The sequence below is a fragment of the Platichthys flesus genome, chromosome 16 (assembly GCF_949316205.1).
Source record: "Platichthys flesus chromosome 16, fPlaFle2.1, whole genome shotgun sequence".
In the NCBI taxonomy this organism is placed as follows: domain Eukaryota; kingdom Metazoa; phylum Chordata; class Actinopteri; order Pleuronectiformes; family Pleuronectidae; genus Platichthys; species Platichthys flesus.
Window position 1 is genome coordinate 5,172,328 of NC_084960.1, and position 138,114 is coordinate 5,310,441.

Consider the following 138,114-nt stretch of genomic DNA (forward strand, 5'->3'; position numbering starts at 1 on the left):
AATCACAAGCATCAAATAACTTATTAATCGATAAAAGAACTTAAAAATATGAGAGAAAATGAAATTAGGAAACATTTATCTGCTAACATGTAGAATATGTTTGTGACCCATACTGCAGCCAGCCACCAGGTGGCGATCAAGACACTTTGGCTTCACTTTTGGGGAGCTGTCAGGTCGTCCATCTTAAAAAACATCTTTACATCTCCACTCCAGTGAAAAATGAATAACGACCATCTGTGGCACAACACATTGTTTGTTGAGGAGTATCTAACTGATTCACTTATTTGCATGAGATCTCATTATGATGCACACAGAAATAAGACACTTCAGTGGGTTTTTTACTTGGCTCTGCTTGGTAATGGTGGTTAAAGGCAAATAAGGTAATTTATGTACATTTATACTCGATTGAGGTGGAGAAGTCGATGTATTCATGTATTCAACTGGAGAGAAGAAACAGAGGCAGATAAAATCATCACGTCCTCGTGGAGCGATGATGAAGATGAGACCTTCAAAATATTACACACGAAACATAAAACACCACATTATTTTTGGGAGATTTGAGTCATCTTTATAAATTATCTTCCTCTGCAGTTGTTCAACAGAAACTGAAGAATTAGTGCGACCTGTGTATTTCGATGCGTTCACATCTCCGCTTCAAAGGCTCTCTCTCTCTCTCTCTCTCTCTCTCTCTTTGAAACATTTATGAGAGAGAGAGAGATAGAACTGTTGGAGTTACAGGGCAATTTCTGTTTATGTTCTCTGATGCCTGCATAGTAGATTTTAAAATTCACACAGATGGGATCCTCTCCCTCGCTCTGCACCTCTCGCCGCGATATGCGATGGAGCAACACCCCTGTGTGGTGTTGCTCAAGGACACTTCAGCAGGGTGCATCTAACCAGAGCACATCAGCAAAGAACAAAAAAGGGGGCGAGAAAATGAATCAGGCTCATGCTCAGACCGGCAGAGGGGTCCTTGGATCCAGGTTTCTGTGGACAGTGAGCACACAGCAGGCCTCTCAGTGCACCGGCCCCCGTGTGGAGCTTCAGATGGAGCTGTCCACGTACAGCACGCCAGGAGCGACGGGTGGAGGCTCGAGGGCCGGCTGTGTCGTGATGCATACATCCGTGAGAGCTCACTGTTAATGCGCTGCAGTACGGAACAATGAGCATGAGTCTTTTCTCAGTGTCCCCTCTGCTTCACTGTCTTGACTGTAAACCTGCTGCTGCTGCTGCTGCTGGATTCTCCCTCAGTAACCCTGAGGGACTCGATGCAGGGCGCCTGTCACAGCCAAGTCTCTCAGATCATTTATTATTGATTCTGCAGACATGAGGTGGGTGGAGCAAGGAGGCCAGAGAGAGAGAGAGCGAGCGAGGGACAGGGAAAGTGAGAGAAAGTCGGTCTCCAGCAGAAAATGACATGTAAATCATGATGTGGAAGAAAATCCTCAAAAAAAGGAGGCAGGGGAAAGAAGCTAAATTGGGACTTCAAAGTTATTTATATACAGAATCATCATGTCCCTTGAAAAGGAAGATGGCGTTGCGGTTGGCTGTGCAATGTTGCGTGGGGCAGTTGGCCTTAAAGCTTTGCCTTGTAGCCACAGGCTCCCTGCCTCTTGCACGCTGTTGCGCCTAAGGCAGACACGTCTCCATGTTGTCCCTCCTCAGCAGTGTCCCCAGCCGTGGGTCGGCCGGCCCGGACGTCAGGTGCAGAGGCTCCCTGGGGAAACAAGTGGCTGCACGCTGCCAAAACCCACTGGGCCAGGGAGTAGAACATGGAGGGGGGGGGGCTACGGATGGATTTCTTTTTACTCTCTATTCTGTGGTGGAGCGGTTGTCCTCCAACCAGAAGGTCGGCAGTTCGATCCCACTCTTCCCCATCTGAATGCTGAAGTGTCCTTGGGCCAGATGCTGAACCCCTCATAGAAGGAGAAAAGTGCTTCTAATAGATGCACTGTATGAATGGAAAAGCTGTACTGTAAAGTGCTTTGAGTGACCATCAAGCTCGGAAAGGCACTATAAATACAAACCATTTACCATTCTGTCATTGCCCAACCTTAAATTAACCCTTGATTTGTCGTATTAAACCATTTGTTCTAATATGTGTCCTATTAAAAATAAAAACACGATTGCGTGATTGTACTTGTTGGATTTTCCTACAAAAGCCTGAGCTGATTGCTTGTTATTAGGCCCTGAAGATCTTTTGCATTCGAGCAGAAACCAATTTCCCAACTCATGTCGTTCAATGGTGAAGCTTCATTATCCACCAAAACTCCCCATAGGCCAAAATAAGATAGAAGTCTAGATTGTTTTTTTACTAATTCCTCCATTTTCTCTGCCTCTTCGGTCTAACGTGTTTTGATTGAACGTCCTTAATTCAGAACAACAGCAGCACAGTTCATTATGTTCAGTTTAAAATTTAAAACCCTTTCACACACACAAAACACTGAGTGATGCACGGACCTTTGTAGACAAATTAAAAGAAATTAGCTGAAAACAATCAGTTTGCAGTACATGCACAATAAGGGAACATTTCATAAACACAATAAATCAAATGGTGATCGCTCCTAAACCTGCATGCGCTCAGCATTTGAAGCATCCGCACTGATAATCCTCCAAACTTTGAGCATTAGATGTATCATTGCAGTGGATAAATGGGGATTAACTCACAGTCCAGCGGAGCCACGACCCGTGCGGCAGCCTGAGAGAAGTGCTGGCAGCACAGAGGCCCGGGGCGAGGACATAAATCTCCACTCTGACCCGGGCCCAGCGAGAACCGACAGTGTCGATGGTGCTTTGCCGCGGCCGCCATCACTCACGTCTTTCAGAGAGATACACTTGTTACAGTCGTGAAAATACAGTAAACGCATGCAAACAAGCACCGTCCTCATCGACCACTGTCCAGCACTGACACACACAACAAACCTCCAGACTGTGTTCGGGCAGTAAAGAGGTGAGAGGCTCAGATAAAGAGATTTCGCCTTCAGCAGAGGAAAGTGAAAAGTCCTCCAAACCTTTCACCTGCATCGTCCTTCACAGTGAAGGTTGAACCATCGAGTAAATGAACACTAAGGAAAACGTGTTTGGACACATGCTATCAAACCATGGGTTGGTGGAGTCAATCTCATGTGTAGACTATGTACGTATGTATATTTAACCCATACACAACCCTGCAGAGGCCCTTGAGGATCCTGAGTTTAGCACTGTAACCGGACGCCTCCCATTGCTGAGAAATCAAAGTAAGGGAAAAATAATGGAAACAGAAAATTAGTTCATCTCCGACCCTGTTCACACTTAACATGTCATTCATAAAGATTGAGTGACTGTACTATCTTCTAACTGAGAGTTTAACAGTGTTAACTTCACCTTAACCTCTCAATACACGCAGCCCCCCCCCCCCCCCCCCCCAGGTGTGTTGCTCAGTCATCTCTTGAAAAATTCTTCTTCTTCTTCTTCCTTTTCTCTCAATAAAGCGTAATTATGTTGAAGTTACGATTAAAGGTGTTGGATGTGATAAAATGTTTACTACACCTATTGAGACTGCTAAGGATGCCTCTGATATCCCAAAATCCCCCCACACATCGCCGCATGTCATCTGTGATCAATACTCTTATTCCACTAAAGGTGTAAAGGATGTCTGCTGCTTTCTTCAAGCGTTTCTATTCTTTATTTCCTTCTGCATGTTCAAGTAGGGCCTCTATCCAACGTGCACTGCTGAGGCAGCATGCAGCAGCAGAAGCTTCTATAAAAAGTCTCCTTACTGCCTCTAAACAGCCTCTTACCTCCACCTCAGCATAACCAGCCCTGATGCTAACTGCAAACATTCATGGTTTGCAGTGTTGGGTCAGATTGGACGGTTAATGGTGGACTGGCATGGCCTTTAATGGAGGTCACCTCTGCAGCACCTCCATGACAGCTCTCCTGAAGCCGCACCACACCTGTGTACAGTGTGTTATATGTGTGTGTGGAAGGTGGAACAAATGAACTATGCAGATGGAGCTGCAGAACATGATGGTTTTTCAAGGACTCCCTTTATTTTTGATGGTTCAGCGCCTCTTAGTGGTTGACGTTGAGGATTGCAGGATGCCGCACACTCAGATAGATACAAACGCAACAAGCTTTTCTAAAGTTAAGTTTCTGCACCAGTGTAATTAGCCCTCGTGTTATTAGCTTTGCCTAACATTTGTTTGCTGAACTGCTTTGACCTTTCTGTGCTTTCTTTTCCAACTTCCCATATCAAAATAGGAAGTGTGAAAGTGAATGTGCAGCGTCTGTGTAGCAAACACACCCACGCATGGGAGATTAAGAGACTCTTTCTGATCAGGGCTCTTCATCTCTCGTTCTTTGTGATCACACATGAGTTGAGTTCTTGTAAGAAGCTTCAAAACCTGCCCACTGTCATAAGTCTGAATCTCATCAACTCAGAAGGACTGAGACCATAATAATTCAATCTGACTCTCCCCTATGTTGTGTATTCTCCATAAAACACTTGATGATTTCCTTTTTCTGTGTGTGTGTACATCATTTATAAATCATCAACACACTCTCTGCAGTTAAAGTCTGGCAGCTGCTAAGATCTTAGTTTGTAGCCTATAAATGATTCAGGGGCTCCATCACAGTTTCATCTCTCAGTTTTTACAAGAGGGTATACGGAGAGCCGGAGAGAGGATTAAACACACGTGGTGGAAGGTGGTGTTGTCAAAACGGTGTGTGTTTGGATTTTACACTTAATATCGGATAAGAGATTGTATCATTATTCAGCAGGAATCCCTGCAGCCCAGTAAAAAGAAAACTGCAGATGATATTAACAATTTAAGAGGGGAGCTCGTGGGTAGAGAGCAGCCTTTAGGTCGGTGTGCATAATTCTCTGTGATGGTTGTTTTGGATCTGTAGCTGGAAAAGCAACCGTCTAATCTCTGATATAACCACATGTAGAGGCGTGTCTGTAGATGTGTGTGTTTCATCATTAGGTGTTAAACCATGTAAGAAGCTTCCAGACCGGATCCATGCCGAGAGAAAAGTGAGGGGGGGCCAGGAGGTTTCTGAAAACCCTTTTGAAATTCTCCTCCCTCGTACACTAATAAAAACAATGAAAAAGCTTGATTCCTGAGGAAGTGGCAGCCATTTCCTGATCAGTCAAGCAGCACAAGGAGTGTGTATGATAAGACGAGTACCACCACCACCCCCCCCCCCCCCCGCCCCATCATCCCCCACTGCACTGCAACACACTGGAAGAGTTTGTCTTCCTCACACTCCACCTCTCGCTTCCTCCGGCCCTCCCCTGTTCTTCTCGCTGCCCTTTGCTGCCCCTGTCTCGTCGTCCCTCTGCAGCCGTCTTTGAATCTCGCAGCAGTGAACCACCATCGCCCAGGATGGACTCCAGACCCCCCAACCTGCTGCTGCTCCTCACCGGCCTCCTGCACCTGTGTAAGGACACCCTGTTGAGCTGCTTTCAGTTTTTTTCCTTCAGTTATCTCCTGATCCTCACGTTTGTTGGTTTTCTCCTGTTTTCCAAATACAGCTCCGTTGGCCAGAGGACAGGGATGTAAGTATAACTGCGTCTTGTACATCTTTATATCAGTTTCTTGTTTGGAAAAAATGTGGCCCACTGTTTCTGCAGTGTTGAGACAGTTTGAGGTCACCATGTTCCTCGCTGTATTAGACGAGAAGCTATTTATACCTCTCCACGTTTGTCTTTTTGTGGTTGTTTTTGATAAATAAAATGTACGTTGTATTACGCACTCCTGACCTCCTCGATATTTCAAGTCTTTCATGTGATTCACTGAAGTTATTTTCAGTGGTCCTCTCGGGAGCTGGGTATTTATTTCTATTGGCTCAACTCGCTTCTTTAATAGTTTTCAAACTCTTTGCTTACGAGAATAATCTGGAATTTCTTACTAGGTGGTTATGGAGAATGATGACGTGTTATATGAATAAAATAACATTTTGAGAAATACACCTGTATAGTAAAGTGCTCGATGAGAAAATTGTCACCACTCTCATGTCTGTAAAGCCAATGAGGCCACAGCCAGCTGCTGGTTAGCTTAGCTTAGCTTAAGAGCTGAAAATAGGAGAATGCAGCAGATGTACTTCAGTCGAGGTCCAAAGTTAACAAAAACACATCTGAAGTTCTCTGATTAATATAACGTCTGTTGTGACTTTGAGGTTTGACGTAATTTTAGGAATAGTCAGGTGCGTTGAATTATATTTATTGCACAGTTTTATGCAGATGAAACAGTTGCATTAAGACTAGAGAATAAGGGCGGCATGGTGGTATATATGTGTTTTTTGTAAGACTATTTTATAAAAGTTCAATATTTCTAATGTCAAGAATGCACTTTCTCAGTCTGCGTATCATTTCTTTGTGAAGTGGCTGGTCATTCTCTGCCTCAGTGACTCCACATCACCGAGCCTGGCGCCAAACCAGCAGCGGCACTTTGAGGATGTTGACTAAGTGATTGTTCGCTGGCTGTTGAGGCAGGTTACACCGTGTTGTTGTTGCTGAGCGAGAGCAGAGGAGCGATAAATCAACACAGCGCTCCCTGGGGGAGGAAAAGGGTCAGAAGCTGTTTGTTGAAGCTCTTTCCTTCCTTTGGCAGCTCCTTCTTACTGTGCAGCACATAGAGGGCAAGGGAGCTTTGCCTTTATTGTGCAAAGAATAACACACCCAGAGTTCTGTATTGTGTTACTGCTTCGGTCTTTTGTGTTGATTTTCCATGAGGGAGACATTCAAATATTTCTCTGTAACATGTTTGTGTGTCTGTGTGGAACCTGCAGCCTACATTATAGATGCCGTGGGCCTCACAGTCCTGCCCAGCAGCACAGTCGAGAGCGGGACACCAGTGACCATCCACTGCCGGGTCACAGTCAGCAGTGAAAACCTCCCGAACCTGACGCACACTTTCCAGCTCAGGCAGGACGACGTCCCCATCCTCTCCACTATCACCACAGAAGACACAGTCGTGTACAAACTCAACCCGGCCAGGGCCGCCGACTCTGGAAGTTATGAATGTCAGGTCACGGTTAAAGACAAGAGCAAAAAAAGTTTCAACGAAAAGCTCGACGTCAGAGGTAAAGCTGGAGTCGAGAACTTGGCCAAATATATTACATGATTTTGATTTTTGTAATAGTTTTATTTGCCATAATTGCTTTTGTCTGGTGTGGTAACTGTAGTGTGATCTAAAAAAGTAAAAACATTCCAGAAACTCTTCCATTCGTCATCATAAAAGTTTATTATTCCAATAATTAATATTACTGCAAGCCATTTTTCACAAAGCATGATAGAAGATACCTACTGCTGCAAATAACCATTTCTAAACGATCAATTCTAGAGTTTAAAAAAAATTATTGATCAAATGCTTTGTTATTGTTTTATTATTTACAATAACACAATGTTATTGTCACTGATGCTTTAAATAGAATATTGAGTTTATTTATTTTCTTGCATTAGAGATGTCGGGTTACAGCCAAATGACGTTTACATTTTGGATGTTAGAATTTCTTTTTGCATAAAAAACATGATTTTAAATTTCCTCTGCCACAGTAAACCCTGTTTTTGACTCAAAACAAACTTATTTACTTAGAATCATTGTTTCAAAATAATAATATATTTTATTTGTAATAAATGTGGCAAAGTACACAAAAAAAAGTCACATTTATGACACTAAAAAAACACACAATACAGGGTTTTCGCACATCCAGCTTTAATACAGTCATCATACAAGGCAGCTTATGAACGTGTACTGTTATATCTGAAGAGCCAGTATCAGCATGAGGAGTAATGGCTTTGCTTTCCACTGTCCTACTGGGTTTTCCTCTCCTCTCCAGGCCTGCAGACCCCCGTCCTGAATCTGAGTAAGAGGACCTTGTACAAGGGCGATGACTTCATGGCCACCTGCAGTGCTCCGGATGAGAAGGGGTCCCTCTTATTCCGCTTTTTCCAGAGATTTGGAAACGAGCAGCCTGAGAGGATGAAGCAGGTCGCAGCCACAGGTAACACCTCAGAGACCACGCTTGTCCTGAGAAACGTCGGAGACTACTTCCTATACTGCGCCTATGAGATCAATTTGGCTTCTGGGACCCGACACTCCAACCACAGCAATGAGATTCAAGTGATAGTCACAGGTGATAAAAAGTTGTTACATCACCCAGAAGAAAGCTCAGATTGCCAGAGGAACGATGTGTGACTGACTTCTCTGAGCTTTGTTTTGCAGAACTTCAAATATCCCCGATCATGAACGTGCTGCCGTCTGATACCGTCTATGAGGGCGACATAATAGAGGTCGTCTGCAAAGTGGTGAATTCCCTGCAAGACGTTAACGTGTTCCTGACGAGGGACCGGCGGATCCTCAAGGAAGCCAGGGTCAGCCTCAGTCACCGCTTCATAGCTCAAGAGGGCGACTCAGGGGAGCTCGTGTGCAAGGCAGAGTGGGGCAATGTGCAGAAAGAGACCTATCAAAAAATCACAGTCAAAGGCAAGTACTGGAAACCTGTGATGAAATGTCTAGTATGTCCTCTTATACGGTATATTACGGTATAAAAATGGTGTCATGGTTAACTCTTGTTGTCTGACTCCAACAGAGCTGTTTTCAAAGCCACACCTGACTGTGGAGCCTCTGTTCATGTTTGAGGGTGACCGCCTCAAACTGACCTGCTCTGTCACTGTTTACGTTCCTGAGCGGATCAACAACAAAGCCATGGTGTTCAGCATCTACAGAGATAAGGTCGAGGTCGCCCGTTCACACACGTACACCGCTGTGGCAAACGCGAGTACAAACGGCAACTACACCTGTAGAGCCCTGAGTTCTTCTCTTGCCCACAGTTTTGTCAAAGAGAGCCCAAAGCTTGTTGTTAAAGCAAAAGGTGAGTCGTGAAATTACAATTCTATGGACATTTGTAGAAGAAGTGCTAGCATAGAGTAAACTAAGATGAAGAAACAGATCATTTCTAACCTATAGACCTAATGAAAGAATGACAAAGGGAGGGAATTCTTTTCAAGCATCATAAATAACAACATCATTTTAGCTTTGCTCCGACTGTGCCTACAGCCTCACAGTGATGTTAGCACGGAGGAAGACATTATGGGTTTCATTTTAATGATCTAAGCTCCTGATCTGAGGTGCGTTGTGAAAGTGCTCTGAGTGCTTATCTAAATAATCGAATACTGCCTGTTTGATGGTGGATAAAATACCTCTGCACCGGGTACATGGTTCATAAGTGTCATAATTAATCATAATCTGTTAATTGTGTTTAGGATGTAACATGCAGTAAATCAGTCCGACTGCCACCTCCCATAAAACCTGGGTATGCCTGCACTTTGAAAGATTTCTATTGTAATAAATGGTTTTCAGGGGGGAGAGCACGTCCCTGCAGAGCTTCATTATGCACATGAGCAGACCCTCTATATACTATACATCAGAGGTGTAAAGTTACTAATAATATTTACTCAAGTTACTGTAATTGAGTAGTTTTTTTGTGTACTTTGTAATTTTTTGAGTAGTTTTTTAAATGCGTAATTTTACTTTTACTGAAGTCGATTTTGACTGAAGTATTGTACTTCGCTACATTGGAAATTACCTCCGTTACAGAGTAAAACTGAGTTTTTTCCTGCTAAACTGAATTCCTCAGAATATCAAAAAACTGTCCCTGAAACTCAGTACTGGCCTACAAGCCTGAGAGCGCCTCTTCAGCTGTGCTGGATCGCTGTTCACTGTAAAGCGAGCCCGGATGAGCTCTACTCACCTTGAAAATCAGCTGCTGCTCAAACTCAACAAGAAGTTTGTAGACTAGTGCTCTAAAGATGGACCACAGTTTAACCAAAAGTTGAAATATACAGTGGGACAGCGACATTTTGGGATTGGATTTATGACCCCTTGTCCTTTTTGCACTGTATAGGAGTGGCCCAAATCAAGTTTTTGGAAGTTACTAAGTAACTTTTACTTAAAGTATATTTAAAAGAACTACTTTCTACTTTTACTTGAGTAGATTTTTAGATGGGTACTTTAACTTGTACTTAAGTAAAATAGGTACTTTTACTTTAGTACAATATTTCAGTACTTTTTACACCTCTGCTATGCATATATAATATGTATAGTATATGCTGACTACATGTCCTTTATTCCTCAGTCAAAGTTGCCCATTGGTGCTCAGGAGGGTTCATGTACTATAGTAAAAACACACTTTTGTTCATCTACATCTTGTTTGCTCTTTTGTATTGACTAACTGGCTAATTATCTCTTTCCCCAGTTCTTGTTTCAAAGCCCGTGCTAAGCGTGGTGGGGGGTACGCTTGTATTGGGAACACGTTTCCAGCTGCTCTGTCACAGTGACATTGGCACTCTGCCCATCAAGTACACCCTACATGGCCTAGGAAAGGTAATTGGAGACCAGTTGGTGAGCAGGCCGGGACAACAAGCCCTCTTTAACCCACCAGCCATCTTTAAGAGGATGGACTTAAACAACTTTATATGCCACGCAAGTAACAGTAATACCCATCCTCCCGAGGTGGGATCAGTGCAGCAGCTGTTTGATTCAACCAACGTCATAGGTTTGTTGGATGCAGGAATACTGACAATCATTTGAACCAATGTAAAAACACTGTCGATGCAAGTCTAATCAGTATTTTACTCTCCGCAGAGCCTGTGTCAAAACCAATGTTTCGAATAGACCCCGGCATGGGGGACGTCTCGGAGGGGCAGGACTTGACCCTCACCTGCTCTGTCCAGAAAGGGACTCCTCCCATAACGTTCACCTGGTATCACGCCGAGACAGCGGGGGTTCTTGCTTCAGAGATCTCAAACAAACTGGAGGAATCGTTCTTCATACACAACGTCATGCGAGAGCACAAAGGAGAATACTACTGTGAGAGCAACAACCCAGCCAACGAAACCAAACGGAGTTACCCTGTCAGTGTTAAAGGTGGGTTTCATCCTCAGGTAACAGCAGTGATGATGTTAGTGAACATCTGTCCTTGTGTGATGACTTCTTGAAAACAACAGGTAAGATTCATTGTGTTATTGTAAAGAGGAATAATGGGTTTTTTAATCTTGTTGTGTCACGGTGCTCTGGTTTCCTGCAAAACAGCTCGCCCTCCATGTTTATGAAACAAAACGGCTCCAAGCTAATCTTTAGCTGAATCTGAAGTGGGTAGTCTTCCATGGAGTCCACCATGTTTCTCCAACATGTTTCCTCTACATGTTCTGAAGGGGAGTATTCAGATACTGCAATATGCAACTCCACCTCTAGATGCCACCAAATCCCAAACACGGAACCTTTAAAAACTAACCAAAGTATCTCAAACGGAGGCGCTGACCTGTGAGATGCCATTTTACCAGTCCGCATGGCAGCTGCTTATTTACCTGTGTATCTGGTAGTGTATTTAATGGCCACTTTCATTTGACTTAGCAATACCGATTAAGCATTTTGGTCAAAGATGCTTGTACTAGTGCGACATCTAGTGGCAGCAAATATAGTAGATATAACCTTCTATCAAAGACAGCAATTAAATGTTAAAAATTATATTTGTGAAAGGTGCAAGCTGAAGATATTGAGGTTTTGTGAGTAGATTTTTAAAAGCTGTTTTTCACATTTAAACTATGATATAATTTAAATATTTGTGTCTCTACAGTGAAGTTGGCCCACTGGAAGAAAGGTCTGATTGCCGGCCTCTGCATTGTGCTCGTCCTGGCCTTGGTCCTCATAGTCGCCCTTAAAACACGTCTCCTTGTATGTGGGAGGAAGAGAACAGGCGATCTATCAGTGTGAGTTCTTGTTCTTATCACAAATCTCTTTGTTCTAAAGGTGAAGTAATGAGGTACAAGAAGGGTGGTGACGCCCAAGGAGCTTCCTGTTTGAATAAGCTGATTGTGGTTTTGTGTCCACCTCGTTGTAGGAAGTCAGCCGGCACCAAACTAGAGCGGCTGAGTCTCACCCAGGCGGAGGTCAACCAGGCAGCAAATGGTAAAAACCTTGTCTGCCGATAATGCAACAGCAAGCTGTGCTGAAGTAAAGTCAAATAAAAAAAATTACCTTTTTTTTAATGCTACTTGTTCTGCATTATTCTGACTCAACAGCTGGTGTTGTTCTTGTTCTCTCTGTGTAGTTACACCGGGAATTATGGGGAAAAGTGTTTGGAGTGAACATGTATCAGGCTCTGGTGGGTATTAGAGACCGGACAGACAAATTGTTTTGAATTTAGAAAACATGTTTTGAATTTAAATATGAGCAGTTCATCTTATTGTCCAAGATTTTCTCCATATTTCAGCATAGAAGACACAGGCTTTAACGATTGGTCACAAATACGTTATTTATTTTTCATCAAACATCTTGATATTTCACTAAACAGCTGAGCACTGTTGTGTTTATTCAACTCAGATAGTACAGAAGTCAATTATGCATTTGTTTGGGACTATTTTCACCAATGAAATGTGCATTAATAGTTATTACTATTGTGGGTGGGGGTCAAAATGAACTGTCAACAATAAGAGGGATATAGATTTTCACATGCAAAATGTCTTTTTTTCGTCCTATTTTTCGAAATACCATGAAATGAAATGAACTTTATGAGTGGCCCCTTTTTTTGTGCTGCAGAGTCCGATGATCAGATCAGTGAGCCTGCTCCCTCACCTCAGTACACAGAGGTGAGTATCGGCGAGGCAGATCCTAACAGAGGTGAGTTTACCTCAGAGCATCATTATAATCTATCGCTAATTCAACGTGACCCTGAGAATATGACCCGAAGTATTTCTGTGTTTGATCCACGTTAGCTCCGGTGAAGAAGGGCACGGACACGGTGTACAGCGAAGTGAGGAACTCCATGCAAGGTACGACTGAAACCCCCCCCCCCCCCCACACACACACACACACAAACCCACTCACGCTTGTTACGCTCTGAGAGAAATCAGGTCACAGGCTCACATTTGAAAAAAAAAAGAGCGGCACCAGGAAGCAGGAGCAACTCCGATTGTAAACATCTGCATTGTTGGGGAAAGAATGTCCCATGAACACAGAAGGCCCATTCGCCAGGTGTCCACTTCCTGCTTCCATCAAAGAGAACTTCCTGTTCCCTATACAATCAGAGCGAAACAGCGGCTACATCCGTTCAGACCGAGGCGCTCCATTGTCTGATGCTCCAGAGGGAAACTCTGGTCCATTGTTCGGTCATTGATTCCTAACCGCTCCTGGCTCTGCACACGTCATCAGGTGTCACACAGTGAGGCAGCAGAACTGAAGGAGACATAGGAAGAGGCTTTACTAGCATATAAATAATAGTGTGAGTGTGTGCGACGTGATAATCTCCCTGGTTTCATTAGTGCTGATGAGTTTGCGCGCCCTCACACTCCTCTCGTTTCCTGAGTTTTTCCTCTGGCTTTGTTTCTGCAGGTGTCCCGGATCCGACTGATGGTGTAAGTAGCAGCACACTTGTCATATTCAGTGCATCCACATAATGCAAACAGGAAACATACAATAGGGAATCATCTGTGTCTTTGCTCAGAGTGACCTCTCATGGACAGACACGGTACAATAAACTGAACCTCTGGTGTCAGTTCTTAATGATTGCACACAGATAACTGAAAGTGTAGAAACTTTATGTTTCCAGCATCATGAATTCATGATAGTTTACGAAATAATTACAAAGGAAATGTCCCGGAAAGATAAAATAAAATAAAACTTTATTGATCCACATATCAGGGACATTTAGTCGTTACAGCAGCAGGCAGGTCAGAAGGATGTAGACAAGAGAATACACCTATTTTAATAAGGCATTGGAATAAAAAAATGTATGCAGACAGGATAAACACATTTCACTGTAGTGGTTTGTACAAGGACATATTGAGATGTGCAGATAACACAAATGTGCAAAGAGTAGAGTCAAAACCAATTCAGATAAAAAAAATTTTAACAAGAAGTCAACATCAAAATCTTTATATGAAAGATGATTAGCAGGAGGAGAGGGGGTTTGAAAAACAAAAAAAAAGTAACTTTAATGGTGTCATTCTGGTGTCTTACAGTCTTTTAGTCAACTCACAGCAGCTTTATGCATATGTGCTATTTACAGACATTCAACAAACATTATATATATTATATGTGATAATGATATCAAGAAAACGTCCATAAATCTTTGGATATTCACAGCAGCTTTAAGTTAGACCTTTGTCTTTGGTTCAGTTGGATCCAAATCATATTCTCTTTTCCACTAAACTTTTCAGCAAATGTGCAAGAAATTCTAAAACTGTTGCTGTTCTTGTTAATCCATCACTACTTTGTTCATTAAGGTGACCGAGCTGAGGTGATGTTATCAATCAGGGACAGTTAATTACAAGGAGCCACTCTGTCACACTGATGGATACAGGAAACAGTGTCTTGTAGTAATCTTGTGTTCAACTCTCTTCACATGAGCCTCATATTTCACTTATTTGTCCCCTATCGGCAGGGGTCAGTAGAATATGCAGATCTGAATCATGATACAGATCGCCATGTTAACCACGATGTCCAGCGTGACCACGTGGACGGACCTGTCCGACATGGTCCCGTGGACGGACCTGTCCAGCATGGTCCTGTGGATGGACCTGTCCAGGATGACCAGGTGGACGGACCTGTACACCATCACCAGATGGACAGACCTGTCAGTGTCGTCGCCAGCACTGCTGACCAAGGAGAATGAGACTGAAAACTGGACAAAAAGGATATTTATTCCCTTATTTATCCAGCTGGAGTCTTTTGGTCTGAAATAATACTAAGAAACAACGTGTAACTACACAATGTTCTTTTGTAAAGCTTTGCAAAGAAACTCTCCACCCTGGAAATTCACCTGCTTTGTCCCTGAGGGCAAATAAAATGTTTTTGTAAAGTGTTTCTCTTTCCTTCTCAAGAAAAACACCTTCAAATCTACATCCTTCTTCCACAGACTTTAACCAGGCTGCTGCATATAACGCTGTGTTTGGAATGAATGATGAGAATGATTTTTATACAGCCTGTAATTGTCAGTAGAGAATAAGCATTCATCCCTCTTTCTGAAGTGAAGATATTTCAATGAAATGTTCCCGGTTTATTCTCCCTGTGCAAACGTAATATTCAGTAAAGATTAAAGGTTGCATTTAAAGCAATCTTTCAAGCAGAATTATTCTGGGAAACTACTTATAATGCAAATCTGACACAAATCTTCACTTATCTAAAGAATTTCTGTTCCACCATTTATTTTATTAATCGAGCCACAGTTTCATTGAGACCTTGTGAAAACCTCCTTCCTCTAAACAACCCTGAAGCCAGTTATTGTAACATCGGCAAACTTTCTAAACATTTTTAATCTTTAACATTTGAGCATTTTACCATCTCAAAATCATTTTTCGATTAATATGAGGTCAGGTGTTGTGTGTCCCCCCCCCCCATCTGTGACAACAACATGACCCAGAGACGGATCCTTGGAATTCAGACAATATTTATTTCATTATTTAGACATTTAGTGCTTTAGACCTTGTTGTACAGTGACTATAAAATATCGTCTGTAACAACAAAACTCACATTAGATTTCTACTGTCACATAAACCCCATTTTTTTGTATTCACATCACGTTATTATGAATTATTGTTAGCGTTAGAGTCCGTCTCCACAAAATTCCATGACCTCTTTGTCATTTCTGCATGAAGTTAAAAGTACGTGACTCATAATTTTCTCATTTCTGGAAACCAGTCAACCCAGCCCTGCAGGTGAACTGGGACAGGGACTTAATCCAAGTGCATACATCCAGTTCAGTCGGTTTGCAGCAACTGCCGTCGACATCGAGGATTATGAGGATCTGCTTTTTAACAGGAGGCTCTCGGGGAGCAGATCGAATCCATGTGGGAATCTGTAACATCTGACACCAGCAGCCTGACCACTGGCAACGCTTTCATCTCCATTCTTAGCACCGGCTCACGTATGGACAGGCCTGCAGATGAAGAGCTCATCTTCATCATCCCTCTGCCTGTATCTGTGTCTTCTTTTCCAGCTCACAGATCTGTCCTCCTCCGCCAACCCCTACATTATATCAGCTTTCTCAATCTAAATTCTAAGTCTCCGTGAATGCGTTCAAAATACGTGACCCCACCAGTGTTGCAACATCCCCCCCCCCCCCCCCCCGGAGGTCTTGTATGCCAACATGTGTGCCTCTTGGCCTTTGTGGCGTCCTCGCAGGCGTCTGTGAATAGATCTCACTTCTGCTCCGACGTGCCAAACTGAAAACTTACACCCGCTGCACAGAGCTGTAATTCTCGTTGTTAATCAATCACACATTAATCACAGCATCATCTCCGTTACATTGATATCACAGATGTAAAAGCAGGGTTGTTAGAAATAGGCTGCTGGGGAAGGATTAGACAGAGGTCCGATGATGAAGAGTATAACCTCAACCTGCAGGGATCATATCTTCTTTTAGGGACCAAAGACACAAAACCACAGAGTCATTAAATAGAGTGTGAGCGAGAAACGTGCAGGTCAGAGGAGAGTGTGTTCCCGTGGGTCCTTTTGGCCACCGCACACTTTGCCCTTGGATGGTGCTGCTGGTCTTCACTGGTCTGACAGGGAGAAGATGGTGGATTTACTACCGTTCCCAACACTTGTGACGTGTGAGGTCATCTAACTTAATGGTGTCTTAGGATTCATCTTACAAAGAATGCACACACACCCACCCCAGCATGCAATACAGTCACATGATCATGGCAGCAGTGTGGTAAGTAGAGGGGCTCGTTATACGTGCATATGGTCGAAGTGATAGATGAGACTTATGGGCCTAGTGCTCCGTCCGCTTTTCATTACTTCACGTACGCTGTTCATGTCTCCGCCAGGTAACCTGATCCCCCCCCCCCCGTCTGTATCTGGAGCAGGACTCCAGCACTGCCATTGGCCGCTGCTCTAAAATTAGCATATTGACCTCTGTGAAATGCATTCTGGGAATATCCTGTCTTTGACTTGGCCTTATGCGGCCAGTGCTGCGGTCTTCAGATGCAGCAGTGAGGTCATCATGTCGACCTCATCTTTCTTCTTCCTGCGGAGGAACCTTCAAGTAGTCGAGATGTTTCCAGTCACCATGTATTTATCTTAAATGTACTTTCACTTTCTCGTTATAATAATTAATTCAATATACATAATTATTTTAGACAGGAATCAAGGTTGTCCAGCCCTGTGACGCAATGGTGGTTTAGTTTTTCCTGGAGGACGGCTCAGACGTGTCGGAGATCGTTATAATCTTGCAAAAATGTCAAGCAGCCATGTGTGTGTGTTTTTGCAGCTTCTCCTTTCTTGGTGAGGGCCCATAAGGAGAGAGCATTACCTCACTATCTCACAGCCACTAGTTAACCTTATCTAATGGTTGCAGGAGACCAGACCATCCTGAGCTCAACGCCTCCTATTTGTGCGCTGACATCTTATCATTTAATAATCTTTATTAGCAGGTGTCATGGGCTAAGGTTGTGTATATACTCTGTCCACTTGTTTCTCAACTGTTTCCATATTTGAAAACATGAAAACCAACTGTCATGAGGGGGTTGGTGCCAATCCCAGATGACACTGGGCGAGAAGCAGGAAAAGACTGACAGCCATTCAAACTCACATTTACACCTACAGGCAGAAAATGTTGCTGAGTGACCTGCCCTGGATCACATGTTTTGGACTCTGGGAAACCGGAGTCCCTGGTGGAAACCTACGAGGAGAGCAGGCTGCCGGCTGTCCACAGGAGGTCCCCTGCTCGGTCGAGTCCGGAGAGACGACCGCACAGACCGCCGCACCACCGTGCCGCCCAGACGACTCTTAAATTTGCTTTAAAATATGAATCAGACGACACCATATGCAAATCATGACCTGAATTCAATGTCAAGCCTTTAAAACTAAAATTAATTTGGTATCCACAGAGCTATTTATCAGGACGGTGGTATTTCACCAGCCATTTTTCATCCCGGTGCAGAGCTCATTAAAGAGTCGTGCTGCTGGGACATTGCATATGAGTAACTGCAGCAGAAAACATCTCAGGTCGGAAACCTGGTGAATAAAGTCACTTTCAGACGTGAACTCTGATGATGTTGGCGCAGGTTCATGTTCAGGTCGGGTGAGGACGTAGGAGGAGATCACGTGTGTTTGTTAACAGCACATCGACATTGATTGTGTATGACACAGTTATATAGAGATATTAGTGTGTTTTGTAGTTCGGGTTTTTCTTTGCATTTTGCGTGTGTTGCGTGTTAGAAATGACTTCAACACGCTCCCTCGCTCATCGTGGATCCTCAGGACAATCTCTTCTTTTCTCACATGGGCTCATTGGGACGTTCTTCTGAGTTTTTCCTGGGGGCCGGGCAGGAGGAACTCCAGATAAAGTGATTTGCATTCTCAGCCCCAGCAGAGAATGTCAGTGCCTGTCTGGAAGCAGCTTAATACATGAGTGTGACTAAAGAGGAGTTTTACATGACCCTCATTTAATGCTCCATTTGACACATGAGCTGTGCAGAGGAAATATTGAAGTAAAGATCAAGAGGCAGATTTCATTTTGGAAGTTGGCATCACTGACATACAGAACATACACACGCGTGCCATATATCTTTTATTATTGTCATTGTCAAGCAGCCACATGTCAGTGTGCTGCATAAAGGCTGCAGGCTAAAGACAGCCCAGGCACTCTGTGAACGAGAGATCCCTCACTGTCCTTCATATGCTGAGTAAAGGGTAGACTTAATAAGTCGACCTGTTTCATGTCCTCCGTCTTTAATTGCTTAAACTCTCGCAGATCCGGGAAATGAATTCATCAGAACGTTGCGTAACCTGGTCCCAGCAGGGCAGGTTCACTGGGCACACATCCTCCCAGACTGAACCACATGCCCCTCATTGTGCAATCAAGCATCAACAAATGATGTACAACTTCTAACCTGTGACCTGCTTTTCCATGGAGGGAGGTTTCAGTCAAGGTAACCCTATCCCTGCAAAAACAGCCAGCCAGCCTCGGTCCTGCTCCGTGCTAAGTCTGGGCCCTCTCCTCTTGGTGTGTCCCAGACAGCTGCGGCTCCTGTTTACTGCCTTTAACTCTTAGCGCCGCAGAATTCTTCACACGTGGTCAATGTCAGCCACAGCGTCCCTCAATGGGGGAGACCTTCTTTCCCCTTTGTCTTCAATGGAGCCACATACTGATATCTATTCATAACAGTCTATAAAAGCCTGGATCATTCCCGTCGGACTATTTATTCCCGGCCTTACTGGAAGTCCTTTTAAAATTCTGGATTTTAAGGGACGCTGGGAAATATTACAGTGTTTACGAGGAGTGGGGGGGCTGGGTTCAAATGCTCTGCCAGTGTTTACGTGAACAATTATATTTCGCTTTGGACAATTAAAACATTTAGACTTCCATCGGGAGAGAGCAGAGCTCATGCACCACCACCAGTCTGCACCTGTCACTGTGTAGGCCGTCCAAATAGTGATATATTCAAAACTATATATACTGGTTTTATTTGAGATCATCAAACAAAGTAGACACGATTATTTACTGCAGCTGTCTGAAGCAACAACACCTCCCTGTGACCACAAATGATTTGCATTCCCTTTGGATAGAGCTGCACTGATGTTGACCCGGACTTCTCAAACTTAAGAAAGCTCCTCTCGACCCATCAGAAGATATCATATTACTGTTTTCACTGTCATAAAACAACAGGTTCCCGGTTTGAATCCGGGTTTGTCTGAGGTCCTTCTGTGTAGAGAGTTTGCATGATCATCCATTTTCTGCAGATTAGGGTTAATTGGAGTTTCTAAATTGACTCTAGGTGTGAATGCTTGTTTGTATCAGTGTGCTGGCCCTGTGATATACTGGTAACCCTGAGGCTGTACAGATAATGGATGTTGGAGGATTCGTTTTCCTCGATAGGGGAAACATGAACAGCAACAACAATCAAGAGCATCTTTATGAAACATGATGTCTTCTTAAGTGCTGCTATGGCTGCCGGTAGCAGGCTTTTTGCTGAAGCGGGCCCTGTTGCACATTATTGACCTGTACCTGTAGCCATTAGGTTAAAGTGGCAGCTGAGTGGCTGAGTGATTGTGTGTTGTTGAGGTTGCAATCTGAGTGTAATGGCCTCAGAGTTGAGGTTAGATGAGAGACGGCCTGTTGCTTTGGCCGCAGTGTGGAGAAGTCAAGTCTCCCTTGTGTTTATTTGACTGTCAGTACTGAAGAGCTGGTTTTTAATTCAGACACAAGTGGCTGCAAAAAGTTTCCATCTATAATGAAGGAATCAATAAATAAACACAAAACACTGACTGACCGTGTGCTGTTGATAATATGAAGTGATCATTGCAATTATCAGGTATAAATCCTTTTGAATAGATAAAGAGTTTTAGCTAAATTCAGATTGTGGACCATACAGAATTTTAAAGCAAAGTAAAGTTTAAATTAAATATATAATTTGGAATGATGTGAAAGCAAATACAGACACGTATTCATTCAGTGGGTGGTAATGCATATAGATGAATTCCTGTGGAAACTATGCGCTCATGACTGGGAGTGTTCAGCAACTTAAGAGTCCAGAGGCACGGGAACCACGAGGGTCATGACATGTGTGTGTGTGTGTGTGTGTGTGTGTGTGTGTGTGTGTGTGTGCGTGTGTGTGTGTGGCACAGATGTCAGTCAGGCTCATTTTCAACAGCAAATGGTTCCATTGACTTTTGGCTGACTTCTCTAATCTTCTTTCTTTGCCCTTTGTGAGGACTCACAGCGTTTGTGTATGAATTCTCCTCCTGCTACTCGTGTGTGAGGATCCACTCCGAGCATGAGGCTCAAAATGAAATTGAATGAAGTTTGGTGTGGCTGTATCGATGATCCTCTGTCTCAAAGCAACTCGTAGGACATGAGGGTCGTCTAAGTGACTTCACCAGAAGGACGAGGCCTCTCTCCGCTGCGTTCAAGGCTGTGTGTGATAAGACATCTCGGATTCACAATCTGTGGTTTGTGAGACTTTATGACAGGAGTCTCCTCCACACTGGAGCATTGTGGAAGCACACAGTGTAACTCTAGCAGACTGGAGGCTTGTGCAGACACCATGTACACAGGGTTGCTTTTAATTTAATGCACTTGAGACCTTGAGAAACTTTCCATACATGTACAGTGGATTAACGTCTATTAATGACCACACTTGTTTCCCAGTCTCAGTCTGGACAATTCAACTACTCATTCATTCACTCTCTACTTTTTGGTATAAAATTCATTTTTTAATCATATTTGTAATATATTGCCCCCTCTTCTACAGAGGATGAAAAGTTGTATCTTATCTGTTGTGTTCATTGGAAAATTAAATTACTGGTTTAATGCTATGATATTTTGTTGGTTCCCAGTTCTGCATTGAGGGCTAAGAAGTTGATTTAGCAGCTGAGGCAATCCAAACGTTTTTTACATCTACTTTTAGAAACAGGCCACAGCTCTCACAAACTTTTACTTGTGCGGCTCTTATCTCGAGCTGTGTGGATCGAGCCAGTGGCCTCAGTGAGAAGACATGTTCAAATGTACCTGCTGTCCCCCACAGGAATGCATGTGTCCAGGTCAGCAGTGTGGTTTTTCTGAGAAGTGGCTGTGCAATATGGTGCAATTTGGACGCCCCCCCCCCCCCCCCCCCCCCCCCTCATCCACGTGCCAGATTTCAGTTTAAAATTCCTGCTAAGTGTCAAAACAAAGCTGTGAAACAAGGATTATTCCAACAGATACATCTGACATCTGCTACACTGACCTTTTTAAGCAAAAGGATGGCGGCCGGCATTCATAGCGTGCTGTACCCAGACAGGATGGTTCTCTTATTTTTAGAAGATGGAGTCAGCGAGCTACCTCCTACCTGCACCACGCGAGTCAGTTGAGTGGTGAGGAATGCGTAGCTGGCTTTTTGGTCACATGATAAGCCTCTGTGACAGGTCGCTATTAAAATTGTCATTCTTGTGTCTTGGGTTTCAGGTCTGGCCTGGACGTACCCAACCAGACACTTAACTGGAGGTAAACACATGGATCACTCTGAGCCCATATGAGCAGATCTGCTAGATCCTATTGATAATTAGTTAGTGGTGTCAGTATTTGGGTTTGGTTGTCTGTGCTGAGTTAAATGTAATAGTTGAAGTTTGTCATGTTAACTTAAGACATACAAAGACAAAATTACACAATTTCCTCAGAATGAATGTATCAAGTAACTTACACAACATCAAGATATTTGATCCAACCCTAACCCCTCACAGATATCAGTAGCTAAACTTCTTCTATCTATCTATCTATCTATCTATCTATCTATCTCTCTCTCTATCTATCTATCTATCTATCTATCTATCTATCTATCTATATATCTATCTATCTATCTCTCTCTCTCTCTCTATCTATCTATCTATCTATCTATTCATCCATCTATCTATCCATCTATCTATCCATGCAATCCACATTCCATGATGTTTTTATTTTCAATAATAACAGTAAATGTGTGTATTTTGTTAATTCGGGTTACGACAGGATTTTTTGATTTCTGCCACCTTGGTGATATAACATCAGAATTTTCCCTCTCCTATCTGTGATTATTGACGTCTTTGGTGATGCTCCATACACCTGCATTCAGACTGATTTCTTGATCATAGAATGCACCCTAATGCAGGTTTTTTTTGGGGGGGGGGGGGTCAGCCTGAGACTATGTATAGCGGGAAGCGTGTGAGACCCCTCTCTGGCATGTGTCCAAGAGTGGGCCTAACAACGAGCCGCGACAAATAAACATTTTCCACGCGCGGAGGTCCTGGTTTCTTGTGCCGGGGGAAGTGGCTGTGAAGAGGAGCGCGTGGAGATTGAAGGAGGGTCACCGTGGCTCAGGGACGCCCCTGCACCCCCACCATATAAGACACTTTGAAACCCGAGAGATGCTTTTAAAAGTCTCTTCCTCAAGCTGTGAACATTCAAATACTCTCACTTCAATTTGTGTAGACACCAGCTCTAAGCCCCCCCCCCCCCCCCCATTTAGAGACCAGTAGTGCAGGGAGGTGATGAATATATATATTCACAATGGCATTCAGAGCTGGGATCAACTCATAACTAAATTCCACCATCATTTGCTGCTTGGAAAATGTACACAGTGTTGGACTATATGTCACAAATCTGTTAACGTGCTGTCAAGCAGCTTGAATCAAAGTATTATCTCGGAGGTAAATAAATTTGAATTTTCAATTTTGAAACGAAGCAGGCTGCAGGTTTTATTTCATTTCTTCAGGGCACCAATGTTGCTTTAAAAGTGAAGACGGGTGAGACACTGTGTTGTCTTAAACATTCAATCAATAATAAAGCTGAATATGCAGTTATGCATTAGAATGGATGCAAATTGCAGCAGGGGAGCTGAAAGGTCACACTCCTCGAGTGGTTCGACTTGTGTCGAGAAACAAAAAACCAATGCATGGCAGCTCTGCTATTTCCTCCGCTCCATTGGCAGCATCTCAGCCCAAGTCGTCTTCCAAAGGTTTTGTGAGTCTGTTATAATCAGCTCCAGCCATCTTGGACTCAGCTCTAGCCATATTGGACATGTTTCTGGGGGACAGCTGGGGAGACGTCCACAATGTCACAGCCCCACTGGCAACTACGCTCTGTCACACGATGATGATAGTGTTGCTCATTTTAAAATGTTAAATTCATTAATCATCGGTAACAAGAAGAACTCAGGACGTTATTTGTCTGTGTGTGTTGCAGCACGAGGTCATACCTCAGTGTTGTAAATAGCCGCGCTTCTTGAAACCATGTGACTTTTTTGAGGCGTCTGAAGGGAGAGGTTGCATTTACACGCTGTTCGTGAGTGCAATGCCACAGGTAACCTCAGTGGGGGGGGGGGGTCACATAGGGAAGGTCAATGGGGAACACAAGAAGGGACATGGACGAAAGGAGCACTTGGAGAAAAAAAAACGAGAAATCTCCGATGTATTATGAAACTGAAAGTGTTCTGGAAATCAATATTACATTGCGCCATCAGATATGATGTAAGCAGACGAATAAAGAACACGTACAAGCATGACATCATGTGCTGTCCCTTTTGAATGTTGTTTATTTATCTCTCTCGTCGATAGCATCAAAACAACTGGATTCACAGAAAACTGACTTTTGCAAAAGTCCAAAATAGGTTTTGGCTCAAAGCCTCCAACAAACATCAATTAGAGTGGTACGATTTCTCAAGCAAGACGCAAGGACAACAATTTTTTGTCAACAGATTTTATGATCTGGGGGAGGGTGCAGTGTCAGTGGACAGGGGCCTGCACAGTGGGAGGAGCTGCACAAGGGCCACTCATTTCTAGGCGGTAGTCACTGGATATTCGGCCCCAAAATAGCCCCACAGAAGGTATATAGGGGTCCTGTCCAACTGGCCCGGTCAGACGACGGGCCTGTGCAGCAGCAAACATACCGTGCAAACAAACCATTTCAAAGTCAATGGGAGAAATTCCCAGCAGACGAGAAAAAGAGGACGACAGGAGCTAAAAGAAAGGAACTGGGACACAGTGGAGAGAAGCCAAGGATTTGTTTCTATTATGCAAAGTGATTGACACTTTGCTCCTTCAATCTGGATAAATAAGGAGAGGACAAAAAGGATACTGCTCTTTTATTGGATTGGTGCATTTCTCTTGGATTTCTCACTTCCCTCCTCCTGGACTGGCAGCAGAGGAGGAGGCAGAGCCGCCACCGCCGCAGGGATGAAGTTCAACTACCACGTCCCGGCGTCGACCTACACACGCGCCTCACAGTACACACCAACCTACCACACGCCGACAACCTACACTCCGTCACAATACACACCGACGCAGTACAAATCCTCATACACGTCCACGACAAAGTACACCCCGACGCAGTACAGCACGACACAGTACACTCCGTCATACCACACGTCCACATACAAAAGTGCACCAACTTACATCCCTTCATATACCAAGGAGCCCCGGTACCGCTCCACACGTCGCCCGCAGGCCCAGGAGCCTCCTGCACCGGTCGCACCGGTCACACCTGCAAAGAGAACAGTGCACTTCCCCAATGACATCATCTTCCAGGATATTGTCCGACGGGGAGATCTGGAGCAGATCGGTCGGTTCATGAGGGCGAGGAAGGTTCGTGTGGATACAATCTTCCACTCAGGTCAGTTCAACTCCCACAGCTTCTGCTTTACTGCAGCAAATCTTCCCTGGAGACATTCAAAACCCCTTTAAACTAATCAGAGGCCACATTAGAAACAATGTCGACATCAGTTGCTGCTGCTGCAGAGGACTCATTTAGCTTTGTGTGCAGGTATGGCAGCGCTGCATGAAGCCGTGCTGACAGGAAACATGGAGGTGGTGAAGCTGCTGGTGAAATACGGGGCTGATGTTCATCAAAGGGACGAGGACGGATGGACGCCACTTCACATGGCGTGCAGCGACGGCTACCCAGAAATTGCTAGGTAATAATGTCACTAAAGAAATGTACATTCTTCATCTTCTGATTTGTGAAAAGCTGAATCAAGTTTGATTTTAACATAGTAAGGAACAATTAAGTTTGGGATTTGAAACCAAAATACCATTTGACCACAACAGCCTGATCAGGACCAACAATATCTGTAGTTTCTTAATAATAGTAGTTTGAATTTGAATATTGGCAGTATGTATTAAAAGCGGCAGAACATAATGAAAAGGTATTTATGAAACAGTGAGAATTGAACCATCACAATACACAAAAAGGGTTTTCAGCATAAAGCAAACCAGGGTAGAGAATTTTTCAGACCCAAATATCAGGATGTTATGTTTTATTTATAGCCAAAGGAAGAAGAGATGGTCATAAACTGATCCACAATATTTAAAGCTGCTTTAACAGCTACGAGTTATGACTCTTATTCTGAAGTCTCTGAGTTAAGACAGTGATAAAACACAGGCCCTGAAAAGATCAGTTAAATAAATGATAAATAATCTCATGCTCAGGTGTTTTAAGAGAATCCCTCAATCCTTCAACGATCCTGTGCTTTGCTCTCCACAGTTACCTGCTGTCGATAGGAGCCAGCACGGAGGCAGAGAATGAAAACGGAGAGAAGCCCGCAGACCTCATCGACCCAGACTGCAAAGAACTGGCCCGGCTGTTTGAGACTGGCTGTGTGTGACCCGCCATCACACGGACCCAAGAGGGGACAGAGACAGAACGATGAGCTCAGGCCCACAGAGGAAAACGCTCAGGCCACCATCACTGATCCTGTAAAGCGACACGTTGGGTCTGTTTGTTGGCTTCAGACGTGTAGGACACCTAACTTTGAGATTTTTTTTATCGTGGCCATGAGGCAATATTCAATTGAGCTGTCTTTCGGTTTCTGGTCATATTTAATTTAAATTTATTTTGTGAATTTGTGTATTTCTCATATAGTGTCTGTGGTATGTCTGTACTCTTTACTCACATGTCATGTACCACAAGGACAAACACGTGTCACTGAAATGTCGTCTTGACACGTGACGTATGATCCTCTCGGAAGAAAATTAGATTCATTTCACTCCTTGTGTATTTTCCAGCACTGTATCTGTGATAGTGTTTATCAGTTAAGCAGGTTGCACTGTGCAGCCTCCATGTTGTATTAAATCTGCAGCACCGAATTGGGGACGTTAGATGTTGGTGTCTTACACAGAGTTGTGTATCCTCACTGCTGGGCAGAGACAGGATCCACATTAATAGTTAATACTTCACAGATAGGTCAGGAATTGAAGAAGAAAAAAAGAGATTATGCTGCACAAGCACTTCTTCTGCTGCGGTGTTTCTTCCCTAATGAATTGCTGGTGGTTTCCATATAGTAGAAATGCAATTATCAGCAATGAAAGTCTTATAATTGTCTCTACAATAATTATTTTTGTACATTTTCATAAAATAAAGAAACCTTTTATAAACATATGATTGACTTGCAGGGTGTGTCTGTTTAAGCGCCATCACTCCAAACCGTAGCTTTTCCCTGATCCTCCTTTCTGATGTGTAATGCAATGCTGCAGTGGAACAAAAATATTTTGGTCCCTCAGCTGTGGTCCGGTTTATTTGCAGCTGTTTTTTTTTTTATTAGGGTTAAACATGGAAACACAAATGTGACAAAATAATCATGACATCTGACATGAAACACAATGCACCGATGGAAATAATCCTTCTGTCGTGCAGGTTTTTCATTAAAATAGAAAGTAAGAAAATTACATGAACCACTAAACTGTAGATAGGTGGACTTACTGTATTCATTTTTCCTCCTCCACACTATTTAAATCAAGAAAACTGTATTTTATATTATTGTGGTTATTTGTGTACACATATTTAAATCATATCGTATCTTATTTTACCTAATAATATAATCTCTTAAATATTATATTCTATTATATTATATTATATTAAATGTATTCTATTCTATTCTATTCTATTCTATTCTATTCTATTCTATTCTATTATACTGTATTATATTATATTATATTATATTATATTATATTATATTATATTATATTATATTATATTATATTATATTATATTATATTATATTATTGTAATCGTGAGGGGGTTCTTTCACTTCCGTGTCCTCTCCCGGAAATGATTCGTTGGCATTGGCAACGTTTTAGCAGGTCCAACGGCGAACACAGTCTCTGAATAAAGAAAGCGAAAGGAGAGGTAATAAAAGAGGTTGGTTGCATATTTTAACTCTATGTTCTCTATCGGGTGGGTTGATTTGATCGGTGCCGGGTTAGATGTCCTCCTGGGGGGGGTGTTTTACACCCGGCAACTGCTGCTGGGGATATTAGCTGTGTTAAGCTAACGTTACGACAAGACAATGCAAATCACCAGCTAGCAGAGGCTAAAGCTAGCCCCACAACTATCGTGTCAGCAGATCCCCCACCTCCCCCCGCCCCCCCAGGGAGGCAGCTGCAGGGGAACACAGACCCCCCCCCCCACCCCCCACCCCTAAAACCATCACACACGATGTTAGAAACCAGGTGTTGTGTTGCATTGTGAGAGCTGGAGCTGTAGTCAACAACACTGGGCTAAAGTGTGTAGCCTGTGCCCAACACTGCTGAAGCTACTTCAGTTCAAAAAACGTAAACAACAGCCCGGCTCGTCCACTTCCTCTGTGATCTCTGGCTGGTTAGGTACAAGTGAACTCTATTCACGTTCAGTTCACTCCACGAGCTGTAACTGGGGTTGTTTTCACTTCTCAGAACCCATCAGAGGATGTGGAGATGAGTAGGAAGCTAACACTGTAAACCCAGGGAGCTAACTAGCAGTAATTTACTGATGCTGCTGCTAACTCAGCTCCATGTAAGTGTAGATGTTAGGATGCTATGTTCAGATCCGATCATTGTGAAAAGCTCCATTACAAGGAAAACATCTGTGTAACAGTTAAAGTAAAATTAAGTACAACTTCCTCAGTAAATAGTCTAATATTAGTAAAGCATAAATTGTAAACATTCACATAACTCTGATAGGTAATAGTAACAAGGGAGTAATAAGGAAATAAGTATTGTTATTATTGAGTAATTTGCCTATTTCTTCTATATTTAACTGGTTTACTGTTTGTATAGTCATAACTTAGTAAAGCCAAAATGGATGCCTTCATTTGTTTTTTTGTTTTTTGACAAAGAATCAAAATATCAAGTTAACAGTGATGAAAAGTAACTTGTTAGAGAGGCTGGAATCAGATAACTTCAGGTGTTTCATTATTTTGTGTTGAAAATGTTAATCAACGTTCAAAACAGTTGCTGATGTATTTCTTTTGATCAGTTCACCGACCACACAAGTAATCAAGTAGTCAGCTCTATATCGTTGTGTAACAATTTAATTAGATTATTACTAATGCATTTTAGCTATTTTATGTAGTTATTGTTGTCATTATGGATTAATCTTCAATTACTTATTGACTGTAGTTTCTGCTCTCTTTTGTAACATTATTCCCTCTAAAGTAACTTGTACCTAAAGCAAAGCAAGAAGTATTCTCTCTGAAATGTTGCATGAAAAATATTTTCAAGTGAATTGCATACATCACTAAATTGTACTTTAGTAGTAGATACAGTTTTTCAAGTAAATGTACTTGGTTCCATGACATGAATGTTAGAAACTGACTACTTGGATCATGTGGGGGTGCTAAAGTCTCTGTTGTTTGTTTTTTTACAATAATCCAGTTGAGGACTTCTAGACCTTTGTATCCTTCACATCCACTCACCATAGAGGAGCGAGGAGCGAGTACAGACTGCAAACAGAATGACCAGGTGTGGAAAAAAGTCTCTGCACTTCAGTGTGCATGCAAGTGTTCAAATTGTTCTACCAATGGTCCTTGTAGCTTTGTCAAATGTAATTATAGGTATGAACCGTGTTGGGCCGTTGAAATTTAGTTTGCAGTAAACAGTGACAAATTATATGAATACTGTTTGTGCTGCTAATGTTGCTGTTTTCATGTTTATCAAGCTCATCTGCTCCCAGGATGGTGAATAGTTACAAGCGGACTTCAAGCCCTCGATCGCCCACTAACACTGGGGAGCTCTTCACCCCTGCACACGAGGAAAATGTGCGCTTTATACATGATAGTAAGTTTACTCCTGATTATTGACGTGATGAATTTTTCATTTAAATCCAAAACATTTGTCTTGTGTCACCTCATCTCTTACAGCTTAAATCTAGAGACTTATTTTTAAATATAATTGTTGATGCACTGAACCAGAAGCTCCTTTTTAATAACATTAATCTGTGCATGTGTTACTTTATTTGTATCGTAGTCTATTCCAAACATAACATTGTAGAATCATATCTTAAAGTTGGAGAGTGAGTTTTCTCTCCTTATTGCAGGAGGCCACACTAAACCGTACATTCTCTTTACTTAAAAACACATTGATTCTCTCCTTGAGGTCATGAGGTCTACAAAATTGCCAGACATTGCATCACATCTTGACGTGAAATCACGTGGTGGCGATATCTTCTGCTAAAGAGTCACTATCTAGTCCCTGTGGAAGTTTAGAAACCTGTAAATCAGTGGAACAATGCAAAGCCATTAGCAGGACTAAGTATCACGTCACCTGCGTGCATGCATGACACAAACAAAATGGGCCCACACATAGAAAACACTCCATATGACTACTTGAGGTTCAAAGCTTCAAAGGGAACCTGTTAAGTGATGAGAATGATACATGGAATCTATCTACTACAGTATGTGAATCCGACAACAGAACCAAAGAATTGGCTTTACAGTTGGCAAGTGTCAGGACTTTGTCTCAGATTTAGTGAAACTGGCTTAAACTACTCATCTCACATTAGTTAAGTTGAGCTTGTATATTTCCTTCATCAAGTTGAATGTTGATTGACGTTTTTTATAAATGTAACAAAAGCATTGTTGTCTTTGCCCCTCTTCAGCTTGGCAGTGTGTGCTCAGAGACATCAGATCAACACAAAATAGTGAACGTAATGACCGTGGACCACAGGAGTATGTGGAGAAGAACCCAAATCCTAACCTAAATTGTAAGTTCCAGTTTAAAGACTTAGTGAAGTAAATTGTGTTTCCGATGACACACTGAAGGATGAAATAAATCGAGCAAATCTCTTTTTGGTCTCTCTCTTGCAGCTTTCACGCCAGTGGACCTGAGTGACCTCAAGAAACGCAACACACAGGACTCCAAGAAGTCCTAGTCTTTCTCAAGATGGTCCAGTCGCTTTTTTTTTCTCCACCCATTATCCTCGCGAACTCTTCCTCCATCAGCCCTCTGTCAGCCAGAAAGTCAGCCCTGTTGGCCGGTCTTAGCACAGAACGCCGAGCTTGTCTCTCAACTCTGGACCATAGCAACCCCTGTCTCTTTCTTTATCATTTCCAACTGACTCAGAAGAAAAGAACTGGGATTCCAGGGAGCACAAACTCTCCCCTCTCTTGGTTCAAGTCACAACATCTTCATGTGTACATTGTTTATGTGGATGGGACTGATGCAAACTTTCATCACAATTTGCTGACATCTGATGCTGAGGTACAAACTGTTGCCGCTCTCCACAGGACAAAACAGACTGCAGTCTTAAACACAAACCCTGTTTTCTTTACTACTGCTACTTATATGACTTTGGAGGAAAATGCGAAAGGGCTGACGTCTGTTTTTTAAAGTTTGTTTTGGAAGATAGTTATTGTAGAAGTAATGAAATGGTCACATTGGATACACACTTCATGGGCGAGTTCTGGAAGCCAAATGCAATGTAGAAGGCCAACGTTTTAAGATGAATTTTTCTTGCCTATCAAATGGACTTTACTAAGTAGAGACCTTCCCAAGTGTGCTGCCCTTGGTGACCCCTCCCCATTTCCCCATACCCTAAACGAAACAAAATGTTGAATAAAAGTCTTTTACAATATACTCCTGCTCTTCTGATCCTGCATATATATTGAGTGTGTTTCCCTATGCGTGAAGATGATGAATATTCATAAGTCATCATTGTTTATTTTGTATTTTTGAACAAATTAATTGATTCATTATTTGGCGTGTTACTTATAAGAATCATGTACGAAATTGGCTTGTTTGTCTGATCATAGATAATTAGTCAGTTGTCACAAAAAAAACGAATATTAATGGCAAATAATTATATTTGAGCAGCTGGAAGCAGTAACAGAAATGACTCCTATGATCTATTGATTATGGTAAATAGCTGCTGATCAATTATCTTGATTAATTGTCTCAGCTTGAATCTGTAAAGCAAAACTCCCTTTGACTTACAAGAGTCACAGTTGATAAAGTGTGAGCGTGACATTTATATCATTATCATCCTTATCATCATCATGAGTGACGGGGACAATAACAGAACAGTTGTTGTTCCTCTGTTGTGCGTCGTGACGACACGCCTACGTCACGAGCCAGTACATATATATACAGGCGGACGCTGGGTCATTGTGTTTTTCTCATCAGAGCATACAACGTGCAGCTGTGTAGGGCAGAGAGCGAGGGACCAACACACGGTGTATTTTTTTAATTCCACTGTTTCCAGTTTAGCGTTACCGGTGTTAGCATAATGGCCGATAAGATGGATATGTCTCTAGACGACATTATCAAGCAGAACAGGCAGCAAAGAGGCGGAGGCCGAGGCGGCGGCGGAAGAGGCCGAGGCCGCGGAGGCTCCGGCGGCGGCCGAGGAGCAGGCGGCGCCGGTCGCGTTGGAATGAGAGGAGGCGGCGGTGGCGGCGACGGAGGATTTGGAGGCCGAGGCGGTGGATCCGGCCCCATGAGGAACCGACAGAACCCGAGCCGTGCTAGAGGCAGAACAACGCCTTACAACAGGGTATGAGAAAGTTAAGAGGAGTGGGCGGAAAAAGGATAAAAACCCGTCGGCTAACCTGAGAGAAGCCTGGGTCACATCCTTCTATTCTACGATAAGCTTGCCAGCTAACCCTATAGCTAGTCAAGCTAATAGTGATTGCCGGCCGCAGAGTTTAGCTTGCGGTTCGGCATTAATGGGAGTTGTATACATGGCTTATCCCATCTCCCTCAACCCCATGTATGTCGCATCTTTTTTTCCACAAGAAGAGGCCTGGCTGGAGGAGGTGTTAGCCGGGTTGGCTAAGTTGGATCGGGAAGGCCTCGGCGGCGCCATTTTGAATCCAGCACCTTAATTTAAAGCTAGTCGTCCACGAGCAGTCAGAGCCCTTTCCACCCCCGCTGGTCAGATTGATGAGGGTGAGAGGAATCTGCTCCATCGAGAAAAATCGCCCTCATGATTTTTGTCACCACTTCTGGGAGCTAATAGTTTTTGTCCATGCCCCCGGTGCAGACGGCCTTTTGTTCGGGAGAGGCCGGCGGGGTTCACACCGAGGCCCGGTTTGGTGGCTTATCGACCAGCGTGGCTGTTATGGATGGATCGGTGGACTTCAACCCCCCGGTAGTGTCCATAAATGGCGAATCTTCACCCCCTTTATTGTATCAACGTCTAGACGAGTCCCAACAAAGCCCCAATCAAAATGGCGTGGCCTCAAAATGGACGCCTAGATAATCCACTCTCCCGGAGAGGGGATGGCCGGCCATTTTATAGGTGTTTTCACGATCATTCCCCGTTTCCTTGTGGACAATTCCCCTTCCCGCTCCGTGAGAGCCATTTTCGTGGCCTGCTAAAGAACTCTTTCGGGTGAACCGGGAAACATGGTGCAACGCTGGAGGCCACGCTGCTTCAGATGGCGACCCCCAGTGTACCCGAGGATCGTGTCTGGAGAATCTTTGGTGGAGGCACACATGGCAACAGTACTGTGGGCAATATTGGTACAAGCTGTTCAGGGGTTTCATGAAGATCCGGGGCGGGGGGTAATTCTGGTGGGTTTTGACTCAGTTGTCATTGATGTAAACATCTCAGCAGAAGCTTTTTAAATCAACTTACAATATGTTTGTATGTAGATGTGATTAGCAGCACCCCCTTGCCTTACTGGCTCAGTTTGTCCCAGCATGTCCCCCTTATTCACTGTACTTATTCACTTGCTTGTAGTGGTGGGGTGGGCAGGGAACTTTGGGAACCCTCTTGGGGGAGCCGAGCACCGTGACCCTGTTGGAAGCGGAGGCCCTGCTTGCCCCAGCACCCAGCCGTGTGGAGTCTGTGATTGACAGAGGCAAGGGGGATCCTGAAGTCAGCAGGTTCGTTCTCTTTCATCTGTTGCAGCTAAAATCGCTTCCAGATAAGTGGCAGCACGACATGTTCGACAACGGCTTCAGTGGCTTCAATGGTGCTGCTGGAGGTGGCGGAGGAGGAGGCGTGGAAACTGGAGGGAAGCTCCTCGTCTCCAATCTCGACTTCGGTGTCTCGGATGCAGACATTCAGGTATGCGAGTTGATCTTTATCCTTTTGTTTTTAGTAGGAAGAAACAAATGTTTTTGTTTTACTCAGGTCGGTCTTTCCCTTTTCAGGAACTCTTTGCTGAATTTGGAACTCTGAAGAAGGCGGCGGTTCATTATGACCGATCAGGGAGAAGTCTGGGAACTGCAGATGTCCACTTTGAAAGAAGAGCAGACGCACTCAAGGCCATGAAGCAGTACAACGGCATCCCACTCGATGGTATGCATTGACAAAAAACTGCTGTAAACTTGTTAAACCTCATTGTTTTTTTTTATGGCTGGTTTAGGTTGCATTTGTGTTCCTGAGTTGATGGTGCACTGCTGTCCTGCTCAGCTTGTAAATGTATTGCACCGTTTTTCATTTCAGGGCGACCCATGAACATCCAACTCGTCACATCACAGATCGACACACAGAGACGACCTGTACAGGGGTGAGTGCATTCTTATAATCATTAGATATTTGACTGGAACTTATTGTGAGGGCTGCATGTTGATGACCCTTCTTGTTGTCAGTCTGAACAGAGGTGGCGGCGGAGGCATGAACAGAAATCGAGGGGGTAGCTTCGGCGGCATGCAGAGAGGTCGAGGAGGCCGTGGTGCCGGCGGTCCAGGGGGTCCCAGAGGACGTGGTCGAGGAGGACGTGGCGGAAACCCTAAGGCGGCGGCGATGTCTGCAGAGGAACTCGACGCACAATTAGACGCCTACAATGCCAGGGTATGTTCAGTTTTCAATGCCGTACCTGTCTCCGGTTAACTCATCCTGCTCTGGCATTTGTCTAATTCCCATCTTGTTTTGCAGATGGACACGACATAAACTGAAGTCTTCCCCCCCCATGTCCCTTCCTGTCTGCACAGAAGGGCCCTCGTCAGAAATGTGCAGAATATTTTACACTTGTCTTCTGGTGTGATTGAAATTGTTGTTGCAACTCCTCCTTTTAAATGGTCCGAAGTGTTTTTTACCAGTTGTTTTTTTCTCTTCATGAACATGCTTTTGGTTGTAGGTAAATGTGAATTGGGGTTCCCAGTTCTTTCCTCTTCTCTGTAGTTACTGAGACTTGTAATAAAACCTGCAGTGCTTATTGACCAAATCCTGTTTCTGGTTTTATGTCAATGGGTCTAACTGTCAACTAAGAATCAACTTATTTACTTGACTGACTGGTTTTTCTTCTATTGTCTCTTTATACTTGACACCGTGAGCCAGCACGCTCCTATTTTATGTGTATGCATTGCCATAAACTTATTCACGATGGTAAAAGGAGGCTTGTAATTAAGAGTTATGATATATGGAACTAACTGTAATTGGGTTGCACTTTTACAAACTATCAAATGCTTTTGCTGAGCCTTATGGTCCAAAGCATTTAGTCTAATGTACTTGACATCTTTTGGTTTGTCCAGCTTTAATAAAACTGCCATAAACATGGAGCAAAAAATCTGAATATCCCACTGCAACTGGTTAACGCCTAATGATGATGCACTACAACGCCTCTAGGGGTCGCCCTGCACTACACGGGCCTTTTTTAATACAGTCTGGTAGAGACCATATATGGTCTGTAGTAAAGTCAGAATGAGGTTTGTGTAGAGAACAAACCTCTGTACCTGACTGCCACGCCCATAACATGAGTCCAGTCCTGCACCCTGACTTCTGATCAGCTGCTCTGCTTGATACTTCAATCGTCAGTGTAGGAGATCAAACGGAGAGCTGAACAAAGTAAATGTGTGAAGCCTCTAGAAAGCAGCTCTTTGTTGGTATGTCGGTGTCAGGGCTGATTTACATGTCCACGCGTGTCACAGGCGCATTCTCCCGGAAATGTGCTCACAGAAGCTAAGGTTTCAGTTGTGAACAGTCAGCTTCCGGTGAGGATTTCAACATCAAGACGAGTTTAGTTCACGTAGTAAAATATATTTTACAGGTTCTCTGTGCAACATATAAAGGTAGATAGATGTAAGCGGTAAATATATTTTATGTATATAAATATTTAGAAATTCCATCAGTGTTAGTAAAAGTATAAAGTAACATTATAATGGAAATATTTGAAAGAACAAATTTTAGAGTGGTATTTGTACCCTAGATACACTACAGTGAACTTCAACAATAAGTATTACAAGTGTTGACATATCTTAAATAAGGAGTGGAGGGTGGTGGAAGCAGTACTCAGATATTCAATTCAGTGTTTTTTATTTATTTTGACCATGTCAATAAAAAAAGTGGGAGAAAAAACAGGGACATGTGTTATTTACTGACAGTGATGAGGTGGGGGAAATCAAAAGCTTAATGATTTAAACTAAGTATTAAAAAAGGAGTGAGAAGAAGTCTATTTAATCTCCCCCATCTCCATAAATTATTAATGAATAATTATCCTATACTTAACCAGCTTCCTATAATTCGTAAATATGTGTGTACCTCTACTCTATATTGTATATAATCTAATAATAAATACAATATAAATGATAAAAGGTTACATATATATACACAAACTACACCTATTTACCCTGAGTAAAATATACAAGAGGGGATGATAAACTAAGGAGCAATAAATATTAAGTGACCAAATAAAGAAACAGTCAAATCCTGTGTTCACCTTGTGAACATCATTCTGCTCTGTGTTATAAACCGGGTTGTGTTTAGACATTGTTTTAACTCCACAGTGGAGTAAAAATAGCGATAGAAATTCTCTTACATAAATATGAAGCCATGGATTCAAAATATTTACTGAATAAAAAATGTAAACATCAGGACGTTTGAGAGGAGCCAGGTAGAGACCAGCTTTTATTGTGAAGGCGGTGGCCGGATGTGGTGCTGAGTTCGCGGCAGATGTCTCAGATTTTCCTGCTCGGGCTTCATTTCCTCCCGCCACCGTCAGCAGGAGAGTCTCATCCCAGCGCAAGTACAACGGTAAGTTCCCCAAACACGTTAAGTTACTAATCTTAACCAGCTAACTAGCCCCCCCGGTGCTGCTCTGTCAAAGTTAGCACGCTTTGTCACCACTTTGCCATGAACGTGACTTTAGGAAACATCAAAGAGCATCTTGTCTGCACTTTGAGGTTGTTTTTTCTTTCTTCCATTCGATCACCTTCTTGTTATTGTTTTACAATCTCAAACTGCTTAGGTTGTCTTTCTGTCGAGTCATTTTTTAAAGTTGTCCCGCGGCTTCGAGAAGGGAAGGAGCGATCATTAGTAGTTCATTTCCGGGTGTGGAGCCTGATCGGGACCGACATGGCAGCCCCGTTAGGTAACCATCATGTCTGCCTCTGCCTCCACTGGTTTTAAATTAAACACTAAACAATGAGCGGATGCGCTGACTTTGAAAACCCCAAGTGGAGCTTCGGGTCACTTTTCACTGTGTGTTCGAGACTCGCCTGTCATGTGCTGCAAGAGGAACATGCTCGGCCACTTCCTGGATCGCATCTCCCTTCGTTTGAATTGCCACTGATGCCTTTTTATAAACAGAAACCTGCCTCAATTTTCACTGTCGAGTGCACATAGATCACATCTCCTGAGATCAGAAGTGAGTCTCCTCAGCTGTGTGCTTGGCTCAAGGGCTACAAGGCACCGAACCGTGACTCCCTTTTGTTCTACCCTGTGTCAGCGATAAAGGGCCTGAAGGAATCTTAATGGATTTCTATCGCTGACTTCTCGTTTTCAACCTGAGGTCGCAGCCCTGGACCGGATGTCTCACTTTGCACTTTAGAGTTTCTCTGGTTTGGTTTTAAAGGGAGAGTTCAGCCTAACATTTAAATTCACTCATCGTCTACTCACCACTATCTCGATGGAGGTGATGAGTGAAGTGATTGAGTCAACAAAACACTTTTAGAGTTTCAGGTGTAAACAGCCCCGCAGGCAAATCCAATAGAACCTATGTAGCTGGTGTCCACTTCTTCAAATGTAAAAGAACAATGGGGAAAAAAACACAACATGTCTCCATCCTGCTGCTGTGGTGTCATCTAAGTGTCCGGAAGCCCCGACATTCACTTACAAATACTGTAATTTACACCGTGTTCTTAGCCTGAATGTCCTTTGATGTCAGATGTGTTCCCACGTGGATCACAAAGAACAGTTAGGCTAAAAAATAAGTGACGGATATGATGTTTCGATAACTTTGAGTCGCTCGGAAGACACCACAGGAGCAGTATGGAGGCATTTTACTTGTTCTTTCTGTTGTTTCTGATATATTTGAAGAAGTGGTCACCAGCTGCTTAAACTGTATTTGATTTGGTTGAAACCGTGTTTTCCTCTGAAACCCCCAAAAGTGTTTTGTAGTCTCAAATCACTTCACCCACCCCTGAAATTTTATTTTTTGGGTGACCTGTCCCTTTTAGCAGGTCAAATGAATGACTCTGGGTTCAGCATGAAGGTATTTCCCTGACGTCGGCACAATAAGCTTCACACATGTTCAAGCAGCTCGCCGTGAAAAGTGTCCAAGGTTCACAGCCACACGCCTGAACCCACCTCTACTGCACCAGTTAGCTATTACTTAAATATTGAAGGATCTACAGGAGTGAAGGAAATTGGGTTAATTTTGACTGTGGTGCTGAAGCAAAAACTTGATTCTGAATTTGTTTTATGAATCTTATGAATCGGTTTCAGTCCAGTTAAGTCTGTGGAGAGAAGTTATTCCTTTGAGTTGAGTTTTGAAGTCAACCCTGACGAGTTGTGACGGTGGCCTCGTCTGTTTGAACTCGCAGGGATTGGGAATGTGATCCAACACTTCCACACACAGACCAGCGAGACCTTCTACTGATTAGGGTTTAAGTGTCACGTTGTGTGGTTCTTCACAGCCACAACATGGCGTCCTCCACTTCCACTGCAGCCTTTCAAAGTCCCAGGCTATGAATATTATGTTTCCCTTTTCTGCCCTGAATGTAGCTTTTTAAACTGTACTTTGGTCGAAACCCTCTTGTAACATGTTCCAACCACCTGTTGAATCACGTCCGATTCTTGAATTAAAACATATATACAGCCTTACATATATATATATATATATATGTATGTATATGTAAGGCTAGATGTCTCGGCCATCTGCGTAGAACGTCCGCACATGGCGGCCATCTTGCCACAGGCGGCTCGCCCACCCATAGAATTGTGTTGTAGTGTTGGTTCTTTTTGAATAACCATGACTTGGTAAATTTTCACCCGATTTTTAAACGGTTTGGTTTGTTATAAACATCAGAGATGTAGTTATGACACTGCATTCTTATGAATTATGTTATTTTCAAAAAAATAGAATAATGTTCTTTATAGGTACAAGATTCCCCTTTACAAATATACATCAATAATTTTTTTATTTTATTTTATTTAAAAAGTACATGTTCCACTACCAACACAATGTTATGGGTGGGCGAGCCGGCCACCATGTGCGGCCGGTCGACTCCGTTGGCTGGCAACACGGACGAGACATCTAGCCTTTATATCTATGGCCGTAACCCTGTGGTGTGTAGAGTCGGCCACCTCCACCCAGGCTGTTGCCCAGGCAGACGGGATCTGGGCACGTCACCCAAACCCCCAGAGTGCAGCTCTAAGCTCTGACCTTTCCGCTGGCACCTTGGCCGTCCATTCACTCCCGGCTTCCTGCTGCCGTACGCAGGGATTTCTCACCAGCTATTTTTAAAGCTTCCTATTTGTTCTGGTCCTTCCTGGGATAGAGGCATGTTTTGTTTCTCGGTTTCTTCTTGCCGCCTCCTTTTCGTTGCTCCTTTTTCTTAGTCATCAGCTTAGTCTTCTGCCCTGATGAATCTTTTTCTTTTTATTGCAGTCTAAAAAGCTCTTTGGGCTTTATAAGTTAGCACGAGCTGTGTGCTTGCATTTTCATTCTCTACTTTTAATGTCATTTACTCTATTTTGTCGCTCATCCTCTTCTTTGTCTGTTGAGTTTCCTCTGCATTGCATCAGCTCTGCCAGCGACTCTTGGTGCAACACGTGCAGGAAGTGTTGCACCACATCCTCAACTTGGTGGAAACCAGCTTTTATCCACTGACTTAACATCGAGCCGGAGCCAGAGTCCGTTTATGTCATTAGAAAACGATTAGCGATGGGGTTACCCTCACAGGCGGCGTGTGAAGAAGATGAGATGAAGTGCCTCAGCTCCACGGCTCTTGATTTAGTCCTCCACAGGATGTGAATCATGAAGCTCAGGCCTGAAGGAGGAAGTCTGCAGTAATGTCTGCACAGCCTGACATGCAAGGCGGTCTCTCCTGAGGTGAAACCTATGTGCTTCTGCTTGATCACTGTAGCATCAGGTCTCAGGGCTTAGCTGTATCCAGACACACAACACACAGGTGTGTTTCTATTGTATTTAGTGTTGTTGTGGTTCAATTTCTTAAGCCTTCTTAAAGCTCCACTGTTTGCTCCGTTATCCTCTTAGAAAACTCAGCAAAGCCTAAATCAACATTAACATGAAAGCGAGGGGAAGATTAAATGGCCGCATTTCTTCAGTCCATGAAGGGTTTAAGGGACAAAACTCTGATATGAAAACATGATTCTTTGCACCTGAGCTTTCATGAGCTCTTATTAAAGATTAATGAGAGCGATGGAGAGAAGTGAGCCCAGCGATCAAAGTAGTCAGAGATCTGTGAGGTTCAGTAGAAGCCAGCAGTGACATTCAGCCGCTCTTCACTTTTAGTGAAGCCGCATTCACGTCCGGTTGTTGTCTTTGAAGTGTTTGAATTCTTTTGTTCCTCGTAAAACATCCATTCAAGGTCTTAATTATTAGCTTTAATACATTTGATTCCTCAATGAAGGTGAAATAAAATCCTTTTGCCACTTTGTTACATTTGTTTTTGATTTGAAAAAACTATTTCAATATTTATCACGATCTTTGAGTTAACGTCAGTGCCTTAATAAGATATTTAGGAAACAGGACATTCTTTAGAAAACAAATAAAAGTAGTAATCCTCGTTTTATTGTAGTTTTCAAGTTAAATTGGAAGGAAAAATGAACAAACAATAGAAATTATTAACTGACTCTTTTTTATTCTCTAGTCTTGTGAAATTGTATCTATAGTAGAAAATGATAATGCTTTGTAAAGACCAGATGTGATATCAGGGTTTCTTATCAAACACTAATGAGAGGTGCTCCCTTATTGATTTGCAGAATTTTATTTCACTTAATTTCAAAAGTTCTACCAATTAAAAGTGTGCATCAGTTAAACCTGTGAGAAGAAGAAAATACTTTATCACTGAATGAGTATCTAACATCCTGTCTCAGTGTTGTGTTGATGCTTCTCTCAGTTCTACACGGATGGAAAGAACACTCACCCCCCCCCCCCCCCCCCCCACACACACACACACACTCTGTTTCATAAAGCCTGTATCATCCCACAGGAACTCCTCAGTCCTCTCTGAGCTCGCTGGCCAATTATCCTCAGTCCCTTCTTAGTGACACTAACGACTCCTGTCAGGACAATCCTCTTAATGTTTCACCGGTGACACCTGCAAACTCTCTCCTCGTGTCCCTGAACGCCTCGTTAGCTCTAATCCCACCTTCCATAATCCCACCGCTCGCTGGTGTTGCTAAGGAACGGGGTCTAATCTGAGAACCTCAGCTGCTGGCACGACTGGTTGTTTGTAAAAACCGAGTGGCTGGGTCCCGTCCAGCGAGCGGATTGAGAGCAGGATCTCATGACCTGTGTGTTGTCTCCTAGCAGACGCCGGTGCGGGACAATGACGGAGCCTTTTCCCTTCCTGTTCGGTGTGTAGCCAGTTGTTGTGTGAGCAGAGTTATCCAGAAAGAATGTGTGTCACTGTGAGGCCGGTGATGTCAGTGTTGTTAAAACTAAACCATTTAAATTGGGAATGTGCTTCTTTTAATTTGCTGGATTAAGTCTTTCTTACTTTTGGAAGGATCATCTCTGAATCATGTGGCGAGTTGCAGACGTTGCAAAATGCATTTTTTAACAGTATCCTCTGAATTTGGTGGGGAAATACAATTTTATCATCATATTTTACCATAATACAACATAATGGAATATGTGTTTCTTTTGTTCAAGTTGCTTTAACTTTCCAAAACCCAAGACTGTGTCCTACTCTTCAGTTTATTGATAAGTTGTCTCAGCTCTCAAATCTAAAGCTATCTGATAAAATGAAATATGACATTAATGAATTCATTTTTGATAATTTAGATTTCTTTCTCTGACATTGACATGACATACATAAACGCCCTCAGGTCCTTCTTTTACTCTGAATGCAGTGGAGTCATTTTTCCGGCCTGCGCCACAGTAGAGAAACACATTGGTCTTCTTTGCCCCTGCAGCTTCCTCCTCTGTGCGGGTGGGACGCTGCAGCTCGTACCAGAGGAAGTGAGAAACACAAACCTGTTCCCTGATATTTCAAGAATCATGTGACCAACATGGTTGTGTTATCTGCTCCTGATCTCCCGTCTCTCTCTGCAACATGGAGCCTCTCTCTCGTCCCCTCGGACCACAAACACTCGACTGGCCGAAGCCAAACTATTGGCAGAAAAGGAATTCAGTGCTTTTATGGGAGCACAGAGGCCCCATTCTGGAAAAAGGTCGCTGGGTGTTTAGTTCCTGCTTGGCTCAGACCCAGCTGTGTATGGTTGACACAATGGAGCAGGGGGGGGGGGGGGGGGGGGGGGGGGTGCGGGGTGCGACACAGACACAGACACAGCAACAAACCAGTTCTCTGCTCATTCTGTTTGCAGTAGTGTGATTTCATTTTCTGTTGTGTGTGTGTGGATCCTTCACACTGTAAATTGTGTGTTGACAATGTGAGTGTTGCCGTGTCGAGCAGGTGAGACCGGCTTCAGGAAGACTCATAAGTTTTAACTGTCGTCTTGACTTGATGACAACCTTCGACTCACAATGATTTGCAACTGTTAATAAAATCAAGTATTTATGGAATCTGTAGAGCAGGTTTTAATTTTAATGGAGAAGCCGTTTGTGTTACAATCTCCATCTTTTACCTTCATGGTTATTTTTCAGTGCAGAAATCTGATTACATCATCAACATCCAGGCATTGCTCTTTGTTACGGACGAGTCGGTTTCAGCTCTTAAGCACAAATAAGATTACATGAGTTACAGTACACAGTCACTCAGTTTGACAGAAAGTGGTTGTGCTCGGTTGAGTTCATTCAAAAACAGGAAGTAGAGTTCTTTCGACAAACAAATGAGGAGGCTTATGACGAGAGGTTTGAGGGCGGAGCTAGTCTCTGGAGGTCGAGTCGTGTTTTTCCACTGTCACAAATGAAAATATTTTTTTTTGTCTCCAACAGAACATTCCATCTAAACTATCAACACTGAATATATATATACACACACCTTGTATTTAGGGAAACTGAGCTGCTGGGACATCTGCTCAAACACCATTAGACTAATGTGTGTATTTTCAGTCCCTGAGGTTTGCAGGGATGTTATGAGAGTATCATCATCATCATCATCATCATCCAACTGCCTTCTGGCTTCCCCAGGTGTAGATCAGCTTCGTACAGATTCTGCCTTGCATGTGTGCACCAGACATCAACTGATCACTCCATTTATCACTGCAGTTTATGAGCAACAATCGAGTTTAGTGGCGAACTCAAAGTTCCTCTATGTTCTCAGCAAATGAGGATGATCTGCCTGATGGTTGTTTCCTGCTCAGGATCATCGTCCTCATGTCTAATGAGCAGTGACTGGGGAGGAGGTGCAGCTGGTTGTAGATGGCTGCATTAGCACTGCTGTTCCTCGGCTGTCACTTAGAAAAGAGACGAGTTGAGACTTGAGCTCAGCTAATGGAGACCAGTTTCTGCTGGGGCCTCATGGTCGTGTTTCCTGGCCCTCGTCTCTGCTCGTGTGTACGTCTGTGCACTCGAGTGTGTGGAGACGTGTGAGTGGACACTGAGGAGCTAAAGGAACAAAAACAAAATAACACTGACTTGCCTGAAGCCGAAAATGATAAAGGTTACACATGATAAACCACGCCCAGAATATTGTGTTTCAAATATTTGTACAGGATATTGTGACGATATACTTTAAAGATATCAGCATAAATGAACTGCAAAGTAAACTGAAGAATACCTATTTCAGTGCTACTACATTCTCATGAGCTAACTTTCAATGAATTTCCTTTTAATGTTACAATATATTTTTCAAAATTTTCCCTTTCTAACATCTTTAATCCTCCCTTATTAGTTCTGTTCTGAAACATCTGTTGTTTCCTTTAATATAAATCACTTTGAGATTCATCATATACCGTGAAAACTAATGTGATTATCATTTTGCATTACATGATCTGCTGCTCTACGTTGCCAGGGCCCCAAGTCAAAGTCCACTGAGGTTCTCCTCTGGATAACTAATCCTTAATAAACATCCAGCAGCTGCATGTCTAATAACCCAGCGCTGCCTTGCTCCACATGTCCACATGCTCCACCATTTATTCTCTTATCCTCTAACCACCCCTCTAATGTCCCTTTCCCTCTGTGGTTAGAGCACCATGGCAGAGCTGGAGCCTACAGAGGAGCAGCTGGCAGCGATCGCAGCCGCCAACGACGAGGCCGAGGCCGCGGCCAACTACAAACCCCCCGCCCAGAAGACCCTGCAGGAGATCCAGGAGCTGGACAAAGATGACGAGAGCCTGCGCAAGTACAAGGAGGCGCTGCTGGGGAAAAGCGGTGTGGTTAAAGGTGAGTGGTCGCTGTCCAATACCTCTCATAATAACTCCTAATCTCCTAGAGCACCTGTGAAGCCTGTAGGTAACCACAGGTATTTAGATTTAAGTCAACAGTACAGTCGTGTGTGTGTGTGTGTGTGTGTGTGTGTGTGTGTGTGTGTGTGTGTGTGTGTGTGTGTGTGTGTGTGTGTGTGTGTGTGTGTGTGTGTGTGTGTGTGTGTGTGTGTGTGTGTGTGTGTGTGTGTGTGTGTGTGTGTGTGTGTGTGTGTGTGTGTGTGTGTGTGTGTGTGTGTGTGTGTGTGTGTGTGTGTGTGTGTGTGTGTGTTTCCATAATTTGCTTTAAACTGACGATTCTTTTATTTCTCTGACCCTTTGTCTCCATCTTAGATCCCAATGCCCCAAACATCCAGGTGACACGAATGACTCTGGTCTGTAGCACTGCACCAAACCCCCTGGTCCTCGATCTACAGGGTGAGTGTGTGGTGGGGGGGGGGGGGGGGGGGCGGATTTTCAAGTGAAAACAAATCATCTGCTGCTGATACCTGTAGGATTCTAATGAAGTTAATCCCCATGTTTAAAATTAGTCGTTCCTTACAACAGACGCACTGGAGGAATTGTCTGGTGTAAACATTAGTTATGGACAATAATTACAAGAATAAAGACCAAATGTCCTGCTGGGTCATTTGTGTTGAATTGATAATGACGTCATCTCCATGTCCTGTGTCAGTGGGAACGACTGCTGAGCTGGTTCCTCGTGGCTCTGCTGCCCTCCCATGGTGGTCTCATTGAACTACAACAGAACAGGAGTGCTGGGCTCACTCTCTGCCTTGTTGCCACCTGGTGGTAACTATTATTGACTTCTCTCTCTCTCTCTCTCTCCTTCTCTCTCTCTGCCTTGTGGCTCTTGTCCCTGCCAGGCGACTTGGACAACTTCAGGAAGAACCCGTTTGTGCTGAAGGAGGGAGTCGAATACAGAATAAAGATCAACTTCAAGGTGAGGGAGTGTGCGTCTGTTTGTTGTCTCAGACTGGGGAGGAGGTGTCTGAAGTGTGCAGATGTCCCTGAGGCTCTGTCACGAGTCACAGCTCAGCAGAATGACGCACGTCTCTTTTTTGCAGGTCAACAAGGAGATCGTGTCCGGCCTGAAGTACAATCAGCAGTCTTTCAGGAAAGGAATCAAAGGTAAAGCTGTGAATGTCTTTTCATTAAGTCTCTGCAGTTTCTAAAAAAGGACTTAAAGGAGACACCACTCTCGATAATAAGGAAAATTCAGCCTCAACCGACTCGGACATTTCACTCAGAGAGCAGTGCATGTTTGAAAAGCAGCCTTTGGGATGAGCTAATTTGCTGCTAGCTCCAGCCACAGATGTGCTCCACATATGAGAGTGGTGCAGATCATCTCAACTATTATAAAGAAAGTCAATTACCATATTCCTCTAAAGCATAGGGCCCCCTTAGGATCTATTTTCGTTTAAATGATAGACAGTGAGAAGCCGTTAGCTTAATTTACTAGAGGTAATGTTCCTGCTGCTTCAGTATAGTGGATGTTGACACACATATAGAGGATATATTTCCTCTCAGTAATTAGAATTTGATTTGGCATAGTCTCTCTTGTAAGATCTTGAATTGAGGATGTGCATGTCGAGCCTTCAAGTAACTCCTTACACCGACCCCCCCCCCCCCCCCCCCCCTCTCTCACACACAGTGGACAAGTCCGACTACATGGTCGGCAGCTACGGGCCCCGACCGGATGAGGAGTACGAGTTCCTCACCTCCATGGAGGAGGCGCCCAAGGGGATGCTGGCCCGCGGCACCTACGACATCAAGTCCAAGTTCACCGACGACGACAAACACGACCATCTGTCCTGGGACTGGAGCCTCTCTATCAAGAAAGAGTGGAAAGACTGATTCCCCCGACGCCATCCTCCATCAACGTCTTCCTCTGCTTTGCCCCTCTTCTTTTTCATTCCGTTTTCTTCCGTCTGGATTATTTGTTGATTCAAGCTTTTGCTCTCTCCGTCCATTGAAACCCGCCCACCCCCCCTCCAGTTAAATTTCTCTTTTCTAAATTCCAATCTCTCCATCATCCCTCCCCAGTGTAACGCTTCATGGGTTTTTTGCAAACACCCTTTGTTAAGTATTAAATCTTTCAAAATGGAGAAAGCAAACAACGTGTACAATCCAGATTTTGCAGTTATGGTTTCTTTATAAAAGGAAAAATAAGTAAAAAAAAAAAAAAAACATTTGCTACCTACTCTTGAAAAAATACGAGTTCCTGCTTTCCTGTCTTTCCCCCCCCCTTTTGCTTTCTTCTCTGTTTGTCAGTTAAGTTTGTACTCTTACCGTGATCTGCCTTGGGAAGCATATTACCGGGAGCAGTAGTGCTGTGTGTACGTGACCTCTGTGCAGTCGTTGAGAAATCGTTGCTGGACTCTTGGACGCAGTCCTCCTAAAGCCTTTGAGCAGATTATTTGTACCAGGGTCTTGGAAGGTTACTTAGAATTTAGGCCTCTTTCAAACGGTTTTGCATTTTGCAAAGTCTCTGCTGGGAGAAGGGGGGGGGGGGGGGGTCCCCTTGAGGTGTGTCTGTACCCCTCATGATCAGGGTATGTGGGCAGTTATGTAAGCAGCCATGTGGCCTTAACAAGAATCCCTAGGAAGAAATAGAAAAACCTGGTTGAGCCATTTGCCTTCAGAATATATTTGCCCGAGCATCACGTGAGCCTGTTATTAACAATAATGTACTGATACTAGGAAATGGGCAGGGAGACATTTTAACGCCTTTGTTTCCAGTTTGATGATTTGTAAAAGCCGTCACATTTAGATAGATCTCAGCTCTATTTATAAACTCTGATCATACACAAACCTTGATATCAGTTAAATTAGCTCTTCTAGGTCGTATTAAAGGCTTCGAACCGCCCCAGTCTCCTCCTCTGTAGTATCTGAGGCCACGTTGTCGGTGTACTCCCCTCCTGGATCCATCGCAGTCAAACTGCAGAACACCTCCTCCAGTTCAACCATCACCAAACGCTCGCTGTGCCTCCAGTCTCCTCCGACCTCATGCTGCTCCTGCTGACCTGGCGGCACTCGACACGTGCTCCACATCAGCGAGGAGAGACGTCGTCCGGGATTCGACCTCTGAACCGAGATCGGGAGACATCAGTCCACAGCCGGACACCGGGCGGTGGCAGACACGTGTCCTCTCTCCTCAGTTTTACACTCCATGAGTATGTGAGTGATGTCTGCTTCTGGAGCCTCATTCAGCTCATGGGTCAGGGACTGATGCTCTTCTCTGTGGGTTGGGTCGGACTGTGTGTGCGCTGCTTGTATTACCAACAGTCGACTGATCTCCTGTGTTCAAATTAAAGTGTTCAGACTGGGACTACGTGTGTGTTTGTTTTACTCAATTTAAGTTTGAATTGTTGCCTCCCTGAGCACTTGATGAAAAAATAGGTAACTTGGATGTTGCATTTCTTTTTTACTTAACAGAAATTAAAGAAGACGATGCGACACTGGTAGAGATCAAAGATTGGATGTAAATAACCTCATATTTAAATACAGTCATCGTGTAGAACTGATTAGTTTGTCATTTTATTTAGTGATCAAACAAATCCCTGAATTTAACTGATCATTGGTCCTGTGCAGCTTCTAATGCATTCTGTAAAAACCCTGCAGATTCATCTCCGCCCATAATAAACCACATGAGAACCAGACCAATCAACATCCAATCAACTCAACGTGTACACGCACACACTTTAAACATCACATCTTTACTTGTACCTGCTTTTAAAGACCAATCTAGCACTTAGTGTTCATAAGACAGAAGCATGCTTCAACTGTTGTAAGTAATTTCAAAGCCAAAGGCAGTTTTCTTTTTCCTCCAGTTTTTTTTATATATTATTTGGCATCATTAAATTCCATAAATAATAAAATGGCAACAGTTAAATCCTTTCTGCATCAGTGCACCTCCGTTACAAACACATCACATACTAGATTGTCCTCAAACAGATGTTATGTTAAATATTAAGCTACGAGCGCTCAGAGAGAAAAGGCCTTCCATCCTCATCGACACAATCCTCCCATCCGCGTGGGGAAGTGTAACATTTGGCAGCTTCAGGTTAATCAGAGAACAACTGGAGGTTTCGCCCTCAACTGTCATATTCATCATCAGCCTCTAGAATCACAGGCAGGCGAAGGTTAAACAAGAAGCCCTCAGAACAGCGAGGTGAAGTAGACCGCGGCCGACTCGCCTCCAGCTCACTTGTTCCTCTTCCTGCTCTTGCCGGGGTTCATGTCGCTCTTGGTCTTCTGCAGGCGGGAGAAGATCTCTTTGAACAGCGCCTTGTACTCTGGCGTGTTCTGGCTCAGCCGTTTGTCCACCTGCTCCACCTGCCGGCTGATCCCCTCCAGGGCCTCCGGGGTGGAGGGGGTCTGCGGGGGCGTCGGAGGCCCGGCGACGGCCCCTGACGTGGAGGGCCCGGCACAGATCATGCTGTACCCCTTCATGGAGGGGTCCCTGGAGACGGGCCGCGAGGTCTGTGACCCGGCGTGGCACAGGCTCTCCTCGTGGCGCCGGCACTTGCCCAGCAGCTCCTCGTACTTCTCCAGCAGGGCGTGGTACTGCTCGTCCACCTCCCTCAGGATGGACATGCCCCGTTTGCGCACGCCGTTGGCATGCATGGCGTAGCTGCCCTGACGTCTGCCCGAAGCGTCTCGGGCTGAGATCGCGTTCAGGGCTGTGTCGCTGCAGCTCTTCCTCACCGGGCCCCCCTGCTGCCCGTTGCCCCCCGCCTCTCCAGCGCCTCCTTCCCCTCCCTCCTCCAGCCCCGTGCACACCTCCGGGGTGTCTGTCTCGGGCCCGTTGCTGAGCAGCGTCTCCAGGCCGTCTTCCATGCCCCCCATCAGACACATCCTGGACTTCCTCAGCTGCTGCATCTCCTGCAGCTCGGCCTCCAGCTCCCGGACCCTCAGCTGGCAGCCCTCGGCTCCTAGGAGACGCTGCTCCAGGCGCTCGAACTCCTGCAGCACGGTGGAGCACTCCCGCTCGGCGCCCTCCCTCTTGGACCGCTCCGTGGACATGGCTGAGCGCAGGGACGAGACGATGTCCCTCAGGCGCTCGTTCTCCTCATCCGCCGGCTGACCCTCAGCCAGGTCCACGCTGCCCGGGTTGGCCAACAGGAAACCATCCTCATACCTGAGAGGATGAAAAGAGTCGCATCACAAAGCTGCAGCTGGATTTCATACTCAACAACCCAGTGCATCACTGAAAACCATGCTGCAACCATAATAACACAACATGACATTTTCAAGGCATTTTACAAGGGGGCTGCAGATAAAGGCCAAGAAAATGTCCAGAGCAACAGTCTCAGACATTTGCGTCCTCACATACAGCCCCTCTGCTAAATCCCAGGAACATATCCTGTCTTCATTGCACGTCTAAAGCTACATGCTGATCTCGTGAGTGTGGATGTGCGTGCTGGTTCCTGTCCACTGGAAGGTAAACTCCAGTACTCAGTCACCTGGGGGCGGTGCAGAGCTCTTTGAGGCAGGGGAACGAGTGCACCGTCTTGCGTCGCTCCTTCTTCTCTCTGTGGACCCTCAGCTCCTCCAGAGTCCGCAGCTCCTCCACCCGAGTCGTCAGACTGTCCACCTGGCCCTGCAAGGTCTCCACGGTGCCCGTCATCCTGCGCATGCACACACACACAGACACACACACAAACACACAAACAAATGTTTGTCCTTGTGCTTGTTACGCCATCGATGAAATGACTTAATTCTCTCTTTTCTCAACGTACCCAGAGCGACAATGAGTCAGTGTTACAGAACAAAGAATGTGAGTGAGAACTATCTTTAGCCTTTAGTCCAGGACTGTGATCTGTTAAGAACTTCAATCCCTGATTATGGTTATGAAAGCTTGACGGCTGCTGGAGTGGACTGTTATGACACAGCGTTTATGAAATATGCAAAACCGTGGCAGGATTAAGACATTACACGACTTTCCTCCCGGCTGGCCTCCTTCAGGTTAATGTCTCTTTGGCTTTAAGTCGCCTCTTTAGCGACGTGTGTGAAGACGATGGCGGTTCCAGCAGCGGCGGCTCACCTGTCGATCTTCTGCTGCGAGGCCTTGCTCTCCAGCACCAGCTTCTCGTTGGTGATCTCCAGCTCCCGGGCGGTGACGTCCAGCTGCTCGTACACCTTCGCGTGCTGCTCGTTCATCTCCCGCAGCATCTCCAGCTGCTTGGACAAGTACTGAGAGGGAAAACATATTAAATATATATAAATAGGTGTACTTTTATACAGATGACAGTTCAATAACATCTGGTTTGTTGGTGTGGAGACAACAAAGGCCAGGAAATATAATGAAATCTCGCTCTGGTTTCAATGGATTCTCACTATAAGTCACTTTAGATTTGGGAATCTGCCAAATGCAGAAGTCTGAGAGCACATTTCACTTTTGAATTCACTGTGACTGTAACGTGATGTAAATCAGCCTGTTTGGCTTTGTGGTAAATCTATCAGATACAGACTTGGTTCATGTGTTTTCCTGCAGAGTTTGGTTCTGTTTCTGCAGCTGAGCAGATTCCTCTAGTGCTATAGAGCAGTGAGACGGTGACAGATTCAGTCATTTGCATATCGCAGATTAAAAAACACTTCTGTTCTTCATTTTTCCCTTTTTCCTGTTACGCTCCACATTTTTTGATAATAAGCTTAAGACACGATCCAAAACAAGCCAGCGCATGCCAGATATGTCTTGTGTGGGATGTGCATGAAATCTGTCAGATTCCTCCATCACACCCAGTGTGAGACGAGCGTACCTCTATCTCCTGCACTTGGTCCTCATTGTTGATGTACATCTGCTGGAGGGAGTCCTCCAGCTCCTTGTTGCGCTCCAGGAGAGTCTTACCGAGCTCTGCGGCCAAGTGCAGGTCTGAGAGGAGACAGGAGACAGCAGAGGATGACTGTGGGGTCACTGGGGGAGGGTGTGTGTGTGGGGGGGGGGGGGGGGGGGGGAGGAGGAGGGGGTCAGTTCTTCATTCCACCAGAAAACATTTGGACCAGAGCTCCGAGAGGCTAAACCCTTCTGGATCTGTATGAACTTAGTGAATTAGAGAAAATCCTTCGCTTGAATCAGGTCCTAGTTTCTGAAATCCTGAGTTTCCTGGCCTGGTTCTCTCTCAAGACGACCAACTGAGAGCCAAAGTATAAGAACTGAACTTTACTCAGTTCATATTCGAAAAGCTTTTGACAATTTGAATACATTTGAAAAAGAATTTCACTCGTACACCACAGCCAGGGACCCATCAGTCTTCTTAAATGGAATCTAGTCGCACCACATTTCACACACTCATGGATTTGAGTCTCCTTAAATGTGCCAGATTAGTTTTTCATCAAGATCCATCAATTATCAGAAAATTGTCATTTGTCACAATGTTAAAGAAAGTTTAAAATAAATCCTGGATCCACCTTCTGACCCATAAAACATCCTTCCACCAAGTTTCCCTAGAATTGAATCTATCTTACAAACAACTGTACCTCCTCCTTATTGGAGGTGACAAAAGATATAACTGCAACAAGCTACAGGCCTTCACACACTACAGGTCGAAAGAAAATGATTAAACCGGCTACAGTACTTTCCTCCACTGTGTTGATCACACTGACACAATACCTGTGGCCATGTGCACACTGGGGCCCTGAGCAGTGAAAACACAACAGGAGCCTCGCAGTTGCTGATATTTTACAACACAGCTTGAAACATAAATGATTCATCTCCTCTGGTGAATAAAACCCTCGCTGGGCCGAGGAGGAGGAAGAGGAGGAGGAGGAGGAGAACCCTGCTGGCTCTGGAGTGGGAGGATGGGAAGAAAACACAGAGTCACTGACATCCATTACTGGACATGAGCTCAGTGTTTTTATCACCACAGCGTCGGGGGGGGGGGGGGGGGGGGCACTGACAGGAACACACACACACGCATCACGTCATCATAGTGTAAATCAAAATGGACTAGATATCTGTAACGGCCCAGTTTGTGTCTGAATGGAGCAGGAATCCATCTGGTTTTTATTGTTTCTACCACAATATTTTATATTTTATATTTTATATTTTATATTTTATATTTTATATTTTATATTTTATATTTTATATTTTATATTTTATTTTATTTTATTCTATTGTATTGTATTTTATTGTATTCAAATGTACCGGCTGCTATGACGACTTAATTTCCCTTCGGGGATGAATAAAGTAATCTATCTATCTATCTATCTATCTAATAACATAAAACAGTGTTCATTTCTCCTTATTCATCTACAAGCATGTTATTCTTTTCATTAGAATTAATTAATAAAGGTTATTTTAACAAAGGCAGAGTTTTATTCCAATAGTCCATCCCTCTCACCCACCAAGGGAAACTGGGATGAGATCCACACTTGACATTTGGTCGTATGTGTATCTTTATTTAAACTGGGTCCCACTAGAAGAGCCTGAGCAGTCAATTGATTAAAATATCCTACACTATACATGGATCTTCTTTCTTTCTTCTTGGATTGAATGTTTGAGTCCCAGTTTGGCCGGGGCCGTTCTGTGTGCAGCATTCTTCATGAACCCATGAGCTCCCATGTGTGTTTTGGTTTCTGAGCTTTGTAAACTCCTTGCCTTGCTCATCAGTCATGGGGAAGTGCAGGGGAATTGTTTTACAATCCGGCCCAACTTGAAATGCACAAGTCAAAATCGTGATCGCAAACTTATTCACTTGAATGTTCTGAATAGAGAACGTGACCTCCTGAGACTCTCCAGCCTGTCGTGATCTCCTGGGAGAACCCTGTGGTGGCCTCCTTCACAGAAATAGAAAAGACTAGAAATAGGAAACAGAATCTTCACCAACAGATAACAGTGAGCTAAGAAGGAATCCGCTACAGCTCCGGGGGGGGGGGGGGGATGACCTTCCTCGACCCCGGTGGGTTGAACTAGCTGCTCTGATCCTCGTGTGTGTTCGCTGCTGCTGTCACTTCCTGTCTCAACGATGCAGAGCTGATAGCTGAACACAGGCCTGGATAACGAGGCGAGTGAGAGAGCGTGTGAGGGGAGAGCACAGCCCACAACCCCCCCCCCCCGGGAGGAGAGGAGGAAACACAACTCCCCCGACACCTGAGAACACAAAGGGTCTGATCATGTGCACCAATAACACCCAAGCGACCACGTGCAGGATCAAACCTGCATGGAACCATTTGATGCTTCGTACCACAGTGAGCCTTGAAGCTTCTCTTCTCCTGCCTCCTGCTCCTGCTTCTCTGTGATGCTCCCTCGTGCTTGAATCTCACGCTCGGTCACACGGCCCTCGAATGAGGCCGCGGCACATCCATGACATCACCGTGGATGAAGCGCCATCTGCCCCGACGCACTTCATATGTTTTGCCAGATTATAACGAAACCAGGGGTCACTGCATAGCAGGGGGGGGGGGGGGGGGGTGTTACATAACAGCAGCAGTTCTGGGGCAAAAATGATGCCCGAGCATGAGCCCCCCCCCCCCCTTAAAGCCTGGAATCTTTGATCCCTGCTCAGGAGGTCTCGTCTGGGGCTCCCTAATCAGATCAACCCGGGGGGGGGGGGGGGATTAATGACTGCACGGCGGCAGACACACAAATCCTGTACACACAACGATATATTATCCACCTGCCTGTCACTCATCTGAATATGAACGACGATGAGACACACAAAGTCTCTCACTGGATCAGCAGGTGATCAGGTGATGCTGCAGGAGGACACACACACACACACACACACACACACAGACACACACACACACACACACACACACAGACACACACACACACACACACACACACACACACACACACACACACACACACACACACACACACACACACCTCTCAACTGCCTAGAAAGTGCACACACCAAGTCATTACATCATTACATTTCACATCCGTGAGGTACAACGACTAATGCAAACACAACACCTCTGGATTATCATTACAACTCGATTGCTTATTACCTCTCTATTTATGTGAGACAGTGTATTTGCTCATGAATGTTGTATTAATTGTCATCTGTTGCACCTCTCCCCGTCCTGGGAGAGGGATCCCTCACTTGTGACTCTCTGATAGTGTACAGTTACATTTGATTGATTGATTGATTGAAAACAAGGTCTGTTTCCTGTCAGAGAACATAAACAATCACAAAATCCCTGTCCACCGTGTTTGGGTCAAATCTTTGAGACAGAGGAGTGAAGCCGAGGCCGTCGCCCACTCGGCTCTTCTGTGTTTTTCTTTGTCCACATCCACATCTGCAAAATGCTCTGGATTTCTCCTCCCACAATGGACGAGTTTGTCTCGACCTCTGGTGCCTGCACTAAATGTCACAGCCGAGATGAACGATGGGGGCGGTCACATCCTCCTCTGTCACTCACACACACCAGAGAGAGGAGGAAGTGATGGAAAACAGAGGAAGAGGAGAAGTGTTGATGTGGCTCTGGGAGGAAGGAGACGAAGCGAACATCCACTCAGACAGACAGACAGACACAGAGACACACAGAGACAGACAGACAGACAGACAGACAGACAGACAGACAGACAGACAGACAGACAGAGACAGGGCTATTCTGGGAAACACTGACAAGATAAAAAATAACTGGCAGGAGAGCAGCTGAAGTGAAGGCAGCTCCACACTCAGGTGCACACACACACACACAAACACCACACAAACACACACACACACACACACACACACAGGCAGGCAGAGACATGGGTTCACAATCATGATGGTGCAGGGATGTGTTTTTGTTTTCCAAATGGATGCAACCTCCTCCTCCCTTCTTCCTTCCTTTCTTTCCACCCTCCCTCCTCCTCCTCCTCCTCCTCCTCCTCCTCCTCCTCCTCCTCCTCCTCCTCAATGCATGAAGCCATTCACCCAAAAATTCACCCTGGATGTGCCTGGGTCTTTGTCCCACCTCCCTCAGGGGGGAGGCCGGGTGATGCCTCACCTTGCTCCAGGTCCCTCTGGTCGTACCACGGCTCCTCTTCCTCCGTCACGAACTCCTCCATCCCGCCTGCACGAAGCATCGATGCTGACCAACTTCTACCTCCACCACCTCCTCTTCCTCCTCCTACTCCTCCTCTTCTTCTTCTTCTTCTTCACCGGGGATGTGATTAGCTCATTCACTCGACCGGAAGTTCCTGCTGCTTGCTCCCCCCACCTCCCTCTCTCTCTCTCTCTCTCTCTATAACCCTTTCAGACAAGCGATTTAAGGAGTAAATCCGAGGCTGCAGCACCTGCCTCTGTCTGCAGCTCTGAGGCAAACCTGCAACCCGGCGATCGAACCTGCGGACAAACCACAGAGACCTGCAGCCTCCGGAGGAGACAAGTGAGTCTCTGTCTCATCAGTTTGAGGATGAGCAGCAGAGCCTCGAGGAGGAGGAGGAGGAGGAGGAGGAGGAAGGAGTAGCTGCTCCGCTTCTTCTCCTGATGAGGAGGGTGATGCGTTCAAGGGCGGTCGTAAATGTTGCAGGAAATAATAATAATAATAATAATTCCATTTGTGAGGGGAAACATGTCTTGCTGGTTTAGAGTTAAGGAAGATGTCGTTTTCAGAAATTGGGAAAAGAAAAGTTAATTAGATTTAGAGTCTTCAGCTCTGCATAACATTATCAAGATAAATTATAAGATAAAAAACATCCTATGTATAAAGATCAACATTAAAACATATAAAAAAAAGGTTTAAATGTATACTCTCTCTACAGTGATTAGTTTTTCTCTCTCCTTATTGTGTTTGTTTTGATTACAAACATAAATACTGAAGAGGAAAATAATAATAATAGTTTGTTTGTCCTCAACAAAACAGCAGTTTTTCTTTTATATGACGATAATAATAAAAACAGCATCATCAATTCACTTCATGCATTTTCACCCCTCCTCTTGCAGGATCTGAATTCAGGTACATCGGAAGATGGAAGTAACGTGAGGCACGTGAAGGCAGCACTGATGGAGGTGACGTCAATGTTACACTTGTCCCTGGCACTGACGTCTCCTCCTCCTCTTCCTCCTCCTCCTACTCCCCATAATTGGATTTGTCCAATTGAAGCTTTCATAAATATGAGTGACGTCTCACACTGTCTGTTGCTATTCAGTAAAGATTTTATTGTAAACGTTTGGCAGCAAAGAGCAGATCAACGACGGCTGCTCTCAGACTCAAGTCTTTGTCCATCGGTGCTTCCAGTTTCACTCTTTGGTGGTTTTTCCTCCACTGGTCTGTGGAGACAAACTGGGGCCTCACACAAACCTGACAGGCACTGACACAAGAAACCATCGAGATAAAAAAGAAAAATACACGTCCCACAGCACAAACAAGAAAATCTACCAAATTAGGTTTAAGTCAAATAAAGTACAGACTTTTATATCATACAGTATCTATCGTTTCTGCCCATTTGCTTTGCTGTCTGTTCTGCAGTTCAAGTCAAAATATGTAGCAGCAATAGTGTGTTTTTATGCTTTGACCAGTTTGCTGCAGAGTGTGTGCACTTCACATCACTGACAACCTGGGTAAGGCCTACTCCGTGGATTGGACATTGAGGACATTGAGTGCAGACATTCATGATCCCTAGAGGATAAACTCCAGTAATTCTCAGTATGACTATCAACACACAGAGACTTGAAAAATGTACAAGTGCAGGAGAAAAGGAGACAATAAGAAGAGCATAGTGCCACATACACAATATTCTCGAACTACACTGAGATGAAGTCGGTTTCTGCCTGCTCATTCATTTCAAGTTTTTGGTCGTCAGAAATGCAAAGTGTACACAACCTTCAGCTAACAGCCAGAGACATAAAAGAACACACATCATCGTTCTGCTTCTGCAATCTCCGGCTGTAAGCGTCCATGTTTTATTGCTTGATTGCTGACAAACCAGCAGCCGGGACCGAAAGCAGAAGTCTAGCAGCGGATCGACCATGAAACTGGCCGAGAGGCGTCCGTGGCAAAGCCTGAGATCAATGGAACAAGAGGCACTGACGAAGAGGAGGTGAAGGGGTTGGCCATAAAAACTGCGACGTTTCCCTTTTCCCATCATTCCTTGTTCTCTGTGGCGTTACAGCTGGGCGATCTTTTAAGGTGCTTCCAGTCGGCCTCGCTCTCACAGCGCTGGACTTTGCTGAAGAACTTCTTGATGAGAGCTTTGGCTTCTGCTTTAACTGTGGAAACAGAGAGACCAGAGAGTGGAGCTGGTTTCAGACGAGCACTGAACTGACATGTTTCATCCAGAGGGGGCCGTACGTGACGTGAAAAATGAAATGAAGTGAATACACATTTTGAGCCTGGGTGAGAATACAGCAGTCTGGTAACTCCACAGGGAGCAAGTGGGAGTGTTGAGGACGTTTCACACACGTGATTGACGCAAAACTGAAATATAAATATCTCAACTTTGAAAAGAAGAGAGGCTTATAAAGACTTCAGCCTCAAAAGACAAGATTCTGGAGCTTTTTGTGTTTGTTAACAGTTGTGGTATGTTTATTTTTGTAACGTATTTTTTGTGTATTTACCTTGACCTTTTCCCCGACTCGTTCCTTCGGCTAGAAGGTGAGACAAGTAGCGAGCAAAGGACTTGAACAGCTCCTGAACCAAAGAAAAGGAACCGCTGATGAATTCACTATCAAACAATTCAAACACGTTATTTCATTTCTTTCGGCTGCGTCTCTTCAAACATGACACGACAATCATCTTTCACACCTTCGTGGCAAACTTCCCCCGGGTGTAAAACGGGTCCAGGTATCGGACGACGACATCGGCCGCCTCCTTCAGCGTCAGCGGTGGCGGCGGCGGCTCACTCGCCGGCTGCAGGGCCCTCTCCTGCACGTTGGGGTTGAAGGTCACTCTCCTGCTGCTGCCGTCTGGAGGCCGGCTGCGTTTCGGGGGAGGAGGAGACGACGACTCTCCGTTTGCCTTCATGTGATCTGTCAACTGGACACAAGCATCAACATCAGCTACTGTGCAGGAAATCTATCATCAGACTGGATTAGACAGAGACACCCACCTCTGGTATTAGAGCTGGTTCGGCTGCTTCTTCTTCTTCTTCTTCTTTTCTGTTTGAGGGGTAAAAATTATCTGTTACAGTTGATATAAAAAAAAGCAGCAAAGTTTCCATTAAATGGTGAAATCACTTATTTGCAGACCTCAGTTCCTGATGAGGAGTGTCATGAATCTGCTTCAGCTCTAAAGTCTCTGTTTGAGGCGTTTCCTCCTCGTCATCATCATCATCAGCTATAACAATCACTTCATTTCTACTTTCCTCCTGCGTCTCCCCCTGAGCCTCGGCCTCCACCGGACTGTCCTCCATAGCGTCCACACTGGAAAGTGAGTCCTCCAGCTGGATGGTGTCTTCCTGCTGGAGTAAGGATGAAGTTTGAGACTCCACATCATCAAGTCCCTTCAGCTCCAGTGGCTCCTCCTGGTTTTTTTCCGTTGTTTGCTTCTTTGCAAAATACTGGGAAATGTTGCGGGAACTCTTCGCGGCTTCCGCCAGCTTCTGCTGCTTCCTGCTCGGGGCTTTGCCGGCTTTCGTCGGACTGTCCTCGGGGGCAGCGACTGCGTTTGCTCTGTCTCTGATGGACGATGTTACAGCTGAGGATGTGTCTGTGTTTGTCCTCTCCTTGTTGCCCTTGACAGACGACTCTCCGCAGCCTCCTGAGAAGTCATTGTAAAAACCACCACTCTCTGAGCCTTTGTTGGAAGCAGTTTCCAACATGGAGAGCGCCAGCAGTTCCTTGGCGGTCTTGAAGGGGTCGGATGAGCCCCTCAGGCCGGCTCCTACCCTCTTACGCTTCAGCTGCAGGAACAATGCAAAACACAATAATGTAAGGATTGCCTGAAGCACCACCATAACAACAGTGTTAACCAGGGGATCTTACAGAGTAGATTTCAGATGCAGGTGTGAACCCCTGAAGCTCCTCAGGAAAGCACGAAGATGAGGAGGTGGATGCTTCCCCTGTGGGTTTCGACTCAACTTCTCCAGCTTCACCGACGCTGGTCGTCTTGTCTCCTTTTCCCTTTTCTCCTCCAGTCGAGGAAGTTGCTGCTTTCTTCATTTCGGCCACCTTCAGAATAAGAGACGAGTTCGGGGATGTGTATCTTCGTTTCATCAGCGGCAGATCAGTGGGAACCTACCTTCTTCAGCACAGCAGCCTTGTACAAGTTGGAAGACTTGCTGCTCCTGAAGACCTCGTGTTCCATATCGGCCGCCGAGGACAGAGGGTCGTAGCTGAGAGATGGAGAGGAGAGGAAGAACAGCGCAAGGCGATTGATGATTCTGAGGAAAATCAAGTATGCATGAGAATGATGATTCAAGGATGTGTCTGCATACTCACATGAATGTGCCTCCTGCCCCCTGGTGGTCATTTATTGCCTCTTCCAGGAGGTACAGGCAGTGCTCTCTGGCCTGGAATATAAGGGAATTAACAATCAAATAAAAACAGTGACAAAATTAAATGTTATTTATTAAATAAGTTATTAATAACAGAAGATTTAAAAGAATTGAGTCTGCTACAGGAGTTCAGATACATTCTGTATTTACATCTGTATTTTCAAGTCCTCATTTCTAAAAAGTTAAGACTTTCATTTTGTACGAGATGACAAAGCAAACACATTTTCTTATCATGTGTAGAGTTGATATATCATCATGTGAAATAGATTTAATTTAAAATACACATGTTTATGTAATACATAAATGAGCCACAGTGGCAGTGTGCTGCCGTCTCCTTGTCTTTGTTTATGCGAGTGGAGCTGTTGTGTTGCTCAGTTGAAACGCTGGCTCCACCGTCCCCCTTCGCATCACATGACACATGAGTCACTGAATTCCTGCAGAGGTGTTAATGAATGCAGCGGGTATGAGGAATGTGTTGGTGGCGTTCGACTGCTCCTCTGTACCTTCACCGTGAGCCTGGGGATCCTCTGGCTGCTGGCATCTCGGAGTCGGCAGCTGTCGTCTGCACAGAGGGACACACGGTTACGTTGACAGTAAACTTCAGCCTGCGTATTGATTCAAAGTTATTTTCTTCTTCACTTATTTTACCTGGAGGAACAAAATCTCCCCTCTGACCGTCGGTTCCCTGAAGCAACACAGACAGAAGTTGGTAGTTAGTTCGAGTAAAACAGGGTAGTGTTTTCTCCATGTCAAAATAACAGATTTTCACAAAACTCTGTGGGAATTGGGACGTTGCCCGACTGATGCTTTTCATTTGAGTTTCAAACAAACACAATGTCAGCTTCAGTGGCTTTAAAGGCAAAGTGGACCAAACACTATTTACCTCTGGGTGCTTGGAGTCTCTCTAAGAACTTAGATGATGTTGTGAAGCAATGTGGGATCATCACTGCTGATAAAAATCGACCTGACTTGGATGAGTTGATGCACATACACTACCGTTCAAAAGTTTGGGGTCAACCAGACAATTTCGTGTTTTCCATGAAAACTCAAACTTTTCATGAAAAACACTTCATGGAAAAAACTTGTCAAGACATTAACAAGTTCAGAAATAATGATTTTTATTTGAATTATTAATTTTGATCGTCAAACTTTGCTTTCGTCAAAGGATGCTCCATTTGCAGCAATTACAGCATTGCAGACCTTTGGCATTCTAGCTGTTAATTTGTTGAGGTAATATTTAGAAATGTCACCCCACCTTTCCACCTTTCCTGAAGCCCCTCCCACAAGTTGGTTTGGCTTGATGGGCACTTCTTGCGTACCATACGGTCAAGCTCCTCCCACAACAGCTCAATTGGGTTGACTGAGCTGGCCACTCCATTACAGACAGCTTACCAGCTGCCTGCTTCTTCCCTAAATAGTTCTTGCATAACTTGGAGGTGTGCGTTGGGTCATTGGCTCCAATCAAGCGCTGTCGCCATTGTATCCTTTTTAAAATCCCTTTTGCCTTGTACAAATCTCCCACTCTACCAGCACCAAAGCAGCCACAGACCATCACATGACCTCCACCATGCTGGACAGATGGCGTCAGGCACTCTTCCAGAATCTTTTCACCTGTTCTGTGTCTCAAAAATGTTCTTCTATGTGATCCAAACACCTCAAACTTTGATTTGTCTGTCCATAATACTTTTTTCGAATCTTCCTCTGTCCAATGTCTGTATTCTTTTGCTCATATCTATCTTTTATTTTTATTGGCCAGTCTCAGATATGGATTTTTCTTTGCCACTCAGCCTAGAAGGCCAGCATCCCGGAGTAGCCTCTTCACTGTAGATGCTGACACTGGTGTTTTGCGGGTACCATTTAAAGATCTGCCAGTTGAGGACTTATGAGGCGTCTATTTCTCAAACAAGAGACTCTAATACACTTGTGGTCTTCCTGAGTTGTGCACCGGGGCACCCCACTTCTCTTTCTACTCTGGTTAGAGCCCATTTGTGCTGTTCTCTGAAGAGAGTATGCACACCGTTGTAGGAAATGATCAGTTTCTTCGAAATTTCTCGCATTGAATAGCCCTCATTTCTAAGAACAAGAATAGACTGGGGAGTTTCACATGAAAGTTCTATTTTTCTGGCCATTTTGAGAGTATAATAGAACCCACAAATGTGATGCTCCAGGTACTCAACTAGCTCAAAGGAAGCCCAGTTTTATAGCTTTTCTCACCAGCTAGTTTTCAGCTATGCTAACATAATTGCACAAGGGTTTTCTAATCATGCATTAGTCTTCTAAGGGGATTAGAAAACACAATGTACCATTAGAACACTGGAGTGATAGTTGCTGGAAAAAGGCCTCTATACACCTATGTAGATATTTCTTTAAAAACCAGACGTTTCTACCTAGAATAGTCATTAACCACATCAACAATGTGAATGTGAGTGTATTTCTGAATAATTTAATGTGATCTTCATTGAAAAAAACAGTGCTTTTCTTTGAAAAATAAGGAAATTTCTAATTGACCCCAATCTTTTGAACGGTAGTGTCTGTTTTATCAAAGTTCTCCTATAGGGCGTGTATATATATTTAGGGTAGCATGACATTAATCTGGTATTTCTCTTCATTAAACTTAAATATAGTTCAGTGAAATGAAATTTCCATTACGATGAAACCTTCCTGTTCGTTTAAGTTCTTCTTTCAGTATTTAACGTTATGACATTCCTTATTTTACTGTATGTGTTGTAAACTGGCTCCACTCGGACCTGCTGAGGAATCGTTTGCCTTCAGTGTTGTGCCACAGCTCCACTGAACATGTGGGAGCGATTTACTACGAGCTGCAGTTACAGGGGCCCCAGCAGCCCCCTGTCTTTCTGCTACCCACAGCTGGTGAGCAGATGTACGGACTAGAAACTCAATGCTAAACCATGTACAGAGTTGTTTTAGAGACAGTTTATATTATTAAACACTGAGTTTTTCACCTTCCGTAGGTTCATCTGCTTCTTGAAGAGGTCAGTAAACTCCTTTTTCCTGTGTGAGCCATCATCTTCACTGCCGCTGTTCTCCCCTTCATCAAACCTACACGGTGTGAGATCAGTGTCAGTCTACTGCTTCTGCATTGAAATTATATGACACACATCAGAACTATGACATCCCTACAGGGACAAATCAAATGTCCTGCCTCTCAAAGCCGTAGCCCTTCCGTCCACCTTCATACTGTTTGGGAATGAAGCCAAACGGTCCCGTGGGCTCGTTGCTCTGAGCTGCAGCGGTTCTGGTGCTGAGGCTGGACCCCTTCTCCAGCTGGGCTCGAACAGCTTTAGGGTCGCGGCAGAAGTCGCAGGCGCCGGCACAGTTTGGTGCCTTGTCCCCGAAGAACTTGGAGATGATGGCATGACGACAACTGTTGGGTAGAGGAGAGACGCGAATAAATGTGCTGATATCGCTCCTGCAAGTTAGAATAAATTCACAAAACAATCCGGAACTAGCTGCGTATTCAAGTTTGCCTTTAAATAGTGAAGAGCAAACACCACTGCATCATGCACAGGCTGCTAGGGCAACTTTTCTGGAGCATGACCGATCATTAAGATGTTGTGTAACCGCCACAACCTTCATGATCGATTTTTCGATCATTTTTTTTTCTAGCCAAATAGAACTCCCTTGACACATGACATAAAAAATATAGCTGTCTGGAAAACACAACACAAAAGCTTAATTACACACAGAGCTATTAACATCTGCACTTATGAATGTTCTGATATAAAAAATGCATTAGAGCAAATTAAATCTTAATTTGACGGGTGATTTTTAGTCTCAGCTTCCTGCACATTAAAGCTTTTTGGAAACAGAACATCCAGTTCTTTCTAACAGCAGTTCTTTCTCTCCCTTCACGTTGTTGTTGTTTTTTAAATCCCTGTTTTTTCCTTGTGATTTTTCCACTCGTTTTAAAAGGCCTATATCAGGTCCAGTATTATGTAACAGTCAATATTCACACAACAACCACCACACACACAGAGTGTGGTTGGGAAGCGGCTCATTAGACGAGCCACTTTCTACAGAACAACATTCTAACTACCTTGCTAGAAATGGAGACGCTGCCTCCACAGCCGCGAAAGAGAGAGGAGCAGTCTAAACCAAAAGGAGGTGGGGAAAGACGAGGAGGAACACAAAGAGTGTGTGAAGTGAACACTCCCAGGCAGCTGTGGACGCATACAAACTAAAGTAAGGCTCACCAGTCAAATTGCACAGCAGATGACTACTGGGTGTGTGTGACATCAACAAAAACCACTAAAGAAGGGAACAAGCCTGAGGAGCAGAAGAAGAAGCTTTGGAAGATAACAACGTTCAAGGGAAGGAAAGATTCCAAAGCAGCGTGGAGGTGAACTACAGAGGAGCAGGGAAAGAGATTTGTTTGAGTGTCATCTCACTTTTCTTTCGACTCCTCATGCAGACCATCATCTGTATCCGAGACATTATCCCTCCTAACCCTAATCTCAACCTGTCTGCTAATCTCAGGCAGCGTCAGAAGACTTCTCTGGATGATTGAGTGCATTCAGACGCTCCGCAGGCAAAACTCCTGCCTCGCTCGTCGCTGTCTCCTCCTCATCAACTGGTCTGCTCACTTCTGCTTTGTTATTTCTGACACTTAAGTCTGGGCTCTCGGCTAAGTGAGTGAAAACAGCAAGGGCTCTCGCAGGTAAGTGCTTTAACAGCGAGTGTGTCTGTTTTAAATGTGTTTCAGAGACAAAGCATCTGAGAAAAGGGACAGACTGGAAAGAATGAGAAGAAGGATTTTAAGATATGGACACAGAGACCATCTAACTTGTCAGCTTTAAAATGAGGAATTGTTTAAAAAGTACAATAACTGTATTATAACAGCTGGATGTTGATACATGATGTAACACTGGATAAAAACAAAGTGTAAAATCAACAACATCAAGCACCGACGGAGCATAAATGTTATTTATCAATCAGGGTCATCGATTAGTTTGGTAAAACCGCTAAATGTTATTTTTAGACTTTGGTTTTGGAATAGGTTGGATACACAAAATGATATGTATGATTATTTTTTGTTTTATCTCTTACTTTTGGACAGAGGAAGGCTAATTGTTTCCCCCTGTTTCTAGTCTTTGTGCTAAGCTAAGCTAAGCAAACACTTTTGACAAAAAACGTTTGGCAAGACATAATAAGTTCTGTCCCCAAAGTGTTAAACTAGAAAACTTTATGCTGTTATCCAATGTTTGTACCATTCCACCACGTCTTCTTGTTATGCAGTGCAACACAACACCACAAACCAGCAAATAGTTGAACCCCAAGACAGTCACACCCTTGTCACACAGACAATGGTAAATCATGCATAGTTTGACACCAGCCACTACAATTATATAACATTGTTATAGATGCAGCACCGTCTATACAAAGAAAAACTCATTAAAACAGATGGGAAACTGACAAGTTCAACACAGAGCAGAACCCTGCTTTGTGTTTCACCTCTGACTCTTATGCTTTCTTACAGAAGGCTTGAGAGAGGGTTAAACTATTCTAAATGCTTTACCTCCTGAACCTCCAGCACCTCCCTCTGTATTATCACTCCCAAACACCTGCTTGGCTAGAAACACTACATACTTTCCATCTGTTCACTCCCAGCCAGTCAAAGGTCTGTCTTTCTCTCGCTGCAATCCTCCCAATATCTCTATAGGTTGAGAACCTGTTAAGCAGCACTTTGTCACGTCCCAATATAAACAGCTGGAAATGATCCTCTTGTGTCAATACACCAGTGATGTTGTCTGACCCACTCTGGGTTACAGGAACAGGAGTTACATCCTGATGGCACTGAACGAAGGCAAATAAAGATCAACCCTGTGTAAATACATCCACCCTTATTGCTGCTTTGTCAATAGGATGGATGCCGGAGAACAGACGCTGACCCTTCTGAGCAGGGTATGGGTGAAGCTGCAGAATCTGCCCAGCGCCAACGGTATAGATCTGGGGGCTTTCTTCGTCCTGCTCACTTTCATCTGTGAGTCACCTCTCTTCCTGTACTGATTTTCTGGAGTCTTAAAAAAAACATTCTGGCCGTGACACTGCTGATTTGCTCTCCCACAGTGATGGTGGTGGCTATTGCAGTGGTGACCTGCTTGAGCTGCTGCTGCTGCTGCCGCTGCTGCAAGGCCAAGATGAAGGGACCGAATATCTGAACAAATGTGCTCCACACGAAGAGAACTGCAATAACATGTACAATAACTGGACTTGCAACTCCCACGTCAGGCATCTAAGCACAGACAAAAGGGTTGCAAGAGTTTCTCTGCAGCTCTCGACTCCGGCTGCGACTCATGCCCATGTGATTTATAGGCGACATTTAAGATGGGTGTGTTCGGTGGCACCGAAGAGGCCAAACCCTTGAACAATAAACTGAATTGTCAAGCACAGAGAGGGGTGACCTGACTGCCTGCCAGGCACACCTGCAAAAAGCTGCATGGTTTTCAGGAGAATCCACATTCCATGGAGCATCCCTGCTCTCTACAGGGCAACAACAACTCTCCTGAAGTGGGGAGAAGGCCGGGCCACACCCAAAAGGCAACTCTAAATTATGCAGGGGAAAAAACATGGAATTTGAGCTGGGAAAATTAAAAATAATAAAATAAATAGGATATCAACAGTAAAAGTAAGATGTGATGGGGGAATGTAAATTGCTTTGTTAATGAGTCATTGTTGAGGAGTTGGATAAGATTCCCCTAAGGGGGGGAAGCTGTTTCAGAGCTGGGCCGTGAAGAGAGATCAAGTCTGCCCTCTGCTGTACACAAACCGGGATGCCACGTGTATGATGAAAGTTATATTATGTATGATGTACTCAAGAAAAGGGAAAATTTATTGTGTAATGAGTAAGTGAGGCTTTGACTCAACACTTATTGTACTGCCTACTGTAAATAATAAACAAAAAGTGAGAGTGATTCCTTCACTTACCCTTCTTTCTCACAGAATGACACCATGGCTTCGAAGTCTTTTATCGCAGATTTGTCCGCCTCCTTTGAAGAGCCACGTTTTTTCTGTGGAAATATTGATAAAAGATGTACTAAAACCTTGACGTTTATCTGAATCCTTACATTGTGAGTCCTCTGTTTGCTAAGCCGACCTGTCTGCGGCCCACTTCCTGTCGGATGAGGAAGTTAATTTGCTCCTTGTCTCTCCGGGAGTAGTATGTGCGACAGGAGGCGGGCAGTCCGTCTCTGCCCGATCGCCCAGACTCTTGGTAGTAACTGGCCAACGACTTAGCAAGGTTCCAATGAGCTACAAACCTGTGGGATTAACAAAAACATCAGCATCTACACCCTTAAATACAGTAAGTAGTACAGAATAATACAGACATCCCCCCCATTCCCTCACCTGACGTTGGCCTTGTCTACTCCCATGCCGAAACTGATGGTGGCGACAATAACCAAAACTTTGCCCTGCATCCATTCATTCTGAGCCTCTGTGCGATCTCCTGTTTTCAAACCTGCAACAGAAGCACAAGTCAAACACTTCTTTCTGGTATTTTCTAATTTTCTAATGCTGCACATACTGAGCAGAGAAACTCATATACCTGCATGATAAGGCTTGGACAGGACACCCAGCTTGGTCAGCTGGTAAGCCACCGTTTCACAGCCGTCCCTGGTCCGACAGTAAACAATCCCACAGCCCTGTTCACAAACATCAAGAATGAGGAAACCAGCAGCATCAGGGGAAATATCACCAGCCAAAGCGATTCAATTCAGCATCAAAGAATTCTATGATATACAATACTGCAAAAACAATGTCTGGTCACACAAATAATCAGTAGTGTTATAGTGTTCTGCAGGATGTGACTTTGTTTCATCTCAGGATGGAAACTGATGTCGGCACCGTGTGTTAAAACAACAGCTTTGTTATCCAGAAGTAAAAAATCCAGCCTTCAGCACATTGCTGCGTTTTTGTTCAGTAGCAGAATCAAACCTTCATATTTCATATAACAACAAACCGATATTATCAAACTAGTATCCGCTTAGTAGTGTCAGATATAAATTCTACCCTGTATAAACTGTGTGTTGTCTAACAAGGAACAGAAATGCAAAATTTCATTTATTAGAAACTATTCCGTGCAAGTGGAAACTAATAATAAATTACTGGAAACCTTAGGGTGGCCATTGCAGTTGGCTTATGATTAATGTATTTTTGTATTTCTGTTCTTTGTTTGCATCCAACACAACTTGTATATTAAACTGTGGGGAGAGTCACAGTGAAGAATCCAAACCCCTCAGAGTCCAGTCTACTCACCTGTCCATTAGACCCGCTGTCCAGCGCCAGTGCCTGCTTGATAAAAGCATGGAGGTGGACATAAGGGTTCGGCAGCAGCTCCAGGAAGATCACATCATAGTGCAAGTTACTGCGAAACACCTCTGTGACAAAAGACAGCGGCAACTGCAGCCTGAGGGACTTAAGAATGTCCTCCTGCACGTTCTTGGGTGCTGTCGCGGTCAGGGCCAAGCAGGGAACGCCAGGTAGGCGTGCACGCAGCTCACCCAGTTTGAGGTAGTCCGGCCTAAAGTCATGGCCCCACTGGGAGACGCAGTGAGCCTCGTCCACGGCCATGTAGGACAGCAGGCCGCGGGATAACAGGCCCGTCAGGCACGGCCTGAACGAGGAGGACGCCAACATCTCCGGAGTGATATAGAGGAGCTTGAGCTTCGGCTGGCTGCTCTCCAGGTCGCCCATGATCAGACGGCGCTCGCCTACTGGGAGCTTGGAGTTGATGGAGCAGGCGGGGATATTCAGCTCCCTCAGGCGTTGCACTTGGTCCTGGGAAAGGAGCGACACGTGACTGAGAGTGTACACAGAAGCTCATACATGTGTGATGTGTTAGCAAATAATGATGATGATGCAAAGTTGTCACGGAATTCAAACACAGACGCCTTCTATTGCCTGGTATATTTCATTGGCTGTGAATAATAGTAATGTGTCCAGTAAGAAGGCTGAACAACAGCCATCATACTGGACACTATCTACTATGACGATGATCTGTGAGTCTCGGGTGGTGAAAGGGCGAGCCGTGACTACAGACGAAGCCCCTCCCCTTTTTAGTACACACAAGATTTAACCATCCGGCATGGAACCAACAGGACTCGCACATCATTTGGGGCCTTGAGTATTGCACTGTTGAACAAGCTGTGAATCTTGGTGTGGGAGGGTGTCACACCTTATAACATGTAGAGCCCTTTTTATGAAAGAATCTATCGATCTACCTATCCCCCATCTAACGACCTACTGCCCCTCCCACCTCAAGTTCCTACATACCAACCCACCTAACTACATTGTGCCCCACCCATCTTGAGTCCCCATTTACCTACCTATCTGCCTACCCACCAAGCCATCTTCTGCCCCACCCACCTCAAGTCCCTACCCACCGACCTACCAACCTACCTACCTAGTACCCATCTACCTTCCTACCTATCCACCTATTTACTTACCCACCTCCCTACCAACCTACCTTCCTTCCTACCCATCTACCCCCCTATTTACTAACATATGCACCCACCCACCCACCTCCCTACATTCCATTGGATGACAGGCACAGCCACTGACCTGGATGAGAGCGATGAGCGGGGATATGACCAGTGTGATGCCCTCAGCCATCACCGCAGGAAGCTGGTAACAGAGGGACTTCCCTGCTCCTGTGGGCATACACACGAACACATCCCGGTCTCCTGCACACAGGAAACACCAGCATGTCACACTACAAAAACAACAACAACAACAACAACAACAACAACAACACTCCACGTGCAGCTTCATGTTGTCAGACCTCAGGGGAACCTGCTGCTAGCTAAACAGAAGCTAACGTGCTAGTTAGCAGATAAACACAGAGCCGGGGAACCCACCTCTGAGCACAGCGCTCACCACGTCCTCCTGGACCTTGGTCCTGAAGCCGTCGAACCCGAAGTGGGTTTTTAACGCCGCTTTCACACTCGCGGTCATGTTGTTCGTGTGATGAGACCCTCTCCGGAGTCTTTATCCCCCCGAGCCCAAAACACCCGAGGAGGGCGAACTCACTGCGGGTGGACAGAAGAACAAGGTGAGCCAATCAGAGCCTGGGAAGCAGCGGCAGGGCGCCTGGTGTCGTCGCACACAAATGACGTCAGTTATAATAAAAACGGTTTAAACGTTCATTCTTTTAGCTACATTTAAGGTATTTGAAGCAATTTAAATATATATTATATTAAACAATATAATTAAGTATTATAACTTGATATTATATTATATTATTTTACATTATATTATATTATTTTACATTATACTATAAGCAATGCATGCAAAGTATTATTACTTTTAGTATGATGTTTATTCCTGACTGTCTTCTTGCTGCTGTAACGTTGCAAATCCCCCCCTTTTGGACTACTCAAGGTTATCTTATCTTGTTCACTTATTTGTGTTTTCCTATTTGTCTGTTATGTCTGCTAAGTCTGTGTGTGCCTTATGTTGTTTTGCCAATTTGTTTAAACAATTTAAACTTTACCTTTAAGAATTGTCGACCCTTGCTTAAAGTTTTTGAGTAGATATTATTCGCCCTATTTGGATGTTTGGTTGATATAGTATGTGTCAGTATTGATTGAATGTGAAGTTGTTGGTTTTTAAGTTATTTGAATTATTGATTGATCTTGCATGGTAAGTCAAACAAATATTGTCAACTCATCAACTATTGCTCATAACTCTGAACCTGTGTTTACAGACACAAATAATAGTACTAAAGTGTCAGTCAAATGATCACCTATATGATATCTCACAAACATTGCAGCTGTTATTATTGTTTCTATTGTTCATGTTGTTATTGTTATTATTTATGTTATAATTCATCTTCAAATATATTGAAAACAATAGATTTGCTTTTTCCACACAACAATACACAGACAAAATGTAAGACACAGATTTGGTTTATTTATAATTCACAAAGTGCATTCTTACTGCAGGATTCATATTGCACATTACGTTACATTAAAGCTATAGGGCTTGTTTCAAATATACAATATGAAAATACACTATGCATGTGAGCAAAGGGTATAATGATAACTCTATAGGGGTAGCAACAATCACATTGAAGCGGCAGCAGCATAGAGTGTGGTCACATAGTGGAGCTAGTGATTGTGTCTTACATCAGGATCTCTGACTTGGAATACAGTATGGATATAGCTGGATATGGATATGGGTTTCTTACACTTTTATATGATGTCTACTGGAGTTTAGAGGAAGAGGTGACAGAAGGGAATTCAACCCCAGAGGCAGGCAGTGGAGCAGAGACACTGGCTCTTAGCAGCTGGGGACTTAATCACCAGATCCTTTATCATCTCCACTGTACCGAACAAGGGGAACAGCTTCTCAGTGAAGCTCTCATTGTAGGTGTAGATGTGAAGGTGTTTGTCCACATCGTAGAAGGACAGCTGGCCCTGGTCGTAGTCGAGGTAGATGCCCACCTTGCAGGGGATGAGGCCCGGTGGCAGGGAGGTGAAGGGCACGGTCAGCGCCTTCAGCTCAGTGCCCCTCTCCAGCCGCAGGGTCATGTACCCCGTGTTGGTGTTCAGCGACCTGAAGCCTTTCCTCAGGGCCGACTCTCTGGCGACGCCCAGCCGCCAGTCCCGCTCACCCACCTCCACCTCCCAGTAGTGCCGGCCGGAGTCTAAGCCCTCCACCCCGACGGCGCACCACCAGCCGTCAAAGCGTTGGTGGTAGTTGGGAACATCCTTCCTCTCAAGGGCACAGCGCATCTTCCTCTCGTCATTGGAGATGAGCAGATCAGGGTTGGCCGAGTCCAGATCCAGAGTCACCTCGACTGCCGGGACATGGAGCAGTTTGATTAACTAGAGAGCTTCAGCACAGATTACACTGACTAACACTTTTAAAATGAATCCTGTACCTGCAGCATCAGAGATCCATTTCCACACTGAAAAACAATAAGAAACGACAGTGAATGCAACTTAATGAAACAGAGCTGGTTTTACAGAATCCCAAAAATTTTAAACCAGTATTTATGAACCAGACTTGATATGTTGCTTTTAAGGTTAAGGGAACTAGAAGTTAGTTGGCTTGAGATTTTCCATCTCTCCAAATAACATTTGATGCAAATTTCAACCACCAACGTTTGCCTGTATGTTGTCTGTTTTCTATTCATGTTGAAGTTTGCTTGACAAACAACTTAGAGGCCAAAATGTTGAAACAGTTAAATTCTGGGAGCTGGAAAGTTTTATTGTGTGGCAATGTCTGGTTTTTATTTATATGCTATATGGAATTTAATTGTGCAAAACTGCAATTAAATGATCCGCGAAAAAACTTATACAGAATGTACATCTCTTACCTGGTTGAGGAATGTAGGACATGGCACCTGAAAGGAGATAATAAGACACTCATAAGGATGTAAACACTTATGTGCAATAATGAAATTCACCTTAATTTACTTTTATACTTAAGATACCAATATTCTGAGTCCTCTGCTTCCACATGAGCCACTGTTGTGGTATGGTGTCCTGCAAGAACACATCAAGACAGCTTCTATTACACCCAAATGTATTTTAGATCCCACTGTGTGTACTATAACATGGACTCATACCTTATCTGGGCGTTGCACCAGTAAAGTCCACATGACCAGTTCCATAGCACTCAGCAGATTGGGCACCTTGCCCCAACGCCAGGCTGACTGCAGATCCTCCAGGACCTTCGCCACGGGCTCCCCAGGCCACACGCTTTGCTGCAAGAAGATCAGTGGGAATCAAACGTGTCTGGAGAGAAAAGAAAACCCAGCAAAAATCCATCTGGGGAACAGGAACTTACATCCGGCTGAGCTCTCAGGTCCTTGACCCAGATGAGGATCAGGTTTTTGGCCTGAATCAGATCCTGCTCAGTGATCAGATCAGGCAGTTTTCCCTCATCCCTCTCTGGCCAGCCGTCGGTCTGCATGGGCTTCTTCTGCAGACCAATCACATCCACATATTGAGTGAGTAAACTTTTCTATACCTTGTGTCAGCATAGTTATATCCTGCCCCTGGAAAAGGATAATTTAGATTTTCTCTGGGATCACACCTTGCTCTCCAGCATCGCGGCCCACTGGACGATGAAGAGCCTGCAGAGTGGAGTCGGCCAGGTGTCATCCTGGTCCCAGATGTGCTCCAGGACTTCAGACCTCTGTAGTGAGAGAACAGAGGGGGAAACACAGGAAGGATGAAGGTAGAATCATCATCATAATTTCTGATTTAAGGCTCATTGAAGAATAAGAAGAAGAACGACACAGCATGAGATTGGTCAACAGGATTTATAAATCCCACTGTGGAGATCACGTGGTTCTTATTGTTTTTCCAAGTTGACATCTTTATCGGCCTTTTTAAATCCTTTTTATTTTTGCATCTGTTGTATACTAGAAACATCATCAACCCTCCCACTCGCTTCCTGTGAGTTTTCCCAGACATTTTTCTGCTGTATTCCCACATCACTCAGACATTTTCCAGATGTTTTATCACACGACTGGCAGGCAAAGTTCCAGAAAGTATCTGCAGCAGCTGACTCTATTTGTGTTCTCACATACACCCCCACTGGAAAACTTTTGAAAAAGGTTTCTGTTCATGAAAGTCTAATGACATTTGTTACTTGAGTGGCATTCAAAAGTGCAACAGAATGATGATCTGTCACTGATATTGTTGTTTTCCTTTCAAGTCATGTTATTGGTCGTGTCACATATTATTGTTAAGAACATCCCAAGTTCAAACAAGTTCTGAAATTGCCCAATAACTGGTGATTCTGTACTGAGTGTGTTCTCAGGAGGTTGTACCTGGCACACTCGGCTGAAGTCTCGAGCCAGATCCAGAACAAACAACTGATCCTCATCCAGAGGCTCCCTCTTGTCCTTCTTAGCTCTCTTCTGGGAGTCCTGCAGGGAAATTCAAAAAGTAAATGATTTTCTGAGCAAAACTGTTCAAAAAGGAGATGAGGTTGTGGTTTCCAAAAAAAGGAAAAAGAGACATTTGGAGGACGGTGCTGCTGCTTAACCAGTGCATTAGAAAGTAATAAGGTCAATCTAGAAAGGAGGTGGTCACTCAGCTCGATCGAAATGCACATCATGGTTCTGTTGCTGTCAGCAGAAACAAAAGACCCCCCCCCCTCCTCCCTCCCAGACTCCCTGCCTAGATTCATCTCATCAGCAGCTCTCTGCACACAGCGGCTGCTTCTGGTCAAACAGGCCCAGGAGATGAGAAACGCACGCAGTCACATGATGCTCTAAAAATGTTTTCATGTCAGCCGTCTGCTTCGGTCTCAGGGCGACTTAAAACCCTTCTGCCTGGAGCGTACCATGTTCGTTTAAACATTTAACACACCGCGTTTCTTTAGAGTGCTCCCCTCGTTATTCACCTTTATCTTGGCCGCAAAGTTCTTGGCCGGCTCCACCATGAAGTGAAAACACTGCATCATCATGGCTGCACTGCGTTAGGGGTTCCTGCCGTGAGAAACACAGAAACATGATAATGTACAAGAACAAGTTGGATTTGTCGGCAGCCTTCAGACAGGACGTTGCACACTCATTAAATCTGCATTGATATATTCAAGATTTATCTGGAACTTCCTTGTCCATCATGTGAAGAAGTGAAACATCTCAGCCTGTAGCCTACAACCAAGGCGTTGTGTTGTCCGCCTGTCTAACTGATTATTGTGAACACGATATCTCCAGAAGGCCACAAGGGAATTTCTTAAAAAATTGTACGAATGTTAACGTTTACTTAAACATGAAGTGATTTGATTTGGGTGGTCAAAGGTCAAAGGTCAAGGTCTGTGACCTCTTGCTGTTGTGAACGTGATATATCTGGAACACAAATTCATAATTTCATTACATCGTGCACAACTATTGTCTTGGACTCAAGGATGACTTGATTATAATCTGGAGGTCAAAGGTCATGGTCACTGTGACCTCCAAAAACTATTTTTTCCCCTGTGAATTAAATATTTTAACAATGGCCTACATGAGCCCTTTCAAATTTGGCACATATGTTCACTTTAACTCACAGATTAACTGAATAGATTTGTGTGGTCAAAGCTCAAAAACATGTTTATGACACATTTTTCTACTTTTGACCAATTATCATTTGGGCTCAGAGATAAATTGATTACATGTCAGCGGTCAAAGGTCAAATGTAAAATGTCCCAGGGACCTCATAACAAATTGCACTGGTTGGTGGAGGCATACAGTTTGGTATTTCTGGTTAGATTTGAATTTTACGAGGTGGAACAGATTGTATTGTTTTTGTCTCTGAGGCAGGCACCGTTAAAGAGCTAAATCCCAAAACACCAGCACATCAAGTCAATGATTAAACACATGATGGAAAGTTCAAGGAAGATAACGTCTGAGTGTGATCACAACAACTCTCTTGTGTCCTCTGCCTTCACTGCCACTAAGCAAGTTAATAAAGTCACATTATCTCCGCTGAGAGACGTGGAGCCAGTCGATCTCTCAGGAGGTCGCATCAGTCCCAGAGCAGCAGCGATCATTAAACTGGGGCAGAACCAGTGAGTGTAGAGCTGTCAGTGTGAAACGTGACAGGCCTCAGCAGAAGATTACATGAGCTCAGACTGAGGCTGGTCTGGTCGGCACTGCAGCTGTTATGGACGACCAATCTGAACGGGTTCTGAAGCCAGACCAGACCGAGGAGGATGAGGGAGGATTCACCGGTATAAATAAAGCATCCCTGCAAATCCACGTAGCTTTAACCATTTAGAGACCAGTGATTATCAATAGTCTTATGAGACGTGGCCATAAATAGTCCTGATTAGTACTAGCTCGTTCAAGCTCCACAAAGCTGCAGCACTCAGATATTTGTATATAACTTATTTCAATAAAGGAAATGAAGTAACACTGATTTATACCCAGAATATATATTTGCATTTTAAGCTGATTTCACTGGAGACACTTGCAAATGATATAAAGATACTGGAAACCAGCTGCAGGCTTACAGGGAAAAAAGAAAAACGCTCCGTCAGAAAACATTCATTCGTGTGGGAAATCATGACCAAGCATCTTTTTGCACAGCGACCCAGATCTGGAGGCCAGCTGATGACTGCGCACTGTGCGTAAACACACACCTGTGCGCGTGACTTTGCGGCAAATATGCCACACGGACGAAGCTCGACTCTTATAACTCTTATATACACGCGATGCAACGCAATGGAGACAGTGCACGCATTTGAATCAGGGTGATGCGAGTAATGTTGTGTCCAGAGGTGCGTGAGTCCTGCAGAGCAACGCACATAACACCTCCCATGACGCACAGCCCAGCCTACCTTGCTCCGCAGAGGTTTGGCTGAAGCGGTTTGGATCTTGTCCGGTCCGTGAGGAGGAAAGTGCCCGGGACTCAGAGGCTTTAGTCTGGGAGCTGCTGCAGTGCCTCTGACCTTGTTTACATACTTGGCTGATCGGAGAGCTTCGGTTTTTTTCCGGGCAGTGACGGAGGCGACTCACCAGTGGATGACGCGAGCAGCCATGTCTGTGAGGAAACCAATAGGTGGCGCTGTTCCTGACATAGTTTGGTGCTCTGGTTATTGAACACACAGAAAACTGAGGGGCAGAGTCATTTATCATAATAGTTATAATAATAGTTATAATAATAATAATAATAATAATAATAACACAGATATTCAATCCCAAATTTAGCCACCAAAGCAAAGAACATTGTTTTATTGTGGATCAATCAAGTACCTTTTTTTTTTCAGCATCACTTTAACATTGAGGTGTTCTTTGATCATTTAATAATAAGCATGACAGTGAGATTCCTTTTAAGTTTTATTAATCTTATTTTCTAAAAAGATATTTATTCTTATTTTAAAACCATTTGCAGATAGTGGCTTGTTGAGTACATTTGTATTTTTCTTTTATTACTCTTGATTGGTCTGTATTGAAAATTAACCTTGTTAATAATCCTCTAATATATCTGTACATCTCAGGGGCCATTATGCAAATGATAAGTGCTTTTAATATTATAGCTAGAGATTAAAACAGTTTTTTATATGGTCACCTGCTGCTCCTGTGTTGTTATTAATTTTTATATTAAAAAAATCAAGAAAATGTTTTATTGCCTTTGGCTTAAAAGAGACATAATGATGAGTCACTTGTTTTTTAATAAATACAGTACAGGTCAACACGCAGGACGAACATTTTGCATCATGTTTACATTGAAAGTCGCAGAAAATAACAGCAATCAAAACAAATCTCAACAAGGAACTCTGTATTCCTCCACTGTTTTCATTTCACATTCACTGCTGCTGAGGACTTGAAAGTTTTTTTGGATAAGAGAACAAACAAATCCGCTCTCTGTCCTGACATCAAATCATATCAAATGTTAATTTTACAAAATGTTTTATAAGAAAGGCAGAATTCATAGAGTCCAATGTGCTTCAGCAAAGAAAAGTAAAACTGAGGTAATGATAACAAATAATGTCTTATAATAACTTCATGAAAGGCACTCTCTGAACCATATATCCTGGAGCAGTATGGTCCAGCCGCTGTCATTAAAAATAGGCATTGGATAACCTCAAAAAAACAGACGATGAGCTCTGAGGCTGAGGGACAGTAGTAAAATTAGTATTGCAACCGCAAACAACAAATTCACTGGCAGAGTAAATTCAGAAAAGTACACAGTGGGTCCCTTTTTGAAGTATTTTTAGTCCCTGTCGTCCACAAATCCTCATCCGGATGAACCAGCCACCTGAGAAAATGTTCATATTTCAGTTTCTCCCTTTACTGTGTTTTTAACATCCGTGTGCTCCAGCCAGATGTGTCCTCTCGTGCAGGCTGTGCAGCTCCTCTTTGGTTCCCCCTCAGTCTTGAGGAATTTGACTCAGCATGGTCAGGCCTGTAAAGCTACAGAGTTCTTTTCACATTCAGCGGGCAGCTTGAGAAGTTGATGAGGATCAGACATGTAGAACGGTGGTGCTGGCGTCCGAGTAGACAGGATGAGGTGCGCCGCTCTGAATGTCAGCACCTGGGTTGGTGTAGACTAGACTCCGAGGTGGAGAGATGTCCACAGCAGGTGAGAGGATGTTGTACGGCAGCTCCATGGACTGGCGGATACTCTCTTCATATGTGGGAGGAGGCTGTGGAAACAACAAGAGTTTTTTTAAACAGCGGTCTTTTGCAAAACTTTGGGTGTCTCCGTGGTGTCTCATGTTGTTGTCGAAAAGTTGCACATTCCCTGGACCTTTTCAGCACCTTTCAGCTCAGTCTTTTGGTTTTCAGAGCTGCAGTTTCTCATTATTGACTCTGTTTAGATCTGGTGTTAACATCCTACTTGAGCCCTCAGATCACAAGGGGCAAGCTCTGAATAGAGGGGCACGTTCAATCCCGAAACATTTTGCAGCAGTGGATTCGTAAATTGTCGAAAATCTGTTGAAGTTATTGGACTAGATATACAAAAGATATAGAATATAGAAAGGCTAACTCCTCTACTGGCTCCAGGATGGGAGTCAATCTCCTACCTGTGTTCGAAAACCCCTGAAAATACTGATTTAGCATAAAAGAGGTACATAAGTTACCATTTTCACGGTGCTGGTTTGACGGTAAATATAAGTTACGGCTGTTTGAAAGACTTCCTGAGCTCTGACATCTTTCCACAAAAATAAGTGGGACGTGTTTGTATTTACATTACCAATAAACCTGTCCCCTCGTCGGCCGCCCGGAACATGTTTTCCTCCAATGCATTATCTTTCTGATCACTTCTGTCAGATTCACACTCCCTGACTGAGCCCTCTTATCTTTTAATTGCTTGGGGACCCCTCAGGCGACAAGAGCCACCCTACAACCCTGCCCTCTGTCCGCTACACACACCCCACAACAGGCAGCAGGCCACCAAAAGTTTTACTACTATCCTGCCTCGGGCCAGCAGGACGGACAGGGGGACATTTAGGGGCCATCATTTAAACTCCTCTAAAAGGGGCTGAGGGAGACTTTCAGTGGCTGGTGATGGGTTGACTGGAAAGTAATGTGTGTGAATGGGCTTTCTGTGTGTGTGTGTGTCTGTTTGTGTGTGTGTAAGTGTGTGAGAGAGTAAGAGAGAGAGAGAGAGATGGGCAGTCATGCTAGGGACTGTTTAATTAACGAAAAGGATGGGAGGTCAAAGAAGGAACAAGACAGGATCACAAAGCTGCATTTCCAGGCACTGTTTGCACCCAGGACGCAGACTTTAATTATGTTTGATGTGCCTTTTTCTCATTACCTTGTTTGCTGAAGCGTTGTGCGACTCGAAAAGCTCAGCGAAAGATCAACACGGGGAAACCTTGAAAAGCGTCCGGCAGCGGCACAATTCAGCCGTGAGCATTAGATGAGATGATAGCGCGCCCTGTTTACTCCCCTCTGAATGCAGTCTAATCTTTGAACACGCTCCTGTTACATTATTGTGTGACAGCGCTGCCATAATAGATAGAAACCCACTTCGCACAGTCTCCACTGATTGTGAAATCACAGACAATGGCCTTCTCTCCGACTAGAATCAGAGTTAAATATCTCCCCATTTCCCAAGCTTAACAGCAGCACCTGAGTTACTCTATTGTCAGAGTGTTTGTGAGTGCATCAATTGCTGTGACACAGCCCTGATGCCTAATATATCCCACCTCAGACACAAGGGGTCCATTGAGGCCGAAGCGGTCTGCGATCATCATGTGGATCTGCCTCTGGCGGTCCTTCTTTCGAACACTCTCGTAGGAGGGGAGCCTCGGCAGGGGGGCGTCCAGCGTCGGCAGGCTGTAGCTGGAGGGCAGGCCGACGAAGAACAGCTGACCTGTCTGCTGAGACACACACAGGCCCAAATTACAGAGGGAAGCTTATGAAGGACAGGAAGCAGAAGCTGAGGATTTATGGACAATTGCTAAAATGTACCCAATCAGTGACAACCACTTGAAAGATACAAGCTAGTAAGATGCAGCAAATTCCCTCAAGAGGTTGGGACTGCCTAAAATATCTACTGAAAGCTTTATTGTACGTGTATATAAACAAAATTTATTTTTCCACTTCTTGTTTTTCACTCCACAACATCCGCAAACTAAGTACTGTTCTTAGAGTAGTGAGGAACAAGTGATTCATCCAGCAGTGTAGCGTGAGACAGAACTTGCTACAGTCAACAATTTAGTTTCAGACGGGAAGTCCCACAAGTGAAACAGCGACGTGTACCAGAGCAGACTACAACTCCACCAATGTCATAATACTTTTAGAGAACTATCACGCAAAAGAGCACGAGGAGTTCACAAAGGCGAAGGGACATTGAACTCTGTTGAGTTCATAGATTTTTTTATTTCTGGATTTCTTTATTTGTGTTCTCCTTCAGTTATTACTGTCAAACTAAATCTTAAAATAATTTCTAAGGCATTTGTCCTTTTCAATGGGTTTAACCAAACTCCAGTTATTGGAATCAGGAGGGGATAAACACTATTGTAACATCTCTGTATTGTAATAGAGGAGAGACAGGGTCTTTCTTTATTGCCAACAGATTGAAAGATGTAGATTTAACAGATTTCACTCTCACCTGAGTGTTGTCATCATCCATGATCTGATGCTCCAGACAAGAAGATCCCACCAGAGTCTGTCTGCTGCTGTAGTACTGAGGAGGAGCGTCCTGTAACAGCGGCAGTGATGACAGTCACATGTGTGTCTCAGGACCCTGGTTATAAATTAAACTATTCCAGGTAAAACCATTCATCCGTTTATATCACACTAGGTGATGTGCCGGCATGTGACCCTGCTGCTCTTTCTGCAATTAGTCCGAAATCCACTAATTTGAGCCCAATTGACCAATTTTCATGCCTTGTTTAGTCACTGTAGACACTGGCTGTTTTAGCCATACCATAAATTATCTAATCAATAAGACCACCACCCTCCGGTTAACGTGGTCTCCTCCCAGTTCCACCCCCTCGGAAACAAGACCTGTCAGTGTCTCACTGTATGAGGTGCAGGAATCCTGGAAAAAAAGTCCGCCAGGAAAACTAGGTAATTGCCTTGGGTCTGAATGAGTCTCCTTTGTGTGGAGAACAATGCAATGTCCCACTGTGTCATCAGCGTCCCTAGGCAACAGCCCGCACCGTGTGGTCTTTTCAGCGTCTCTCAATTCCCTTGTAACCGCGGCAGGTACCTCTTAACGAGCACACTCCAATACACATTATGGCCTTGTTTGTCATTTGGGGCCGGCATTACAACAAAGTCAATTTGTTGCCTGACTGAGATTTAAGTCCGTCGTGAGGATAAGAGGTGTTAGGACAACGCTTGTTACTAATACAAAAGAGATTTATGTCTGAGTTAGAGGCAGCGAAAACGGGAGATCGGGGACTCCACACGGGGAGCACTCAAATATCAGATTTATCATTTTCCCAGGCCGGTTGCAACAATGACATCACTCACATGTAGAGTGACGCTCTCCGTCGACCTTTGCCACAACCCTCAAATCATGTCAGAATAAGAGACGACACCAAAAAAGGTGATGTCAAAGGTCACTTTCCCTCAGTGGTTAGTACTTTCAAGAAGCCCAAAAAAGGGAGGGGGGGGGAGGAAAAAAAGAAGAGTTGTCCTTTTGTCTCGTGTCCATTGATTCAGCCAGTGTGAAAAAGCACAACCGTGTAAAATCAGTGTTGAAGTCGGGGGAGGACCCCGGCGGCAGCGTGCCTTTTTCAACACCGCAACTTAAAGGAGATCCATTGTCCCCCTTGCGTCCCCCAACACCCACACTGGGGTCTGTCCACTATTCATGGTGCAAACTGAAGCAGGGAAAGGTATGTGCCTATGAAGTTGAAGACATGAAAACGAGAAGCACAATGAAAGTGTTTGTGTCTGTTTCCCTTCGTGGAATAACTGCCCCTTCACTTTCTTACAGTCAAGACAAAATCCTTCTACAGGCGACCGTGAGTTAGTTAAATATCCCACGACAAAAGAAATGAAACTCTGGAAAACTGTGGCTGCAGACTCTGTTTACAATCTGTCCCAAGTAGATTAATGTGCTGACCTGACGGCAGTGACTCTTTCTTATCAGGCGACAGCGTGAATACAGCTGTAACTGGAGGTCAGCAGGGCCGGTCTGTACCAGTGACACACTCTGTTAGTTGCTTAACTGGGGAGACAGAGCTTCTCCATTAAAAACCACAAGCTAGCAGAGCTTCCTGTCAGTTGAATGTGTGTGTGTGTGTGTGTGTGTCTGAGGGGGGGGGGGGGGGGGGGGGTTGTCTCTGCAGCCTGAAGATAACACTGAAACTTCACCCGTGGGACTCGCAGCCGTGGAATACAAGAGAAAGAGGAAGCAGAGAGAATGGACGACCGGTGAGGAGGAGTTACATCTAGTGTTTACGTTTCCTCGTCACCTCATCCTGCGTCTTTACAGCTTCGCAAAATGTACGACAACTTATCTCTGGCAGGTCGACACATTGTTGGAGATGTGAATTCCTTAAACATTAGACTGGCAATGTCACACACGCACTTAAACGCTTCAATGATCAGGTGGCTTTGCTTCACCTGCTATACGCCAATGTTAGGTTTTGATTTGCAGTTATTTAATTTCACTGTTGTTGCACTAAAGCATCAATATGCAAAGTACAAATGCTAATTCTGTCAAATTCCATTAGAGCCACTGTGGCACTCTGAGATATTTCTGGAGAGCGGGCAAATTCAATGATCATATCAGGTTTATTTCAGTCCCCTTTCCCACAGGCAGGCAAATTGAATCTGACACTTCTAAATGGCCCCTGGACAGGGTGCACATGGCCGGGTCCCTTCCCTGTCAGCCTGATCCGAACAAACAAACTGGATCGGGATCAAAACTGACCATGTAGGTCATTTAAAAAAAAAAAAAAAAGAAGAGAAAATGCAGCACAAAAGGCACTTGTGTGTTTTCCTCTCACCATATCTGCATGAGGCCGCTGATAGGAGCGGAGTTTGCAGCACTGGGGATCCTTGCGATAAATAATGGACAGCAGCCCGGCAATAACCACGAAGAACACCAGAGAAGAGACTGTTAGAGAGCAGGAGAGAAGACACTGTTAATCACAGGCAGTCAGGCAGCATCAACAACCTGTGGTTCAGCTTGATAAAAAGAACAGAGACGCTTTTTAACAATTGAAATCATCAGTCAAGGGGTTGGTTCATTTCTTTAGTGTCTGTCTCTACAAGTTGAACACTTAATTACTTGTCTGTCAAGAACAATTACAACGTGGAAGTAAAAGAGAAAAGATAATTCTGTCATGAACTGTGGTTTAGAGGTTTGAGTGCCATGTAGCAATCAAATCCTTCTTCCACAACGTTTGGAGAATGAAGACTGCAACTTGTATCACACTGCTGCAACACGGTTATCCAGACACTGAGCTAACAAACCAACAAGCCAAAAGGTCGAAGTCACTCACACATAGTTTTAAATGATTAACACATTTTCCTGCAATGAGTGAGACACTTTGTTGAGTTTACTTACAGGACGCAGCGACCACAGTGAGTTGATCAGACGTCAGCTGTGAGGAGGGGATGGTCGGACTTGCAGTTGTGGACATCTCTTCTGTGTAACCTGTGATTGATCCCTTTAGAAATCCTCCTGAGCTCATCAGCCTCAACACAAAGGCTCTCATCTTCCTTTAAAAAGAAAAACGTAACTACATCAGAGAGAAGGGTCGGAGCCCAGAGCTCCGCGGCTCCTCGTCATGGCTTTTATCTCCTGCTCCACGGACGAGTCCTCACGCGCTCCTCGTGCAAGTCCGGTCTCAAACTCAGTGCTCGCGGTAAACATGGCACAGGGTATATGAGCTCCTGCAGGCGCACTGACACTGACGCCCCCTCTCCAAACTGCGTGACGTCGCTGGAGTTGTCTGTGCGGGAATCAGCTATTTGGTTTCACCAGGAGCAGCAGCCACTTCAGAACCAGCAGACTTTTACTAGTAAGACCAATTTACTTGGAGTTTAATTCTCCTTGAATAAAAACAGAAATCTGACATAGAAATCTGCTCAGAAAAACAGCGCTTATGGATTCATATCCGTGCGTAATCTCAACATAGTCGGCATTCCTTATTATATTACGCACAGTCCGAGGCAGACGGCTGCTGGTTCCTCCGCCGGGTGATTTAGCACATCGAGAGCAGGAAGTTAACTCACGGGATGCCTGAGCCCGAGACCCGTTACCCCGGAGACTGTGGGGATCCCGTTCTGAGTTAATTTCTATACAAACAAAGCGCCTAAATGTAGCATTAGTATTCATGAAGGAGAACTATGGAAAACACGGCTTCCATGTTAGACTGCCACTGGGCACATAAATTATCTTATTAAAGCTACTTGTGTTCGAGCTCAACTATTACAGATTTGGTCTGTTGTGAGTGTAAAGACACCACTTTAAAATAATATAAGCACAATCACAGCACTGAGTGAAACCATCTTACAAAGTTATTTACAAAACAAGTATGGACAAAGGCAAAACAAGACAAAACTAAAATAAGAAGATATAACTTCTTACAATTGTTCATTAACTATTAACACTTTACAATTAACACTTAATTTTATTTCCATCTGTTTCGACCGTGACCTCCATGAGGATGCTGAACCATCAAATCTTAATTTAAGTGGCCATTACGCTATGAGGCATCAAATCACCAAATTGAAATAGGTTATTGGACAATATAATGTATGCACCCTGTCATTCTAATACACATTTAACAGGCAGCAGCACAGACCTCTTCAGTATGAACTATGCACTTTGGCCCATAAGACTAATCAGTACGTTTTATAATGGGCCGAAGGCAGCAGGGAGAAATCTGATCTGCTGTTGTAAATTCTGAAGAGAAGGAAAGTCAACCCCCAAACTCCAGTGTGATGATGTGGACTGACAGGGAACAGATCAAAAAGGCCTCAGTCTAATGTCTAAAGATGAAGTCTGAATAAAAAAGAAAAGAAAGAGAAACTGTATTATAACCAAAGTTCTGTTTCATGTGTCAAAGAATATCATTTTTCCATCATACCTGAAGTGCAACCAACAACTATTTTCACTTGGATATTTTAATCTTACTGAAGTTGTTGCCTTAATTAACTTGTCGATTGACTGTTTCCGTATAGTGCACTGCTTTGTTTCCGGTGGACTGGGGGGAGGTCAGCAGGTCAATAGTGTCCTGACAACTCGGCCTCCTGGAGGGTTAATCCTGACCCATGGTGGGGAAGCAGCAGGTCACTGCACGGTTGACCTCTCCAGTTCACCTGGGTCTGCACTAGAGAAGAGCTGAGAGCTTACAGAGGAAACTAGACCCAATTCACTCAAAGGAACCGAATAGCTTTGATTCAGAACATAGTATCTATCCATCTATCTATAAATCTATCTATAAATCTATCTATCTATTGTCTATCTATCTATCTATCTATCTATCTATCTATCTATCTATCTATCTATCTATCTATAAATCTATCTATCTATCTATCTATCTATCTATCTATCTATCTATCTATCTATCTATCTATCTATCTATCTATCTATCTATCTATCTATCCATCCATCCATCCATCCATCCATCCATCCATCTATCTATCTATCTATCTATCTATCATCCATCCACCTATCCCTCCCTCTCTCTCTCTCTCTCCCTCTCTCGCTCTCTCTCTCGCTCTCTCTCTTTCTATCTTTTTAGTTTTCTATCTTTCTATCTTTCTAGTTTTCTATCTTTCTATCTTTCTATCTTTCTATCTTTCTATCTTTCTATCTTTCTATATCTCTCTCTCTTTAAATTAATTAAATAAAAACTTTCTCTCCAAACTTTGACCAACCTGCGGATGGCGAGCGCCGCCGCGTGCCCGCGCAAATCAGAATGCGCCGTGGCCGCGCTCCCGGTCGCGCGGCGGTGGTAAAGATGGTGGCCAGCGCTCGGGTACAGAAACTGCTCCGACGGTACAAACTCGCGATCGCCGCCGCGTTGACCATCCTCCTGGTCCAGGGTCTGGTCGTATGGAGTCTGCGGAGTCTGGAGGAGGGCGAGGCCGAGGTGAGAGACTGTCCTAACCCCCCCCCCGCCCCTCCGCAGCCCCGGTTACTTTTCCGGGGCACGGCAGCAGCTGTGGTCGCCGTTAGCCCTTAGCTTAGCTCTGCTCATCCGTGTGTTGTGATACGGAGAAGCTAACCGAGGCTAGCTACGTTAGCAGGCTACTGGGGATGGGGAAACATTTCACTACAGTCGGAGCTGTCCTGCTCTCTCCTGTCTGTCTGTCCCTCTGTCTGTCCCTCTCCCTGTCGGTCCCTCTCCATGTCTGTCCCTCCCTGTCCTGTCCTGTCTGTCTGTCACTGGCCGCGGCATCAAACACGCACGGTAACAACCGGGATTAGCGGCTCTGACAGCTCCGGTTCTCTGGTATGTGGCTTGTTTAAGCAGAAGCAGCTTTGCTCCGATGTGTTTACATTTCATTTGGAGTCGCTGTGGTGCGAAGAAATGTGGCGATGGACTCACACGGAGATGAAGAAGATGAAGAGCAGCTCTATGAAGTGATGCAACTTTGTGTGAGACCCACTGACGAGTCACTGTCCCAGTACAACCAGGCTCTGTTTCTTATGGTTATTATTCAGTGTTGTTACTCATATACCCTCTGTTCTGATCAGACCCTCACCCTCCTCACCCAGAGAGGAAGATGAAGGTTAAAGTTAAGGAGGGAGGGAGTTGCCTCTTCTGTGAGAAACTTAACTCTGTGTCTCTCTTACACACCTGGGGGGGAGGGGGGTGGGCTACCTGGGGCAATGTCTGTTTCCTCACAATGAGGTGAGGAAACAGACAGTGCCCTGTGTGTGTGTGTGTGTGTGTGTGTGTGTGTGTGTGTGTGTGTGTGTGTGTGTGTGTGTGTGTGTGTGTGTGTGTGTGTGTGTGTGTGTGTGTGTGTGTGTGTGTGTGTGTGTGTGTGTGTGTGTGTGTGTGTGTGTGTGTGTGTGTGTGTGTGTCTCTGATAAAGCCACAGGAATGCAAGTTGCTGCCCGAAGTGGGACGGGGTCCTGCCTCACTGTCATGATGTGATCAGTTGGTATATTCCTTTCAACATGAGCTACTTTCAGGCCTGCACTGATCTCCGGATCTTCTCCTGATCCGGAGGAGCTGTGTGTGCGACTTGTTCCCGACATTCTCTGGAGTTCAAACCTCCAGATTGAGCCCATGTGCACGTACAGCAGGATTATGTACGGAGAATTTACCACGAGCAAGCACATTGATTCGTTTGCTAACACGTGACAGACGCACAACCTAAGATACCTTTTTCCTATTGTTTTGAATGTGTCGGAAATGGACAATCTCCTCCTTTGTTCTTCATCTGTGAAGTCCTGAGAAAGTTCCACAGGTCCGTGATTGTTTGCAATTCTGTGTCTGACGTTTGGGAGAGTTTGACCCTTAAAGGAGGGAAATGAAGGGTCATGATTCTGTTGTCAGTCCCTTGGGTCGAGCGTTGAAATGATTTGCTGTGGACCATTTCATTTTAAAGCTGTGAGCTTATAGTAAAGTCAAAGGTTAATTCACAGGTTCCTGACAGTTTGCCGCTGTACGTTAACATGAATTACACCAGACCAGATGAAGAAATCTATTTCCTTTGTCCACACTTGAAAGGTGGAATTGTGACAAAACAGGAACTACCACATGTTCTTCATCACTTTTGCAGAAGTAGTGTTCATTTGAACCGTTACCACCTGTTTGCTTCCCAAGCCTCAGGGCTCTCTGCTGCTTCATCAGGTGCAGGTTTAAACATGTCTCAGCAAAGATACAGAAAAATGTGTTTGTGGTTGACTGTAGCTGAGATAGGGCTTCAGAGACATCTTTAGAAATCAAGATTTGCGACATTGCATAAGAGCCAAAAAGAGAATCTGCACAAATTGTTCTGTTTCTTTCTGATGTAGTTTCATGGTTAAAAACGTGTGTCATTCGTTCTCCTGTGAATTCAGGCTTGGGCATCGAGACACAGCTGCTTCATGTGCATGTCAGCGTTACGTGGAGCCAGCAGAAGTCTATTCAAATAGCAGTGCACAGGGTCTTTAGATATTTGACAGTTGTCATATATTTTTAGAATGAATAATCAATATTTCACCTCTGAACAGAGCATGAGCGAGCGTGGCTGGTTTCCCTCTGTGTGCCGCTTTGGCTCTCATCGGCTCTAATCAGTGTCTTGCTGTGAATTCAACACGCAGTCAAATAAAGCCCCTGTATGGAAGAGGGAAAGGATTTTGAGGGGAGAAGATGACAACTCTGTCATCCTTGTATCATCCCCTGCTTTCCCACACTTTCCTGCAGAGAAGACGGCCTGCTGCTGCTGCTTCTCACTTCAGCAGATGGCGATGCTGATACGGTTTCACTCGACTTTAATTGGAAAGTAAAGAGGCAGCCCGGCTTTCTTTTCAATCAATACATTTTTGACATGATGGTGTTAATTAAAAGCTGTGAAATAGGGTGATAAGGAAAGGCATCGCCCCCCCCCCCCCCCCTGCTGTGCGCTTGTCTTCTATGTGAGAACATTTATGGAAGCAGTTTAAAAAGCAAGTTTTTCTTTATCATCGTTAGCTGACAAAAGTGAGACATGTTCTTCACACAGAGTTTGCATATTACTTGTGTAGCTGTGAGCCACCACGACAAAAAAAGTCCTACTGATGGAAAGGAAAAAAGCATTACATTTCAAAGATATAACCCTTTATGATTCAGTTTGGAGCGGAGATCAAAAACAGAATTAATATTATTATTTTGAATAGACATTCCTGCAAACAGCGATCTTATCCTCAATGTTGTTTTCTTTATTGCACTGCAACAAAGTGTGATTGTTAACGCTGTCACTTCCAGGTGCTGTTGGACTTGATTATTTTAGATTGAAGGATACGCTCTGTGTCTGGTCTGTTGTGGTAAAACTCAGTTAAGAATATACTGCATGGAGAGAAAGGTGAGTTTCTTGAGTACAATTCTAAATGTGTTTAGCGTAAAGTAAAGTAACGCAGGTATTTTTGTCTAGATAAGATTTAGGTCAGGTTTCACAAAACGAATAACTTTGTACGTAAGCTCCCTGAAAGAAGCTCCCCAGACTAAACTGTATCCGGGCTCTACTGTGCCCACTGTAAAGGGAGTTTCAGGGTGTAGTTTGTAATCAGTGGCTGACCGTGCTGTATTAGTTGGCAGCAGGTTCATTGGCAGTGCATTATCAGGCTCCAGCCCCCTCCTCTGTTCCCACCGTCTCTGGGCCGTCTGACAGAAGCAGAAAGCTCTCATCCCACTCGCTTCTCTCTCTGCTTCCTTCTCTCTGAAGGGCTTTTGGTGTAATCCAGTATTCTGCTGTGCCAAAGCATAGCGTTTGTAGATTTAAAAAAACGTTGAACGTCCTGTTATTTAATTTTTTTTGCCTTCGGTTTTTGAAGGTGTGAGTTGTGCTCCCGTGAGGCTGAATCTCTCCGTGCTCTCGCTTTGAAGCCAAACTCTGTATTCAGGGACACAGAAACACACCCGTGGAAGTAATGGATAAGTAACATTAATTAGTCCTGCTTTTTATTCATGTTCAAACTTTTTTTCCTGTTGGGGAAACACACAGCTCAACTCTTATCTTGGATTTGCCTGATATATAATGTATTTTTTCACAGATCCACAACCATGACAAACACTCCCTCGCCTAAGGATCTTACAGCCAAAACTACATTTTAGATTGCTCAGAGTTCAATGTGTCTTTTGCTTGTAAAATACTGTAAAAAAGATGTGGCCTGTTACTGTTGTTCTACTACTACACACACTCACTAAGATAAGGATTCTGTATGTAACCTCCTTAACGTCTGACACTCATGCAGTTTCCCTGTGTGTGTGTGAAGGGTTTTTGAACACACAAACCTGTGTTTACACTTTCTTTGCAGTTTTTATCCAGAGGTTACAGACACATTGGTTTGTTGAGGTTTCTGCAGTGATTTGCTGGTTTGTCCTGTGTGTGTGTGTGTGTGTGTGTTTGTGTGTATGTGTGTGTCTGTGAGCTCTGCTTTTTGCAGATTAGCTTCACAAAAAGGAGGAGGCTGAGCTAAAAATAACCCAGATCAGAGAAATTGGGATGAAAAAAACAAGTAAACACATCCTTCCCTCAGGGGCTCTGTCTGCTGTGGTGTCATTTCAGGTCTTTGTTTACCTTATGTCATTCTTGGATTGTGAATCAACGCCTCTTCTCAGTGGTGTTTGTCGGGGATGTTCTTATGGGATGGAAACAGAATCATACATTTTTATTTAATGCCTCTCTCTCCCCCTCTTTTTCTCCCTCCCTCACCCTCTGTCCTGCTTTCTTCTCCTTCTCTCTCTTTCTCCTCAGAAGAAAACACGACGGTCTAAGTTGCCAGATCACAACAGCCAGGACCCCAAGAGAGACCCCGCAATCTGGGAGAAACAAAACTCTCTGTCAGGGAGGAACAAGGGCAGATGGAGCGGCAGGCTGGAGAGGACAGGGGGCACGGCAGCCAGCGCGCTGAGGAGAGGAACCAGCCGGCGAGGAGGGAAGCCCAGCATCAAGCAGAAGTCTCCCCAGGAGCGGGTGATGGCCGGCGCTGGAATGGATGGTGTCGTCCCCCCTGACCTGTCGAGCAGCCGCAACTTTAGCGACACCCGAGGAGGCACGGATGGGGCGGCTAAGATACCTGCTGCTGCCGCCGCCATTCCAGGGGAGCCGGGCAGTGTGGACGGCGCGCACCAAGCTCCCAGCAGTGACTTTGTGCCTAAGTGCGACATCACAGGCAAGGACGCCCTCTCCGCCCTCCATCGCGCTGGCTCCCAGCAGTGCCGACAGGAGATCGCCAACATCGTGTGCCAGCATCAGGCTGGTCTGCTCATGCCAAGCGCCCTTCCTCAGTTCTGCCCCCAGCTCGGTGAGAAGCTTTTAAAGTGAACTCAGATGGCGTGAGGATGAGGATGAAGTAGTTTACACACTGAACTTTCTGATCATTTATTGGTCTAATTTTCATTTACTGATTTTTTTTTTTTTTTAACTAAATCCTAGCTCAGAGATCATTAATTTCATTTCTGATGAGGTGGGTTAGAATCATAAACGGCCTATTGCATTGCACACGTCTCATTTTCCATCCACTGAACTTGTGTGTACATTAACTATACGATTATAGAACCGTTGAGCCCACGCCTCGGGCTGAGTTGTGCATTCCAGTGAACACACTTGGCAGCATGTGTGCGTGGGAGCTTGTTTGAGGGAATCTAAAAGAATTAAGAAGCAAAGACGATATTTTAATGCCTTTTTTTTTTATTTTTTTTATTTTGTCCCGTTCTGACGTAAACCAAATTTTACAGCCGACTGTGAACCATTGAACAACAACTCCTGAGTTCTCAACTCCTCCATCCTCTCTGTTCAGGTATAATAAATCCAGTTCAGGCCGTTGGCGAGCTGGACAACAGCCTGTCCAAAGTGGAGAACCCCATCAGGGTGGCCTTTGTTCTGATGGTCCACGGCCGAGCCTTACGGCAGCTCAAGCGTCTCATCAAAGCCATTTACCACCGTGACCACTACTACTACATCCATGTAGACAAGGTAATCCCAGTTCATTCACTACTCTACTTTCTCTGCAATGATCCCGTGCAACGTCCTGGTGATTGGGACTTACTGTATTGTTTATCCGTGCTAAAGCTGAACATGGGCTCCCTGCCTGGCTCCTGCTGCACTGAGCTCACCACCAAGCTTTAACCGGTTCAGTCTTCCTGCATTCTGAAGGTTATATTTATCCCACGGGTCTCGCAGAATGGTAAAGGGGATTAGCCTGGATAGAGCGAAGAGTGGTTATTCTTAGGAGCTGGATTTAGTGGAGGAAAGGTCTGCTGTCATGTGCAGTTGGAAGGCGAAAGACAAATAATGTGGGTGTTGATGGCGAGGCCGGGACCTCAGGTGTGTGGAGCGCGGCCAGCAGAGGTGCAGGCGCCTGCTGTCAGTGCACCTGTGCAGCCGGAAAGGTGACAGAGTCCAACCCGTGCTGCTGCCAAGGGACGGGGGAGCGGCTCACCGGAGGCAGTGATGAATAAGGAGTCAGTAGGACAGTCCCACCACAGACACAATCTCCGACACGGTGCCAGCCAGACCTCATCCATCTCTGAGGCAAAAGCCTGTTTGAGAGATGAGGCTCTGAAACAGGTCGTGTACTGGAATCGCTCGCCTTCACTTCACTCTCCACACATCTTTCCCTCTTTCCTGCTGTTTGCCAGTGAGGAGAGTGAGTTTAGGATCATTGTCCCTCTGCTCTCCTTTCTGAAGGCAATCAGGTCACCCACATAGTCTTGCCATATCCTTTCTCTTAATTTGATACAGGTCAGAGTAGGGCACAGACATTTGGCAAATCCTTTCAGTCTCTTTCTCTTAACCTGCTTATTTATTGCTTCAGAACCATTAGTAGCTCAGTTCAGTTGGAAACTTGTTGGTTAATCGGCTGGTGAATAATCGACCAACAGATTAAGTTGAAATGAGGAACTTTGAACACACAGATTTAGTTTTCCTGCAGTCCTCAGACACTTGGTCACACTCGCTCAATGTACCTTTCACCACTTTTAATGCGTCTGCTTGAATACCTGTCAGCTCTTTGACTTTCTCTCTCTCATCCTCTGTTCCCTGCTGATGTCTAATCCCTCCTCTGCAGTTCCCTCCAGACTGTCCTCTTAGTTCATTTGTTTCTGTCTCGCTGTCGGCTATAGCCACTTTAAGAAGGAGGCAGTCAACCTACCACGAGGCAAAAAATGTTTTTTGCCCAGTCGAAAGCACCATGTGACTTTTCTTCATTTGGTTCGGATTCTCTTTCAGCGTGAGCCAGCTTTGTGTGGTTGTCCTGGCAGAGTGGCAACTGCAGAACTGTTACACAGCTAAAACTGGATTACACTGGTGATGCAGAAATGTAACTCGTGTAACCGTTCAACCGTTTTGTTTTTAACTCCTCCAGCGGTCTGGCTACTTGCACCGCGAGGTCCTGCAGATCGCCCAGCAGTTCCCAAATGTGCGGGCCACGCCCTGGAGGATGATCACCATCTGGGGGGGTGCCAGCCTCCTGAAGGCTTACCTACGCACCATGCAGGACCTGCTCTCCATGATGGACTGGAAATGGGATTTTTTCGTCAATCTCAGCGCCACGGACTTCCCCACCAGGTTGGTCGGCCATATGCGATAACAGTGGAGATTCGGTTGACCTCAATAAAAGAAAGACAAAACAAAAACATACCAGTTCTGTCTGAGGCTTTAAACTTTGTGGTGCTTTTTGTTATTTGTCCTCAAAGTTGTTGATATTGTCAACCAGCACCACACTCATTCAAGCTATTTATTTCCAAAGAATCCTCTCGACCTAACCTCTATTCCTTTTGTCACTCACCTTCACGCCCCCCTGCAGGACCAATGATGAACTGGTGGCTTTCCTGTCGCAGCACAGAGACAAGAACTTCCTCAAGTCCCACGGGAGAGAGAATGCACGGTGAGGATTCTATAGCTTCAACACAAATCCATAATAACACATCTAACAATATTTAAACAAGAAGGCTGCTAATTAAATAAATCATTTAGCCTTTCATGGATTATCTGTGCAAACTCATGTGATCATTTATCATTTATGTATCATTACTCTGTCTCCCAGGTTCATTAAAAAGCAGGGCCTCGACCGCCTCTTCCACGAGTGTGACAACCACATGTGGCGCCTCGGGGAGCGCAGCATTCCTGAAGGCCTGGAGGTCTCAGGTGGCTCTGATTGGTTTGCGCTCACCCGCCGCTTTGTGGAGTATGTCATCAACTCCCAGGATGACCTGGTTACAGGGCTGAAGCAGTTCTATTCCTACGCCCTGCTCCCCGCTGAGGTAAGTGGGCCTCAGGTGGTCTGTTTATATCCTGTATTTAGCAGAGATAATGTAATATTTAAAGCTTTTGGGGCGTAGTGTGCAGTAGAGATGCCAGACGAGAGGAGGGTTTATTAGCATTTATCTGACTGCGCAGTTCAATTGTTCGATGAAGTTGGTGCGTTAGAAACCGTCTAGACACAGTTATCTTCCCCCTCTTTGTCGTGTTGCTCAGCAGACATATTTCATTGACCCCAGCACTTTCTCCCCAGTCTTTCTTCCACACGGTGCTGGGGAACAGTCACATGTGTGACAGCCTGGTGGACAACAACCTGCGGGTCACCAACTGGAATCGTAAGCTCGGCTGTAAATGTCAGTACAAGCACATTGTCGACTGGTGTGGCTGCTCGCCCAACGATTTCAAACCGCAAGACCTCATCCGGATACAGGTAAGGGAGCCAGAGTGTAGCACAGAACCCAGACCCCAGCCTGTTTACTCTCCTGGCTTCAAGTTCCACTTTCCTACAAGTTTATTTTACCACCGGTTGGGTTCATTTTCGCCTTTCTCGCTTTCATCGACAGCAACTGACCCGTCCCACCTTCTTTGCCCGTAAATTTGAGTCGTCGGTGAACCAGGAGGCCATAGACATCCTGGACACTCACCTCTACGGCCAGTACGCTCCGGGCACCATCGCCATCAAGGCGTACTGGGAGAGCGTGTTCGAGCAGTCGGACAGCGTCGGCTCTCTCAGGGACGTGGCTCTCACTGCATACACGTCTTTCTTTCGCCTGGGTCTGAAGAATCTGGCCACAGCTCAGAGCAATGTGGAGTCCTGCAGGTAGGAAGTGTGTCCTTAAACTGTGGCTGATATAATAAGTTGATTCCTCTATTAAATATATTTGTGTTATTAATGGTTTGTGTATTCCCTCCCATTAGGTTTGAACCAGTAGGCTACCCTCTATCGGTGCACTTGTACTTCTATGACGACCGATTCCAAGGGTATGTGGTGCGTCAGGAAGCCCAGGCTGTGGGGTCAAAGGTCAGGGAGACGCTGGAGATGTGGGCGGTGCCGCAGGCCTCGTTCGTTCTCGAGAAGAACCTGAAAGAGTTTGAAAGGCTGAAGAATATGGAAGTAAGTGTCCTCTGGGGGAGAAGCTCTTTCTTTGTTTTACGTGACTTATGACAGATGCTTATTCTTAAGATAACACATATATCCTTAAGCTTTAAAGATGAAGGCCCCTTAAGGAAACCGCTGCGTAGAAAGATTCTCTCCCTGATATGTAAAGACTGTGGTGATAGGATCAGGACTTGATCTGACCACAGCTGAACTTTGAAGATTAATTAGGTTTAAAGATTAATGTTGGGAGGAGTTCCAACACATTCATTTACCTTGTCCTCTGGTGTTCAAAATGTAGGAGACATTGTTTCCCTTCATTGAGCCAGATAGCACAGTGTTATTTCAGCACTGTACTGACTGAATCTCTTTGTTTCTCCCCCGACAGATCGGCACAGAGTGGGATCCCAAAGAGAGAATCTTCCGTAACTTCGGGGGGGTGATCGGACCTCTGGATGAGCCGCTGGCCGTCCAGAATTGGGCGCGTGGGCCCAACCTCACGGCCACCATCGTGTGGCTCGACCCGGCTCTGGTGGTGGCGGCGTCATATGACATCACAGTGGACGTGGACGCAGAGTACACCCAGTACAAACCGCCGCTGCAGCGCCCCCTGCGGCCCGGGACCTGGACGGTGCGGGTGTTGAAGCAATGGGAGCGCGTGGCAGAAGTTCGCTTCCTTGTCATGCCGCTAACTTTCAAAGATAAGGAGCCACTACGCAGAGGTGGGTTCGAGGATAACGCTTATAATAGTCCATCTTTTTCTTATTTTCTTAAAATGTAATTATACAATGTGTCTGTCAGTACATTTTCTACAATGTGTAATAAAGACACCAGGCATTAATGAACATATTACCATATACTTGTTCATGAATTATTCAGCATTTTACTACAGTTTTCATTAATATGAGATATATGTGATAAATGATGTGATGGATTTCCCCTCTTTCATTTTCTCTTTGTCTGCGTCCAGAAGAGGACAGCTGGCTCCATGCAGGTCCTCCTGGGAACATGTACCTGGAGCAGAGTTTCCAGCAGCTGAGCTCCATGCTGAAGCTGCCCCCCCAGGAGCCTGCCATGCGGGAGGCCCAGCGTAAAGCCCAGCTCGTGGGTCTGCCCCTTGAAGAGTGGCTGGACAGTGGTGTGAGGACCTTCTGGGTTATGGGCCACCTGTGCACCACACAGACGTCCTCCTGCCCAGCACTGGGACCTTGCTCCAAAACCTCCTGGAGCTCTCTGTCCCCGGACCCCAAGTCGGAACTGGGCCCTGTCAAAAGTGACGGGCGTATCAGGTAGCCCCAAGATGGGAGAGAATGTAGACTGTAACACGTACACAGGAAGAAAGAGGGAGAGCTGGACCTACACTAGGGAGATCCAGGAGAACCTGTGTGAGCCGGATTTTGCCCCCAAGGACGGCTCAGAGCTCCAGGGCACATAAACAACCACGAGAAAACTTTCTGCACTGAGGAGTCGGGACTTTCTTAGTGAAGTGGTGATGCACACGAGAAGGCGGAGGATGGGATTGCTGGATATTTGCACATAGAAGATTGCAAGCGAAGACTTGGGTCACTGTTTGCTGAACCGTTGCATGGATGCCAGATGTGTTGTTGCACACAGGTGAAAGAAACCTCTGAATCATATTAACGTGCTTGTTTTGAAGCATTACCGTGTCAGCATGTGGAGCAGACAGATGAAGTGCACTTTACTGTAAGACTATGGCGTTACACAGAGGTCACATGGTCACAGTGCGAGGAGCAGGCGTTTATAATGTCACGGTCACGTCACCTGTTCCAATCACACACAACGTCCTGTTGCACAGACTCATCCGTAAATACATGACTGTCCCTGGTGTGAGGAAAAGTAAGGGAACAGGCAGAGAGCGGGTTCCTTAGGTTTCAAGTCTTCTTTTTTATTTTTAGTTCTGTTTACTGTGACGTATGATTTTACATACGTGTCATTTTCCATGTGTTTTAATTTTTGTTAGTTCCCAGAAATGACTGTTCAAGTGTTCAGTGTTTTTCCGTTGTTGGAAAAAAAAAAGAAAAGCCACTCTGCGTTGTTCTCGTGGTCAAAGCAAGTGCCTCGATGGCTGCAGCTGCAGATAGTGAGGCTGCATTCAAAAATCAGCCTCAGATAAAGTTAAAACAATCACTGAGAAGATGCCCTGTTTCATGTCAGCTGGTCTAATTCTTCAAAACAACAGAGGAAGTGGAGCCCGAGTTGAGATTGTTTAGTTTAATGATGCGACAATGCTCAAATCGTCTGAAGTCATTTAGAGCTGCAACGAGTCGTCGATTATTCTATTGATTGATCAGTTTATCTCTGTATTAGAAAAACTAAAATATTTAAGTTCAATGTGAGAATCTTGCATCCCTATAGATTTGATATTTGCCTTGACAGAATAATCTCAGACTTAAACCAATGATTAATCAGTAAATTGTGAAAATAACTGCATATTAACCAATCATTTGAAAAATCCCTATGTTGCAGCTTAAATGATAAGTCAGTTTAGTGAAGGGAGGAGAGATGAAGCTGAAAAGTAGGAAACGTTGGACATTTTGGGGAAATACCTTTTTCTTTCTGAGAGTTAAATCAAATGAGAATATTTATAACCAACCTCATGTTTACACACTACATACACAGCTACCGCCTGCTTCGTGTTTCCCAACATGTCATGACTTTACTTTTTTTTAATGCAAGACTTTCAAACTACAAACCCGGTTTTACCTCCGTTTTATCAGTTTAAAAATGCAGTATTATCCCTGGTGTGCTCTGTTTACCTCACTGGTTCTTCATTCCCATTTCATTTCTAAAGGTGCGTTTCATTTCAACTTTTTAAGTCCTCCAATCAAACGATGGTAAATGGTACACTGTATGTTTTTTTTTTTTAAAGTTTTTATTTTAGTGTGATCAAGAGAATCCAAGCTGCCTTTACTTAGATGAGAAGACGAATGGTTTATACGGTAGGGTAGTTTCCAGAGATGTGCAATTAACGCCTTTCCAGAGGATAGTGAAGCCCCCTGTCTGTGTCTTAGTTTGCATTAGCGGTAGTTGGCCACCATATGAGTTTTCAAGTGACCTTGTTTACCTTGCACAGGACAGCTGCTTCGGTGAGACCCCAGGTCTGTTGAGACGAGCGAGAGACGAGTCATGGGCTGGGCAGATTTTATTTTTCTACACATTTTCAGAGTCTGTTAAACCATTAAAAACTGCTGACTACTTATGATGTATTTGACGGTCCACGTGTTCAGTGACATTTGATGCAGACATGTTTTATTATTATTAATCTCTCTGTTTGGAGGAGGAGGAGGAGGGGATGTTGAGGTTTTCATCCGTGCTGCTGTGATGAAGAGCAGAGGTCCGGCGGCTGGTGAGTCATGGTTGGCGCCGTGGCTCTTATCTGAGCAGGGAACTTTGTCGCTGTACGCCTCTGGACAAGCTCATAAGTTAGACGTCCTGACTGATGACTCAATAAAAACAACATTTATATGAAGGTTTTGGTCGTGTGATTTGAATGTCTCCTGTTTACGTGTTTGTCTCCTGTTTGATTTCCACTTAAAAGCAGGAGGTTGGACATGTTTATGTTGCTTCCCTTGTTTAAAATACTCAACATGCTTTTCCTTCATAAATACTGTAAGCTGCCACTCAGCGGTGGTCTCCTACCGGAACTCTTTCATATAAATAATAAGTCAGGACTGGATGTCACTTTTGTTCAGGACATAAACAGCCGATTAGTGACGGGCTGGGAAAAAAAACCCACCAACTGTATAAGATCAGGAGGAAGAGGGATGTTTTAACCTTCACCTCTCCAGAAAGTCTGGACGTCCGACAGGTAGAATCAGCGAGATGGATGACACCAGCGTGGCACCGCGGCAGGAGGAGCTGGGGATGGCTTCCTCAGACAGCGCCTATGGATCATCTGCTGTGGACACGGACACAGAGGACGGACACACGCCCACAACCTTCCCTTACAATGAAGACCTTACGCATAAGGTGATTCTTTATTTGCACTACTTTGGATGATAATTATCTTTCTTTCCAGACACTAGATCTGTCACCGGGAAAATGTGTTTACTAAAGTTTATGATGGTTTTAATAATTCACTCTATGAACGACCAAATAAGATCTTCCGTCAACAGACTCAGTGTTCTGATCTATTCTGATCCCTTCAAGAACTTCAAGACCCTTTAAAAAAACTCCTCAGTACTATTTCAATGAGCCCAGAACAGGCTCCTGCTTCCTCAGCAATTAAACTCGTGGTTATATTTGTTGTTTCTGCCAAGTTACACTTTCTGCCAGAAAGTCCACAGCGAACTGGGCAGAGACGGCTGCAGCCTCTCGAAGGCTAAAATGGGCCAAACTGTCCTCAGTTATTTAAACATCCATTAAACTTTCAAGCGCTTGTATGAGAAACTATAAAAACAGAAATATGTGTGTATTTTTTTCAACTTATTTTTGTTTTCTGTGTTTATTAGGGCGACAGAAAGGAAACAACACTAGTTTCTTCAATGATAAGATGTTTGAAACACAGTGGGATCGATGCGTGTGTGTGTGTGTGTGTGTGTGTGTGTGTGTGTGTGTGTGTGTGTGTGTGTGTGTGTGTGTGTGTGTGTGTGTGTGTGTGTGTGTGTGTGTGTGTGTGTGTGTGTGTGTGTGTGTGTGTGTGTGTGTGTGTGTGTGTGTGTGTGTGTGTGTGTGTGTGTGTGTGTGTGTGTGTGTGTGTGGACACTAGACTGTAAATTGAGAGGAACAACACATCTCCACTTCCTGTCAATGTCCAGAAATGAAACCAAAATATCCTTATCCTTATCCTTATCCTATACAAGGCGGCCATCTTGCACAGATGACATCATTTGGAGCCACAGTCCGTCTCAGCTGTCAATCATGACCTTTCACTTGGTAACATGCATCAGTGTGATAACAAAAAACTAAATTGTGACTTTTCGACGATGGAGAAACTTCAGCTTCACTTCTGAGGACCTGTAATGTCGGCCATCTTTATTTACAGTGAACAGTGAGGACATGGCAAATACAAACATCTGGAGAAATATTGTTTTCATTCAATAAAATCTAACAAAAGCAAGATGGTTTCCGGGTTTCAACCTTGAAGACCGACCAATCAGGGCTACTCCCTGAGGTCCAACGACGTAAAGTTGAGGATCCAGTGTGAATGACTGTTCATCTCTAAGTGTCAGCTCATCAGCAACCTGGCCATGCCCCCCCCACACACACACACCCCCTTGCCCGATGTCGGCCGTGATTGGCTCCAGCGCCCCCGCGGCCCCTCGAACGATATGAAGTGGAGATAACAAAGGGATTTACTGCACACGTGATTGAGAGTGTTGGGTTTTCGTCTCTGCAGTTTCTTGGTGACCTCATCTCATCATGACGGATCTCTGGGACGTGTGATGAACCCAAACAACAACAACAAGAGGGATCTCGTGTTGCCATGGAGACACACTCAGCGTCACTGTCCCTGCAGTCAGGCCATCAGCCACATTAACACCCCCCCCCCCTCCCCCCCAACACACACACAAACACACTGTCACACACACTGTCACAGGTCTCTTTGAGCTTCCTGGAGATAACCCCCCCCCCCTCACTGCTGCTCCAACAGCTTTAGTCCTGAGAGCACCTTGACATGCCAACATCTAAAATTTATGAAGGAGGCATGAAATAGTAATATGTTGATTACACAGCTTAACACTGAACAAGTCCCCCCCCCCCCCCCCCCTCGCTCAGTGAGTCATCCACAGCGCCGGTCGCCTCTGGTCTGCATTATTTGTGTATGAGGATCTTTAGATTTTTGCTTGACTCACACAAAACAAAAAGCATCCCATGCAAACATTATTTAAACCCTGCACACTTTGTTTATAACGGCTGCTGTCTAAACTCACTGGATTTCTTTTTCTGAAATGGTTGCTTCGTGCCGCCTTTTAGATTTTCTGCCAGTTCTGCAAACATCCACATTAAAGCGTCTGATTTCCGTCCCGTTCAATAACTTAAACTGTCATCAGCTTGTGTTTTTAATGGAAGAGCAAAGTCCAATGTGCAGAACTCGTGGATGTCAGTGATTAAACGTGACAGTATTGTGGGTTTCAGGGCGCTGTGTGCTGTGGAGCTTGCACCGTATGTGGGCACTTTGAAACTGCAGATAAGAGGCAAAGGAGGAGGAGGAGGAGGAGGAGGAGGAAGAGGAGGAGGGTGGGTGATAAATTTCAATAAAAGAGGCAAGCATCTGCTGCCAGGAAGCTCCGGGCTGGACCACCAGCTCCCAATGAGACAATAACCAGAGCGATTGAGTCCTGCATCCAGCACTGTGGTGTCAAAACGACCGATCCCCACTGGGGCCTGATGGTTCTCACAGGGGACGCCACTGTTTTTATAGCTGTGCAAGTGGGGTTTGATTTATATTAGCTATAAAACAACGTGAAATATGTTTCAGAATAAATACAGGTTCTGCAGTTAAGAAGAAAAATGCCGGTATTACTAGCTGATGCGTGAGTATTTTATAAAAAGGTAGAAGTAGAGATGGACATAACCAGGTGTAGCGACTCACTAGATTAATCTTTTGAGAAGGGAGAAATAATAAGACAAATCTGTCACAGAAATGTTTATATATTTGTCTCTAATGCTTTTTGTGGAATCTGAGTTTTACCTCCATTTGTCTCAAAGTTATCTAAATGAAACCTGAGAAGTTCACAGAAGAAATGTGTCAAGTGAAAGTGGAAGATATTAAAAATGTGTCAAAAAGTCTAAAAGATTAAGAACCTGAAATAACTGCATTGGATTTTTTATAAAAAACTGACTCGTTGTATAGAAATGTTGAATAAAAAGTCAGTATTAGTAGTTAGTAGTCTATATATATTCTTTAAGGCTGTCAGGTGAATGCAGGTCTCCTTTCTGTGACTCTCTCTGCAGACGATCCTGGTGGGAGACAGCGGAGTGGGAAAGACCTCACTGCTGGTTCAGTACGACCAGGGCAACTTCCTCCCAGGCTCCTTCACTGCCACCGTGGGCATCGGCTTCACAGTGAGTGTCCTCCAACCCCCCCCCCCCCGACACGTCACTGAATCTGTGACATGTAACAGCGGGGCAGATCCTCTCTGGCTCTGTGGCTGTGGAGGGGTTTTGACTCCATCAGTGAGTCAATGAAGTGCTTGAATCAGTTGTGTTCTCCAGTGTGGGTTGGTGCATCTTGTCACTGCATTCATTACAATCCTTAACACCCAGTGTGTGCTTGTTTGTGTGTTTATGTGTATGTGGAGGGGTGCTTGATAGAGAGTACGTTATTGTATATTAATGATGCCACTGCTATGATTAAATTACTGTGAACAGAGCAGTACTAATGAATGTCATGGCGACAGGCTGTTTGCTGCTGGATGTTTGAGACAAAGCTGTTTTTAAACAAGGCCGATTTTGCAGCTCTGTGACATGTGCGGGGGGGGGGGGGGACGGACACACAAACAGCAAAGATGCACGTCTCCTTTGCTGTATTATTTTGGTTTCTGCCGTGTAGGTGACGACTCCGGCTTTGTGTCATCGCCAATCTGAGCGGCACGGAGGAGCCGGAAATCTGGGGAGAAAGTATTTAAAACCGGCTCTGCCATTTTGAATTAGCTCAGGTTCGTTTGGTAAAGTGTGATTCAGGGTTCAGATCCCCTGCAGGAGAACGCTGGATCCAAAGTGGAGCGTGCACGACAGCACCTGAACGAAATTCACTTCGGGAATGTCTGCACCGGCCTCCGTCTAAGACAGAGCTCGGCACGGATGATTAATGTTAAGAAGCACAAACGCACACAAAGGTGGAATTTTAATCCAGAGTTGGAAGAAAATGTTCACCTCCGCCATGAGTAATGAACAGGGCGGGTGGGGGGTGGGGGGGGAATGCAGAGTCTGCCTGGTGTGCGTTAGTGACTGAAGCTTCACTTGATATTATCTGATGTGTTAAATTGACTCACCTTGTTGTGCATCTCCCGTCTCTCCAACTTCCACGTGACCCGAAATCCAGCCAGTCAAGCGTTCAGCACAAATAAATGTTTTATTGCTCTGGTGTGTGTCAGCAGGGGGGAGGGGGGGGGGATGTGGCCTGCAGCCGCCTGTGTCACACACTGATGAGGTCATATGTTCTGGACTAGAGGTTACACATTACTTATATAACATGGCTCGGCCCTGGTCCGGGCCTTGTGTTGGTACATGCCCTGATCATGAGAGAGGGGAGAGGGGAGAGGGGAGAGGGGAGAGGAATGAGGAAAGAGGAAAGAGGAATGAGGAAAGAGAAAAGAGGAGAAAGGAGAGGAGAGAGGAGAGAGGAGAGAGGAGAGAGGAGAGAGGAGAGAGGAGAGAGGAGAGAGGCGAGAGGACAGAGAACAGAGGACTGAGGACTGAGGACTGAGGACTGAGGACTGAGGACTGAGGACTGAAGAAAGAGGAAAGAGGAAAGAGGAAAGAGGAAAGAGGAAAGAGGAAAGAGGAGAGAGGAGAGAGGAGAGAGGAGAAAGGAGAGAGGAGAAAGGAGACAGTTCCTCCTCTTGATTCAGACACAAGGGGGAGACAAACGCTGCAGGAACAAAGAGCCTCTGAGTCTGAAACCATTTTGGAAATGATGCACATGCTAATTTAATGTAAGGATTTGCTGATACCTGTAGGATCAGATGTTCTTGACATGATTTACATCATGAAATCAGGAAAAAAATCCAAGAATACTAAAAGCAAAGGAGCTCATTTTTTAATCTCTGCCCTTTCATGGTATATTCTTCCGCTTGGGGGGGAAGGGGAGAGCAGGTTGGCACAAAGACGCGGATGCTCAACTCCTTTTTACGCACATGAATATGGATCATTTCTGAAAGCACGAGGTCAGGTGGAGCCTGGGTGACTCGCGGCCCTTTGCTCTGACCCCTCCGAGGATCCAGCACCACCACCTGTGGCGGATGAGTCAGCCCCCCACCTCCCCACCCCTCCCCTCTCCTCTCAGTGCCTGCAGCCTGACTGACAGATTGTTGTCACTCATTAGGGAATAACAAGTGATGCTGGAGTGTGTCCTCGCACAGACTCCGCTCATCCTCTGCCCACGCCAGGATCTGCGCGGCACAAATCTCAGATATGTTTCCGCCTGCGTGTCACCAGCTCTGCTCTTGAGAGCTGCTGCTGCTGCGTGTCGACGCTCAGACGCGTTCCTGTGAGTGTGGATCAAGTTTCGATCAACGCTTCCGTCTTGTTCTTTGGGTTTATTTTGGTGGACGGTGCCACGTTGAGGTGTGTTTGTTTCTCTCCTCGTCTCAATCGTTTTGCAGCCACGCGCAGAATGCCAGCAGCGGCGGGGCTGGAAGCTGGCGGAGACTGACCCCCCCTACCCCCCCCCCCCAACCCTCACACACACACATACACACACACACACCGGCGTGCGCGTCTTTCTTGGACACATCTCTGGAGATTTACAGCTGTGCTTTGGCTCCGCGCAGCCCCGCACACTTTTTCTTTTTCTTTTTCTTTGGGGAGATTGCGATGTCCACGAGGAAGACATCGTTGACGGACAAGCAGAGCAAAAACGGGACGTCCAAATATGTGCTGGAGAGATGCGCCTCTGTTAACGAGTATTATGACATTGCCTTCAAGGTGTGTATTTTCCGTCTTCTTGCATTAGTGTGTGTGTGTGTGTGCGTGTGTTGATTTTGGCATTTTGGATCTATTGGGGGGGATTAGTGGGTGCACCTGCAGCAGCTGCATGAATAATTCCTCACATCTGGATAATGTGCTCACATGATCGCTCAGATAATCTTAAGTGCAAAAAAAAAAAGCAGCAACTATCAGCTGATTAGCCATTAGTCATGCGCCCCCCCCCCCCCCTGCTGTGCTCCATCTACCTGCAGGTTTAATGTGATACGTGTCTCTGAGAAGTCTCCCTGAGCCTGTAAATCTCTCGAGGTGGCTTTGTCCGCCCTCTCTGATGCAAATATTTGCTGAGGGTGTAGGTACTTGTTGCTCCCCTGGTTAAATCCGCCCATGAGATATCAATAAAAAGCCACACACACACACACACACACCTTCGATTGTTCCATAAAGGCACACAGACAAAAAAGGGAGAAGTTGCAATTCCAGTTTGTTTGCATGGTGCTGCTTCTGATTCACTGGGAGAGGGGCCGTGTGAAGGTTTAAACCACTCACTGCCTCGGGGGTGGATGGCTGTAATTGTATCGATTAGTTTTGGAGGAGGATGCTGAGCTGAGAAAAATAATTGTTGAGAGCACAATTACAGACTTGGCTGCAACCCCCCCCCCCCCCCCCCCCTTTCCAGTCAACTGGTGGCGTGTCACATGTTGGTGGCAGCTCAGTGGATCACAACACCATCTGTACTGGATCAGCAGAAATGAGCCGCACACATCAACCAAAGTCAGATGTTTTGCAACCAGTTGTGAAATATTAAATTGAGAAATCATTTATGTCACACTTCCCCTGCAGCTTCAGTCTCCTCCTCCTCCTGTTCTCAGGAAATATGATTTCTAATCTGCCACCATGTACAGTTGTGTCAGTCATGTTGTTGTCATCCCGCTGTAACCTGTTGTCCCTCTCTCCGGTGGCGGCTCTGCTCTAGGTGATGATGCTCGGAGACTCGGCCGTGGGGAAGACGTGCATCTTGGTGCGCTTTAAAGATGGGGCATTTCTCGGAGGCAACTTTATAGCCACCGTGGGAATAGACTTTAGGGTGAGAGAGCTGCTGCACAGCAGTCCCACAAACTCACACAATGACTCATAACAGTATTCATTACTCCAGTGTCTACTTTTGCATTTTCATATTCATTGTTCCGCTCATACCAGAAAGTACAGAACCTACTGGTATTTACAAAGCAACAGGGGGTCCACTGGTTTGAGTGACATCAGACCAATTATCACCTCACGTCCACACTGAACACTTCATCACACCAAATGGCACCAAATGTTCGAATCCTCCCACCAAGCCGTCAGGTTCACAGGCTGCTTGTGCTGCGAGCGCTGTGGACAGCTTCATAAATGTCCTGGCAGATGTCTGCCCACGTCCCCGGCTCCTGGAAAGATTGGCTGCAGCTCGACTTGAACGTGGAGGAGTCACACAGCTGACAGACACACTCTTACCTGCACACACACACACACCTCATGCACCACACACATGACACCGCTGCTGAGTTTGGAGCCAATTTCTGCAATAAATCTTTCTCCAGTGGGGAAACCTTTCCCTCCAATCAGGGCAAAACACTCCCATTAACAGCAGGTCAATTGGTTTGAAGAGGACATTTTGTTGCATTGGCTGAACTCATTTGTCAATTTAGGAGGATGACATAGACACAAGGCAGCAAAGTGGAGGTCTGACATTTCATTCCCCCCCCCCCACACCCATTCAAGCCAAAGCAACAGGTCATGTACACTTAGTGTCTGCTCATGAAAAGCATTAAAGAGAGGAGGTGATTGATTTACACGTGCATTCATTTGATGGATGTGCCGGATTAAATGTGTATTTGCTCAGAAGAGTGGCTCCCGGTCTGTGTGTGTGTGTGTGTGTGTTTTGTGTGGGGGGGGGGGGGGGGGGTACCTTTTTGTTTACCTCCTCGAGTGTGAACGGGGGCTGAAGCTGCTCAGCAATGGCAGGGATCTGAGAGGGAGGCATTGGAGTCAATGGGCTGAGGTTGTCCTCGGCACACAGACGGTGCTGTTGTGGCAGCCTGCTACATGGCCGCTCTATTTTCGGCACGCTTCCTCGTTACTCAGCATGCAGGCTCCTCTCACGTCATAATTGCCTTCTGCCAAAGGCAAAGGATTCAGCTGGTGGCGGCTGGGGCTCACCAGTGGCGGCTTTGCACACGTTTGCCGAGGGTTCTTTTGTCACCGTGCATTTATCTGGTGTGTGTGTGTGGCTGCTTATTCACAGGAAAGGCAGGAACTGGTTGTGGTGACTTGTAACTAATGTGAAGTTATGAACTGATCCAGGAAGTGCTGCATGTCATCGATGCACTTCCTTCCTCGCTGCTTCTCTCTTCAGGTTGTTTTGTTGAGAATGCAGCTTTGATTGTGATTACTCCCCATGAAAGGGAGCCTGGAAGAACCTGTATTTTTCTTTCTGAATGAATGAGCATGCATGGTTACACACTGCGTGTTGTCTTAACCTTTATCTCCACCTCACTCTTAATTCCCTCTGGATGTTGTTCTGTTAAACCATCCCCACGCTTAGTCTTTTTTTATCTGCCATTTCTAAACAATTTAAGGCCAATCTTAGCCTTACAGGAAATCAGAGGGCACAATTCCGGGGCTGAAGGAAATTAACGGGGGCGTCCATTGTTATGCTGCCAGTCTTCTTTCTCACTGTGCTGTAATTAAGTCTAATCCCAGGACCTTGTTGTTACGTGGGTGTTGTAAATTACATTCTCTGCCAGCATTCAAAGCAAATTTTAGTCATCTTGTTTCTTTTGCCACACGCTGAGTCTGAGAGTGTTGTTGTACTCGTCTGTGATGTGCGTCATTCGTTCCTGTGCAGTTATGCATGTGTTGATTTATCAGTCCCTCAAGGCCTCACTCTTCTCGTTTCTGTAGAATAAAGTGGTCGATGTGGACAACCTCAAAGTCAAACTCCAGGTAAGAGCATTGCAGCTTTACACCAGATTCACCAGCTTCAGCCCGACACGTGACAAAACCCTCTGTTCTGTGTGGTAGCCTCAACTCATCTGGTAATTTCTAATGCTTTCAGTAAGAGTCCAGTCAAAGTCTCTGATTATTATTTGTCGTGATAATCTCCAACACAATGTTAATGCAAGTTGCAAACCCACAAAACCTCCAAACCTAATCCCTCACCACTGGGTGGACGGGGCCCAATTTACATTACTCCACTTCCTTCTCTTCCCTCAAATCTGGCACTTGAGGAAATATTGTGATTTATTCTGAAAAAGATTCTACCACCGTGAGTCTGTAGCCGCGTAACGACCAAAACTACCTGGAACTGTGAGTCCTCTGAACTTTGTTTTCCAAGGAACGAAAAGGTTCCAGCTGATTGATTGATCGATCCAAAGCTCAGGGGAGATTTCCAGTCGCTTCTGTTCACTCGCACAAAACAAGAGGATAAAAGCTAATGTAGATGAGGAATTAACAGTTTGCTCTATATCATCAGCAGCTAAATTTCCACTTCACAGAAAAACTAATTCTAAGTAAATATGTTGTGGCTGCATCTCAGTCGTCTCTCTAATCGTTATCTGTCCCGTTTCCCACGTTAGCTGATGTGTCATCGTGTGGTTTTTCATGCAGATCTGGGATACAGCCGGCCAAGAGAGATTCCGCAGTGTAACGCACGCCTACTACAGAGACGCCCAGGGTAACCTCAGCGTTTTCTATTGCAATCTCTCGTAATTTGTGTGTTGTGTGTGTGTTGTGCATATCTGTGTGTGTGTGTGTGTGGGGGGGGGGGGGGGGTGGCGGTCAGGGCAGTTCAGGATGTGGGTAAGGCAGCAACCTGGCCGAGATGTGTGATTATTTGTATTTGTGTGCATAGTGCTGTGTAGGTGTCCATGTGTGTTACATAAGACAGTGTGCAGCAATTTAATAATAACGTGTGTCTCTTTCTCCAGCCCTACTCCTGCTCTACGATATCACCAACAAGACGTCATTTGACAATACCAGGGTAAGACTGTCTCATATTACCTCTCTCTCTCTCTCTCTCTCTCTGTCTCTCTCTCTCCCTCTCTCTCTCTCTCTCTCTCTCTCTGCTATGTCTTCATTCTCACTTCCTGCTTCTAAAGCCTCTCAAGCTTAACGCTCCACTCTGTCTATTTACATGCAAAGTACTTTGAGGGCCTGCCACGTTTTCTCACAGCCCTCTTTTGAAACGACACGATGATATTGCTTGCTTGCTCGCCCGCTCGCTCAGTTCACAGTTTTTCGGTGATGAAAAGCAATAAAAGTGTTCAAGGATGAGAGTGACTCAGTCGCGCCATGATTGATTGGATGATGGGGATACTATTACAGAGAACAGGAAGGGCAGAATGCACACTTTGAGTTTAGCAGTTGTGTTTAGCTCATGCGCTTCTTTCTTTCTCCATCTCTCATGCTTCTCTCCATCTCTGGTACTTTTGAAGGCTTGGCTCACGGAAATACACGAGTATGCCCAGAAGGATGTGGTCATCATGTTGCTCGGCAACAAGGTGAGCGAAGCTTCCTTTTTTTTTTTTTGCTCTACATGAAAGGATCAGAAGGATAAGTGCTCCCTCAGCACAATTTAAACGCACTCTTATCACACTCAGACAGACATGAGAATGCTCAAAAGGCAGAAGATGCTTCCACTGAGCAGCACAAGCATGAATGAAAACTTGGAGCGGCGTCTTAATCATGCTCGGGCGTCTCCGTTGATTTTAATGTGCACATTTGTCCTCAGCGGCAATTACATGGGTCCATTTGCAGGATTTACCCGTCACCCAGTGTTCTGTAATCCTTATGTCTACATGGGAAAGCAGTGCCACACAGATAACAATGCACTCGCTCCGAGCTTCTCCAGCATGAAACCATTTTCTTCACAACGCTGCTGGTGAGGAACAGATGAGTTTCATGTCTCATTGCAACCAGCAGTCTTTGCCAATATATCTAGAAGCTCCCTCTGGTGGTTCAGAGAGGACTCACTCTGCTCCCGGGGCCAGAGATGTCACACAGCGGCAGCTCAGATAATTTGCTGTGAGAGCAGCAGGACTGGTGGCATCAGTCTGCGAGAGCGCTGCTCTTCCGCTGGAGGTGGAGTCTCTGACATCTCATCAGTCCAAAGGAGCTCTGGCTCAGCGGGGGGGCCAGATAAGGGGGACTAGGGGCTGACATTCGAGTGCATCACTGTAGCTAATGGCATGGTGAGGCTGTGACCTTTCACCTTTCGCCCTTTATGACTTGCTTTCTCTCCCCGCTGCTGGCTTACAGTCAGACATGGCTGCTGAGAGGGTCGTGAAGACAGAAGAGGGAGAGAAGCTGGCCAAGGTAAAGTTCAGCAGATCGGCTCCATGTGGTTTTTATTTTCAACGGCAGACAATTCCTCCTCTAATGCTTTTCTCTAATCTCAGGAATACGGTGTGCCATTCATGGAGACCAGTGCGAAGACGGGACTCAATGTGGACCTGTCCTTTCTCGCTATAGCAAAGTAAGTCATGAGGTACACAACATGAAACCAAACAACAGAGTCTGAGGTGGCCATTAGCTGGTGAACAAAGGGGAGCATTGGCAAATAAAGAGGCAGAGTTGAGTTTGTCTTTGACATCAAATGAATTCTCATGTTGCTGCGTGGCTGCTGAATGTTACTGGAAAGAGTCCTTAACAGGTTTGCCACATAGACTCTTTATAAAATGGATGACATGACAGCTTCTCAAAAGTGAAGCCAGAAGGTCTGCATGGCCCCCTGGTGGCTAAAGGAAAAGTTAAAAAAAACACACATTAAATTATTTTACCTCAAAGTTTCTTTTTCAATTTCCACTGACTCACTTTTGGTCAAGCGGGTGTATTGGCTGGATATTTTGTCTTCTCTTCTGGATAGTGGGAGGAAGTAGCTAACCCTATCTTTATAAACAGTGGTTTGCCACAACAACCTATTTATTACAGTTTTAGTTACAGCTTGTTCTGTTCCCCCCAAGTACCTAAATAAGTTTAAGATATATGGGAAGAAATGCTAATGCTTCTCCATCTACAATGAATTATTTGTTATAGTGTAGCTGGTTAAACATAATGAACAAGAGGAACGAAGCACGAAGCCTTTAAAGTTTTCATTTCAAGAGAAACGATTGGTTAATCAATCACGTGTCATTATTTTGAGCTTAAAGTCAAGGTCTTACAAGAAGCTGGAAAGAATTAATAATTAATAACAGTTAACACCCAACACCCTCTAAGCCAGATAAATGGAAAGTAGTAGAAATCATTAATAGGTTAAATGAATCCAGTTTGACTTTTATCTTGGGTCATGCGTCACTTGAAGTTTTAGTTTTTTAATCTGTTTTCTTTCCTCTTCTCCTCACTGTTGTGCATTTCTATACTTTTCTTTTACGTGGGATATTAATGTTCCTGAATCCAAAGCCCCCCTGATGGCTCCTGAGCTAATTAGATGTTTGTTCCTGTCGACTCGATGTAATGGGACTGTGCACGTTTCAGGCTGCATGTGGCTCTCGAAACATTAACCTGAGTGATTTCTTGTTTTGTCTGACTTCCTTGTGAGCACACCTTTCTCGTTGAATAGCAGGAAACCTGAACGGGGCTGGTACCTTTGCACAGCGTGTTCCTTTAGAGCGGTGCAGGAAAAATAATGTGGTGATCTGCCGCCTTCGAGTGCCGGGTGTATTCTTAAGTGCAACTTAGATGAAATGAATCATGCCAGAGGCTTTTTGATTAAATCTCAGCAGAGAGGGACATTTCTCTCGCTCACCCTGTTGCTTGATTTATTTCTCTTCCCTTCTCATTTTCTTTATTCACTTGCCCAGTCTGTCCTCAAAATCCCACACATCCACCGCCTCTGTATCTAACCTCCTCTCTCTCTCTCTCTCTCTCTCTCTCTCTCTCTCTCTCTCTCTCTCCCTCTATCTCTCTCTCTCCCTCTCCGTCAGGGAGCTGAGGCACAGAGCAACCCAGCAGCCGAACGAGCCCAAGTTCCAGATTCACGACTACATCGAGTCTCAGAAGAAGAAGTCTGGTTGCTGTGGCGGGGTGTAGCTGAAGCTGATCACCAGGAGGAAAGAGAGAGAGAAAGAGGGAGAGAGGCAGAGAGGGGGGGAGTGGGAAGGAGGTAAAGATGTCTGCTAGCACACAAAACACCAATCTCAGCTCCGAACGTGAGAATCGGACACCCTCGACTTCTTCACTGATCTCTGAGCTGGAGGGGGGGGGGGGGGGAGGGGGGGAATCTGGATCGGCCTCCGTCCCTTATCTGAAATGTGAAATTCAAAATCAGTTTTTAATGTCATGCGTAGAAAAAAATGTCTGTGGTGTTTGTGGTGACAGTTACAAGTCAGGAGTTACAATCTGAAATGCTTTATTCCTCTGCAGGGACAACAAGAAGAAAAAACAAACAGATTAATATCATTGTGCTCTTAATAAACGGCAGTTTTTTTGTATGAACAATCAATACGACTGTTGATGTGGGTATAGCATTTTTTGCCATACAGCTCTCGGTTTGTTTTGTCCCAGTTTGACCCGACTGTGAACTGAATCCCCCCCCCCGCGAGGAGTGGACCTCGGCTTCACAGTCAGATTGTAGCTAAACTGATCCCGTCTGTTCACACCTGTACTGCTGTTCGGTAGAATAAAGCCAACATGTTGTGTGTCTCTGTCTGTGCGTCCTATGAAAGGCCAGTGAGACTCAGACGTGCACATGTAACCGTGCTGGAGGATCCTCCCACCAGGCTCCATATTAAAAACAAGCAGATTTTCATTACTGTCATGTCTTCAGATAGAGATTCCTCAGCATGCAGTGCACACACACACACACACACACACACACAGACACACACACAGCACTCTGAAACACTGTTGTGTCTCCTTTAATGATGGATGTTGTTGTCTGGGCTGTACTGAAGATGTATTTGTTCATACGCTGCATTGTGTAACTCGATTCTTTGTAAATGTTCATTTTTAATGTTTGCTTGTCATCTCGCTCAGTGTCACGTTTGTCTGAGGCCTCACGTTGATCACAAAGTGCCACAACAAAGTGCTTTGTTATCATTTATATATATATATATATATATATATATATATATATATATATATATATATATACACAGCTATAAAAAGTATATTTTGTAATGTATGTGGTGTTGTTTTCTTGAAGTCTGTGTCGTGTGAGTGTGTGTGTGTGTCTTTGTGTGTGTTGGGATTTGGGCGGAGGGGAGCAGGAGTGGGTGACAGGATGTGGTGAGGTTAATGAGCCACTGTGTGGCAGCAGCTACACTGTTTATCCTCCAGTGTGAAGTACAGGGAAACTGACAGCTCACAACACACATGTTAATGTATATTCATGTCGCTCGAGATCTGTAACCATGAAGTGTTTGTCATCGTTGTCGGTGCAGTGAGTTTGTATTAACATGCTTGGTGAAGACATTAAAAACTTGGAGCTAATTCATGATTCCCTGCACTGGGCTGTGCCCCTGAACGCAGCTGGCCTCCTCTCCCACTCACACCTGTGAGTCACACACTGCTCGTCCTCTATCCTTTACTTTGAGATGGATCAGTCGACCGGATGATGTCCCACTAGCAGGTGAACTCCTCGCTGAACGACTCACACACTGCAGTTATCAGCACAGATGCTCCACTGGCTTAATATCTCCAGGTTGCAGAGTGTTGGGATTTCCTGCCACTGTCCTCTTATCAGTTCTGGAAGCATTGTCAGCTGAAGAGTCAAATCCTGCATCCACAGGTTTGGTTCAGCAGCTTCCTGAAATACTTATTTGATCTTTTCTTTTACCATCGCATCAACAGAGGGATCCGAGTCGACTCACTTCATAGGAAAACCAAGGCAGATAAGAATCTGGAGACTGGCATTGAAGACAAGTTAAAACTAAATGTTATCTGTTAAAAACATTCAGATAAAACAATTCTTTTTTATATCACATCTTTGGAAGCCTGGCATCTTATTATAATCTCAGTATTTAATTCCACACATGGGAAATGTTTTAATGTCAGATGATACAACAGAACAAAATAATCAAATGTAGGACTGAACAATATGGCAACAATCATCAGTTGATATTCATAATTATCACAATAAATGTAATTATTATTATTATTTGTATTAATTTTTTCTTTGTCCTATGAAGGATTTTGCTCAAAGGTTGAGGTTTTTATCGTTGTGATTATTAACAGATATAATAGTTGGCTCAAATTATGTTTTTACAAGAAAGGCTATATTTTTAGAAAAAAAAACAACTTAAAGAAAACTATAAAGAAAACACTTATACTGGGTGACAGCAAACTGAAACTATCTGAAAGATATAACACAACGGTAAGTCAGAAAATATGACAAAACATAACAGTATTAATTTCTAAGGAAAAAGGTTTCTGCTATATATATATATATATATATAGCAGAAACCTTTTTCCTTAGAAATTAATACTGTTATGTTATTAATATATATATATATATATATATAGTTTTTTATATATATATATTAATACTGTTATGTTATTAATATATATATATATATATATATATATATATATATTAATAACATAACAGTATTAATATATATATATAAAAAACTATAAAAACTTACAAGGCTCCCACTGATTTGACAGATCTGTCTGTCTTTTTAACAGACCGGAAACGCTAAAATAAAATCTGTGTCGCGATTTGTTGTTTTTTCATATTTACTGTTGTGTTTTCTTATTTGTTGTGATCTTTTTGGTTTGCAATTGTGTTTTTTTTACTTTTCATATTGTGAGTTTTACTTTGTCATCATGTGTTTTGAATTGACAGTGTTTTGTGATTTGTTGTGTTATTTACTATTATTTCGTTTGTTGTGTCTTTCGAGTTGTGATTTGTACTTCAGGGCCACCATAGAAAAAGTTTACTATAACATTTTTTAAAGTTGATTTTGTCTCCATTCCAACACTCTCTCGTCCTCTGACCATCTTCATCCTGTTGTTTAGTCCCGTTACTTTGAGTTTGCTCCAGGAGGAGCAGCAGGAGCAGGGCTGGTCCCTGAACGCTCCTCCCTCTTCCTGAGTGGCTCCTCTACTTTTAAACACCGAGAGCAGCTCCCGGCTCAGATGAGTGAGCTCCGGGGGCCTCCTCTGTTCGGTCTGTGGCTCGAGGTGTGAGGATCCAAACACTGCTGGTCTGTGGTCTGCAGAGGAACCCGAGCGGGAACGAGTCCAGCAGCTCCGCAGCTTCCCACGGACTGATCTCCCTGCAGGGGGCGGGGGTTGCGTGTTTCTTCCAAGGGGTACCACTCATTCCCACACTCCCCCCTCCTCCTCAGTGAGCAGCATCCTGGGCAGGTCCTCTGCTCGCCTCGATCCGGCACCAGGGCTCAGCGGCAGCGGCAGTTCGAAGCCGACCATGCGCCAGAGCAAGAGCCAGTGTCTGCGCCCCCGGCTGTGCGCGCTGGAGAAGGGGGACAACGGCTACGGCTTCCACCTCCACGGGGAGAAAGGTAAGACGGGCCAGTTCATCCGCCTGGTGGAGTCCGACAGCCCGGCGGAGACCTCGGGGCTGCGCGCCGGGGACCGCCTGGTGTTCGTCAACGGGGAGGACGTGGAGACCGAGAGCCACCAGCAGGTCGTGTCCCGGATACGAGCCACCCCGGGCCGCCTGGAGCTCGTCGTGGTGGACCCGGACACGGAGCAGCTGCTGAAGACGCACAACATGAAGTGTCTGAAGGAGTACGTGACCGAGGGGGTCCCGGTGCAGCTCGATGAAGAGGAGGAGGAGGAGGAGGAGGAGGTGGAGAAGGTGGAGGAGGTGGTGAGGGAAGAGGTGGACGGGACGGTTGGCGAGGAGAAGCGGGAGCAAGCGGAGGAAGAGGAGGAGGAGGAGGAGGTAGTTGTGATAGTGGAGGAGCAGCAGCAGCAGGAGGAAGAGGAGGAAGAGGATGTGACACCCAGGGAGTCCACGAAGACAAACGGGGACATCCACGAGCACATCGAGAAGAAGCTGAGCATCAACTCTGAGAAGGTGAGACAAAGTTTCAGATAAAGTTTCCTGTCCCCTCTTCACCTCACTTCCTCCTCCTCCTCCTCCTCCACTTACACTCTTCTGCACAATAACAGCTTTCAAGCACTCACATTGCCAGCCGCTGAATGCATTACACTCTGGAGGTGTTTCCCCGGCAGAGAATAGCGGCTCTGTGCCATGGTCCCCTCTGGAAGCTGCTCCCACATGATGCTGATGCTGCCAGGCTGAGGCCAGGGTCAGAAACAAAACCCCGCCTCTGCTCAAGGTTCATGAAAACACAGAGCTACTCTACTGTTGGTCTAGTTTATCCATTCAAGATGCCCAGGGACAGAGGCGGTGGACTAATGGCAGAAACTTGGACTATGGGCAGAAAAGGTCTCTGGTTCGTCTCTGGTTCGACTCCACGGAGAAACAACAAAAAGACGAACCTGGATTGATCTGTCCAAAAATCCAAGAGGATTCTCCCTACCCTGTCTAGTGCCCCTGAGCAAGGCACCTTACTCCCCCAACATCTGCTCCCCGGGCGCCGTACATGATCACTGCTCTGTGTGTCCTGCACCAGATGGGTTAGAAGCAGAGGTTAAATTTCCCTACAATTGCATGAGTGTGTCTGTGCATGTGTTTGGGATAAATAAATGTATCTTAATATCTTACTCCTCCCTGCAAGTTTTATAATAATAACAGTCATAAACGTTTATTTCAAAAACAAAAACAAGATCCCGTAAACAAAATCTATTAAAACTAGTTTAGATCAGGCATTAAAAGACTTTCCTCTTTATGTTTTAAGCAAGGATTTCAAAACGGATGCCTCATCTCCGAGGATTTCCAGAGTCTCAAGGCCCTGACGGCAAGACTCACCCTCAGGCCTGAACTATATGCATGTTACAGAAAGATTCCAGTCAAGGGAACACCACACTCATACTAAAGGAGATCTAGATTTCAAGATGTCAAGATCGAAACAGAAAAAGTGACGTCACAGTCACCAAGTCTCTCCGCCGATTATTCTCCTGTTGATCCACTGATCACGTTAACAAACGTTCAACTGCCGCGATCTATTATATGTGTTAGGCATCTTGCGTACGCGTCAAGTCAGTTTCCGAGGACGTGCACAAGCTACACACGAGGATATAAGTAAAGCAGCCATCTTGCATACGTGTCCGTGAAGTTGACAGCAAGTATATTCCGACTCTAAACTATTACAATTAGTCTTCTTATAGATCTTAGATTACAGCTTGGAGCACAGGGAGTTAGTAGCTCCGAGATATATAAATCCAGAGCGAGCTTTAAGAGTTATTATAAGAGTCTTAAAATCAATCCCTGATTTCACTGGCAGCCAAAGAAGGGAGGAGAGAATTAGAGCGATAGGAGCCCTACGCCTGGTGCTGGTTAAAATGTGAGCAGCCCAGAAGTTTCAGTCTAAGGTGATGCCCAATAACTTTGTTTCAGTTCCCTCTTTGTAAACTTCATACTTCTGTGTCACCACAGTGTGAAGCAACAAGTGACTTTCAGTTTTTCCCTCGTGTGCAGCTGCTGCGCTCGGCCTCAGAGGGCAAACGGTCCAAAACGTGAAGTCACTGTGTCGTCTGTTGCTGCAGCGAGGCCATGAGGTTAAACATCAAGTCAGCAGCAGTGACATGGCTGCACAACAGACACAGAGAAAAACATACGTGGTGAGAAAACACCAGAGCTAAATGTCTCACATTGTTCAGCACTCCACATCAAAACAACAGGAAATAGTTTAGTGTCATTTAAAAAAAATCCTCCTTAAACGAAATCCCACAAAAATGAGATTCCCAGCCTCTGATCGTTGTCTGTAACACGTTATGGGAACAGACTCGCTCGGCAGTGGCCACTTGTTGCCGTGTCTGTTCCTCTCTCCTGCCAAGCTGTGTGTCTGTGAGCTCACCACCGAGGTTCATTAGAAAGCACTCGAGGAGACGAGGGTCTCTCCAGTCCAGAACATCTGTGCCCCCTCGCTGCTGCATCCTGGATGTTTACCCCTGAGGCTGTTTCTGTACGTGGCTGACCCCCCCCCCCCCGGTACTTTACTGTAAGGTGGGGAGAGGAGCACGGCCGGCAGCGAGCACCAACAAAGAGGAGGAGAAGAACCCAGCTGAGGTTCATTCTCCTCCTTTCTTCCTCCTTTGTGGATCTGTCTCTGTCACTCTGTCCTGTTAGTGCTGGTTAACAGAGCGTCCATCACATCCAGGTGCTGCCTGTCTATCTGTCTGTCTTTCTCAGGCCTGAGACTTGAAGCTTCGTAGGTTTTGTTTGGGTGATGATGTGATACTGGTGCAAGGAGCTGCTGCTGAGCGGTGCACGTTTTTTAGTGAATTCCTGAAACTGAGAGGAGGTCAGAGAGGTCACGACACTTTGAAATAGAAGGTTAAGAGATGTTGAGTCAGGAGAAACTGAAATGGTGTTTTCTGTTAGATTAATGTTGCCTGCCATTTTGGCTTTCAAACTATTTTAATATACCTTAACATCTTGATTATACACATTTCCAAGTTTTAGAGAATAGTTTGAGTTTGAGATTTTCCAGGGAATGATGTATGGATCTATATGGAAAGAAGTCAGGCCCATTATGAGTGTGTGTAGTCTGGTGCAGCTTGATTGAATTGAAGGTTACTGTTGGGCCTCGATGGAGGTTTTATGATCTTCTGAGTTCTAACTTGGTCCATTACAGATTGTCAGTGTGTGAGGAGAAGCCTTCAAATGTCGTCTTCCAGTCCAACAGCCCAGAGATATCAGGTATCAGATCATAAAAGGCTTAGAAACGATTTACAGATGAATTCTCGGTTTGTTCGACTCGATCCTCATCGTGAATATTCTTCTTCTTCTTCTCTCAGACCATTTTATCAGTGATACGTGAAGGACCATCACACATGTAAAGTCTCATATGAACCCAGAGAAAAGCATACACGTCCTGTCTCCTGTCATTACTGAGGACAGTGTTTGACATTTAATCATAAGTTGAGCCTCCCTGCCTCCTTCTTTATATAATGTAATGACAGCGTGCACCTCTCCCCAGTCATGCAGGGCCTCGTGGAAGTTATATGCTTCTGGTATTTAAAAAGAAAAAGACTTTCCTTTTCCCCACAAGCACTTGAGCGCGGCCGGGTTTGGTTGTTTGTCCTCAGAATGTACAGTGATTGTCTCCGTGTTTACCCTCGATGCTCTCCACAGAGGGATTAATGGAGCCGTGGCAGCACGGTTCACACTGGCACACGCAACCACGGGCGAATCAAACGTCGAGACAAACAACAGCCAATGCATTTTCACCCGTTTTCTCAGTTCTTCTTTATCACATAAAGGCTCAGTGTGTTGGAAAAATCTATATTTTAAACACCGGGGGAAGTAACTTGGGGACAGAAGAAGACACAGTCGAGCGGATGAGGGTGTAGATTGGACTCGAGGGACGAGGCTTCCACTCGGCTGTGTCTCTGTGTTCCACTCGGAGGCACTTCAGGGTGTGTTTTGCATTGACTCCAGTCTTTGTGGAATTTTCTCCCTACATCCTGTCCGGCATTCCTGTGCCCGAGTCCTGTGGCCTGGGCCAGTGACACACACACACACAGGCACACACACACACACCCACAAGCTCCCGCAGCACAGACACACACACGGACGGCCTTGCGTTGGTTTAGCCGTCACACTGACGTCTGCACACTGACGCTCTGGCCTCGTCTTTGAAGACACACAAAAGAGGGTTCGAAGAGCGACGCCCCTCTCTGGAAAAAAAACAAGGAGCTGGGCCCAATGTCACCATGGATACGCTGATGTTGTGTGTGTGTGTGAGTGCGTGTGTGTGTAAGTTTGTGCGTGCCATCCATGTGGAGGTTATGCAAGTGCGAGGATGGAGGTAGGCGAAAGTGAGACAGTGCAGGGGAGGTGTGCGAACGTGGATGAGCAGCGATGAAGGTCAGAACGTGGAGCTCGGCCCTGGGAAGAAACTAAGAGCCGCTGACGTCAGCGTGGAACCAAACACACAAAAACACACAATCGGTTCCAAAGGTCGTTGTTTTGTTTACCAGGCAGTAAAATGGTGGACTGCTGCACGTCTGAGATGAGGAGGAAATTTCTTGATGAATTGATTGACAGGCGATTGTTTTGATCGTTGATTCTTCTGATTCCAGCTTCTCAGATCTGAGGATTTGCTTCTTTTTTTTGATTCCATATATATTTATGTTTTTCATATTCCAGAGGTACATTTCATTTACATAATGTCTCTGCACATTTTGATTGTTTTTGGCGTATATGAAGGATACTGAGAAGGGTTTGGGTTGTTTTGGCTAAATTAATCATTTAACTCATTATTGAGTAAGCATATTTATATATTTTATCTATATTTTATTTATTTTCTCTTGTTTAAAGTAAAGTTTTTTATTTATCTATCTATATATTTGTTTTAGCTCTAATAATGAATCAACCAAACAAAATAATAACTGTCAGATGTATTCATTATTTAATAAAAATATGTCTCAGCTTTTGCCCAAATGCTCTAAAGTCCATTAGGTGCAAATACACAGCAATATTATAATAAAAAGTACGAGCATCTCAAACACCAAACACACATTTTAGCAGCTAAAACCAATGTTTTTCCAGCATCCCACTGGGCTTGTTGGTTTATTCTGGCAGTGATTCACTGGGAGAGTGTGAGGGTGAGAAGCTTTTGGGAGTCTTCCTTGTGACTGCAGGCTGCTTACATAAGCCACAGTCTTTAAACACTAATTACAGGAGAGGAGGAACACTTGTGTCAGATGAAATCGACTGTGGCGAGATGAGATGTGATGCGTAGGCACGTCTTTCTGAGAGAGCGTGTGTGTGTGTGTGTGTGTGTGTGTGTGAGACTCTCTGTAAGTGTGTTGATGATTGTGCAGCATCGAGACAGAGGCCTTTTTGTTAGTCCGTCCTCTGTTGGTTATCACTTCTATCCTCTAATCTGCACTCTCACATAAAACCTAGTAATTAAAGAGCTCAAAGCTTGGACTGCGTTCACAACACACACAGACACACAACACACACACGCCTAGCTTTACACAGAGAGCGTGGCATGGGAGTGTTATCCCTGAACAAATCACCTTCATGTGCCGCTGTGTTGTGCGAGGACTCAGTCTGAGTTTGTGTGTATGGTCGAGATTGACAGCGGTATTATTAATGGGTTTGTTTGAGCTGTCCATAGCTCAGTCAAGGCAGTGTGTGTGTGTGTGTGTGTGTGTGTGTGTGTTTGTGTGTGTGTGTGTGTCTGTGTGTCGCCTGAAGCAAACCCTGAACTTAACCATGTGGTTTCACAGTCACAGTCAAAAAGCTTTTCTCCCCAAATGGGCACAACGCTGCAGGAATGATTCAGCCGAGGGTTTGAATACTTGTCTGTTGTTTATGGGACGATTGGGGTCAACTCCCCGTCCATGTGACGTCCTTCTCTGTGCTCTGTCCCTTCTCGTTCTGCAGGGTGGACTTGAGTTTATAATAAATCCATTATCAAACCCACATTGGCCGATATCTGGTGTCGTGACTCCGGGGGGGGCGGTCTGTGGATGTGTCTGTTAATAGAATAAGCGTCTGTGATTATTTGTCATGCGTTGGCGGCACAGATGACCACGCCTGCGTCAGCTATTTGAGCCAGGATGGTCAGGGGTGTGTTTCTGGCCGACTGCTGCCGTTGTCTGTGGGAGTCTTGGACCTGTGCACAGACCCCAGGACATTTGTGCTGATTTCCGGTCATTGTTGTTGGTGGAAGATTACGCCACCCCCCCCCCCCCCCCCCACACACACACCCCCCCAACCCCCAGCTCCCCTGCCTCGTTGTCTCGATCCCCCCTCCTCCCACCACCATTCCGGTGCTAGAGGTCCAGCAGCTCCTTCATCAAGAGTTGCTGGGATGGTTCAATTTGCAGCCACCAGATTAAATCCCGATACACAGCATAAACTCTACACAAGAGACATTAGTGTAATGGTGCGTCACTCCAGCAACAGACAGTGAGTCATGGTCCAAAGTAAACACGATCTCCAGCTGACAGGCGGCTGGTTGTCATTGAAGCCATCTTGACAAAGCCAGGTATTGTTCCGGCGGTGTTTGGGTAATGGAGTGCGTGTCAGTGTGCCAGTCTGACAGGATCAGATACACACACCACCATTCATCCGGTCCTTTCCCCCCATTCGCTTTTTGGCATTTGTTGCATTTGTGTTTGTTCTGCGTGAGTGTTTTTTCCACATGCATGTGCGTGTGTGTGTGTGCTTGTATGTGCGTGAAAGAAAGTTTGGGAGTCACCCTTCCCTTCTCTGCTCTCTGTTGACACTGGACTGTGTGTTTCAAGGGAAATTGCCCACTAGACAAGACCGGGTGGGGAGGGTGGTGGATGTCGAGGGCTTCATTGTGTTTCAACATTTGTGAATGTACGAGTGCAACTTGTTTTCTGACGAATGTTTGATTATGAAACACCGTGTGTACAGAGGAAGTTATTCAATAGTGCAGGGGTGAGTCAACGAAGCAGTTTTATTTTATTCAGAGTGTTTGTTTCGTTTTAATATTCCCACATTCTAGAACATTGAAACTGAATTTCGTGGCATTCTTGCTTTAAAAATGACTTAAATTGATTCTGCAAGTTTTTCCATTTTCCATTAAAAGTTGAATTTTGTCCTTTCACTCCTTTTATATTCAATCTATCCCTAAACTCAGCGAACCCTGGGCGTGTTGCAAAATAAATCACTGTAATATTAATCCAATGGGTATTTGTAAGAGTGTAATGACATTATTTGGCAGGTATTTCATTCCGTCCTAAACATACCCCTTATCTTTTATCCCCAGAATGTTCTCACTTTGAATTTCATACATTAGTATCACTTTGTAAAATTGTGTTGGTATTTTTGCTTCTTCAGCCAAACTCCTCCAGCAGCTTTCACCGGGTCTCGCGGTTGTTGTGTGTCTTATGGGTGTGAATCACAGAGAAACTTGTGATACAATACTATCAGAAAAACATCGCCCAAGATAACACTAGTATCACAGTTACATTTATATTAGTTTCAGTGTTTGGAAAAGCAGTGAGCACAAGGAAGCAGTTTAAAAGGACTCGAGGAAAAACAGTTTAAATTCAGCTAAAGAAATCTAAAGCTACTAAAAAACTAAAACGCAAAACAAAAGTCAATACTGCACATTCTGCAATCTTTCATTTACAACACACTCATAATTATTCTCTATGTGTACAGTTTCTCTACCTGTTCTGCCGTGTAAACACACGGTTTGTTAGAATGTGGGATTGATTCAGGACTCACGCTTTTATAAGAATGTTTTTAGGAGCATATTTGCCTTTATTACTCTTGAGGCAGGAAATGAGGAGAGACGGAAGAGGTGGGGGGGCAGGCAGCGAAGGCCCACGGGCAGACGTGTAGACACTGTGATTACACGGTCAGTGTCTTGAACTCCCGAGGCCTCCAGGACCGTTTGAGCAACGGCAAGTTCATATGTGCCGTCGTTTAAAGGTCAGCCGTAAACCAGCACGAGGAGGGAAACTGCCCGGAGGCTCGACGGTTAGGTCTCAAGAGAAGAAAAGATAAAGTTCTTCCACATCACAAGAGAACATTACGTTCCTCTACTGATCCGACGTGGAAGGTGGCATTGGTGGCACCGTCAAGTCGACTCAGTGACTCTCTCACAAAGTCGCCTCAGTGACGTCAGTTCAAACAACAGCATCACTGTGGCCCAGGTCAGAGGTGGAACCTGAACCCAGTGTGTGTGTGTGTGTGTGTGTGTGTGTGGGTGGTGGGCTTGCTGATGATTGGGTCTTATGGGATGGCTGGACGGAGGCTCCACAATGCCACATTGCGTTTCCCTCTCCATTCTGCTGAAGGTTCACCACCCTGGCCGGACAATGAGCCGGAGGGCCGCGCCCAGCCGGGGGGTTGGGGGGGGGGAAATGAGCCGCTGCAGTCTTCCCTGAAATAGACTCACCCCCTCCTGCTGTTCACCCCCCCTGTGGATGACATTCTTAGGGTAAGACCAAGACGGAGCAGAAAACGTACATTGTTGGTGCGCCTGTTTCCTGAAATGGTTCCATGCTCAGGAAATCTATAGAAAAAGTGAAACCAGTAAACACTGTTAAAGTCAGTATTAACATTTGTGTTGGTCTGCTTGTTAGCAGGATTACACAAAAACTACTAAGCCTATTTTCTTCAATCTTGGTGGAAGGGTGGGATATGAACCTATTATAGTTTGGAGCTGGTTAGATTAAGGTGGTAGATCCTAGGTTCAGGACCTAAACTTATAACAGGGTTAAGGTTGTGCAGATCTCGGATCAGAACATTGTGGCTGAGCTGGAGGGCAAAGCATTCAATTTCCCAATCACTCTGTGTTTCATAACTCAACTGTTGTCGTGAATTCTGGTTCTTTGTACTGGTTTGCACCTTTCTGCTCAAAGGAACCAGTGGAGGTTTGAGTTCTCTGATCAGGATTCCCCCTGGTCGCCTTCCTCTGGAGGTGTTGGCTCATATCAGTGTAAAAATGTTAAAAAAAGAAGATTCTGCCTTGTGAAACTCAACCCTCAGTGTTCAATGATCTCCACTTCCATATTCTGGTTGTTGCCTTCCCCTTTTCCTCTCAATGTATTTTCTTAGACAAACACGTCGGGTGGAGGTGGAGGGACTCGTGTTCGAGGTCGACAGCCTCATGCAGGTCTGCAGAGGGTGGAGGGTCAGGGACAGGAAGACTGGTGGAGGAGATAAAACCTGTTGACTCATTAGTTAGAGATCAGCTCAACAACAACAGGGGATTGAATGAAATCATGATTTTAAAAGCAAAGACGCAACCTGCAGGCTCATTTTCAAAGATCTCCCAGGGAAGGCCAGACCTCCTTCGTGATCAAGACCACACATTTGTTCTTAACTGTGCTCCCGCTGTGATGACTGACATTACTTTTATAATTTCAGGCCACACCCCCCCCCCCCTTGTCCATTGTAATTGGAACCCTCTGCAGAACCTTTCTTTGGTGTCTTTTGTAGAACCAGTTTGTCCCATCCTCAAATGGAAGGGGTGGGGGACAGTGCCGTGCTTTGTTCCCTCCCCTGCCTGCCTCACAGCTGGTTCCATGGTCCAGCTTGAAACCTAACCCCCCCCCCCGTCCTGCCCCAAGAGAGTGGTGCGCTCCGTGCATTCAAGGGGCCAAAACCTGTGGTTAAGAAGGAAACCGGGTTTTACATCAAACATTTATTAAGTCCGTCCTTGAGGCTGTTAATCTCCATCAAACGCTACACATGACAATCACAAGGACCTGGGGGGGGGCAACGCCGTGTCATGTCACTGAGTAACCTCGGTGCCTGGCAGCGTGTCGCCCTGCTGGTTATTCTTTAGGTTGATCAAAGAGGCCGAACTCATGGGAGAGCTGCCCTTGCTTATTAGAACGATGGGGGGGGGGTGGAGTTAGCAGCAGGAGGAGAGAGAGCGAGAGAGAGAGAGAGAGAGAGAGAGAGCGAGAGAGAGACTGCTTTAGATGACATATCTGCAAGCGGAGCTCAGCTGAGTGTGACAGGTCTCAGGTGATGATTGGCAGCACCCTGGAGTTCACTGGACGTTATCACCGGTCAAACGCAGATGTTTGCATAGAGGAGGAATGGCTAAAAAAAAAATATATATATATATATATATAATTTACATAATGAGTAAAGGACATTTTCCGCTTGTGACAACAAAAAGTCGTTGAGTCAGAGACCAGGAGCCGGACAGGGATGAGACAAGCCTCCTGTAATAGATGTCCCACATGTGTGCTTCTGTATTGAGGCCTGTAGTTACACATCAGCTGTCTGGCCAAGCATCGGGGGGAAAATATGAAGTAACTGGCAGACTTAATGCCAGAGCTGCAGCCTCTGGCATCACACACACACACACACACACACACACACACACACACACACACTTTTCCATTCAGAGGCCCGCAGGAGAGCCCAAATCTCCAGTGACTCAGCGAGAAACTGGTAAACATGATGGATGGTTATTATGGGAGATAAAAGTGTTGATTTAATTCTCCCAGAAGAGCCTGAGATGATGCTCATCCATCAATGAGGCTCACCTGTCGCTTTGGCTCCGGGGCACAGAATGATGAACCTGTCTGTCTGCACTCTGTCGGGGGGGAAAGGTTGACCTAAACGCTGATATTTAATAAACCTCAGTCGCTAGCGGCGCGGCACTGGATGGTTATACCAGTCTGTCTGTCATCATACCAGTTTGATTCAGACGGTAATATCTCAGGAGCTACTGGTTGAGTTACCATGAAGTCTTGTTCTCCAGAGGATGAATCCTATTGGTCAACATCAGATAGTGAAGACGGAAAACATTAAAACTAACATTTAATCTGCACTATGCTGGCAGCTCAACAAATGAGTATTGATTAATGGATATAAGCAGTAGTTAGCATTATCATCCCTGACCAGTTCTATACAATTTGCTTTTTATTCATATCTACATAAATAACAGCATGTAAGAAAAGGACTCTAGGATTAAGCATTACATTTTAAAAATAGGTAAGAACTTTGCTGAGAAACCTAGAATCCAGAAGGTAACATCCTTGGGGACAACATGTGATTTAAGGAGCTGCAGTTTGGTCAGTGAGCGTGTTAGTTGAACTCTGCCTCCGGATCTTATCTCTTATTGGTTAACGCTGGTACCAGAGGAAAAACCACAAGCTCTTGATTGGGAACCAGCGATAAACTTTGTGTCTTTCAAAACACTGAAGAGAAAATGAAAGCAGCAGGTGCAGGGAGTTTTTGTGAGTGAGAAGTGAGAAGTGTGTTTTGAGAATATTAAAATGGACCCTGGTGTTGTTCTGGAATGATTAGTATTCAAAGCAACTGCTTATTTTTAGTCTCCAGAATCTGTGCAGAGGAGGAAGAAACCACTCTGGTGCATTCACTGCCTGAACGATGGTGAATCTTAATGAACTGTTTAACAGCAGAGACTTGAGAGGGACGTTGGTTCAATGGACTTTTTGTCTCCGTGGGATTAAACGTGATTCAGCTTTACTTTCGACTGTGTTCACTTCATTTGGCTTCTCCGGTGTCACTTGGTGTCATCCCAGGTTGTGTTAATAGTGCGTCAGTAATGGAGGCTGCTGTTGGTTGAACATTAACACAAGTGGATACAAAGCAGTTGTTGACTCAACTGCTAAACTCAACATTGCACAATGAAAACACAGTGAAAACTGAGTTCGAAGGCAAAGAATCAAAGACGGACTTTTCACCCAGTATGAACAATGAGATCACGCTACACACACACACACACACACACAGTACATGACAATCACACAACCATGAAGTTGCATTGAAGAATGAAGAATAGATACTGAGGTGTAAAAAAATCCTCTACAAACTATCCCTTTAATAAGTACTTTTCACTCTCATCTGGCATTTAAAATACATAATAGTAATAATGATGATTGGAATAACAAACAATAACACTAATAATAACAACAATAATAATTATTAGTTACAGCCATATTATATTTTTGTCTCATGTGCGTTTTATATAGGGTTAGGGTTAGGGTTTGTGTGTTTCTAGGTTCTATCCATAAACTTTTTCAACCTCCATGTTCCACCTCCTCCTCCCTCGTTCCCTCCCTCTTTCACTATCATCTCTATAGAGAGATTAAAATATATTTTTATTTAGACTTGACAAAACCTCCTCCTCTACATGCTAAGTAATGTAAATGTGCTTTCTCATGACAGAGGACGTACATGTCCGCGTGTCCTGGCCACGTTTTTCTCTGTGTATTGATTTCCCTCTCGGGTCAAGAGGTTGAGTGAGCGCAGAGGGAAGCGAACCGAGGGAAGATGTGTCAACACTTCCTGTTCAACACTTCCCTCATATCAGGGAAAGTTTGTGTCAACGAGCGAGTGTGTTGATCTCCGAAAGCTGTTTTTCTGAGTCGAGAGGAACTTTTCAACCAATAGAATAAGTGAGAAATAGGAATGACAGGAGTTCCACACCATGTGTTTTGTCACGTTATTCAATATCCATGAATTTTTCTCTGGGAAATATGTGAAAATGTTGAAAAATGTAAAATATTTCACTATATTAAAAGAAAAAATACTTCCGGCGTCTTTCTCCTGATCTGGATTTGGGGCTTGGTTCTCTCCCTGTATTGAATCCCTCCACCAAGTTACGTGTCAACCCGTCCAGCAGTTTTGTGTATTCCTGCAAACTAACAAACAACCAACAAACGCAGATGAAAATGAAAACAGAAACCTCCTCGTGGAGGTAATAAAAGGTCTGAGGAGACCTATAACAATGTTAAAGCTGACCTCAGACCAAGACCAAGCCCTGCCTGAGGCAAATAGGTTCTTATTTTCTTAGTGTAAATTAGAGAACACGGATTTGTGCTTATCATTTTGTTTGAGCCACGTAACCTCAGCTGATTGGAGGAGTCGTGAATTCAGTCTGTAATTTACAGAGCGTCCCAACCGAATGTTCTCTGGTTTTAATGGGACCAGTGTTTCTGCAGCTGTAGCGTTACTGGCAGAAGTTATCCACACGTTTTTCGATGCTGTTGGCAAGAAATAGGAGTGGCACGCAGCAGGGACATATGCACACACACACACACACACACACACACACACACACACACACACACACGTACACACACAAGCATTTGAGAAGCAGTGGTTCTCCTCATGGCTTGTGTGTGTTCAGCAGATTCCACAGATTTCAGAGCCGCGTGGAGATTCTTCAGCCTCCTGTCCTCTCCAGACACAGACCCTCCTCTGTTGTCGCTGCCAGCACCTCCCTCGCCCTCTCTCCCAGCACAGGGACGCCCAACAGCAGCCAGAGCGACAACATCGACAAGAAAACCACCTTGCAATTCTTATTGTGTTGACTCCCAAAAAGTGAAGCCAAAAGCTGTGTCATAATTCAGGGGCTGCATTCCCAGTTTGTCCCGCCCTTAAAGCCATCGCCTAACATCAAAGCTACATGTGCCCCGTTAGTCGTTCGGTTGAGTTCTTACATCTCAAAGTTTTCCCCCTTGCTTGCTGCTGCCGTCACCTCAATGAAAACCAGTTTGTCACAGAAGCGCCGTTGGGACCAGTTTAGGTTTTGACCCAATCGATCTTCAAGTCGAGTCACACAGCGGATCTGTCTCAATCGCCACCTGGTGGTCACATATCCAGGTGCTTCACAGACAGAAGTTAGTTCTTGGTGGACTTGGCAGCGGGCTGGTGAGGTGTTGGCTCAGATACACAATACGGTGGAGGGACCATCAGTCACTGCTGGTGTCAGGTTGTAAATGAGAGTAAATGTGGAGTCAGACAATCTCGGTTATTATAACTTCCAGAGTTTATTTATGTCCTGAAGTGGATGCAGTCAATCAATCAGTCTCCTGCCAAAGTTTGTCATGTGACTCATTCAAGCTTATTTATCGACGGTCATTGTCTTTGGACGTGTTCAGTGGACAGAGGGCGTTGGACCAGCCGCAATCTGATGTGGAGGGAGCGGCAGGTCGGTCACGCTGACTAGCGAAGTCTCCGGTTCTCTCGTGTATGTCGATGCATGTTTCGACCTCTGTGATGACAAAGCCATGCTAAATGCTAAATAAAGCTGCTGCTTCATCCCCGCAGCGGAAGGGAGGTTCTGGGATCGAGCCGGAGTTTTTTCCTGGATGACAATACGGCTCTAACTCTTCCTGCCATCCCCGATTGGGACTGGACGGGGCGTGGGGAGGTGGTCAGAGGTCAACGCCCAGCTCCCATTGTCCTCGCTGGAGCCTGGAGCGAGCACGGCTACGGACCACACCGGAACCGGTCCCTTCCTCTACAACCCCCCCCTCCCCAAATTCTCCACAAACCGTTTACCAGCACTCCTCCAATCACATGCCTCCAAGACCCTCTTCCTTCCTGGGGAGCAGCGGTCGGAGTCACGAGGAGTCCAGCAGCCGCTTTGCTTCGCTCACGATTGGTTAAAAACACACAGCACCACACATCAGCATGCAGCAGCCACCTGCATGTTCAACCTCGGCCTCATATTCATGGTTAACGATTCACAGGAGCTCTCCGTCATCTTCGTGCCTCTCGTTCTCCCCGCGCAGACTCACATGGTGGAGGGATTTTTTTGGGGGTTTTGAAAAACGCTAGCAACTTTGTCAAATGTCCCAAACATCACATTAACATACCTGCTCTGTCTTGTGTGGCGTCTTTCAGGAGGTGTGCACCGACCTGCGGCCGCGGCTGTGTGTGATCCAGAGAGCTTCTAACGGATATGGCTTCAACCTGCACAGCGAGCGGGCGCGGCCGGGCCAGTACATCCGAGCTGTGGATGAGGACTCTCCAGCAGAGAGGGCAGGCGTGCTGGCCAAGGACAGAATAGTACAGGTACTTTAATGAGGTCAACGCTGCAGCACTGACAGACCAGGCAGGGCTTTGAGTCAGTAGGAAGAGAGACAGATAATTGGTTCTGGGGAGGATTTTTTCTAGTCTAGAGGACTTTGCACAGAGCTCCATATCCTGCTCGTATATAAAAAGCATGTATTTAAATTAAACCAAGCGATATAGAAGTAGATATAGATATTGAAACCGACACAAGGGCGTAAAAACATTCAGATTCAAATTTATTGCTCAATATATATGCAAACATTTGGCAAAGATTCGTAAGACGTCGTTATCAAATCTTTACAATAAAGAACTAAAACTGAGCCTTATTATTTTATAGTTTATCCATAAATTTTATTATAAATAACTTTAAATAAAAAAATAATAATATTACCAATAATATAGAACTTGAAATTAAGAAAATAAATGTAAATTTGTTCACATAAAAACATATAAACATACATTTACATTTTTGCTTCATTGTTTATTCTGTAACCTCTCACTATCAGTAAATGCAAAAACAAATGTGTGGCTTTATTGACCAACTAAGAAATCGTTTTAAGGAAGTTAGACAAAGGTTAGTCTCTATAAGAAGAAACTGGTTATTATTATTGAAAAATATCCATGCAAATCAGATATCCTGATTAGTCTGCCATGCTTCCTCTCTAGACAGCCCGTGGTATTTCTTCGTTGGGATAAATTTAGAGAAGAATGGAGTGACGTGTAGTCAGGCCTCAGCCGTTCTGTGAAGTACGTTTACCGTCTCAGAGAAAAACAGGAGAATGGATTTTAAAATAATTTATAAAATAGTCACACATGCCTTGAGTTTAATGTTTATTTTAAACGTGTGGCTGCAGGCAAGGTTTGGTATTTACATCTGTTTCATCCTTACCCGTACCTAGATATCACGATGTTGTTATATGATAATAAATACAAATGATCTGAGGTCTGGTGCTCACACTGTACTCAGCAAGTGTTTGGGTCAAGTGTGCTCAGAGGAATGTGATGTGAACTAACAGCCGCTGTGTGTGGGGTCTTAAAACCGACCAGTAGCTGTCACTGCACGCGGCCTCACACTCGACCAATCTGCTTTCTAACTGGTCTGGGGTCTGATCTGCCCACACCTGTACAGGGTAGACTGGTTTAAACAACAGACAAATAAATAGACACTAAAATATACTCGAGTGAAAATACAACATTATCTTTTCTACTTGAGTAAAAGTAAGAAAGTACTTGTTTTTAAAAGGACTCTACTGCATCATTATTATTGAGTCTTTTGGTGTTTGCTTCGTCACCAGTGATGCTGCCGCTGCAGGAGGCGGGGTCTAATCTTACCTGCCCACTCTGATTGGATCAGTGGACCAATTCCCCTCTAATTATTTGAAAATATATAAAAACAATGTGAGCATGTCCTGCAATGCATAATGAAAACACAGCTGCTGATACAAAAAAAGTAAATCTACTTAGTGTACAGATACATGAAAAATTTACTTACATACAGTAACTAAGTAAATGTACTCTGTTGTGAAATAGTGACGTTTTCTCATTTTAAACCTGGAGGTTGTTTGGCTGCTCACAATAAATTAATGTCCAGCAAATATTTTCAAAGTTTGATAAAAGTTTAAAAAAATGTTTAACATAAGAAGTTCTTCTCCATTAATTCCAGAACATTCTGGCTGTAGGTGTGAGGGATTGGATCTTTTTCGGTCCCACACAGATCCCGTGTCAGTGCTTTCACTCTCCACAGATTCTCTGTGGTTACTAAACACACAACCAACCTCTCCCACCGCTATCGAGTCGGCAGAAGCAGAAGAGACTCACAATGAGCATCTCTGACTCATTCTGTGTTTTTTTAAAACACATGATCAAACCGGACTATCACACACAACTCCTTTTCGCTTCCTACCTGAATGACATTTCACCCCCCCCCCCCCCACCACCACCAGCACGTGACTGCGAGCCACGAAGAATCTGAGAGGGGGATGAGGACCGAGGGATTAAAAAGGAGTTTCAGGCCTGTGTCAGAGTCTTGTGGGGGGGGGGGGGTTCAGTCCCCCAGAGGGCCCCAGACAGCCGCGCCACCCACTGGGGAGCAGGGCTTTGTGGGGAGCGGACGACCATTGTTACCACTGTTACTGGCCAAGCGGCTATTGTCCAGCTTCCTCTGTGGGGCTGGCTTAGATGTGCCGGTCCGCCCTATGACCTAAACACACACACACACACACACACACACACACACACACACACATACACACATACACAAATACACACACCCTTCGAGACATTTCTTACATGCTTTCCCATGGCGATTTAATCCCACAACACTCATCTGGTCCGGGATGGAGCCGACATGTTGCTGTGCACATGAAAGTAGCTGTTACACTGTCGGTGAAATACCAGGAGAGATTTTAAACCTGAAGGGTAAAACAAGAGTCGACCACTGAGTCCTAAATGTTGGTTTTGCAGGTTACTGTTTGAAAGTCAGTGTGTGTGTGTTTGTGTGTTTGGGAGTACATGCATACGTGTATTTGTGTGTGGACACTGGACACACAGGATTTCCTGCCCTGGAGCCTCTGGCAGACAAAGTGATAATGTTGAGAAAGAACTCCTGACAGTGATGGAACAGTGTGTTCACTTCTCTGTGGGAACAAAGACAAAAAAACAACAGTGACCCTTTCAAAGGATTTCCAGCTATGCCACAATTTTTCTAAAAAACCCTAATTCCACCATTTCCTCTCCTCCTCCTCCTCAGGTGAACGGCATGATGGTGGAGGGGAAGACGCACTCACAAGTTGTGGCCGCCATCAAAGCCGGCGGGAACGAGACCCGGCTGCTGCTGGTGGACGCCGACACAGACGCCTTTTTCAAGAGGTGCAGAGTAACCCCCACCGTGGACCACCTGACCGGTGAGAGGACGCACACACCGTCACTCAGAGGAAGTTACTCTCAAACCGGAGTTACTGTTTCAAAAAGCATCTCCGTGTGATGCCTCTGCTTTCTCCTCTCCTCCTTTATTTCTTCTAGTCTTTCTATTTTTCTGTCTTCATCCTGCTTTCTTTCTCCGCCAAGAACCACAGACAGACTGAGCCAGACTGAGGCACTTCCTGCCCCTTTTCCATCATGTGATAACAAGTTGTACTCTAGGGTCTTAAATAAGTTGGAGCTGAAAGTCCCAGGGAATGCACAGTAAAGGGACAAACAGATACACAACTCAAATTGTAATCTTTCTGTTTTCTTCTCCACACAATGATCCCATGGGAATCCCATTAAGGGGTCGGTGTTCAGTGCTTTGCTCAAGGGCCGCCTGACATAACACAGGTCCTGGCATATCCACCAAACCCCCCAGGGGGAGCTCGAGTACAGTGTGAGATTGGGTTTGACCCTTCGCCGCTGGGCAGCTGATCCTCAGGCAGGTGGTGTGTGCGCCTGTGCTCGGGCCAAATGTCTCGAGTGCCACCGTGCATGGAGAAATAAAAACATGGGCGGGGCACGAAGGCGTACTCTAGTAAAGAACCTTAAATTCTACTTAAAGGTCCCATCTCAAATAGAAAGTCTAGTTCCATGTCTTTAAATTACAGATCTTTTAGGTGATAGAGAGAAAGTATCACATCTCTCAGTCCACAGAGAAATGTACACAGCAAAGGTACAAGCCTCCTCCTTTTCTGTAAATCTATTAATTTCTCTTTTTCCTTTCCTTGCTTCCTCTGATTGTTGGATTAAGTTTTTCTTGCTGCTGTAAAATGTCCCGATTGTATCAGTCCTGTGGTTTTATTAGTTCCACTTGGACTGAAAAGGAAAAGCAGCTTGTTTTATGACCTGGTGTTTGTGGAAACCTGCTTTGTCACAGTCCAGGAACAATATCCACCGCCTGGAGTTGAAGCTCTGGAAAAAAAAGGATAAGCTTCTTCGTAGCTGCTGCTCCGGCAAAGCACATTTGGCACACTTTACCATTTTGCCAGTCCAGCCAAAGGGTCCAGCATCACTGTTCATGGTCACGATGATCTAAGTTCCTGAGCCTCTCCTTTGATTGGCTGTTGAGATGCGAAGCTACATCTGAAACCACAGATTTAGCTTTGTTTGGTTGTCAGAACTGAAAGTGTCAGATTTGGGACCTTCAGGTTCACTCCTGGAGAATCTGCACTTCTGTTTTCCACCTCTGTAGTCAGATGTGTTAGAGACCAGAGGGATTCCAGTGACGTGTTTCCCAGGTAACTGCCTGCACTTCACATGCTGCCCACTCAGAGGGCACCTGCCTACACCGACTCTCCGACTTGCACACACACACACACACACACACACACACACACACACACACACACACATGCACGCAGCCTTTGTTTGGTTTCCAAGGCGCTCACTCAAAGTGGCCTCTCAGGCTGGAGCAGGAGCCGTGATGGAACCTGGAGAGGCTCCTCTCAGAGTCAGTGGCACACACACACACACACACACACACACACACACACACGCACACATACACACACACACAAAATCACAAACACACACACTGCAAAGACCAGAGGAGGAGTCGATCTCAGATTAACTTGGAAAGAGCAGCTGCTATTTGCCATAATAGCTCATTATCATCTATAAACACTTTTCTTTGGAGGATCACACACAGGGATGGAAGGTAAGGGATGAGCCCGACCCCTGGGACCAGAGTTTGTGTCAAACCCGAGGTCAGATATCAAACTGCAGATATGTGATCGGCAGAAGGCCTCAAGCTTCATGGGAGAAGGTGGAGGAGGGGGAGGTGGAGTCAGGAGCAGCATCTCATGCAGGATGATCCACGTGTGAATAATAGATGATGTGCTCGTACCTGCGCTATGTAATAGAGCAGGTGTCGGTGGAATGAAAGGTGAGCTGCAGGGAAAACTCTGGATCCAGGAGCTCTGTGCTCTGATGGTGCAGGACGGCAGGTGTCGTGACACAGGGAGGAGCAGGGAGGAGCAGGGAGACGCTGATGCCCACAGACGGAGAGAGACAGAAAGAGTTTTATTTTCCGCAGACTGATTGTTGTGTCGTTTTCATGCCTGCAGGTCCGCTGCCAGAGCCTGTCACTAATGGAGGAATGGAGGAGAAGGTAAGCAAACTCACCGCAGACACAGTGCCATGGTTTGATTTGGAAATCGGCTTCAGAGCGAAGCCGTGAGTGGGATTTAGAAGTTTGAAGTGTGCTGGGAGCTGTCGGCCTCCCACAGCGACCACTTCCCTCCTCACCGAAGGAGCCTCTCCTTCCTGGCAGAGCCGAGCACAACAACAGTTCAGCCTCCTGCTTTGAATCGCTCCTCGTGCAGAGTCACAGACGCTGGCCCAGCAGGCCAAGGTCGAACTGCGTCTGAAAGTAACACGCTGCATTTTTTCTCTTGGTGTGGCTGGTGAAGTGAGTTATTCATCACGCAGACGTGTACTGAGAACACTTTCCTGTGATTGTCTGAACGCTCTGGTGTTCATTGTGCGGCGCGGTGCAGAAAACCCCACCCAGCTGCAACGCCAGTAACTCTGCCTTATTTAAAGGGACCAAGGACAGAGAGCAAATACACAAAACCCTTATTATTCAATCAATAAAGTCGCTCATCAATAAATCGTTGAATTTAAGAATAAAAGATGAATGGAGAATGGAAACGCCAACACCGCTGCAGAGAAGAAATGCTAAGCTAACGTAGGAATAGTGTGAAAAGTAACAAAACGCATAAGAATACAAACTTGATTATGACTTTGTGGACAAAGGTCAAGAAAACCAGAAGGGAAGACATTTTCACAAACCAGTTGAGGGGCCTGCAAAAAGTTTATCACCTCCCAGGTAACGTTTTAGAAACTGTTTCTTCTTCAGACAAAATACAAACGAAGAGATACATATATATATATGTGTGTGTGTATAAAAGTTAAAACATTTTCTATTTTTTTATGGGGTGTAGTCACGTGACCTATCAGGTGTCCTCCTGGTGCAGGTGTATCTTTAGTGTCTCTACCTGATTATTATCCATCTTCTCATCAAACTTTATCCCAGAAAGAGACAAATCTGTTTTACAACCCGAACGTTTGTGGATTCCAAGAAGAACAGATTGTGTGTGTGTGTGTGTGTGTTCTCCTTAGTGGTCACTGGGGGCATCAGAGGAATGCTTTCTGGGGGTTTCTCATGTTACCTGAGTGTCTTGTTCTCTGGACTTTTATGTAAATCAGTCTTAATAAGATCAGATAATGCCAGACTTGTATCCAGACGCCAGGACGCAATCTAAAAGAAACTCCTTCTCCAGATACACAAAGTCACCCCAGCTCTCCATTACCCAGGTTGAGGAGTTGAGAGGGAGGAGGGAGGAGGGAAGTGAGAGGTCAGGCTGTGGTCGTCTGTGAGGGGAGAGATGTGGTTTTTCTGGAGGTTCTCATCAGAAGACCGAGAACAGAGAACCCGTTGAACGGTTTGATGAGTAATTCAACACAAACAGAAGCAGGAAGTTTCTCAACGAGTCTTTAAACTGATTCTACGACCCTCCTAAGAAAAACATGACAACTAGATTCCCACAGATTCACTGAGGTCCTCCTGCTCCTGCTTCACAGGCACTAAATCCAATGTTTACTCACTTGAAGTTTTATATAGACTTCAATAAACAGATTGTTGTTTACTTTAAACTTCTAGGAGAAAGTTCCTATCGAGAAACTTCTCACTAGAACAAAGTCAAATCAAATCCAAGACTGCCCCCCTGTGGAGAAGTATGTTACTGCACCAAGTCAGGAAAGAAGCATTTTCCTTTCCCCCCATTTGAACTTGAGCCTTTTGCTTTAGGGCGATGAAAAAATATCAATAATGTATATATTGATATATATCTCATTTACTGGTGGAAAATGTCCCAGCTCTGCCAGTTACATGTGATAAAGTGATGCTGACGAGCGTCTGTGTCCCCAGGTGAACGGCAGACGGCCCAACGGGGCAGAGAGGGACTCCAAGCTGTCCATCAGTCCTTCTCCGTCCAGCGCCTCCTCCAACACCTCCCTCACTACCCTGCCCGCAAACACCCCACCTGAGGTACATCCCATAAACAAACACTACAGCACAATAATCATATGCAGTATAAAAACACACAAGATGCAGCATGTTTGTTGAGATGTTGAACGTTGTGTTGTGTGCGTCTCGTCCTCCAGGGTTTGGTGACCGGTGCCATCCCGGCTCTCAACCTGAGTCTGCAGCAGGTCAAAGAGCTCGCCCACCAGAAACGAGCCAACAAGAAAGCGCCCCCTATGGACTGGACCAAGAAAAATGAACTCTTCAGCAACCTATAATGTGCCTGACGCCACCTGACACACACACACACACACACACACATACAAACTTACATACACACACTGATATTTTTTATCAGAGCGATTCTTACATTTTTTATTTTTATTTTAAAGAAATTAAAGGAGCAGTTTAACTATTGGCAACAGATACAATTCAGGCCATTCTGTAAAATATAGTATATTCTTCTTATTACTCTCAATGTTATTATAACCCAGATATTATCGTTTGCTACTAACAATGAAAGATGCATATGCCAATGAAAGAGACCTGGACCACGGTGAGAGTGTGTATGTGTGTGTGTGTGCATGTCGCTATTTATGCCCTGTGAATATGTTTCCTCGCTTTCTCTCTCTCTCTCTCTCTCCCTCTTTCTCTGTGTGTTTGGACCCTGACCTCTGACCTCTGACCCCTGATCTGATGCCTGATTCAAACGAATGGTGCCACGTTTAATGACCGGCTCCTCGACTTAAACATTTAAAAACATTAAAGGATCAGACACATTTGATAAAACTAGACAATCATACATCTCTTATTCTGCCACCTGTCGGTTTAGGGATCAAACCTGTGACGGGAAAACTGAGATTTTACCATTTGAGTCGATTTTATTTACGCTAATTACATTTTTTCTAACATGTAAGGTGTTTTCAGAATCATTTGTAATTTTTTTACTGATGGGTTTAAACTGGAAAGAACTACATTTTAAAGTAGGTTATTCTATCGTGTATATAACATATATCATGTATATTTTTCACTCTATGAAATGAAAGTGGTTTCAGTTGAATCCTGGGTTGCTCCAATGCCATTAAATCCACCTCTCATCTTCACGTTGTCTGAATCCCTGATATTTCATCTTCTGAATAAATGTGAACTACCGTCTATAATGAGTAACTTATACCGTCCTCACTTTGTTGTCACTGGGACACACACATTTTTTAGCGCATGGAAGATTGTTATTGCTCTCTGAGAGATTTTTTTTCCTATCAATGTCTTAAAAAGAAGAATTGTGTAACTTTTCCATCACAGAGTTTCTACGTCTCACTGGATTTTGTGCATTGGACCAATTTTGAGAAAGTGTATAATTCGGAAATTGGAATACATGAAGAGATATTTTGCAGCTTGTGTGAGCGATTTGTATTCTGTAATAAATCAGTCATCACAA

At 44.9% G+C, this 138,114-nt stretch overlaps 12 protein-coding genes and 1 long non-coding RNA gene across 25 annotated transcripts in view; 9 read left to right on the forward strand and 4 right to left on the reverse strand.

The window, feature by feature from the left end:
• The first annotated feature begins 5,284 nt into the window (after positions 1–5,284).
• On the forward strand, positions 5,285–14,998 carry pecam1a (platelet and endothelial cell adhesion molecule 1a). 3 transcript variants are annotated; one of them, XM_062408815.1, is made up of 15 exons: positions 5,285–5,424; positions 5,519–5,542; positions 6,775–7,068; positions 7,825–8,121; positions 8,211–8,471; positions 8,578–8,859; positions 10,243–10,542; positions 10,632–10,913; positions 11,623–11,755; positions 11,887–11,954; positions 12,097–12,150; positions 12,585–12,665; positions 12,761–12,817; positions 13,377–13,399; positions 14,425–14,998. In XM_062408815.1, the coding sequence occupies exons 1-15, from the start codon at positions 5,370–5,372 to the stop codon at positions 14,656–14,658; spliced, it is 2,445 nt and encodes an 814-aa protein (XP_062264799.1). In that variant the 5' UTR covers positions 5,285–5,369; the 3' UTR covers positions 14,659–14,998. The 3 variants fall into 3 exon arrangements, with proteins under 3 accessions (XP_062264799.1, XP_062264800.1, XP_062264798.1); XM_062408816.1 differs by having other exon boundaries at positions 5,286–5,424; positions 14,428–14,998; XM_062408814.1 differs by lacking the exon at positions 12,097–12,150 and having other exon boundaries at positions 5,293–5,424.
• Positions 14,999–24,349: 9,351 nt separating this feature from the next.
• ppp1r27a (protein phosphatase 1, regulatory subunit 27a) lies at positions 24,350–26,877 on the forward strand. Its single transcript, XM_062407272.1, has 3 exons — positions 24,350–25,113; positions 25,264–25,414; positions 25,984–26,877. The coding sequence occupies exons 1-3, from the start codon at positions 24,678–24,680 to the stop codon at positions 26,102–26,104; spliced, it is 708 nt and encodes a 235-aa protein (XP_062263256.1). The 5' UTR covers positions 24,350–24,677; the 3' UTR covers positions 26,105–26,877.
• Positions 26,878–27,535: 658 nt separating this feature from the next.
• On the forward strand, positions 27,536–31,328 carry mcrip1 (MAPK regulated corepressor interacting protein 1). 4 transcript variants are annotated; one of them, XM_062408901.1, is made up of 5 exons: positions 27,536–27,636; positions 29,130–29,216; positions 29,413–29,531; positions 30,352–30,456; positions 30,560–31,328. In XM_062408901.1, exons 2-5 carry the CDS (start codon positions 29,209–29,211, stop codon positions 30,622–30,624), a joined length of 297 nt encoding a protein of 98 aa, XP_062264885.1. In that variant the 5' UTR covers positions 27,536–27,636; positions 29,130–29,208; the 3' UTR covers positions 30,625–31,328. The 4 variants fall into 4 exon arrangements, with proteins under 4 accessions (XP_062264885.1, XP_062264888.1, XP_062264889.1 ...); XM_062408904.1 differs by having other exon boundaries at positions 27,552–27,636; positions 29,428–29,531; XM_062408905.1 differs by having other exon boundaries at positions 27,552–27,624; positions 29,428–29,531.
• A 530-nt stretch (positions 31,329–31,858) lies between these two features.
• Positions 31,859–34,867, forward strand: alyref (Aly/REF export factor). 3 transcript variants are annotated; one of them, XM_062407932.1, is made up of 6 exons: positions 31,859–32,244; positions 33,607–33,765; positions 33,852–33,999; positions 34,147–34,210; positions 34,293–34,494; positions 34,579–34,867. In XM_062407932.1, the coding sequence occupies exons 1-6, from the start codon at positions 31,978–31,980 to the stop codon at positions 34,591–34,593; spliced, it is 855 nt and encodes a 284-aa protein (XP_062263916.1). In that variant the 5' UTR covers positions 31,859–31,977; the 3' UTR covers positions 34,594–34,867. The 3 variants fall into 3 exon arrangements, with proteins under 3 accessions (XP_062263916.1, XP_062263917.1, XP_062263918.1); XM_062407933.1 differs by lacking the exon at positions 31,859–32,244 and adding an exon at positions 32,253–33,266; XM_062407934.1 differs by lacking the exon at positions 31,859–32,244 and adding an exon at positions 32,254–33,215.
• Positions 34,868–36,545: 1,678 nt separating this feature from the next.
• arhgdia (Rho GDP dissociation inhibitor (GDI) alpha) lies at positions 36,546–47,764 on the forward strand. Its single transcript, XM_062408691.1, has 6 exons — positions 36,546–36,672; positions 44,200–44,395; positions 44,770–44,853; positions 45,300–45,376; positions 45,501–45,564; positions 46,088–47,764. Exons 1-6 carry the CDS (start codon positions 36,592–36,594, stop codon positions 46,288–46,290), a joined length of 705 nt encoding a protein of 234 aa, XP_062264675.1. The 5' UTR covers positions 36,546–36,591; the 3' UTR covers positions 46,291–47,764.
• Positions 47,765–47,951: 187 nt separating this feature from the next.
• Positions 47,952–55,515, reverse strand: cdr2l (cerebellar degeneration-related protein 2-like). Its single transcript, XM_062408689.1, has 5 exons — positions 55,381–55,515; positions 51,198–51,310; positions 50,483–50,631; positions 49,902–50,066; positions 47,952–49,576 (listed from the first exon to the last, which is right to left on the reverse strand). The coding sequence occupies exons 1-5, from the start codon at positions 55,457–55,459 to the stop codon at positions 48,640–48,642; spliced, it is 1,443 nt and encodes a 480-aa protein (XP_062264673.1). The 5' UTR covers positions 55,460–55,515; the 3' UTR covers positions 47,952–48,639.
• A 998-nt stretch (positions 55,516–56,513) lies between these two features.
• recql5 (RecQ helicase-like 5) lies at positions 56,514–69,853 on the reverse strand. Its single transcript, XM_062408688.1, has 19 exons — positions 69,685–69,853; positions 69,389–69,510; positions 68,084–68,605; positions 67,374–67,470; positions 67,175–67,286; positions 66,924–67,086; positions 66,755–66,837; positions 62,973–63,194; positions 62,773–62,869; positions 60,458–60,494; positions 60,313–60,371; positions 59,754–59,824; positions 59,554–59,647; positions 59,298–59,483; positions 58,563–59,215; positions 58,424–58,472; positions 58,120–58,350; positions 57,933–58,005; positions 56,514–57,584 (listed from the first exon to the last, which is right to left on the reverse strand). The coding sequence occupies exons 1-19, from the start codon at positions 69,779–69,781 to the stop codon at positions 57,460–57,462; spliced, it is 3,093 nt and encodes a 1,030-aa protein (XP_062264672.1). The 5' UTR covers positions 69,782–69,853; the 3' UTR covers positions 56,514–57,459.
• Positions 63,224–66,776, forward strand: LOC133971373 (uncharacterized). Of its 2 annotated transcripts, XR_009924375.1 has the most exons (4): positions 63,224–64,169; positions 64,307–64,487; positions 65,692–65,810; positions 65,897–66,776. It is a non-coding gene; the product is annotated as an uncharacterized LOC133971373 (long non-coding RNA). The 2 variants fall into 2 exon arrangements; XR_009924374.1 differs by having other exon boundaries at positions 63,429–64,487.
• Positions 69,854–70,718: 865 nt separating the features above from the next.
• On the reverse strand, positions 70,719–76,282 carry si:ch211-120g10.1 (E3 ubiquitin-protein ligase TRIM69). Its single transcript, XM_062408690.1, has 10 exons — positions 76,112–76,282; positions 74,192–74,276; positions 73,614–73,712; positions 72,872–72,973; positions 72,623–72,757; positions 72,402–72,539; positions 72,267–72,318; positions 72,150–72,176; positions 71,712–71,738; positions 70,719–71,627 (listed from the first exon to the last, which is right to left on the reverse strand). Exons 2-10 carry the CDS (start codon positions 74,252–74,254, stop codon positions 71,068–71,070), a joined length of 1,203 nt encoding a protein of 400 aa, XP_062264674.1. The 5' UTR covers positions 74,255–74,276; positions 76,112–76,282; the 3' UTR covers positions 70,719–71,067.
• Positions 76,283–76,925: 643 nt separating this feature from the next.
• On the reverse strand, positions 76,926–85,099 carry si:ch73-364h19.1 (uncharacterized). Of its 2 annotated transcripts, none has more exons than XM_062408831.1 (5): positions 83,260–85,099; positions 82,697–82,806; positions 80,341–80,430; positions 79,433–79,606; positions 76,926–77,920 (listed from the first exon to the last, which is right to left on the reverse strand). In XM_062408831.1, exons 1-5 carry the CDS (start codon positions 83,408–83,410, stop codon positions 77,738–77,740), a joined length of 708 nt encoding a protein of 235 aa, XP_062264815.1. In that variant the 5' UTR covers positions 83,411–85,099; the 3' UTR covers positions 76,926–77,737. The 2 variants fall into 2 exon arrangements, with proteins under 2 accessions (XP_062264815.1, XP_062264816.1); XM_062408832.1 differs by having other exon boundaries at positions 79,433–79,603; positions 83,260–84,257.
• A 449-nt stretch (positions 85,100–85,548) lies between these two features.
• xylt2 (xylosyltransferase II) lies at positions 85,549–98,188 on the forward strand. 3 transcript variants are annotated; one of them, XM_062408249.1, is made up of 11 exons: positions 85,549–85,795; positions 90,096–90,645; positions 91,141–91,316; positions 92,707–92,909; positions 93,148–93,228; positions 93,388–93,604; positions 93,856–94,032; positions 94,166–94,422; positions 94,521–94,716; positions 95,087–95,420; positions 95,672–98,188. In XM_062408249.1, exons 1-11 carry the CDS (start codon positions 85,622–85,624, stop codon positions 95,989–95,991), a joined length of 2,685 nt encoding a protein of 894 aa, XP_062264233.1. In that variant the 5' UTR covers positions 85,549–85,621; the 3' UTR covers positions 95,992–98,188. The 3 variants fall into 3 exon arrangements, with proteins under 3 accessions (XP_062264233.1, XP_062264232.1, XP_062264234.1); XM_062408248.1 differs by having other exon boundaries at positions 85,550–85,795; positions 95,669–98,188; XM_062408250.1 differs by having other exon boundaries at positions 85,550–85,795; positions 90,099–90,645; positions 95,669–98,188.
• A 5,497-nt stretch (positions 98,189–103,685) lies between these two features.
• On the forward strand, positions 103,686–111,558 carry zgc:112183 (uncharacterized protein LOC550410 homolog). Its single transcript, XM_062408735.1, has 10 exons — positions 103,686–103,950; positions 104,157–104,310; positions 105,287–105,397; positions 107,254–107,295; positions 107,959–108,025; positions 108,279–108,331; positions 108,786–108,851; positions 109,609–109,665; positions 109,749–109,825; positions 111,273–111,558. The coding sequence occupies exons 2-10, from the start codon at positions 104,200–104,202 to the stop codon at positions 111,376–111,378; spliced, it is 690 nt and encodes a 229-aa protein (XP_062264719.1). The 5' UTR covers positions 103,686–103,950; positions 104,157–104,199; the 3' UTR covers positions 111,379–111,558.
• Positions 111,559–114,393: 2,835 nt separating this feature from the next.
• nherf1b (NHERF family PDZ scaffold protein 1b) overlaps positions 114,394–138,114 on the forward strand; it is a 23,729-nt gene continuing 8 nt past the window's right edge. Inside the window, exons 1-6 of one of the 2 annotated variants that reach the window (XM_062407263.1) lie at positions 114,400–115,336; positions 129,512–129,682; positions 132,432–132,585; positions 134,716–134,759; positions 136,581–136,700; positions 136,817–138,114. The exon at positions 136,817–138,114 is cut by the window's right edge and continues 8 nt beyond it. In XM_062407263.1, the coding sequence (XP_062263247.1) occupies positions 114,722–115,336; positions 129,512–129,682; positions 132,432–132,585; positions 134,716–134,759; positions 136,581–136,700; positions 136,817–136,954 (1,242 nt within the window). In that variant the 5' untranslated portion in view covers positions 114,400–114,721 and the 3' untranslated portion in view covers positions 136,955–138,114. Of the gene's footprint in view, positions 115,337–129,511; positions 129,683–132,431; positions 132,586–134,715; positions 134,760–136,580; positions 136,701–136,816 lie in introns of both variants that reach the window. The other variant, XM_062407264.1, reaches the window with a different exon arrangement.

Coding starts and splice junctions, on each gene's coding strand:
- zgc:112183 (XM_062408735.1), top strand. CDS start 104,200: ATGTCCACGAGGAAGACATCGTTGACGGACAAGCAGAGCAAAAACGGG. Junction 108,332..108,785: donor CGTCATTTGACAATACCAGG/GTAAGACTGTCT, acceptor GTACTTTTGAAG/GCTTGGCTCACGGAAATACA. Junction 108,852..109,608: donor TCATGTTGCTCGGCAACAAG/GTGAGCGAAGCT, acceptor GCTGGCTTACAG/TCAGACATGGCTGCTGAGAG.
- recql5 (XM_062408688.1), bottom strand. CDS start 69,781: ATGACCGCGAGTGTGAAAGCGGCGTTAAAAACCCACTTCGGGTTCGAC. Junction 59,825..60,312: donor TCCCCAGGCTCACGGTGAAG/GTACAGAGGAGC, acceptor CTTATATTCCAG/GCCAGAGAGCACTGCCTGTA. Junction 59,484..59,553: donor AGGCTGCTGTGCTGAAGAAG/GTAGGTTCCCAC, acceptor CTTATTCTGAAG/GTGGCCGAAATGAAGAAAGC.
- arhgdia (XM_062408691.1), top strand. CDS start 36,592: ATGTCTCAGATTTTCCTGCTCGGGCTTCATTTCCTCCCGCCACCGTCA. Junction 36,673..44,199: donor ATCCCAGCGCAAGTACAACG/GTAAGTTCCCCA, acceptor CTCTGTGGTTAG/AGCACCATGGCAGAGCTGGA. Junction 44,854..45,299: donor CCTGGTCCTCGATCTACAGG/GTGAGTGTGTGG, acceptor TGTCCCTGCCAG/GCGACTTGGACAACTTCAGG.
- pecam1a (XM_062408815.1), top strand. CDS start 5,370: ATGGACTCCAGACCCCCCAACCTGCTGCTGCTCCTCACCGGCCTCCTG. Junction 7,069..7,824: donor CGAAAAGCTCGACGTCAGAG/GTAAAGCTGGAG, acceptor TCTCCTCTCCAG/GCCTGCAGACCCCCGTCCTG. Junction 8,122..8,210: donor GATTCAAGTGATAGTCACAG/GTGATAAAAAGT, acceptor TTTGTTTTGCAG/AACTTCAAATATCCCCGATC.
- alyref (XM_062407932.1), top strand. CDS start 31,978: ATGGCCGATAAGATGGATATGTCTCTAGACGACATTATCAAGCAGAAC. Junction 34,000..34,146: donor CAACGGCATCCCACTCGATG/GTATGCATTGAC, acceptor TTTTCATTTCAG/GGCGACCCATGAACATCCAA. Junction 34,211..34,292: donor CAGAGACGACCTGTACAGGG/GTGAGTGCATTC, acceptor TCTTGTTGTCAG/TCTGAACAGAGGTGGCGGCG.
- ppp1r27a (XM_062407272.1), top strand. CDS start 24,678: ATGAAGTTCAACTACCACGTCCCGGCGTCGACCTACACACGCGCCTCA. Junction 25,114..25,263: donor GGATACAATCTTCCACTCAG/GTCAGTTCAACT, acceptor CTTTGTGTGCAG/GTATGGCAGCGCTGCATGAA. Junction 25,415..25,983: donor GGCTACCCAGAAATTGCTAG/GTAATAATGTCA, acceptor TGCTCTCCACAG/TTACCTGCTGTCGATAGGAG.
- cdr2l (XM_062408689.1), bottom strand. CDS start 55,459: ATGCTTCGTGCAGGCGGGATGGAGGAGTTCGTGACGGAGGAAGAGGAG. Junction 51,311..55,380: donor CCAGAGGGACCTGGAGCAAG/GTGAGGCATCAC, acceptor GTCTCCTCTCAG/ACCTGCACTTGGCCGCAGAG. Junction 49,577..49,901: donor GAGCTCTGCACCGCCCCCAG/GTGACTGAGTAC, acceptor TCATCCTCTCAG/GTATGAGGATGGTTTCCTGT.
- si:ch211-120g10.1 (XM_062408690.1), bottom strand. CDS start 74,254: ATGATGATGCAGTGTTTTCACTTCATGGTGGAGCCGGCCAAGAACTTT. Junction 72,974..73,613: donor ACTTCAGCCGAGTGTGCCAG/GTACAACCTCCT, acceptor CTCTCACTACAG/AGGTCTGAAGTCCTGGAGCA. Junction 72,758..72,871: donor CCGCGATGCTGGAGAGCAAG/GTGTGATCCCAG, acceptor ATTGGTCTGCAG/AAGAAGCCCATGCAGACCGA.
- mcrip1 (XM_062408901.1), top strand. Junction 29,532..30,351: donor TGTGCGCTTTATACATGATA/GTAAGTTTACTC, acceptor GCCCCTCTTCAG/CTTGGCAGTGTGTGCTCAGA. Junction 30,457..30,559: donor CCCAAATCCTAACCTAAATT/GTAAGTTCCAGT, acceptor TCTCTCTTGCAG/CTTTCACGCCAGTGGACCTG.
- xylt2 (XM_062408248.1), top strand. CDS start 85,622: ATGCGCCGTGGCCGCGCTCCCGGTCGCGCGGCGGTGGTAAAGATGGTG. Junction 90,646..91,140: donor TCAGTTCTGCCCCCAGCTCG/GTGAGAAGCTTT, acceptor CTCTCTGTTCAG/GTATAATAAATCCAGTTCAG. Junction 92,910..93,147: donor GCCACGGACTTCCCCACCAG/GTTGGTCGGCCA, acceptor GCCCCCCTGCAG/GACCAATGATGAACTGGTGG.
- si:ch73-364h19.1 (XM_062408831.1), bottom strand. CDS start 83,410: ATGAGAGCCTTTGTGTTGAGGCTGATGAGCTCAGGAGGATTTCTAAAG. Junction 80,431..82,696: donor AGCGGCCTCATGCAGATATG/GTGAGAGGAAAA, acceptor CCGCTGTTACAG/GACGCTCCTCCTCAGTACTA. Junction 77,921..79,432: donor ATGGACCCCTTGTGTCTGAG/GTGGGATATATT, acceptor TTGTTTCCACAG/CCTCCTCCCACATATGAAGA.